At 43.5% G+C, this 138085-nt stretch overlaps 4 protein-coding genes and 2 pseudogenes across 7 annotated transcripts; 3 read left to right on the forward strand and 3 right to left on the reverse strand.

Moving 5' to 3' along the window:
• The first annotated feature begins 21562 nt into the window (after positions 1–21562).
• Positions 21563–26645, forward strand: LOC139382639 (transient receptor potential cation channel subfamily C member 2a). Its single transcript, XM_071126734.1, has 13 exons — positions 21563–21577; positions 21837–22529; positions 22848–23048; positions 23177–23341; positions 23622–23796; positions 24438–24638; positions 24807–24969; positions 25100–25192; positions 25280–25472; positions 25611–25738; positions 25990–26050; positions 26146–26278; positions 26416–26645. The coding sequence occupies exons 1-13, from the start codon at positions 21563–21565 to the stop codon at positions 26643–26645; spliced, it is 2451 nt and encodes an 816-aa protein (XP_070982835.1).
• Positions 26646–29295: 2650 nt separating this feature from the next.
• LOC139382640 (uncharacterized) lies at positions 29296–34619 on the reverse strand (annotated as a pseudogene).
• Positions 34620–37541: 2922 nt separating this feature from the next.
• Positions 37542–99226, reverse strand: LOC139382345 (stromal interaction molecule 1-like). 3 transcript variants are annotated; one of them, XM_071126315.1, is made up of 13 exons: positions 98558–99226; positions 97899–98022; positions 82581–82711; positions 78777–78891; positions 75880–75988; positions 75654–75769; positions 69059–69236; positions 55628–55805; positions 53469–53636; positions 45035–45135; positions 44681–44913; positions 41036–41099; positions 37542–39969 (listed from the first exon to the last, which is right to left on the reverse strand). In XM_071126315.1, exons 2-13 carry the CDS (start codon positions 98008–98010, stop codon positions 39435–39437), a joined length of 2040 nt encoding a protein of 679 aa, XP_070982416.1. In that variant the 5' UTR covers positions 98011–98022; positions 98558–99226; the 3' UTR covers positions 37542–39434. The 3 variants fall into 3 exon arrangements, with proteins under 3 accessions (XP_070982416.1, XP_070982415.1, XP_070982417.1); XM_071126314.1 differs by having other exon boundaries at positions 37546–39969; positions 40715–41099; positions 98558–99213; XM_071126316.1 differs by lacking the exons at positions 82581–82711; positions 97899–98022; positions 98558–99226 and adding an exon at positions 82251–82269 and having other exon boundaries at positions 37555–39969; positions 40715–41099.
• Positions 99227–104462: 5236 nt separating this feature from the next.
• LOC139382768 (rho-related GTP-binding protein RhoG-like) lies at positions 104463–106691 on the forward strand. Its single transcript, XM_071126905.1, has 2 exons — positions 104463–104579; positions 105670–106691. Exon 2 carries the CDS (start codon positions 105696–105698, stop codon positions 106269–106271), a length of 576 nt encoding a protein of 191 aa, XP_070983006.1. The 5' UTR covers positions 104463–104579; positions 105670–105695; the 3' UTR covers positions 106272–106691.
• A 1814-nt stretch (positions 106692–108505) lies between these two features.
• Positions 108506–120933, reverse strand: LOC139382810 (post-GPI attachment to proteins factor 2-like). 2 transcript variants are annotated; one of them, XM_071127028.1, is made up of 6 exons: positions 120869–120933; positions 120463–120628; positions 120126–120375; positions 118207–118313; positions 112834–112942; positions 108506–109006 (listed from the first exon to the last, which is right to left on the reverse strand). In XM_071127028.1, exons 2-6 carry the CDS (start codon positions 120625–120627, stop codon positions 108876–108878), a joined length of 762 nt encoding a protein of 253 aa, XP_070983129.1. In that variant the 5' UTR covers position 120628; positions 120869–120933; the 3' UTR covers positions 108506–108875. The 2 variants fall into 2 exon arrangements, with proteins under 2 accessions (XP_070983129.1, XP_070983128.1); XM_071127027.1 differs by lacking the exon at positions 120869–120933 and having other exon boundaries at positions 120463–120651.
• A 10445-nt stretch (positions 120934–131378) lies between these two features.
• LOC139383077 (neuronal acetylcholine receptor subunit alpha-9-like) lies at positions 131379–133049 on the forward strand (annotated as a pseudogene).
• The last annotated feature ends 5036 nt before the right edge of the window (positions 133050–138085 follow it).

Here is a 138085-nt window from a genome sequence, read left to right on the forward strand (position 1 = left end):
CTCAATATATTTTCATAAACAAAAAAGGCACAGGGTGACCCAAAATACAAAATATAACGTACTCAGTAAATACAGTATATCACAAAAGTGAGTACACCCCTCACATTTTTGTAAATATTTGAGTGTATCTTTTCATGTGACAACACTGAAGAAATGACACTTTGCTACAATGTAAAGTACGGCTTGTATAACAGTGTACATTTTGTGTCCCCTCAAAATAACTCAACACACAGCCATTAATGTCTAAACCGCTGGCAACAAAAGTGAGTACACCCCTAAGCGAAAATGTCCGAATTGGGCCCAATTAGCCATTTTCCATCCTCGGTGTCATTTGACTCGTTAGTGTTACAAGGTCTCAGGTGTGAATGGGGAGCAGGTGTGATAAATTTGGTGTCATCGCTCTCACACTCCCTCATACTGACTGGTCACTGGAAGTTCAACATGGCACCTCATGGCAAAGAACTCTCTGAGGATCTGAAAAAAATAATTTTTGCTCTACATAAAGATGGCCTGGGCTATAAGAAGATTGCCAAGACCCTGAAACTGAGCTGCAGCACGGTGGCCAAGACCATACAGCGGTTTAACTGGACAGGTTCCACTCAGAACAGGCCTCGCCATGGTCGACCAAAGAAGTTGAGTGCACATGCTCAGCTTCATATCCAGAGGTTGTCTTTGGGAAATAGACGTATGAGTGCTGCCAGCATTGCTGCAGAGGTTGAAGGGGTGGGGGGTCAGCCGGTCAGTGCTCAGACCATACGCCGTACACTGCATCAAATTGGTCTGCATGGCTGTCGTCCCAGAAGGAAGCCTCTTCTAAAGATGATGCACAAGAAAGCCCGCAAACAATTTGCTGAAGACAAGCAGACTAAGGACATGGATTACTGGAACCATGTCCTGTGGTCTGATGAGACCAAGATAAACTTATTTGGTTCAGATGGTGTCAAGCATGTGTGGCGGCAACCAGGTGAGGAGTACAAAGACAAGTGTGTCTTGCCTACAGTCAAGCATGGTGGTGGGAGTGTCATGGTCTGGGGCTGCATGAGTGCTGCCGGCACTGGGGAGCTACAGTTCATTGAGGGAATCATGAATACCAACATGTACTGTGACATACTGAAGCAGAGCATGATCCCCTCCCTTCAGAGACTGGGCCTCAGGGCAGTATTCCAACATGATAACGACCCCAAACACACCTCCAAGACGACCACTGCCTTGCTAAAGAAGCTGAGGGTAAAGGTGATGGACTGGCCAAGCATGTCTCCAGATCTAAACCCTATTGAGCATCTGTGGGGCATCCTCAAACGGAAGGTGGAGGAGTGCAAGGTCTCTAACATCCACCAGCTCCGTGATGTCGTCATGGAGGAGTGGAAGAGGACTCCAGTGACAACCTGTGAAGCTCTGGTGAACTCCATGCCCAAGAGGGTTAAGGCAGTGCTGGAAAATTATGGTGGCCACACAAAATATTGACACTTTGGGACCAATTTGGACATTTTCACTTAGGGGTGTACTCACTTTTGTTGCCAGCGGTTTAGACATTAATGGCTGTGTGTTGAGTTATTTTGAGGGGACAGCACATTTACACTGTTATACAAGCTGTACACTCACTACTTTACATTGTAGCAAAGTGTCATTTCTTCAGTGTTGTCACATGAAAAGATATACTCAAATATTTACAAAAATGTGAGGGGTGTACTCACTTTTGTGATATACTGTAGTACGAGAGATTCCTCTCAGGAAAACAAGCAACATTTACAACGACCGAAATAGACAAATGACAGAGGGAGTATAAATACAGTGACAGAGTGGCGATTGGAACCAGGTGTTTTTTAATGATGACGAGACAAGTCCGGGGTTGATGAGTGAAGGGCGTTTGCCAGCAGTCGGTTCGGCAGCAGCTAGAAGGCCGGCGACGCAAAACGCCTGAGCTGGACAGGAGGGGGAGCCAAAGCGAAGGCTGGTGTTACATACTGAATGTAAAAAAAGGCTCAACTTACCCCACTCTCCCCTAAAACTAACCCTATACTGAAATGGTCCTTTAAGGTACACAAGCTTCCTAGATAAGAAATGACTTAACAGAAATAAAATGAGACTATATTAGGCTCTTTGACAGAATACCTGCATTTCCTTTTTATATCTGTTTCAAAGCGTCTTAGGTTTAAATTAGTCTACAGAGTGTTTCTCACTCTAGTTCCTCCTTGGTCCTCGCCCGTTCTCCTTTACAGCTGGTATATATTACTCTGGCATGTGCCACAGTTGAGTCCCATTAATCAGGCCTCATTGTATGAGAGCTGAATGTTAAAATTCGCACTCCTCTCCACTCCACATTAACCTTGTAGCTGCTTCAATTCCATCTGCACCCCCCCTACCCCTCAAAAACTTGGCAATTGTTTGGAGTGAGAGTGAGCGTGGTGAGTATGTGTGTGTGTGTTGTGCTCTCACCAGTTAGTGTGGCAGTTCCCGCCATGCTATAAATAAGATTGGCCACAGGGAGAGGTAGGAGCCAGTGGAGGGTTCTGACAGCAGAGGGCACAGTGGCCTTGTCTCCCTGGGAGATGCACATTCAATCTGGACCCAAAACCAGCCCAGCCCACATGGCACCCAGGTAATAAGCCAAGCACCCAATTACTGTATGCAAAATGTCAGTATTACCCCTGGAAGATGTCTATGTGACGAATGAACAACGGTTCAAGACTGAAAAGCACAAAATGGGTTCCCAGATTAAACAAGACGTGCATAGGAAAGCAATACCACTGAAGTTGGCAGCACGGACCCCTGGGAATATACACTGTCCAACTGGATGGAACAAAATGCACATTGGATACATAGCTGAATTACCCTAGTCAAGCAATGTAGCTCCCAAAGGTCTGGTCCTATTGAACATCCTAACCCCACAGAGCCATGTGGAAGTAACACTGGCAGTAATCAAAGTCTTACCTTGACCCTGGGCATCCAGCATCTGGCCACAGAGGAGGAGGAGGAGGAGTGGGAGGACAGGGAGAGGCACGCCTGCTGGAGGACCTATAAGTCCCACGCTGCCCTGCCTGGGGGCCATCGCACCATTGGATTCTGGGAACACAAAGGACCAACTGAGTTAAACCATAGAAGAAGAACATGTCATAATATCCTAACCGCAACATAATAGTTGATGTCTTGTCTTCTTTAGCTGTTTAAAATAAATATCATCCTTTTGTGGGAGGGGCATGCAGGACTAAGACAAACCATAAGGTCACCTGGCTACAAGAAGCTATAAATCTTTCAATAGACATTACGATGACAAAAGAGTTGACAGAGCCAGTTGTCCCTGAATATAACAATATAATTTATTGTAATATAGAATAAATATTTCAGATAATTTTTTTTGTAAAATCCCAATAGAGGTCTGTTAATACTGCTAAGTAGTTCCTAAGCAGACACTCTGTCATATGAGAGGATACCCAGCCAAGCCTGTTTTAATTCACTGAGTGTAACACTGCTAAACATATAGCAAGTCATTGGCCCGAATGAACCACTCATTAAACACAAAGCTTTTATAAACCATCAATTCATCAAATCTTAAGGATACACTTGTAATCATGCACTTCTGGGGTGAAATTTATGGAGTGACCATTATATTTAATCAAGTATTGTTTTTTTCATGAGCCAAGTGAATCAAATATGCCAGCAGATATACTATAGAACAAGTAAAAAGCTTGGCAGAATGCTCTGGCCAGAATAACTACAGTATGCAAGAGATAAAAGTCAGATGATAGATGAGGATGAGCTCATTAAGCAGCTGAACTTTCACAAGCCTGTGTAACACCTACACTATACCCGGTCTGGCTTCAGTCCCCAGTTAATGAGAAAGAAGATAGTTTCTCATCAGATGGTAGATGTCTGTCAGAGGACCGCCCCCCAAAGACACAAAATCCATTCTCATTTCTAACCATGGCATTGTTTGAAGTTAAAGCAGATATTTAACAACTTGACATTTATAAAAAGGACAGTGCCATTTTTCTCCCAGAAGTTGCTGAGCTCTGTCAAAGAGACTATGTGTGAATAGAAGAAGTGGATTTGTGACATCACAATGTATAGGTACAGTATATTCTAAAAGCCTCCACATACCTATTTGAAGACCACAGGCTTCTAGGTGATATAGATACTATTCTCATCTCCATTGTATCCATATGGATGATTTGTGCACTGCAGCGTGAAAGACACATTACTGTAGCCCTAGTACCTCCTTTGTTTGTGCTGGTAGTAAGAGCTGGGACTGGTCTCCATCAAAGGGAGAATGAAGGTACCACCAACTAGTATTAGCAAAGAGTGAAGTAGGACGTATTCCCAAAGTTAAGCCCTGTCCAGCCCGTCCTATAACCAACGTAGGACTACATCACATGACACAGTTCACAAAGAGCTATCAGTCACTGGCATTTCACAACAATCTTCCAAAGGATGGAGGAAAATCAATAGGCACACACTTACATCTCAGACATTTATCTTCTCATCTAGACACCTCTGAGAGTACACCTCTGGTGTAATCATTTACATACACATCTCCATGACGCCAAACAACCACACAGCTGTTCCAAGGGCAGGAAGTAGGAGATGGTAAAGCTGTTCCAAGGACAGGAAGTAGGAGATGGTAAAGCTGTTCCAAGGACAGGAAGTAGGAGATGGTAAAGCTGTTCCAAGGACAGGAAGTAGGAGATGGTAAAGCTGTTCCAAGGACAGGAAGTAGGAGATGGTAAAGCTGTTCCAAGGACAGGAAGTAGGAGATGGTAAAGCTGTTCCAAGGACAGGAAGTAGATGTTGGTAAAGCTGTTCCAAGGAGAGGAAGTAGATGTTGGTAAAGCTGTTCCAAGGACAGGAAGTAGATGTTAGTAAAGCTGTTCCAAGGACAGGACGTAGGAGATGGTAAATCTGTTCCAAGGACAGGAAGTAGATGTTGGTAAAGCTGTTCCAAGGACAGGAAGTAGATGTTGGTAAAGCTGTTCCAAGGAGAGGAAGTAGATGTTGGTAAAGCTGTTCCAAGGACAGGAAGTAGGAGATGGTAAAGCTGTCTTTCTACTGTTGTTTTATTTCTTTACTTACCTACACACACACACACACACACACACACACACACACACACACACACACACACACACACACACATACACACACCTTTTTTTTGGCACCATTGGTTAGAGCCTGTAAGTAAGCATTTCACTGTAAGGTTTACACCTGTTGTATTCGGAGCACGTGACAAATAATCTTTGATTTGATTTGATTTGAAGGGAAGGAATCCATTAGAGCAGCAGCAAGGGAAGAAATCCATTAGAGCAGCAGCAAGGGAAGGAATCCATTAGAGCAGCAGCAAGGGAAGGAATCCATTAGAGCAGCAGCAAGGGAAGGAATCCATTAGAGCAGCAGCAAGGGAAGGAATCCATTAGAGCAGCAGCAAGGGAAGGAATCCATTAGAGCAGCAGCAAGGGAAGAAATCCATTAGAGCAGCAGCAAGGGAAGGAATCCATTAGAGCAGCAGCAAGGGAAGGAATCCATTAGAGCACAGCAAGGAAAGAAATCCATTAGAGCAGCAGCAAGGAAATAAAAAAAATTACTGAATGACTCTTAGAGGTATAAAACCCTTCAGACGAAGAGGAGGAAATCAGCCATGACAAGACCACTTTTTTGGACTCGCTATGTTTTCAAAATTGTTAAGTTTGCATAAATTCTGATTATTTCCAGGGATACACAACATCCTGAAATATGTGTAGATATATTTGTTTGAAAGAATACTATATTTCCCTTGATGTAGTGACGTTGTGTCACTGGTGTAGAAAGCAGTAGGCAGGAGGCAGTCGCAGGTTTAGAACAACTGAATTTATTTAAGCACCATGGATTAAAGCGGGAAGAAACCTAAACGCTGTTGTGCTCAATATATTTTCATAAACAAAAAAGGCACAGGGTGACCCCAAAATACAAAATATAACGTACTCAGTAAATAATACGAGAGATTCCTCTCAGGAAAACAAATAACATTACAATGACCGAAATAGACAAATGACAGAGGGAGTATATATACAGTGACAGAGTGGCGACAAGGACAGGAAGTAGGAGTTGGTAAAGCTGTTCAAATGACAGGAATTATGAGATGGTAAAGCTGTTCCAAGGACAGGAAGTAGATGTTGGTAAATCTGTTCCAAGGACAGGAAGTAGATGTTGGTAAAGCTGTGCCAAGGACAGGAAGTAGATGTTGGTAAAGCTGTTCCAAAGACAGGAAGTAGATGTTGGTAAATCTGTTCCAAGGACAGGAAGTAGATGTTGGTAAAGCTGTTCCAAGGTCAGGAAGTAGGAGATGGTAAAGTGTGCCTAAGCAGAACAGATACAGTTCACCTAAAATTGAAGTAGTCAAAAGTGATCATTTGTAAACTAGTATTTTCAGTGACAGTGTAATTGCTGTGTGTTATTAAATACAATAATTTGTCTTTCATGAATTGGACAACATTTTGTCAATTTTACTTCTGAAAGTGGAAAGACATTGGGAGTCTCCTCCAAGGTCTTCAGCATGGCGCCAACTCCAGTACTATGCAAGAGGAGGTAAGTGATATATTATCATAAGACATAGTGGACCACTAGGATAATAACAGTTTAGTAACTCACTTAGACCTACTCAATATCTGGTAATGGAATTCTGAAAAGTAGCCAAGTTGTAGAATCATGATCCTCCTAATGGAATTGAACAAACAATAACCATTGAGATCCCTATTTAGGATTCCTACTTCATTGTACAGTGTATTTACCACTATTTAAACCTACTCTTATTAAATCTTCAATGTGAAGTCAGAGTCATGTCTAATTCAGAGAGGGGAGTGGGTGGTCAGAGGCCCTGAGCTGGACACAGTCCCAGGGGGGAACAGATTGGAGAGGAGCGACAGGTGGCTCCGTTAGTCAGTGGTCATGTCTGAAATGTGTCTTGCCTACTACTTACTAAAACAACATACTGTGTCCGATCAGTACTGTATATCATTTAGAATGTCCTGTTTAGTAAAAAGGTATGCAGTAAACAACAAACATCAACATACTGCTCACCCGTACTGAGAATGCGTCATCTAAGACCAAACTGAGTTGTTATCCGCCATTCGTTCATTTTGATACTTGGCGTCATTATCAGCTGAATATCATCTGTTTTCGTGGGTCTGAAAGGACTTTTCTCTTCCTCAATATCATGCAGCGAATTCTACTAGATGTAAAACTGAAATGAGCATTACATCCAGGCATTTACAGCATACTCAATTTCCTAAAGGTCACATACTAAAAAACATTATATTTTCGCAATCCCAAAAAGCCTAGTATGGGTATTCAGACAGGGCAGTGTGTTAGTCCTCTGCCTGCATGTCTCCTGGAAGAGCAAGATACCACAACATGGTAATGCAGCAACCTATCAGAGATTACTCTCCCCCATCCCACTCAATCTGGCTGCTTGGTTGGCATCACCTGGACCAGTGGTGTTGAAAGAACACACCGAGAGATTCACCATCACCTGTTCTACTAGAAACGGAGAAATGCTGTAAGGGGAACTGTCCAAGGTCCTGAATCCACAGTACCAATGTGAGGGTTCTACTCTGGCCATGAGTAAGGCACAGACAGCCGTGCTGTCGGATGCGCTGTCAAAATGCAATTATGCAGGAGCCCTCCTGTGCCGCTGAGGGGAAAAAAAGTCTGTGAAAAGCATACTGCTGTCACTCTATGCATTTTTTTTTTAGAAAGCTGTCTCACACATCCAACATCGCTATCTTGTGCTGAAACGCAGAATGCCATTATCAAACTATTCAGCAGTGGGCTTCAAAGAAAAAGCTTTTAGAGGGTAATATTGTCACAAACCAATTATGGCTTTCTCAGTGGAGGTAAGGTGATTGAAAAGTGTTCCATGCTGTGACTAGAAACATTCTACCTACCATTCCATCAGTGACCTCTTAGTATTGGCATGCCATTAACCATATTTGGAGTCATTGCTTTGCCACCAAATTCAAGTTATCTTTACAATAAACATACATTCTCATTGATTACGCAATGGACTTATTAAAGGTAAGGTAATGACAAATCCCTGAATGTCTATCTTACTGTAGAGATGAACATGTTGGTTTGGTGGGGATAGCTCTATTGGTATCAGGTTGGACAATAAAGGAATGTCAAAATAAACTTTACTGAAATAAAGCAGAGATTATGTTTAGAATGTACAATCACAAAGATACGATAGTAACAACGACAGTCCTGACCCAAAACACTGCCGACTGGTGTTGATGCCATAAACAGGTATTAATAATCAACCTAAATCCACACATCTAGCATAATATCACAAACAAAGTACTTATCTCCAACTAAACAGTTCTTCAATAAATCAATATCTAATATGAGAGAAAAACAGTGGCATTTGAGGACTGAAAATTATCCTCTTTCTCTCCAATGCTTCCAACGTCCCTACAATTACACACCTGTCCAGAGAGGTGGTAAACAAGTGCTCTCCATGGGGAACTAAATACACACACACACACACACACACACACACACACACACACACACACACACACGTTTGTCTTACCTGGATCTGTGGGCTACGTGGCACCACAGGACTGTGTCACTATTGTATATCCCACAAGCCGGAGAAAGAATCAGGACTCTTGTTCTGCCTGATAGAGCATGGAGATCCTTCTCTCTGCCTATGCTGCACTCACACAACTGGTAAAGCGCTCTCCCCCTGCCCAAGTACAGCCCATCGGCAAAAAGAGAGGGAGAGAGAGAGAGGGGAGAGAGGGAAGAAAGAGAGAGGGAGGGAGGCAGTGGGGGGGAGAGAGGGAAGAAAGAGAGAGGGAGGGAGGCAGAGTGGGAGAGAGGGAGGAAAGAGAGAGAGAGGGAGAGAGATTGCCTTGATAATGCAAATTGTCATAGGAGGGTTGCATTCCTGGTAATCCAATCCAAGTGGAGTAAAAGCCTCTGTCATCTCACCATAGTTAATTAAACTGATTTGATTCTAGTCTCCTCCATGAAGCTGCTTGGCTTCTTTGCCATTAATTTATTCACATTTTGGCTCCCCAGGTCTTGATCACAAATTAACCTGTCCTGCTGTGAAGTTAATGGGAGTTAAAGTCCAATTATTTCTCTCAAACATTTTCAGGTACAGTACTGTAGAAATATAGCATGTGGTCTGGTGCAGCTACTGTGAACTAACTACAGTATGTCTGGTGTAACTGAAGTGTGTCTTGACCACCAATGCTTCCTATGTCTGTTGGTCTGGTGGTCATTTGTGGCAATCATCATACACACAGACTGTGTGACGTTTCCAGGACAACGGTTCACTGAATGCCAAATAACACATAATACTGTATGTACTGTAGTAGTATTGCTGTACTATTGCTGAACCTGTTGCCGTTATCCGTCCAGTAAATCTACTTCCATGGCACGGCAAATGTATCCTGCTGGAGCTGTAAATTATAAGTGTGTGATTGGTACGAGCACGTTTTTCCTATTATTGTATATTATCAGCAGATTTATACAGTGAATGAAATGTATACCTGTCAAAGGCTGATGTAGTGTCTCTCATTTCAATTGCAAAGGTAGTGCCTCTCAGCCCGGCCGGGCTCCAGCTTCCTCCGGGCGCTCTGGAAGACCACTGGAGTCCATCAGCGTAATTAATACGCCCTGCTCCGGAAGAAACGCTGTGTACTTCTCAAAATTAAGCTGAAAAAAAATGTGTCAGAAGGTCACGGTCAATTGATTAATATGGCAGCTGAAGGGAAGAAAGCTGCGCCTCCTGTTTTAACAGCCAGGCTGCCTACTTTTCATTGTGTCCTAAACGATGGCTCACTGGGCCCAGCCTCCCATTTGAAACTTTTTCTCCAAATCTTTAGGGATTTCATTTGACTATGCACTTTAAATTCAAGCTAATAAATGTGCAAATTGCTTCTGTGACAGAGCAGTAAAATACAGGGTGCTGGTTCTTCAAATATCAATAAGTCCCGGAACATTCCTCCCATGGAATCACATTAGTAGAACTCACATTTTGGGCAGTGGGCTGTATCTCTCAGCAAAAATCTGTCCTGCTTATTGGATTGTGTTTTGGACAGTAAATTAAAGGCACACTAATAGGCTATAGAAACTGTTCTCAGTCAAAAGGCAGTCACCCCACTTGATTTGTTGGTCTGAAGCTGGAGATGGGGCTGAAGACATTTATAACTCAACGCAAAGATGGAGATTAGGATGTAAGGACTGACATGAGATCAGACGAACGTATTGTCGCGAACGCCAGGGAACCTGGGTCGCTGGCATGGAAGGCTAACACCCTATGCATCAAGCCAATACGGTTAACCCACTTGGTGGGGACTGTAAATTGGCTCATATGGTGAGGATCACGACACTGCCCCTCCTAACGGCATGCCCCCTTGCTTCAACTGCTCAGCCCCCTCACACGGACGGCCCATGCGTTGTGATGTCCTCAAAACCGACATCCCACCTCTGAAACTAATGTAAGGAATGGTGGGGCAGGGAAGCGTGAAAGGCCAACACCGTACGCATTGCGCCAATAGTGTTAACCCACGAGGTGGGAATTGTAACGTTGCTCAAATTGCAAGGATAGCTACAGTATTAACAAGCTATAGGCTACACTGTTTTTACAAAGACATGGTTAAAACAACCCTTTGTTTCTGATCATGATGGGGTAAGACAGGTGTAAAGTACTAAACTCATGAGTAGGTTTATACGTTTTCAATCCACTCAGCATTGAGATTTTACCAACAGTAGCATGATTCATATTAAGGGAATTTAGAATTTGTACTTCGAGGAGTTGATTTATAACATGGGAGGCCTACTGCAGGGACTCATCTAAGCTTTTGTTCTTTGTCTCTGTTGCGACAATTTCTTCATCTGAAATAAGTGTACCAAGTCGGTTGAGGTTGTTTAAGGCCAAACTGGAAGAATTGCAACATTTTAGCTTGTTGTTACATAAGTTTGAACGGGTATTTATACAGTCCCAATGAAAGTTAACCACCCATATGTAGCTAAGCGGATTCTTTAAAGTCCAAAATAAGTCAAAAATGATCCAAACCGAAACGGTCACAACCGAAACAATTGACACCATAGAGATAAATAGAGGTTTCATCTTTGTATCTGTACCATTATGGAGTCTGTGACAGCACGGTCATCGCCATTGAGGCTATCTCCAATTAAAAGTTGTGCTCAACCAACTGAGCCACAGAGGACCACCATGTCTGCAGTGGACAAGTGCAAGTACTTCAAGAAAAAGTGTAGAGTATTGAGATGCATAACCAGCAGGCGGGCTCCAACCCTCCAAGAGCCCAAATATTAACATCTATTTGGACTAAACATAGACATCTATAATGTCCTCTACTCTGCTGTGTTCTACTGCACTCTACTATAATGTACTGTACTGTACTCTACCATACTCTACTGTACTCTACTATAATGTACTGTACTGTAGTCTACAGTACTCTACTATAATGCACTGTACTGTACTCTACCGTACTCTACTGTACTCTACTATAATGTACTGTACTGTAGTCTACAGTACTCTACTATAATGTATTGTACTCTACCGTGTCATACTCTACTATAATGTACTGTACTGTACTCTACCATACTCTACTGTACTCTACTATAATGTACTGTACTGTACTCTACCATACTCTACTGTACTCTACTATAATGTACTGTACTGTAGTCTACAGTATTCTACTATAATGTATTGTACTCTACCGTGTCATACTCTACTATAATGTACTGTACTGTACTCTACCATACTATACTGTACTCTACTATAATGTACTGTACTGTAGTCTACAGTACTCTACTATAATGTACTGTACTGTACTCTACCATACTATACTGTACTCTACTATAATGTACTGTACTGTAGTCTACAGTACTCTACTATAATGCACTGTACTGTACTCTACCGTACTCTACTGTACTCTACTATAATGTACTGTACTGTAGTCTACAGTACTCTACTATAATGTACTGTACTGTACTTTACCATACTCTACTGTACTCTACTATAATGTACTGTACTGTACTCTACCATACTCTACTGTACTCTACTATAATGTACTGTACTGTACTCTACCATACTCTACTGTACTCTACTATAATGTACTGTACTGTAGTCTACAGTACTCTACTATAATGTACTGTACTGTACTCTACCATACTCTACTGTACTCTACTATAATGTACTGTACTGTACTCTACCATACTCTACTGTACTCTACTATAATGTACTGTACTGTACTCTACCATACTCTACTGTACTCTACTATAATGTACTGTACTGTAGTCTACAGTACTCTACTATAATGTATTGTACTCTACCGTGTCGTACTCTACTGTACTATAATGTATTGTACTCTACCGTGTCGTACTCTACTGTACTCTACCCTGGGGCAGCAGGGTAGCCTAGTGGTTAGAGCGTTGGACTAGTAGGTTGCAAGTTCGCATCCCCGAGCTGACAACCCACTGTTCCTAGGCCGTCATTGAAAATAAGAATTTGTTCTTAACTGACTTGCCTAGTAAAATAAAGGTAAAAACATATATATAATAATGTACTGTACTCTATCGTACCCGACTCTACCGTACTCGACTGTACTGTACTGTGCGCTACTGTACTGTGCTCTACCATAATGTACTGCACTGTACCCTACTGGGTCGGCAGGTAGCCTAGTGGTTAGAGTGTTGGACAAGTGGGTTAACAAGGCAGTTAGGCCGTCATTGAAAATAAGAATTTGTTCTTAACTGACTTGCCTAATTAAGTAAAGGTCAAATAAAAAAATAAAATACTCTACTGTACTGTGCTCCGCTATAATGTGCTTCTACTCAACTCTACTTCAGTTTCTTACAATAAGAAAGGACTCTTGATCTAGTGGTCCTGTTCTGTTGACCACTCAAGATCACTAACATTTTCCTGCAGTGGGCTAAATCAGGGTCACACAGTCTTTCTTCGTAGAAAGTACATACCTCAAAGTATATACCTCACACACATGGTTATTGGCTTAACAAAAGAAGACACCTGTACCATGTTAGATATAGAGTTGAAATGTATTACATTTTGAGTTTGCATCTCAATATTACACTTTATATACATCACAGACGACTGAAATAAAACAAGACCGTTTGGCATCGAAAAAACAGATTTTTAAAAATAATGGCGGGTTTTTAAAAATTATGTTGATTAATTATGAAATTATGAAAAATATGAATAACATTTCACCCATGACGCCACTAGGTAATTTGACTGACCCAGTCTCAACCGGATCTGGGTCTGAATCTTGGGACCAGTGTCCTGGTATAAATCTTGGTCTTGGCTCCTAGATCCTATCTCAGGCTGCTGTTCCCAATTGCTTCAAGAGTGCCACAGTTGTTCCTGTTCCCAAGAAAGCAAAGGTAACTGAGCTAAATGACTATCGCCCGGTAGCACTCACTTCTGTCATCATGAAGTGCTTTGAGAGACTAGTCAAGGACCATATCACCTCAACCCTACCTGACACCCTAGACCAACACCGCCGCCCCAATAGGTCCACACACAATGCAATCACACTGCCCTAACCCATCTGGACAAAAGGAATACCTATGTAAGAATGCTGTTAATCGATAACATCTCAGCATTTAACACCATAGTACCCTCCAAACTCGTCAATAAGCACGAGAACCTGGGTCTCGACCCCGCCCTGTGCAACTAGGTCCTGGACTTTCTGACGGGCGCCCCCAGGTGGTGAGGGTAGGAAACATCTCCACCACGCTGATCCTCAAAACTGGGGCCCCACAATGGTGTGTTCTCAGCCCTCTCCTGTACTCCCTGTTCACCCATGACTGCGTGGCCATGCACGCCTTCAACTCAATCATCAAGTTTGCAGACGACGCTACAGTGGTAGGCTTGATTACCAACAACGACGAGACAGCCTACAGGGAGGAGGTGAGGGCCCTCAGAGTGTGATTTCAGGAAGATAACCTCCCAGTCAACGTCAACAAAGGAGATGATCATGGATTTCAGGAAACAGCAGAGGGAGCACCCCCTATCTATGCACATCAACGGGACAGTAGTGGAGAAGGTGGAAAGATTTAAGTTCATTGGCGAACACATCACGGACAAACTGAAATGGTCCACCCACACAGACAGCGTGGTGAAGAAGGCGCAACAGACTCCCAAAATTTTATAGATGCACAATCGAGAGCATCCTGTCGGGCTGTATCACTGCCTGGTACGGCAACTGCTCCGCCCACAACCGCAAGGCTCTCCTGAGGGTGGTGTGGTGTGCACAACACATCACCGGGGGCAAACTACCTGCCCTCCAGGACATCTATATCACCCGATGTCACAGGAAGGCCAAAAAGATCATCAAGGACAACAACCACCCGAGCCACTGCCTGTTCAACCCGCTATCATCCAGAAGGCGAGATCAGTACAGGTGCATCAAAGCTGGGACCGAGAGACTGAAAAACAGCTTCTATCTCAAGGCCATCAGACTGTTAAACAGCAATCACTAACATTGAGTGGCTGCTGCCAACATACTGACTCAACTCCAGCCACTTTAATAATAAAAAATTGTATGTAATAAATGTATCACTAGTCACTTTAAACAATCCCACTTTATATAATGTTTACATACCCTACATTACTCGCCTCATATGTATATACTGTACTCTATACCATCTACTTCATCTTGCCTATGCCGCACGGCCATCACTCATCCATATATTTATATGTACAGTACATATTCTTAATCATTCCATTACACATGTGTATATAAGGAAGTTGTTGTGAAATTGTTAAATTACTTGTTAGATATTACTGCATGGTCGGGACTAGAAGCACAAGCATTTTGCTACACTCGCATTACCATCTGCTAATGTGACCAATAAAATTTGATTTTTCAATTATTTGAAAATTATACTTTTTTCAAAGTATCTGTCTTTTTCAAACAAGCATTGCAGAGCTGGCTAAAATTTCAATTTCATCTCCTTGAAAATGTAGAACAAATATTACATTAAATATTATGGCTGAACTCAAATGTGCTGGTTGATAAAATACCTGTATTTATGGGAAAGATGTTTGAAAAGGGAATTTTGTTCTTAAATGATATTGTAAATTGTAATGGTAGAGTTATGTCCTTCATGGAGTTATCAGAATTGTACGGGAAGGTCTGCTCAATCCAAGAGTACAACCAATTGATTACAGCATTGCCCCCAAAATGGAGGAGGCGGGTGGCAGCTGGGGGTGGTAGGGAACTGGTCTGTCTGCCCAATATAAAGGATTGAAACTTGCAGGAATAGAAATAGCATAGATAGGAAAGTATACCAGTTTCATTTGAGGACAAGGATGTTGACAGCTGTGCCATACAGATTGCAAAATAGTTGGGAAGAGATTTTTGATGTACCGATTCCATGGTACATTATGAGTTGATATATAAAACAACGCAAGATTCAAGACTTCGTGCTTTTCAGCTAAAAATATTATATAGAATTCTTGCCATCAACAAAATTTTGAATATTTGGGGCATAAAATCATCGAAGCTCTGCAGATTTTGTTGTGAGGATACAGAATCAATAGACCATTTGTTTTGGTATTGCCCTGTCGTGATGTTGTATTAGTTAATGTGACGACTGTTGTTCATCGAATTATTCAAGTTTCTAATTGCGTGATTAACTGAATCAAGCAATTATTAACTAATTAACCTGGGGCACCATGGGAAAACTAGTTTTTATTGTGTTTCTATTTCCCAAATTAACTCAAAGAATATCAGAATATCGATTTTACAACAGCCGCTAATTAACCAGTTGCCTCTACCAATCTCGTTCTGAACGTCGTATAGCCCGTGAATCTGCACGGACCCGGGTCTCACCAATGAGTTCCTACCACACCAATCTTAGTTGAATATTTATTTACTAAAAAGTTAAAATGATGATAAAAGAAACACATAGGCAAAACACATTATTGATTAGAACTGAGTATAACGGGCCAACACACTATGGCGCGTGTTACCCACAATGGGGATTTCACCTCTCTGACCGTCCTCCCGATGTCAGTGTCCTTTTGTCTTAGGAGTCTGTTCCCTCACCCTTGTTCTGGAAGGGCTCTTCTAAGGACAGACAGCTCTGTAGCTCGGAGCTCACAGCGTAGGAATGAAATCCTTTAGATACCACGATTCGATGAGAGATGGAGGCTAGGTGGTTCGACTTGAATTCACCCGCTTAGACACAGCTACTCACCCGTAGCTTGGGTAGAAAAGGATTTCTTTGTCCTCAAACTTGCGTTGCGTTCTGGGTTCATTTACTTTTTAGACCTTGCTGCAGCTTGGGTCACGTAGTCTTCCTGTAAATTCTATACTCACAGGTTTTATACCCTTGGGTCAGAAGTGGGCATAACCGCCTTTAGGGCAATTCTCTGGGCGTACCAAGTTAATGAGGCAAGGTCTAGATTTTATTCAAATCCAATTTTAGACAACTAACTTAACATTTCATCTTCCCCAAAACATTCTCTTTGATTTGGATATTTTCCATACAATGTACAATGTATAAACATCAAACATATACTAGGAAAACTCTTCACATTACAACGTTTTCGTAATAACGTCATCTATTAACCTTTAATAACAAAACAAAAATGACATACATTTTCATATTCCATCTATCGTCATGACCACCATTGTGGCTGACGGAAACTATTTTTCCAAAGTCCCTTTATTTCATGTTTAATGTTCTGAGGCTGGTTCTCCATAGTAACAGGACAAAGGAATTTGTCTGTGGCCTGAGATTTACCAGGGGCGTGAGGGATCATAAAACCCCACACATATTCAGACCCCTAGATCTCTCCTTGAGAGATAATCTGTAGGGTTGTGGTCTCCTGTTACCTGACCTGATCAGGACAGTCATGACAGCCCTCAGGTAGCCTGTTTCTGGTCTCAGGTTCAGGAATGGCTGAAAATGCATAACACTGATCTAAAATTGACCCTCAAAATAGTACTGTTAGGAGATCTGGGGAGACCGGGTCAGTCAATTACTAATATACCAATACTCTTAGTAAAAGTATTTATCTTCAACACGCAATCTGTAGATTCTATTCGATTAGATAGATTCAAATTGTACGTTAAACATCATAGCATAGTTGAAAGATATGTGTTGCGTAGAAACACGAAGTGGGTGGCCAGCAGAGATAGATGGGATGGGCTGAAGGAAGCTGGGTTGTGGAATTGGAGACAAGTGGGAGTGGAGTTGCTGTGTGAGAGAGAGATAGATGGGATGGGCTGAAGGAAGCTGGGTTGGGATGTGGAACTGGAGACAAGTGGGAGTGGAGTTGTTGTGTGAGAGAGAGAATGATGGTCAAAAGATAAAGGGGGAAAAAGTACAAATAAAACATAATAAAAGTACATTTGAATGACACTAAGTGGCAGTGTTTTTACAACTAATGCCGGTTTGCCTGAGGCTGATGCCGTGCAGGTGTTTGTACACATGCATACACACACACTCTCATTCAAATAAACAACTACAAGAACACACACATGCATGTAATAGTGCCAGACATGTACACAAACATATAAAGTAGGCATTAGTGTTATGATTTCAGATGTCCTTGATGTCCATTGTTTTAAATGTATTGTTTTGTTTTATTTGTTTTTGCATTGTTGTTTACTGTTTTCTTCCATCTTTTCCTCTTTTCTCTTTAGTTCATTCTCTTGGTTGTTGGTGCATTGGGGGGTTCTTGGGGGTGGGGAATGGAATTAATTGTATTTTATATATATTTTTCTTCTGGGGGGGGGGGGGACTGTGGGAGGGGTCTCGAATGGTTGAGGGGCAGCTATTGGGGAACTTGGAGGGTTTGGGCTTTACAAGATTGTGATCATGAAAAAGGAAACTATGACACGCATCCTCACACATAAGGATGGCTCTGTTGCGGAAAGACTGACACGTTTGATAGTGTCTTGATGCTGTATTTTTTGTCCTTCATGTTCTAATACTTTAATGTTACCCCTTCCTTGTGTTTTTTGTAATAAATAATTTGAGACAGCTGCCTCTGATTGGGAACCATACTCAACCAAAAACACAAAGAAATAGAAAACATAGATTTTCCCACCCGAGTCACACCCTGACCTAACCAAACATATAGAATAATAAGGATCTCTAAGGTCAGGGCTTGACAAACATTGAGCATTTTAGAGAGGACCAGCGGAGATAAATGCAAATATAATTTCTAAAATGTATCTGGAATAGAAGGTTCATCAAAATGATGCATGGTTCTCTTTGTATTGCTACGTTCCCACTATGTTTTGGTAGTGGCACATTTAGTGGGGTGGTAAGGAATTCAGGTAAATGTTTCAAATATGCAATACAAAGTGTCTGAGTAGTATACACTAAGTATACACAACATTAAAAACACCTGCTCTTTCCATGACAGACTGACCAGGTGAATCCAGATGAATCCAGTTGAAAGATATGATCCCTTATTGATGTCACTTGTTAAATCCACGTCAATCAGTGTAAATGAAGGGAAGGAGACATGTTAAAGAATGATTTTTAAGCCTTGAGACATGGATTGTGTATGTGTGCCATTCAGAGGGTCAATGGGCAACACAAAACATGTAAGTGCCTTTGAACGAGGTATGGTAGTAGGTGCTAGGCAGTTTGTGTCAAAGGACTGCAATGTTGCTGGGTTTTTCACACTCAACAGTTTCCTGTTTACCTTGTAGAGTCGATGCCCCGACCAATTGAGACTGTTCTGAGGGCAAAGGGAGGGAGGGGTGGGTGGGACGTTCAATTTACACAGAACGAAAACAGAATTAAAAATGCAAAATTCTCTGAATTCCAGAACCCTCTTCCACAACACCCCCACTCTCTCCTCACATACTTTGTGATGGCTGTATGACGCCTCTGTGTCAGACATTTCCCTCCATAAAAATTGATTATCACAAACGGTCTAGCCTAGTTGTTTGTTACGAACGTTGCTATCTGACTTAACTATTCTACCAATAGTCACGTCAAACATGATTTGTACATTATTAGTCATATAAACAAACAAACGCCAGTTTGGTTCCCAGTTACAGTGCCTTGCGAAAGTATTCGGCCCCCTTGAACTTTGCGACCTTTTGCCACATTTCAGGCTTCAAACATAAAGATATAAAACTGTATTTTTTTGTGAAGAATCAACAACAAGTGGGACACAATCATGAAGTGGAACGACATTTATTGGATATTTCAAACTTTTTTAACAAATCAAAAACTGAAAAATTGGGCATGCAAAATTATTCAGCCCCTTTACTTTCAGTGCAGCAAACTCTCTCCAGAAGTTCAGTGAGGATCTCTGAATGATCCAATGTTGACCTAAATGACTAATGATGATAAATACAATCCACCTGTGTGTAATCAAGTCTAAGTATAAATGCACCTGCACAGTGATAGTCTCAGAGGTCCGTTAAAAGCGCAGAGAGCATCATGAAGAACAAGGAACACACCAGGCAGGTCCGAGATACTGTTGTAACGAAGTTTAAAGCCGGATTTGGATACAAAAAGATTTCCCAAGCTTTAAACATCCCAAGGAGCACTGTGCAAGCGATAATATTGAAATGGAAGGAGTATCAGACCACTGCAAATCTACCAAGACCTGGCCGTCCCTCTAAACTTTCAGCTCATACAAGAAGAAGACTGATCAGAGATGCAGCCAAGAGGCCCATGATCACTCTTGATGAACTGCAGAGATCTACAGCTGAGGTGGGAGACTCTGTCCATAGGACAACAATCAGTCGTATATTGCACAAATCTGGCCTTTATAGAAGAGTGGCAAGAAGAAAGCCATTTCTTAAAGATATCCATAAAAAGTGTTGTTTAAAGTTTGCCACAAGCCACCTGGGAGACACACCAAACATGTGGAAGAAGGTGCTCTGGTCAGATGAAACCAAAATTGAACTTTTTGGCAACAATGCAAAACGTTATGTTTGGCGTAAAAGCAACACAGCTGAACACACCACCCCCACTGTCAAACATGGTGGTGGCAGCATCATGGTTTGGGCCTGCTTTTCTTCAGCAGGGACAGGGAAGATGGTTGAAATTGATGGGAAGATGGATGGAGCCAAATACAGGACCATTCTGGAAGAAAACCTGATGGAGTCTGCAAAAGACCTGAGACTGGGACGGAGATTTGTCTTCCAACAAGACAATGATCCAAAACATAAAGCAAAATCTACAATGGAATGGTTCAAAAATAAACATATCCAGGTGTTAGAATGGCCAAGTCAAAGTCCAGACCTGAATCCAATCGAGAATCTGTGGAAAGAACTGAAAACTGCTGTTCACAAATGCTCTCCATCCAACCTCACTGAGCTCGAGCTGTTTTGCAAGGAGGAATGGGAAAAAATGTCAGTCTCTCGATGTGCAAAACTGATAGAGACATACCCCAAGCGACTTACAGCTGTAATCGCAGCAAAAGGTGGCGCTACAAAGTATTAACTTAAGGGGGATGAATAATTTTGCACGCCCAATTTTTCAGTTTTTGAATTGTTAAAAAAGTTTGAAATATCCAATAAATGTCGTTCCACTTCATGATTGTGTCCCACTTGTTGTTGATTCTTCACAAAAAAATACAGTTTTATATCTTTATGTTTGAAGCCTGAAATGTGGCAAAAGGTCGCAAAGTTCAAGGGGGCCGAATACTTTCGCAAGGCACTGTATATAGAAATGTTTGTATTTCTTTTGGAAAAACGCAAACCTGTCTCCACTCACCATATCTGTGAGTTTCCTCTGCCATATCTGTGAGTTCCCTCTGCCATATCTGTGAGTTCCCTCTGCCATATCTGTGAGTTCCCTCTGCCATATCTGTGAGTTCCCTCTGCCATATCTGTGAGTTTCCTCTGCCATATCTGTGTGAGCGCGCCGGTCAAGTGCATGGCTTTTATGCACAGGTTTCGCGCCTCTCATTAATTGGTTCCTGCTGTTTTCATTGTCTATCAGAAATGTACATTTTTATGCAAATTATATCTTTATACTTTCTACTTGAAATTATTTTATATCAAGGTATACTCTGCACATAGCCTGTTGTTGGGTCACTTTGTTGATGGACCATAGGTGTAAAATCCATGTGAACATCAGTCGATAACCTACATTAGGCTATAAGCAACAAGGCCATAGGCCCTTTGTGGAATCTTACATTGATCTTACATTGTTGATACACCACAGATACCCATTTCCAGGTCTGAGATCAGAATTAAAATGATATAGAAACATTGAAGAGACACTGTACAAATCCTAAAACCTCGATGAGATGCTCTGTGATAATTGGTGTACTCCTCTTGGGAGGCGCCTGTTATTGGTTGTACTGTTGCGTTAACGTGCTCTGGTGGGAATCCCCAGTGCTGATCTACACAGTAACAGAGGTAAAAGCAGAAGCAGGCAACACAGAGGCAACAGGTCTCTGCTCTGACTGTCTGGAGCATTAGGTCTCAGTCTGTTCTCCTCAAGTACGACTTAGCGACCAGTCTTATATGTACTTACATTATGTATTACAGATGAAGGTTCTCGACAAGGAGGATTTCATTTGTTTTCCCTGCTAACCAACATGGACAATATTACGGTAAGACTTCCTATGCTCTAATAATGCTGACCCATTTTGTGTAAACAAAACTTTTGGGTCAACACTTTGAATGTTTGAATAACTGATTACTCTGATATATATAGCCTACTATGAGATAAAAACAACAACTATTGTAGTTACTATATAATATAAATGCCGGAAGTATTACTGAGTAAAATTGTGGTTCATAACACAATATTCTGGATAATTGTATTCAATTACTGTACATTACAACATGTCATGTTAAATCCTCTCTCAGCCAGACCAATGGCAGGCGATTGTGAACAAAAAGCTTAATTTCCCCCCGGAGCTGATAGCAGCCATTCAGGAAGACAACGCAATTCTGGTGGGCAGCCTGCTGTCCACAGGGGATGGCATCATCCGCCAGCTGGATGAGTCTGAGGACCGTCTGTGGAGAGAAGCCCTGAACCTGTCCATCCGCATGGGCAATGAGGACACTTTCTCCGCTCTGATGCTGGGCGTCAAGTTTGACTTTAGGCAGATCTACGAGGCGCTGCTGGTGGCGGTGGACACCAACCAGCCCCGGGTGGTCAAGAGGCTCCTGGACCGCCTGGACCAGGAAAAGGGCAACAAGATGGATGTGCGCTCATTCTCCATGGCCATATTTGACCACTCCATTGATGACTCCCAGTTTGCCCCCGGAGTGACCCCGCTGACCCTGGCCTGTCAGAAGGACCTGTATGACATTGTCACCATGTTGACTAAGAAGGGTCATGCCATCCCTCTGCCTCACTCTGTCTCCTGTACCTGTCTGGAGTGCAGGAACGGCCGTCAGTATGACCTGCTGAAGTTCTCTCTGTCTCGTATCAACACCTACCGGGGCATGGCCAGCCGGGCATACCTCTCCATCACCACAGAGGATGCCATGCTCAGTGCCTTCAGACTCAGCCGGGAGCTACGCAAGCTCTCCAAGAAAGAACCTGAATTTAAGGTATGAGTTAATTGATGTTGTGGGTAAATGACAACGTAGTACAATATTATTTACAGTTTTTTACCCTTATTTTACCAGGTAAGTTGACTGAGAACACATTCTCATTCTCAACAACCTGGGGAATAGTTACAGGTGGGAGGAGGGGTGATGAATGAGCCTATTTGTTGGTAACATTTTAACATCAAGGTAAAGTAAATCAAATTTGAATGTTAGCTCACATGAAGTCAAGAAAAGGAAGATCAAAGGCTCACATATCTAAAGGTCTGCTGGTGTATCTAGTTGTTTCAGTCTCTGTATGTCTCTGTTTGTGTTCCTCAGCCCCAGTACCTGAGCCTGGAAGAGCTGTGTCAGGAGTTCGCAGTGGAGATGCTGGCCATGTGTCGCAACCAGAGTGAGGTCACAACGGTCCTGAACATCTGTGATGACGATAATGAAGATGAACTGGACGAGCAGACCTTTGAGGAGGGGATTCCAACCCTGTCACGCCTACGCCTTGCAGTCAATTACAATCAAAAACTGGTAACTACTTTACCTACCCCATAAAACCTGTATTGTACTCAAACTAAATTATCTTCAAACAAATAAAAATAGAAACGTTTATAACATGTGAGCATGTGTTACTTTCACAGTTTTTTCTCCTCTTCTAGTTTGTGAGTCATCCCATCTGCCAGCAAGTGCTGTCGTCCATTTGGTGTGGAAACATCCCAGGGTGGCGGGGCAGCAAGACGGTCTGGAAACTCACTGTGTCTCTTGGGATCTTCTTCACCATGCCTCTCCTCTGTATGATCTACTGGGTTGCTCCCAAGTCCAAGGTTAGCTAAGAGTAGGGTCTGGATTCAATCCATATCACAGAAGTTTTGCGGAAGTTCCCGAGTTTATAGCTCAATTTAAATTGAAAGACAATGTTCCTGTGTTTGCGGAGACTGCATTCACGGTTAACACGGTTAACACTGCATATGTCGGCTCAATCGGAAATTGTCTTCACGTTTTAACGCGGATCTTCCACGATACTTCCCCCGATATCGATTGAATCCAGCCCTAGCGTAAAATACATTTTTCAGATGTGTTGTAAGGATTGTTTTTCTATTTCAGATTGGAAAGACTTTGAAGATACCTGTGATCAAATTCCTGCTGCACTCTGCCTCCTACCTGTGGTTCATCATCGCCCTTCTAGCTGAGTCTATTTTCATGGAGCTGTACCGCGATGAGTTCGCATCCCGGCAGCAAAACATCCTCTACAACTCCCTCCATATGATCTGGGTGGTCGGTAGGTCTATGTTATGTTGTAATTCTTTACTATCGATTCATCAATCTCTCATACCACAAACTCTTTACAAACGCTTTGTAAAGTATAGGCTCCTTTATACACTGAGTGTACAAACATTAAGAACACCTGCTATTTCCATGAAATAGACTGACCAGGTGAATCCATGTAAAAGCTATGATCCCTTATTGATGTCACCACTTCAATCAGTGTAGATGAAGGGGAGGAGACAGGTTAAAGAAGGATTTTTAAAGCCTTGAGATAATTGAGACATGTATTGCGTATGTGTGCCATTCAGAGGGTGAATGGGCAAGACTAAAAATGTAAGTGCCTTAGAACAGGGTATGGTAGTAGGGGCCAGGTGCACCGGTTTATGTCAAGAACTGCAATGCTGCTGGGTTTTTCACACTCTGTGGGAAGCATTGGTGTCAACATGGGCCATCATCCCTGTGGAACGCTTTCGACACCTTGTAGAGTCCAAGCCCCGACAAACTGAGGCTGTTCTGAGGGAAACTCAATATTAGGAAGGTGTCCCTAACTTTTGGTATACTCAGTGTATGTAGCATGTTAGAGATGAAAGTTTAACTATAAATGCTATTAGCATAATATGAAAATATAGGAACGACATGATCCTGCCCCTCTAGGTTTCTTCTGGAGTGAGTGTAAGAATGTGTGGGCGGAGGGTCTGAGGGGTCACATCGTGGACTGGTCCAACATTCTGGACATGATAGTACTCAGCATGTACTTGGCTTCCTTCGGTCTGAGAGTCCTCATCATGGCAATTGGTCATTTTGTTTGCCAAGACCAAAACTTGGTTGAGAAGTGTGCCTACTTCACCCAAACAGGTGAGCTGTACATACCAACAAGACATCTGTATTGTATATTCTATTTAATTCCGGATCATACAACTCAATATCCTGTTACTGTATATGATCACCTAAAGTACACTATTGGGTTTAATCCTACTGATCTTTATGAATCTTCGTGTATGGCTATTTCCTGTCTTATTGCAGTGCGGGATGAATGGTGGCAGGAGGACCCTCAGCTGATCTCAGAGATTCTGTTCGCTGTGACCAGCATGCTCAGCTTCACCCGACTGGCCTACATCCTGCCTGCCCATGAGTCTCTGGGTACTCTACAGATCTCCATTGGTATAATGATAGATGACATGATGAGGTAAGACAAGGACACGTCAGGACACTTTGTATTTCGAAATGACACTCCAGAAAGTAATGCGCAAATATAAAAATGAACTTAATGTTGTATAGTTCAAATAACACAACACTTCTTCCCTCTTCTCCTTTAGGTTCATGTTTCTCTTGATGATCATTGGAACAGCTTTTCTCTGTGGACTGAATAATATCTATGTGCCCTACGCAACTTCTCCACATCTTGGACGGTATGACAGTTCTAATCTTTACCAGAATCTTCCAAACCTACAGAGCTCTATGCATTCATTCCTATTGCACTTTTCCTTTGGTTTCAGCTTCAATGAAACCTTCAGCTTTCTCTTCTGGACCATGTTTGGTGCATCTAATCAAGGCTATGTGGACATGCCAGATTTTGTCCTGGCTCAGTTTGTGGGCAGGGTCCTGTATGGGATCTTCACTCTCGTCATTGTCATTATCCTGCTCAATATGCTTATCGCCATGATCACTAATTCATTCCAGAAGATAGAGGTATAAAAGAATAATCTTGCATCGCAAATCAATATATCAAACATGTTCACATGTGCATGATACATGTGAGGGAAACTTATCAAAAAAACGTGTTTTAACAATGTCCTCTTTGACTGCCATCCTTTTGGTCCCTGTCAGGATGATGCTGATGTTGAATGGAAGTTTGCTCGTTCAAAGCTCTACTTGAGTTACTTCAGAGAGGGCTCCACTGTACCTGTACCCTTCAACCTCGTCCCCTCTCCAAAGGCCTTGTTCTACTTACTGAGGTAGGCTGGCCACTGACTGCAACACCGCTGGCCACTGACTGCAACACCGCTGGCCACTGACTGCAACACCGCTGGCCACTGACTGCAACACCGCTGGCCACTGACTGCAACACCGCTGGCCACTGACTGCAACACCGCTGGCCACTGACTGCAACACCGCTGGCCACTGACTGCAACATCTCTGTAACAAGCTTTAAACAGTGGAAATTGTCATCAAACCGTTCGGCAAGTGTTTTTTTTCTTTGTCATAGGGGCTTTTTCTGTTGCTGCAACCGAAAGAAAATTCCAGACTATCCTCCTATTGCCTCTATGGTGGGTTATAGATATATATAAAACATTTTTACCAACCTTACTACACAGAAGCATAATCACTTCAGACTCATACGTTTTTTCCTTTACACTTCCAGTCCAACAGTACAATGAACAACAGTGGAGAGGCAGGGATGGACCAAGTGTCATATCGCCTGCAGGTGGTCAAGGCGCTGGTACAGCGCTACATAGAAGCAGCCCGCAGGGAGTTTGGAGAGGCGACACGTAAAGGTAGAGGAACTAAATGTGCCCACAGTAAAGCATGTGTTAGCCCTATACAGGTACCTTGACATAAAGTCGAGAACAGTGACTGCTACATATTGTTCTTTGTGTTTATATCTCTCATGGGGGTTTTTGTTTTTAAACAGATGTGGGGAACAGGATCACAGAGCTGAACAAGGGGGTGGGGAGACTTCACTCTGATATGAAGACGTTCTATCAGAACCTGCAGAACAGCAAGTCCTTTGGCTCAAAGGGCGATGGAGGCAACTTCCTGGGCAAGTACATAAAAGGAGCAAAGAACAACTTTAAGAACTTTGATAAAAATGAGGCAATGGGGAATAGCCCAGACGTGTACGAGTCAATCTGCACCTCGTAGGGGTGGTGGAGGAGGGGAAGAAAGAGGAGGGGAAAACAGAAATGATCCCAGGAGGTGTTTATAGAGAAAAACACCCCCACAAACAACAGTGAGAGCTCCCCAGACATCAGCCCTGAGTCCCATAGTGGGCAGGAGTTCATGGATAGAGAAACAGAGAGTACCTGCACACAGGGAACAGTGGAAGAAAACACTAGCATCATGTAGTGATGTAATCCCTGCCTGATAGCTTTCTGTAAATATTCACAACAGCTATGCTTGCTTATTATGTAAGTTGCCTACCATTATGTGAGAAGCCTACCACTCCTACATGTTTTGTCTGATTATGCGTGTCATAAAAATGTAGCAATTAGCAAAAGCATGTTTATGAGTAGAAAAAAATAACCAAATAATTGCATGGATAACCTGATGATCAGTTTAAAATGTAGTAATTACATTTACTGTACCATAACATGTCTATATAGAGAACTCTTGTATGAAAAAACATTGTAACACTTAATTTGACACCCAGTGTCATAACACGCTATGTCATAACTTGTCATAATATGGTCACAATACTGTCATGACCCATATATTTACACCTGTTGTAAGATATATTGCATTATTTTATGGCTGGTATCAACACCTACAGTGTCAAAACCCATCTGTATTCAGTTTCCTTTAGTTTGAAGGTTTCTTAAATCCTTTGTTGTTGTAACGAATTCTTTACGTCGTCTTTTTTCATTCTTTTTTAAATAATTTGTAGAACATACACTATCACACTTATGAAGCATTATGACCATACTGTGTCACTTTACTTGGACTAAGAAAATACACTTTATGACACTGTTATGAAGCATTATGACCACCATAACCATATAAGCATGATGTGCCCTTATATCAGTCATCATTCAAAAAGAGGTGGTTTTGTCCTGCTCCTGAAATCTAACATGCCTGACATCAATGTGTGAGCAATTGCAATGATAATATATGGTGAATTTCAGAAAATGTTATATACCATAAATATACTGTTGACAAGTTGACTATGGTGTAATGGAATGTTTTGCCTTGTGAGGTAGGTTTTATGGGTTTTGACACTCGTGTGTAGGTGTCATAACCAGCCATAAAATAATGCACTGACAGTGTTATGACCATATTATAACAGGTTATGTCAGCTGTTATGACATATGACATGGTTATGACCGTGGTCATAACATGTTATGACACTGGGTGTCAAGAAAAGTGTTACCGAAAACATGTGGTACAGAGTAATGCAGACAGAGTAATGCAGACAAAGTAATGCAGACAGAGTAATATAGACAGAGTAATGTAGACAGAGTAATGCAGATAAAGTAATGCAGACAGAGTAATGTAGACAGAGTAATGCAGAAAGAAATGCAATGCAGACAGAATAATATAGACACAGTAATATAGACAGTGTAATGCAGAAAGAAATGCAGACAAAGTAATGCAGACAGAATAATATAGATAGAGTAATGCAGACAGAGTAACGTACTGCCTGCTTTTGAGTGTATGGGGAGATCGGACTGTGACGTTACCACACAGTAAAACAGACTACAATGTTACCCATCCAGCTCATGACTCAGTCATTTCATGTTGTTTCAATTAGAAGGGTAACTGTGTGCTTTCCAGGCTCCAGTGTGTCTGTGTACAGGTGTCAGCTTGCTGTTCACCTGCTGTTTGTGCCAGGCCTGGTGAACCCCTGGGGCGTGACCAGTCATTCATTACCAGGAGCCCTGGAGCCCAGAGGCCAAGAGCACGGTCCTCTATGGGCCTGGGAAATGACTATGTTCAGGGACACCACGGTATTAGTCACTCCCCACCCCCTGAATGATCTGTTCTACACTGGAGCCCCAGTCAATAAAAAACTATTTGTCAAATCAGTTTGCTTTATTGATACACCTCAATCAAAAGAAAGTTCTGTAAACCATGATCATACAGTACATAGGAATGAATTCATACATTACATTTTGGATATTGTACTATCTTCATTCCAGATAAAACAAAGATAAAAACACAAAAGACAATTTATCTTTAGCTATAAAAACTAAATCTGTAAAATGAGAATACAATCTGTGAAAAAAATTGCTTCCTGGGAGTTGCTCCTGATACAGTCATCTTCCTCATAGTTTTGATAGGCTGATGGGCTTCCTGGTCCTAGGGATGATAAGACATGATAGGTTGATGGTATAAAGACACAGGACGAGACCCAAATGCAGACACAGGAGGCAGATGGTTCAAGTCTCTGATATTTATTAATAGACAAGGGGCAGGCAAGAGGCAGGTCGAGGACAGGCAGAAGTTCATAAACCAGGACAGAGTCAGATGGGTACAGGACGGTAGAAAGGCTCGAGGTCAAGGAAGGCAGAAAAGGTCGGAACCGGGAGGACTAGAAATCAGACTAGAAAAACATGCTGGTAGGCTTGACAAACTGGCAACAGACAAACAGAAACTACTGGTATAAATACACAGGGGATAATGGGAACAAATGGGAGACACTTGGTGGGGGGTGGAGACAAGCACAAGACAGGTGAAACAGATCAGGGCGTGACACATGGATTTCCTGATCCTAGTGATGATAAGACATGATAGGCTGATGGACTTCCTGGTCCTAGTGATGATAAGACATGATATGCTGATGGACTTCCTGGTTCTAGTGATAAGACATGATGCCACGCTCCCTGAGAACACAGGGGATGATGAAGAGGATTGGTGGAACTGCAACTACCACAGTACCAGAGACCTGAGGGAGAGAAGACAGCCCAATATCAATTTTCACATCATACTGTACATCTATGTTGAATACTACAAGTTCAATATTCCAACATCATACATAACTTGGTCTTTTGGAAAGACTGCAGATATGCACTGGATATCGCAAATCTGCAGGGCAAGTAGGACTCAGCTGTGCCGTTGGAGTCTCTGCACATATGGGAAAGTATAGGAATTGTACAGTAAGAACAGCCTAGCCAGTTGACAGTAATATAGTACCATCATACTCTCAGGTTGGATGCATGGCAGTTGTTGTGAATGGTGTACAGTGGCAAAGTACATACCTGCAGTAAAGTGTAGTCGCCAGCTCAGTGTTATCTGCCATGTAATGCTGTGTCAGACCCAGTTCAGACAGGACGGACAACGGTAACCCCTGTTCCTCTTGAACAAGCACACCAAGACTGTACCAGCCCTGTGAGAAAAAGCATGCAGACACACACACACACACACACACAAAAGGATGGCAGATGAATGTGACGGCATTCCTTTAATGAGATGGTAATGTCATCACACTCCTTAGTGCTGCCTGTTTGTACATCTCTGCTGCTGCCACCCCTCTCTGTCCCTGCTCATGTCCTTCATACAGCAGGTCACCCATCCTGATCAGTGCTGGAGGGATGGATGGAGATACAATGCATCCAATGACAGAGTCAATGCAGACTGTTTATAACTCCATGTGTGTCACTCATTGATTTAGTTGTAGTTATGCATTTATACTGCAGATAATCACTGTGGAAACAAGTTTCACCGATCCAACGTTTGTATTCAGACCCCTTGACTTTTTCCACATTTTGTTATGTTACAGCCTCATTCTAAAATTGATTAAATGACTTTTCCCCTCATCAATCTACACACAACACCCCATAGTGACAAAGCGAAAACATTGTGTTTGCTTTTTTTATTGTTCATGTACAGAAATATCCAATTTACATATGTTTTCAGACCTTTTGCTATGAGACTAGAAATTGATTGGACAACTTGATTGGAGCGCACCTGTGGTAAATTCAATTGATTAGACATGATTTGGAAAGGCAGATACCTGTCTATAGAAATATGAACGGAGCAAAGTACAGAGAGATCCTTGATGAAAACCTGCCCCAGAGCGCTCAGGACCTCAGACTGGGGCGAAGGTTCACCTTCCAACAGGACAACGACCCTAAGCACACAGCCAAGACAACGCAGGAGTGGCTTCGGGACAAGTCTCTGAATGTCCTTGAGTGGCCCAGGCAGAAGCCGGACTTGAACCCGATCTAACATCTCTGGAGAGACTTGAAATTAGCTAGTCAGCAACGCTCCCCATCCAACCTGACAGAGCTTGAGAGGATCTGCGGAGAAGAATGTGAGAAACTCCCCAAATACAGGTGTGCCAAACTTGTAGCATCATACCAAGGAAGACTCACGGCTGTAATCGCTGCCAAAGGTGATTCAGCAAAGTACTGAGTAAAGGGCCTGAATACTTATGTAAATGTGGTAGTTCATTTATTTATTTATTTAAAATAAATTTGCAAAAATAGTAGTCCTTCTCAAACTGCTCATAGCACCAGCCAAGGGCGTTGATCGCTGGCGTGAAACCCTGTGGGATAGAATGGTATGATGAGCAATTGTGAAGGTGTCATTGTAGTCCTACAGCCCATGCATAATGATAACATTCAGAACATAATTTGGACCAACCTGCTCTACTGCTTCTTCAGGAAAGTGACTGCCCTTGGAATGTCTTTCTTGACTCCTTGGCCCTTAAATGTAATGATGGTATTGTCAAAAGACATTACTATCATTGAACTTAGAATGACTACAGAGACTGATGACTGTGTCATCAAACTGAGTGTTTCACCTCGGACCTGCATGAGGACTATGGCCTAGTTTTACATGGACACTGGGTCCCCGCAGACAGACAACTCCGCTCTCGTAGTGTCTCACAGCAGTCTGGATGTCTGGAGACACGCCCTGCTGGCCCCAGAACAGCATACGGGCCACAGCTTGCTATAGAAGAGCAGTTCAACCATTATCACAAAGATTTCATCAGATGATGTTTAATACTGAAAACCATCAGACAGATGAATAGAACCTCTGCATCTGCAGCTCCATTGCGGGCCTGGAGTTTTAGCCAGTGGAAGATATCATGGTTTTCTTTGATTTGGACATCAGCACTTCCTCGTTCAAGTAAATAGATTCTACAAACATCTACAATACAGACAGAGCAGAGGAGGAGTAGTTTTCATTAAATGACCTGTTTTAGGATTGTGTAATACACACTGCCGAGATGATCTCGATTCAAGCACGAAGGCCTACCTGCTGAGGTGAGGGGTTGTGCTGGTCAGAGAATGTCCGCTTGGCGATGTCAGAGTAGTAAGGATAAAGTATAAATAAACTCCTGGCTCTAGTCATCAAAACAGACACCTGAATAGCCAAACTCATTCACCCACCTTATTGGCCTGCCTCTCCACTTCTGCACCACTGCTGTAGAGCTCTGATGAGAGGTGTAGAGCTCTGATGAGATGTGTAGAGCTCTGATGAGAGGTGTAGAGCTCTGTCGTTCCCCAGACAGCCAGCTTGCAGCAGAAGGGCCATTATCCTGTTAACTAGTCGAGTGGATCTAGTGCTCTCTTAACACAGTTAAAACAAGAGACGAGGAGTACAGAGCTCTTACCACTGATGCCAGATCAACCTTTCTGCCCCCTGGGTATACAGTATAAACAATAACATTAGAGATGTCAACATCCTCATTAAATGGTGTTAATGGTGTTAGCTGGTGTGACACTTTGAGGTAAAAATAGTTGAATTTATCATTATAACCAGCTCTTACTTACCATGCTTGGAGGCCAGTAGCTTTGGCAGTCATACTGCACAATGTCTTTAAGGGGCACTGGTTGTCTCCCAGGGTTCACAGTGTGGTGTCACAGCTAGATTATATTTAATGTCTGCTCATGATAAGCATCCATACAGTTCTCTGGAAAACAGAGGTTGTGTCAGTTTGGATGGAGTGACACTAACTTTGTGAGCCACTAAATATTTTATACACCATCATGCCATCTAGTGGATGTTACACATCATTACCAGACTCTTGTTTCTGTCTGGCTCTCAATAAATATCCAGTCAACTTGACATGAAAGCTCCAACTGAAACTCCTGACAGGAATCTAGCCATCCAGTCAATTTTAGACTCCTAATATGGTCTGGAACAACGACTTCAGACTGTGGGAGATGAGTGAATACAGGTATAACATGTTTTGTTTAATTAAAGATGGATTTGAATGTGTCTGACTGTGATTCTTACCATCCTGAAGTCAGGTATTATGTTACGATACTACACCAACGGTCCATAATATCCTACAATTCCTCTCATAAACTGACCTCCACTGAGCCGACAAGGTAAAAATCTGTCGTTCTGCCCCTGATCAAGGCAGTTAACCCACTGTTCCCCGGGCGCCGAAGACGTGGATATCGATTAAGGCAGCCCCCCACATATCTCTGTTTCAGAGGGGTGGGGTTAAATGCAGAAGACACATTTCAGTTGAAGGCATTCAGTTGTACAACTGACTAGGTATCCCCCTTCCCCTTTACATATTCAAAATGCTTTAGTGTTCTTTCTTTTATCAGGTTCATTCTTACCTGTATTCTGCAGTATGAACCGAATGCCAAGAGTGTGTAAAGCAGTAACCAAGGCAAAGGGTGGCTACTTTGAAGAATTAAAATCTAAAATATATTTTGATTGTTACTTTTTTGGATACTACATGATGTGTTTTTCATAGTTTTGATGTCTTCACTATTAGTCTACAGTATAGAAATAGTAAAAAATAAAGAAAACCCCTTGAATGAGTAGGTGTGTCCAAACTTTTGACTGGTATTGTGTATATAAATATATACATATTTACAAAAATAAATATATGGGGGATTGGAAATGATGCAGACAATAACATTCATGGAAACCACAATCTATCTGCAATTGTAAAGCTGATCTACACCTACAAAAATATATATTAATAAAGAAATAGGCAATAAAATGTTTGAGAAGTGAGGATGGAAGAGCATTATGTTACCTGAACTTTTGAGTAATAAATTGGGAGTGTCAGTTCGTTTGGTCGTCTCCGTGGTGAAAGACGCCATACTCGTTTTCCTGGCACGTTTTCCTGGTACGGTTGGGTCAGGACTACCCAGATGGAGGACACAAACCTGGCAACAGGGGAGAAAAAAAGTCTAAAATATCATCCTATATTAATATCACCCAACACAAAGCCCACATCATAAATAGATTGGAGCCGCCAGTACTCCAGGACCTCGTTACTACAGTCATTTAACATCTTGGTCAAGTTCTCTCCAGTTGAGGCAGACATCGACCACAACAAATGGTCCGTCACTAAATGGGAGATTATTTTGTGATAAAATGAGAAATGCTAGGATATAAAGGTTTTCATTACGTTTGTTATGGTTCATAGCCTAAATATGTTGAAAATGAATTGCTGATAGTACAGTACCTTGCTTGACTTGGACTGGTTTTAGTCTCAAAACTCTATTTGAGTGGTCCACAATGTGATTTTACTGTAAATATCTTCATTTTGTACTGTGAACTATTGTATCATTCTGGACTGACATTTTTCTAACTCACCAACTACACTACAGTAATTCCCTTGTTCCACAGGGCATTGTGAGATGGTGGTCCAAGCCACAACATCTGTGTAGCCGAGCCAGGGCAGAGTTGATGCTGCTTCAGGGGGCGACTAAGAGGGGGTGTGGGCTGCAAGCTGACCACTGCAGTAGCCTGGGCTGACATGTAACTGTCTTCAGATCCCTCCTTACTGACACAGGCACACAATCATGCCACTGAGTACCCACTGAGTGTCAGGCACAACCCAGCCAGTCAGGCAGGTACACCAGTCAGTCAGGCAGGTACACCAGTCAGTCAGGCAGGTACACCAGTCAGGCAGGCAGGTACACCAGTCAGTCAGGCACGTACACCAGTCAGTCAGGCAGGTACAACAGTCAGTCAGGCAGGTACACCAGTCAGTCAGGCAGGTACACCAGTCAGTCAGGCAGGTACACCAGTCAGGTACACCAGTCAGGCAGGTACACCAGTCAGTCAGGCAGGTACACCAGTCAGGTACACCAGTCAGTCAGGCAGGTACACCAGTCAGGTGCACCAGTCAGGCAGGTACACCAGGCAGGTACACCAGTCAGGCAGGTACACCAGTCAGTCAGGCAGGTACACCAGTCAGTCAGTCAGGTACACCAGTCAGGCAGGTACACCCGGCTCACCGTTCCAGTGTCTCTGGAATACAGTGGTGAGGAGAAACAGAAATAAACACCTATCCAAGTAATGCTGGTTGATGGTCCAAGTGCGGATGTTTCATTTGTTTAAGATGGCTGCTCAATAAAAGTAGGTTTAAATGATTTTAGCACACAAAAGACAAACACTAAAATCAGTCAAATGAAAAGGTTACCAGTAGATAAACAAATAAAAGGGACATATAGTCAAATCTAGTTTATAAAAGCTATGTTTGCTGTCCTTTTGAATTGGTAGAAACCTGAGAAAAAGTTCCAAGCACAAGAACCCGGACTAACACCCTCCCAGCGGTGAAAAGTACTTAAGTAAAAATACTTTAAAGTACTGCTTAAGTAGTTTTTTTGGAGTATCTTTACTTTACTATTTAGATTTTTGGCAACTTTTAATTTTACTTCACTACATTCCTAAAGAAAGTAATGTACTTTTTACACCATACATGACACCCAAAAGTACTCGTTACATTTGGAATGCTTAGCAGGACAGGAAAATGGTCTAATTCACACACACTATAAAGAGAACATACCTGGTCATCCCTACTGCCCCTGATCTGACAGACTCACTAAACACATGCTTAGTTTGTAAATAATGTCTGGGTGTTGGAGCGTGCCCCTGGCTATCCGTGAATACATTTAAAAAAAGAAAAGAAAATTATGCCACTGCATCCTGCTTTGTCCAGCAGCGAAACAAGTCGGGTACTCTTCCCACCACTGCATCCTGCTTTGTCCAGCAGCGAAACAAGTCGGGTACTCTTCCCACCACTGCATCCTGCTTTGTCCAGCAGCGAAACAAGTCGGGTACTCTCCCCACCACTGCATCCTGCTTTGTCCAGCAGCGAAACAAGTCGGGTACTCTCCCCACCACTGCATCCTGCTTTGTCCAGCAGCGAAACAAGTCGGGTACTCTTCCCACCACTGCATCCTGCTTTGTCCAGCAGCGAAACAAGTCGGGTACTCTTCCCACCACTGCATCCTGCTTTGTCCAGCAGCGAAACAAGTCGGGTACTCTCCCCACCACTGCATCCTGCTTTGTCCAGCAGCGAAACAAGTCGGGTACTCTCCCCACCACTGCATCCTGCTTTGTCCAGCAGCGAAACAAGTCGGGTACTCTTCCCACCACTGCATCCTGCTTTGTCCAGCAGCGAAACAAGTCGGGTACTCTTCCCACCACTGCATCCTGCTTTGTCCAGCAGCGAAACAAGTCGGGTACTCTCCCCACCACTGCATCCTGCTTTGTCCAGCAGCGAAACAAGTCGGGTACTCTCCCCACCACTGCATCCTGCTTTGTCCAGCAGCGAAACAAGTCGGGTACTCTTCCCACCACTGCATCCTGCTTTGTCCAGCAGCGAAACAAGTCGGGTACTCTCCCCACCACTGCATCCTGCTTTGTCCAGCAGCGAAACAAGTCGGGTACTCTCCCCACCACTGCATCCTGCTTTGTCCAGCAGCGAAACAAGTCGGGTACTCTCCCCACCACTGCATCCTGCTTTGTCCAGCAGCGAAACAAGTCGGGTACTCTCCCCACCACTGCATCCTGCTTTGTCCAGCAGCGAAACAAGTCGGGTACTCTCCCCACCACTGCATCCTGCTTTGTCCAGCAGCGAAACAAGTCGGGTACTCTTCCCACCACTGCATCCTGCTTTGTCCAGCAGCGAAACAAGTCGGGTACTCTTCCCACCACTGCATCCTGCTTTGTCCAGCAGCGAAACAAGTCGGGTACTCTTCCCACCACTGCATCCTGCTTTGTCCAGCAGCGAAACAAGTCGGGTACTCTTCCCACCACTGCATCCTGCTTTGTCCAGCAGCGAAACAAGTCGGGTACTCTTCCCACCACTGCATCCTGCTTTGTCCAGCAGCGAAACAAGTCGGGTACTCTTCCCACCACTGCATCCTGCTTTGTCCAGCAGCGAAACAAGTCGGGTACTCTTCCCACCACTGCATCCTGCTTTGTCCAGCAGCGAAACAAGTCGGGTACTCTTCCCACCACTGCATCCTGCTTTGTCCAGCAGCGAAACAAGTCGGGTACTCTTCCCACCACTGCATCCTGCTTTGTCCAGCAGCGAAACAAGTCGGGTACTCTTCCCACCACTGCATCCTGCTTTTTGTCCAGCAGCGAAACAAGTCGGGTACTCTTCCCACCACTGCATCCTGCTTTGTCCAGCAGCGAAACAAGTCGGGTACTCTTCCCACCACTGCATCCTGCTTTGTCCAGCAGCGAAACAAGTCGGGTACTCTTCCCACCACTGCATCCTGCTTTTTTGTCCAGCAGCGAAACAAGTCGGGTACTCTTCCCACCACTGCATCCTGCTTTGTCCAGCAGCGAAACAAGTCGGGTACTCTTCCCACCACTGCATCCTGCTTTGTCCAGCAGCGAAACAAGTCGGGTACTCTTCCCACCACTGCATCCTGCTTTGTCCAGCAGCGAAACAAGTCGGGTACTCTTCCCACCACTGCATCCTGCTTTGTCCAGCAGCGAAACAAGTCAGGTATTCCCACCACTGCATCCTGCTTTGTCCACCAGTGAAACAAGTGCTTATGTAAATAATGCAGATCTGTCCCCCTGTTAGCACTAAGCAATCAGGGGTCCAGTCAACTCAACCAAGAATTCGTTCTGAATTTGTTACGAAATTCAAAAATATTCACACATTTAATACATATTGCGCTTGTGATTTCCTGTGAACTAGAGGGATGAGTAAACAAATAAAATGCATATATAATAAATGACAAAATCCCAGTATATCATGTCTGTTCATTATGCAGTGCCAATTACTCTGTGATAACAGCACATACCTTGCTGCTGTTTCATGTGTTGGCATCATTTCCCCCCAAACAAAGACGTATCTGATAAACACAGTCCATGTCTTTCATTCAAAATAGTTTATTGCTATCATGCAGGAGTGCCATAAAAGTCGAGAGAACGCCACAGAAAATGCAAAATATTTGTTTTTCTCTGTACAAATATATGTATTCATAAATAGAAGCTCAAAATGAGAAGTTGGGGTTTAAGTAGGGGTGAACAGAGATGATGCTCGAGCTGAACTCTGCCTCAAGCCCATTATAGACGTTAATACAGTAGCTGACATGCATCAAAACAACTCAGTGCAGTATCCTGGCAACAGACAGACATCATAATCCATATTACAGCTTCATCGTGCAGAAGAGGTACAAACTACACTTTAAAAAGTACCAATAGGAAGTTTATGTTTTCAACTGATCAATGAAAGAATATGACATTTCTTTTTCATCCATACCATCAATCTCACTGTGTGAGGCCTCCATTGGGGGGCAATGGTGTCGTTAGCAGCACTGCTTTGGTTATCAGATTCAGGAGCAGTCCAGCAGGTCAATTGTTTAGGAAGTTATTAGGAGAGTCCCTACTACCAGAATGCATTGTGACATCCGTTTCGAAACCATTTGTGCTTTCACAAAACCAATAATGGCAAGTGAGTTTATAATGGTGACCTATAGATGCTATTACTGTGCTCTTGACTCTGGAGCTGTATAATGTGGATCTAGGTGATCTGGGTCGTCTACAGTCCAAGCTAAAGTAGCAAACACCTCAAAAATGCTCAACACACAACTTGGGAGTCTTCGAATTACAAATGCTGCCTGCAACTCCCTGCTTGAAATGTTGTGGGTGACCATGTCAAATTGATCACCTGATTTTAGTCCCCAGATAAAACAGAAGGCAGTGCTACTCATTCTAAAGCTGCCTCTAACTTACAACAGACAGTACATATATAGTTGTTGACAAGAATAAAGGCCACTGGACCCGAGTCTTTGTTTTGGCACTTAAAAAGATTAGCGTCTCCTACAGCACTCCTAATGATTCACGTGATATCTCCTACAATTACAACATAGATTGATATGGTAGGCAATTTGCAAATGTAGAGGTTTACTTCAATAAACATACATTGATACGAAATTCATATAGTTCAAGTAGTCATTTTAATAACCTCTATTAGGGAACAGATCAGGGCTATGATTGGGACAAATAGACAAGGCAGTTACACCGGCTACCTAGCTTTGTCTTCAAAGGGATTAAATCAAGTTAGCACTTCCACTTCTAAAGGTGCTCTATCCCAGGGAAATGTTTGCCTAGTCTGTGTCTTGCTGTGTCTGCAGCTGTACTGGAAGAGTTGTGATAACATTGACTACTAGATTTCTTGTTAGCACAATTGACTCGAGAAGTTTTTGCAAGTATCGTTCAGCCCTTTTCAGCCCCCCCCCCCCCTCCCTTCCCCTCACCATTGACCAACACTGACTGGCCTTAAGTGCTCAATGTCCATCTGACACATAACAAGGAGATGGTCGGGGATTAACGACAAGAAACAGCTGAGTTTTTAAGTGTTGTCTAAGCAGAATAAGGACAAGAACCAAGCACACACCTAAGAGAATCCAGAAAATATCAGTCAAACAAAGGTGAAGACATGCAAACTGATACAGGTTGAAGTAAAACAGAAGACATCCATCCAGGATACTTGTTTCCCTCTGAGCGACTGGCACACTTTCCTGCTAAATAAATAGTGCTTCCATTCCACTATACAACACCACCCATTACAAACATCATCGAATAGCTGCTTGCTCCCACAGTCCCTCAGCGAAAGTACCTAGAAAACCCTAAAGGCAAAGATTTGCGCCATCGCTTGTGACCAGTGAACAACCCAAAACAAGTTTTCCAAAACAGAAATAATAATAAGTGAAACACCTTTAATAGCTCTTTAAAAGTCTTCAGTTGCCCTTGTCATTATTTCTTCTGTTTTTTGAAGATCTTGAAGGTGTGTTTCTTACGGCTGGCGACGGAGTCTGTGTCTTCTCCCGTGGAGCCGCTGTCTTCCTCCAGAGGGCTCTTCTTGGAGGAGAGTTGAGGGATACGGCTGCTTCCCTTGGCCCCTGCAGCCCCAGGCTGGCCCCCCGTGGGGGAGGGGGTGTCGGCATCAGTTGAGTTGAGGCTGAGGGAGCAGGAGGACTCTGACATGGACATACCGATGAGGCCAACGTCCATCTCTCCCAGGCTGGCTGATTTCTCGATGCTGTACACCTTCTTCATCAGGATGGGGCTCTCGGGGACTGGCTCGGTCTGGGCTCCTCCCTCGTGGACACGGTTCCCTCCATTAGGTGTGTGGGCATGCAGGGAGGGCTCGTCGGAGGCGGAGCGGACAGGGGGACCATACAGTAAGGGGGTGGGTTTCACCAGGTGGCCCTTGGAGCTGTAGGCGGACAGACGATCACCGATTTGGGAGAGGGACAGGGAGGAGTCTGAGTCTGAGCGGTTCAGATCCCTGTGGAAGAACAGAAGAGAGTCGGTGGAGGAAGAGGGACAGTGAGGTACAGTCCAGAGACATTCTATCGCCTCTACCACCTAGGCACTTCAGGTAGATCTGAAAGAACTGGACAGATATAAGCAATGGCAGTAGCTCCATTTTCCCCTCTGATAGGCTAGGTGGATGTTTTACCACCTGATGGAATGCTTATACCTTTATAATCCTTTCAGAACTATGGGGTACCTATGGGGTAGAGGCTAGGAATTGTTTCTGCACTGGGCCTGACTGAAAAGGGTATCCAAGCTAAAGCACTGCATGCTGGAGGTAATCTATCCAATGCCTGTAAAGCCAAGGACACTGTGGGCACTATTCGTCAACAACAGGACACTGTGGGCACTACTCGCCAACAACAGGACACTGTGGGCACTACTCGCCAACAACAGGACACTGTGGGCACTACTCAGAAACTGGAACTCCACTCCTGTTAGTAGTGCAGGCAGGGGTCAGGGTAGTTTGGGCAACCAGGATAGACACGGGTTGGGAGTGGATGTAAAAAACTCAAATATGAAAGAATAAAACAACTAAATGGATTTTCAAAGAAAAGTATTAATGCACAGGTTGTACAATGGGTGAGTTCTAGTCAGAGGAAACTATTGTTAATGAAAATGACATGGAAAACAGTGGAATTTACTACAGGTGAAATGAATGGGTGAAAAGCCAACGCGCATGCGGTGCGTGTGGAGGGAAGAGAGCAGAGTGGTACCCGAAGCTGCTGCTGCGCTGGAAGTCTGGGATGGTGTCCATGGGCTGAAAATAAGACGAGTGATAGACATGGGAGGAATGAGGAGCGGAGGCGTGTAAGGAGGAGGAGGAGGAGTGGAAGGAGTGGGGCTGACGGTAAGGAGGAGGTGGAGAGGAGCAGATGATCGAGGGGTGCGAGACAGCCGAGGACAGGGGAGGCAGGGGGAGAGCCTCAAACTGTTGGAAGGACTGGCTGTGTGACTGTTGGAGGGTGGCCCTAGATCTGGATGGGTAAGAGGTGCAGTCTCCCTGCTGCCCCGCCAACAGGCAGGTCTCTACCAACCTCTGAGAGCCCATGGCCAGCTGGGAGTCCATGTGGCGCTGACGCAGGGACATCATACTGGGAGCTGCTGACACAACACAGAACAATACCATTATCAACAACCAAAGTCTGATTATACAAAACACACAGGGTGAGGGAAAACAGTAGGTTGGAATTAGACTGGGAGGGCAGTAGCAGACATGGGTGTTGGGGACATTTCAGTTCTGAATTGGTGTTCTTGACCTCTGTTCTGAGCACTTCAGTAACGTTTGCTTGTGAGGAAGGCAAGTGATGGCTGTTCAATTACCTGGGCCTTAGCTATGCCATAGCATTAAACAAGAGAAAATGAGGGATGGCACTGTCTGGTGAGACGTTTGGCTGGTGTCTGGTGAGACGTTTGGCTGGTGTCTGGTGAGGATTTTTGCAGGGAGTACAAAAGTTAAATATTTCATCATAACTAATCCTTCATGTGTAAAATCAGACAGTGCTGTGTGTTGTGAGAGGGTCTAAGAGTTCTCTGGGTGATGAGGATCAGAGAAAGAAGAGCAAGTCATTGGACAGCTTGAGACAGTAAGGCCAGGGGTACATGGACACAGCATAGACAGTTTTCCTTCTCTATCTACAGTCCCTGTCCCAGTCCAGCGTGTTCCAGCTATATCCATCTACAGGCCCTGTCCCAGGCCAGAGTGTTACAGCTATATCCATCTACAGTCCCTGTCCCAGGCCAGAGTGTTACAGCTATATCTATCTACAGTCCCTGTCCCAGGCCAGAGTATTAAAGCTATATCCATCTACAGTCCCTGTCCCAGGCCAGAGTGTTACAGCTATATCTATCTACAGTCCCTGTCCAGCGTGTTACAGCTACATCTATCTACAGTCCCTGTCCCAGGCCAGAGTATTAAAGCTATATCCATCTACAGTCCCTGTCCCAGGCCAGAGTGTTACAGCTATATCCATCTACAGTCCCTGTCCCAGGCCAGCGTGTTACAGCTATATCCATCTACAGTCCCTGTCCCAGGCCAGCGTGTTACAGCTATATCCATCTACAGTCCCTGTCCCAGGCCAGCGTGTTACAGCTATATCCATCTACAGTCCCTGTCCCAGGCCAGCGTGTTACAGCTATATCCATCTGCTGTGAGGCTTTGACAAGGGTGTGTGACTTAAGGAGAGAGAGCGTTGAGGTCAGGACAAAGGGGTATAAGTAGCTAACAGGCCAACCAGAGTATTTCCTGAGGGACTGGCTGCCAGAACCCATGGACCACAGATCACTGGCTCGCCGGTCCTTGAGGCAGTTGGTGTCTGTGGGTGGACCAGAGACACGAACGGCAGCCGCAGCCAAAAACCAAAGAGACAGTGTTGGTGGGAGGAGAGAGAGGAAGTGAGGGAGGAGGGAACATGTAATTAATGTGGATTAGAAGACTTAGAGGACTGTAGTGACAGAGCTCTAGAAGGAGACTGCAGCACCAGAGCTCAGATTACAACTGCAGTAAGTATCAGCCCTTCTCTCTGGGTCAGCTATAATCATAGCCCAGATAGTTAGTATCAGCACCTTATCTTTGGGTCTGCTCTCTTTGGGTCAGCTATTATCATATCCAAGACAGTATCAGTCCTTCTCTCTGGGTCTGCTATAATCATAACCCAAATACTGCCCAGTAGAGCTCAGTGCTGGGTACCAGGAGACCCGTACACATTGATTGACTTTATATGTCAACATTATGTTGTGACAAATATAATATATTTAGGTTGCCAAAAGACGAGAAATAGACATAAGAACTAAAGTATGTTGTTCGCATCATAACTCCCTTTGAGAGCGTAGCTGGTAAATAAAAGCTGTAATTCTCAATTCAAAAGAAGAAACCCTGAGTATGTAATTCCTTAGTGGCTGAAGAAAAGGGATACAGTGCATTCAGAAAGTATTCAGACCCCTTGACTTTTTCCACATTTTGTTACGTTACAGCCTTATTCTAAAATGGATAATAAATAAAATCCTAAATCTACACACATTACCCCATAAAGACAAAGCAAAAACAGCTTTTTCACATTTTTTTTGCAAATTTATAACCAAGCCATCAGGTCAAAGGAATTGTCCATAGAGCTCCGAGACAGGATTGTGTCGAGGCACAGGACAACAAAAACATTATGCAGCATTGAAGGTACTCAAGAACACAGTGGCCTCCATCATTATTAAATGGAAGAAGTTTGAAACCACCAAGACTCTTGGATTTGCCAAAATGCACTTAAAGGACTCTCAGACCATGAGAAACAAGATGCTCTGGTCAGATGAAACCAAGATTGAACTCCTTGGCCTGAATGCCAAGTGTCACGTCTGGAGGAAAACTGGCACCAACCCTACGGTGAAGTATGGTGGAGGCAGCATCATGATGTGGGGATGTTTTTCCACGGCAGATACTGGGAGACTAGTCAGGATTGAGGGAAAGATGAACGGAGCAAATTACAGAGAGATCCTTGATGAAAACCGGCTCCAAAGCACCCAGGAACTTCCAACAGGACTACGACCCTAAGCACACAACCAAGACAACGCAGGAGTGGCTTTGGGACAAGTCTCTGAATGTCCCCGAGTGGCCCAACAAGACTCAAGACTTGAACGCGATCGAACATCTCTGGAGAGACCTGAAATTAGCTAGTCAGCAACGCTCCCCATCCAACCTGACAGAGCTTGAGAGGATCTGGAGAGAAGAATGGGAGAAACTCCCCAAATACAGGTGTTGCAAGCCTGTAGCGTCAAACCCAAGAAGACTTGAGGCTGTAAATCACTGACAAAGGTGGTTACAGTACTGAGTAAAGGGTCTGAAGACTTATGTATACACTTGCCCAAAAATATAAATACCTATTTTTGCTTTGTCATTTGGGGTAGATTGTGTAGATTGATGAGGGGGCGGGGGACTGTTTAATATATTTTAACTTTTTTTAAATGTGGGAAAGGGGTCTGAACACTTTCTGAATGGAGTTTAACATGTACCCCCAGGGGAATGACAATATAAAAGCAAGGCTATGTGAGAAAGTAAAACAAACGGTCTTCCAGGCAGCACAACAAGGCCATTGTGCCTTCTTCTTTCCCAAATATAGGCCTAGACCAAAGCTAAAGCCTTATAAAGCGTACAGGAGTACAACAGCCTTTCATATTGCTTACTATTACTTCATGTTCAGCACATTCCATTGGTCAGACTAGGAGACAACTGCTAAAAATAGATCAGCACAAAGATATGGTGTCATGAAGCATGTATTTCTTCAGAGGTTACATTTCCACAGCATGGGGGTATCAACACTGGCCACCATCTTACACTCCATCTCAGAAGTGAAATTCACACATATCAAGGCAACACTAAATTCCAAAATGGAACAAAATAACCAACTGAAAACATAAAAAAAAACAGGTGAAATTACAATTCATATATTATAGACTTGCAAACACACAACACCCTCAAATCACAGACAAACACCCTGAATCCCTTCACCAACAAGGCTGCTCATTTTGTAAATTCACAGAATCGTTGATAAATCGTTAATGATAATACTTTGTGGCTGTATGCTAATTTTCATATGAGAGCTGATTTTTGGATTTCCCCAGGAGGCCCTTGGTGTATTTAGGGGGTATTTTGCTACCGAGTCCTACAGTGAAGCCGAGGGAGTCGGACGAGCCCTTACATTGCAGAGTTCCGGGCGATATGATGTCCTCGTCCATGTCGTCCATGTCATCAGACATAATGAAGTGCTGGGGCGTGGCCCGGCCACCCATGATGCTGGGGTCAAGGTTCAGGGTGGAGGCCAGGGAGGTAAGCCCAGGGTTGTTGACGATGGTGAACCCCGTCAGAATCTCAATCTGCTGCCAACGGTGCAGCCTCTCCCTCAGAGCAGCAGTCACCTCACCCAGGGCTTGTCTGGACCGGAGGAGAGGAGAGGGAGACGGGGAGGGCAGAGGGATACAACCACAGATCACAATGTGAACATAGTTATAGGAGATATTGGCTTAGACAAATCCCAATCTTTAATTAAACTCACTTGGCTGTCAGAATTTGGTGATCCACATTATCCAGACAGGAGCTGTGTGCCACATGGAAGGTCCCAAATATGGTGTTCCTCTTCTTCTTGATCTTCTCTGCCTGCAGTCACACACACAAGATAAAACATGACTCTCCCGTTCTGTCACACTAAGGGTACAGAGTTTCTCCTGCTCACATGGACAGGGACATCTCCTGGACCAACTCATACGGTTGCTGTGTCTCTGGCTGATTAAATTATATGACAGGCTATTTTATTAAATCGATTACCTAACATTTTATTGATTACATGATTATATATCAATAGCAGTCAATTACTCATCGTCACCTTATTCAGTCTCATATGAAAGTCGTAAAAATCTTCAAACTCTGGCTAACAAGTTGAATTAGCAATACAAAAATTGGCTTAATTATTTATTTACTAAATAGCTAAATAATCACACAGAATGACATACAAAGGATGGATCATACATTGATTACTAATTATGTCATAAAAAAAAAAGAGTCCCTAGCAGATAAAACTGTCATGACAGCTGGTTACACAAAGAAAGGGGGTTAGGTTTGAATGAAAGAGTGGGAAGACTGAAGGACAAAGGGATTGGGTCTCTATCGGACCTTGAGAAGCGATGCAACCGTAAACACAGAATCTTATGCATTCTAATAAACGCCCATTCGGAAAAGGAATGGGCTAGGAATGTGTAGACTTTCCAAGATACAATTTATATTGTCCATCATCAGATATAATGTCCCAGACAACAACTGATCTGACATCATATTCTTTAAGTACCAACGGATGCTTTCAACTGGTTGGATGACAGAAATATTGTTCCATTCCCAATCTTTTGACGTTATTGTATTACAAAGTCTCTCTGTGGTAACAACGGATTTTCAAAAGTAATTTTTTGTCAAGTGGAGAGAGAAGGGGTAAAGGTATTTATGGGGGGGGGTTCATAAACCGGTGGGGGGGGGTGGGGGGCACGGCCTCTCTCCCTAGTCCCCGTAAAGCCTCCCTCCCTAGTCCCCGTACGGCCTCTCTCCCTCCCTCCCTAGTCCCCGTACGGCATATCTCCCTCCCTCCCTCCCTCCCTAGTCCCCGTACGGCATATCTCCCTCCCTCCCTCCCTCCCTCCCTAGTCCCCGTACGGCATATCTCCCTCCCTCCCTCCCTCCCTCCCTAGTCCCCGTACGGCATATCTCCCTCCCTCCCTCCCTCCCTCCCTAGTCCCCGTACGGCATATCTCCCTCCCTCCCTCCCTCCCTAGTCCCCGTACGGCATATCTCCCTCCCTCCCTCCCTCCCTCCCTCCCTAGTCCCCGTACGGCATATCTCCCTCCCTCCCTCCCTCCCTCCCTAGTCCCCGTACGGCATATCTCCCTCCCTCCCTCCCTCCCTCCCTCCCTAGTCCCCGTACGGCATATCTCCCTCCCTCCCTCCCTCCCTCCCTCCCTAGTCCCCGTACGGCATATCTCCCTCCCTCCCTCCCTCCCTAGTCCCCGTACGGCATATCTCCCTCCCTCCCTCCCTCCCTCCCTAGTCCCCGTACGGCATATCTCCCTCCCTCCCTCCCTCCCTAGTCCCCGTACGGCATATCTCCCTCCCTCCCTCCCTCCCTCCCTAGTCCCCGTACGGCATATCTCCCTCCCTCCCTCCCTCCCTAGTCCCCGTACGGCATATCTCCCTCCCTCCCTCCCTCCCTCCCTAGTCCCCGTACGGCATATCTCCCTCCCTCCCTCCTTCCCTAGTCCCCGTACGGCATATCTCCCTCCCTAGTCCCCGTACGGCATATCTCCCTCCCTAGTCCCCGTACGGCATATCTCCCTCCCTAGTCCCCGTACGGCATATCTCCCTCCCTAGTCCCCGTACGGCATATCTCCCTCCCTAGTCCCCGTACGGCATATCTCCCTCCCTAGTCCCCGTACGGCATATCTCCCTCCCTAGTCCCCGTACGGCATATCTCCCTCCCTAGTCCCCGTACGGCATATCTCCCTACTCCTCATACGGCATATCTCCCTAGTCCTCATACGGCATATCAGGATGAGCCTGCAGGAAGGGTACCACATGAGGAGGATGTCTTCCCTGTTTCGCACAGCGTTGAGATTTCCTGCAGTGACAACAAGCGCAGTCCGATGATGCTTTGACACTGTCCCAGACGGACCCTCTACCTCCAAATCGATCCCGCTCCAGAGTACAGGCCTCAGTGTAACGCTCATTCCTTCAACGACAAACACGAAACCGACCAATACCCTAGGAGAGACAAAACAGCGACTCGTCAGTGAAGAGCACTTTCTGCCAGTCCTGTCTGGTCCAGCGACGGTGCGTTTGTGTCCATAGGTGCCGTTGTTGCCGGTGATGTCTGGTGAGGATCTGTCTTACAACAGGCCTAAAAACCCTCAGTCTAGGCTCTCTCAGCCTATTGCGGACACCCTGAGCACTGATGGAGGGATTGTGCATTCCTGGTGTAACTCGGGCAGGTGTTGTTGCCATCCTGTACCTGTCCCGCTGGTGTGATGTTCGGATGTACCGATCCTGTGCAGGTGTTGTTACACGTGGTCTGCCACTGCGAGGACGATCTCCCTAGTCCTCATACGGCATATCTCCCTAGTCCTCATACGGCATATCTCCCTAGTCCTCATACGGCAAATACACCTAGACCTCATACAGCATAACTATCTAGTTCTCATACGGTAAATATATCTAGTACTCATACTGTAAATATTTCTAGACCTCATACGGCATCATATAAACTCAGCAAAAAAAGAAACGTCCCTTTTTCAGGACCCCGTCTTTCAAAGATAATTCGTAAAAATCCAAATAACTTGACAGATCTTCAATGTAAAGGGTTTAAACCCCGTTTCCCATGCTTGTTCAATAAACAATTAATGAACATACACCTGTGGAACGGTCGTTAAGACACTAACAGCTTACAGACGATAGGCAACTAAGGTCACAGTTATGAAATCTTTTGTGTCCTAAGTTGCCTTTCTACCGACTCTGAAAAACATCAAAAGAAAGATGCCCAGGTTCCCTGCTCATCTGCATGAATGTGCCTTAGGCATGCTGCAAGGAGGCATGAGGACTGCAGATGTGGCCAGGGCAAAAAATTGCATTGTCTGTCCTGTGAGACGCCTAAGACAGCACTACAGGGAGACAGGATGGACAGCTGATCGTCCTCGCAGTGGCAGACCACGTGTAACAGGATCGGTACATCCGAACATCACACCTGCGGGACAGGTACAGGATGGCAACAACAACTGCCCGAGTTACACCAGGAATGCACAATCCCTCCATCAGTGCTCAGAGTGTCCGCAATAGGCTGAGAGAGGCTGGACTGATGGCTTTTAGGCCTGTTGTAAGGCAGGTCCTCACCAGACATCAACAGCAACAACGTTGCCTATGGACACAAACCCACCATCGCAGGACCAGACAGGACTGGCAAAAAGTCCTCTTCACTGACGAGTCACGGTTTTGTCTCACCAGGGTGATGGTCGGATTCGCGTTTATCCTCGAAGGAATGAACGTTACACCGAGGCCTGTACTCTGGAGCGGGATCGAGCTGGGACAGTGTCAAAGCATCATCGGACTGCGCTTGTTGTCACTGCAGGAAATCTCAACGCTGTGCGAAACAGGGAAGACATCCTCCTCATGTGGTACCCTTCCTGCAGGCTCATCCTGACATGACCCTCCAGCATGACAATGCCACCAGCCATACTGCTCATTCTGTGCGTGATTTCCTGCAAGACAGGAATGTCAGTTCTTTGCCATGGCCAGCGAAGAGCCCGGATCTCCATCCCTTTGAGCATGTCTGGGACCTGTTGGAGGGTGAGGGCTAGGGCCATTCCTCCCAGAAAATGTCCAGGAACTTGCAGGTGCCTTAGTGGAAGAGTGGGGTAACATCTCACAGCAAGAACAGGCAAATCTGGTGCAGTTCATGAGGAGGAGATACACTGCAGTACTTAATGCAGCTGGTGGCCACACCAGATACTGACTAACTTGATTTTGACCCCCTCGCTTTGTTCATGGAAAAATTATTCAATTTTTGTTAGTCACATGTTTGTGGAACTTGTTCAGTTTATGTCTCAGTTGTTGACTCTTGTTATGTTCATACAAATATTTACACGTTAAGTTTGCTGAAAATAAAACGCAGATGACAGTGAGAGGACATTTTTTTTTTTTAGTTTATATCTAGTCCTCATACAGCACATATAGTGGGGCAAAAAAGTATTTAGTCAATCCCCAATTGTGCAAGTTCTCTCACTTAAAAAGATGAGAGAAGCCTGTAATTTTCATCATAGGTACACTTCAACTATGACAGACAAAATGAGAAAAACAAATCAAGAAAATCACATTGTAGGATTTTTAATGAATAAGTATTTGGTCAATAACAAAAGTTTCACAATACTTTGTTATATACCATTTGTTGGCAATGACAGAGGTCAAATGTTTTCTGTAAGTCTTCACATACCGTTGCTGGTATTTTGGCCCATTCCTCCATGCAGATCTCCTCTAGAACAGTGATGTTTTGGGGCTGTTGCTGGGCAACACAGACTTTCAACAAAGATTTTCTATGGGGTTGAGATCTGGAGACTGGCTAGGCCACTCCAGGACCTTGAAATGCTTCTTACGAAGCCACTCCTTTGTTGCCCGGGCGGTGTGTTTGGGATCATTGTCATGCTGAAAGGAAGGAGGTTTTCACTCAAAATATCACGATACATGGCCCCATTCATTCTTTCCTTTATGGATCAGTCGTCCTGGTCCCTTTGCATAAAAACAGCCCCAAAGCATACATGTTCCACCCCCATGCTTCACAGTAGGTATGGTGTTCTTTGGATGAAACTCAGCATTCTTTGTCCTCCAAACACAACGAGTTGAGTTTTTACCAAAAAGTTATATTTTGGTTTCATCTGACCATTCTCCAAATCTTCTTCTGGATCATCCAAATGCCCTCTAGCAAACTTCAGACGGGCCTGGACATGTACTGGCTTAAGCAGGGGGACACATCTGGCACTGCAGGATTTGAGTCCCTGGCGGCGTAGTGTGTTACTGATGGTAGGCTTTGTTACTTTGGTCCCAGCTCTCTGCAGGTCATTCACTAGGTGCCCCCGTGTGGTTCTAGGATTTTTGCTCACCGTTCTTGTGATCATTTTGACCCCACGGGGTGAGATCTTGCGTGGAGCCCCAGATCGAGGGAGATTATCAGTGGTCTTGTATGTCTTCCATTTCCTAATAATTGCTCCCACAGTTGATTTCTTCAAACCAAGCTGCGCACCTATTGCAGATTCAGTCTTCCCAGCCTGGTGCAGGTCTACAATTTTGTTTCTGGTGTCCTTTGACAGCTCTTTGGTCTTGGCCATAGTGGAGTTTGGAGTGTGACTGTTTGAGGTTGTGGACAGGTGTCTTTTATACTGATAACAAGTTCAAACAGGTGCCATTAATACAGGTAACGAGTGGAGGACAGAGGAGCCTCTTAAAGAAGAAGTTACAGGTCTGTGAGAGCCAGAAATCTTGCTTGTTTGTAGGTGACCAAATACTTATTTTCCACCATAATTTGCAAATAAATTCATTAAAAATCCTACAATGTGATTTTCTGGATTTTTCCCCCTCATTTTGTCTGTCATAGTTGAAGTGTACCTATGAAGAGAATTACAGGCCTCTCATCTTTTTAAGCGGGAGAACTTGCACAATTGGTGGCTGACTAAATACTTTTTTGCCCCACTGTATATATCTCGTCCTCACGCCCTCACGCGGTGTGCATCTCTCGTCCTCACGCGGTGTGCATCTCTCGTCCTCACGCGGTGTGCATCTCTCGTCCTCACGCGGTGTGCATCTCTCGTCCTCACGCGGTGTGCATCTCTCGTCCTCACGCGGTGTGCATCTCTCGTCCTCACGCGGTGTGCATCTCTCGTCCTCACGCGGTGTGCATCTCTCTAGTCCTCACGCGGTGTGCATATCTCTAGTCCTCACGCGGTGTGCATCTCTAGTCCTCACGCGGTGTGCATCTCTAGTCCTCACGCGGTGTGCATCTCTAGTCCTCACGCGGTGTGTATCTCTAGTCCTCACGCGGTGTGTATCTCTAGTCCTCACGCGGTGTGTATCTCTAGTCCTCACGCGGTGTGTATCTCTAGTCCTCACGCGGTGTATATCTCTAGTCCTCACGCGGTGTATATCTCTAGTCCTCACGCGGTGTATATCTCTAGTCCTCACGCGGTGTATATCTCTAGTCCTCACGCGGTGTATATCTCTAGTCCTCACGCGGTGTATATCTCTAGTCCTCACGCGGTGTATATCTCTAGTCCTCACGCGGTGTATATATCTAGTCCTCATGCGGTGTATATATCTAGTCCTCATGCGGTGTATATATCTAGTCCTCATGCGGTGTTTATATCTAGTCCTCATGCGGTGTATATACAGTGCCTTGCGAAAGTATTCGGCCCCCTTGAACTTTGCGACCTTTTGCCACATTTCAGGCTTCAAACATGAAGATATAAAACTGTATTTTTTTGTGAAGAATCAACAACAAGTGGGACACAATCATGAAGTGGAACGACATTTATTGGATATTTCAAACTTTTTTAACAAATCAAAAACTGAAAAATTGGGCGTGCAAAATTATTCAGCCCCTTTACTTTCAGTGCAGCAAACTCTCTCCAGAAGTTCAGTGAGGATCTCTGAATGATCCAATGTTGACCTAAATGACTAATGATGATAAATACAATCCACCTGTGTGTAATCAAGTCTCCGTATAAATGCACCTGCACTGTGATAGTCTCAGAGGTCCGTTAAAAGCGCAGAGAGCATCATGAAGAACAAGGAACACACCAGGCAGGTCCGAGATACTGTTGTGAAGAAGTTTAAAGCCGGATTTGGATACAAAAAGATTTCCCAAGCTTTAAACATCCCAAGGAGCACTGTGCAAGAGATAATATTGAAATGGAAGGAGTATCAGACCACTGCAAATATACCAAGACCTGGCAGTCCCTCTAAACTTTCAGCTCATACAAGGAGAAGACTGATCAGAGATGCAGCCAAGAGGCCCATGATCACTCTGGATGAACTGCAGAGATCTACAGCTGAGGTGGGAGACTCTGTCCATAGGACAACAATCGTATATTGCACAAATCTGGCCTTTATGGAAGAGTGGCAAGAAGAAAGCCATTTCTTAAAGATATCCATAAAAAGTGTTGTTTAAAGTTTGCCACAAGCCACCTGGGAGACACACCAAACATGTGGAAGAAGGTGCTCTGGTCAGATGAAACCAAAATTGAACTTTTTGGCAACAATGCAAAACGTTGTGTTTGGCGTAAAAGCAACACAGCTGAACACACCATCCCCACTGTCAAACATGGTGGTGGCAGCATCATGGTTTGGGCCTGCTTTTCTTCAGCAGGGACAGGGAAGATGATTAAAATTGATGGGAAGATAGATGGAGCCAAATACAGGACCATTCTGGAAGAAAACCTGATGGAGTCTGCAAAAGACCTGAGACTGGGACGGAGATTTGTTTTCCAACAAGACAATGATCCAAAACATAAAGCAAAATCTACAATGGAATGGTTCAAAAATAAACATATCCAGGTGTTAGAATGGCCAAGTCAAAGTCCAGACCTGAATCCAATCGAGAATCTGTGGAAAGAACTGAAAACTGCTGTTCACAAATGCTCTCCATCCAACCTCACTGAGCTCGAGCTGTTTTGCAAGGAGGAATGGGTGTGCAAAACTGATAGAGACATATCCCAAGCGACTTACAGCTGTAATCGCAGCAAAAGGTGGCGCTACAAAGTATTAACTTAAGGGGGCTGAATAATTTTGCACGCCCAATTTTTCAGTTTTTGATTTGTTAAAAAAGTTTGAAATATCCAATAAATGTCATTCCACTTCATGATTGTGTCCCACTTGTTGTTGATTCTTCACAAAAAAATACAGTTTTATATCTTTATGTTTGAAGCCTGAAATGTGGCAAAAGGTCGCAAAGTTCAAGGGGGCCGAATACTTTCGCAAGGCACTGTATCTAGTCCTCATGCGGTGTATATATCTAGTCCTCATGCAGTGTATATATCTAGTCCTCATGCGGTGTATATATCTAGTCCTCATGCGGTGTATATATATCTAGTCCTCATGCGGTGTATATCTCTAGTCCTCATGCGGTGTTTATATCTAGTCCTCATGCGGTGTTTATATCTAGTCCTCATGCAGTGTTTATATCTAGTCCTCATGCGGTGTTTATATCTAGTCCTCATGCGGTGTAAATCTCTAGTCCTCATGCGGTGTATATCTCTAGTCCTCATGCGGTGTTTATATCTAGTCCTCATGCGGTGTTTATATCTAGTCCTCATGCGGTGTTTATATCTAGTCCTCATGCGGTGTATATATCTAGTCCTCATGCGGTGTATATCTCTAGTCCTCATGCGGTGTATATATGTAGTCCTGTGGCATCTCACCCCTTCTTTCGCCACCAGTAGCTGTTTCTCAGCGTTCTGCTTCTTGATGTTGTAGTACTGCACCTCCACCTCATGGGTGAGCTGGAGCCACTTCTGGAGGGACTCTGGTGGGGACCAGCTGCAGCGAGACTCCAGCTCCTTCTCTGCTTTCTTCAGGGCCATGCGCACCTGCAAAAATACACACACGTCACACAGACCAGAAGTCAACCTACAGCATTTAACTTCTTCTGACTCAAAACAGCAGTGAAAAGAACACACTAAAGTCTCAACGCCAAAAGTCAAAGTGGTTAAACACAAATTAATCATTCCCACAGTGTCCCTCTGGACCATGGTGTAAATGTGGATGGGGAGGTGGGAGAGGGAAATGTGATCTCATTGGCGTGTGAAAGCTAGCACTCTCTTTGTCTCCAGACATCCTCATTAAGAGCTGCGCAAATGAGCCCAGAGCCATAGAGGCATCCACCCGCCCTTAGACTCAATCACTGACAAGTCTTAATGGAGCACCACTGGGCCAGCCAGGGAGCCTGCAAGCCATGTGCACAGGGAGAGTTAGGGCTAGGTGATCAGGGAGCCTGCAAGCCATGTGCACAGGGAGAGTTAGAGCTAGGTGAGCAGGCTAGCCTGCAAGCCATGTGAACAGGGAGAGTTAGGGCTAGGTGTGCAGGGAGACTGCAAGCCATGTGCACAGGGGAAAGTTAGGGCTAGGTGAGCAGGGAGCCTGCAAGCCATGTGCACAGGGGAAAGTTAGGGCTAGGTGAGCAGGGAGCCTGCAAGCCATGTGCACAGGGGAAAGTTAGGGCTAGGTGAGCAGGGAGCCTGCAAGCCATGTGCACAGGGGAAAGTTAGGGCTAGGTGAGCAGGGAGCCTGCAAGCCATGTGCACAGGGAGAGTTAGGGCTAGGTGAGCAGGGAGCCTGCAAGCCATGTGCACAGGGGAGAGTTAGGGCTAGGTGAGCAGGGAGCCTGCAAGCCATGTGCACAGGGAGCGTTAGGGCTAGGTGAGCAGGGAGCCTGCAAGCCATGTGCACATGGGAGAGTTAGGGCTGTATATGGGACCATGTGACATCTGTGTGGTTATCTTTTCTGATCAGGCAGGCATGAGGACTGACCTGGTTTGACCTCCACAGATGAAATGATCATTCTAAATCCTGTGAAGAACTAGGCCATGGTTTAGGGTGCAATATGCCCTGTCTGCAGTCAGGAGCGGTGAATCGAATCCTTACTTCATATGAAAACATTCTGATCCATCATGCCTACGAAGAGCTTTTATTTATATATACACATACACACATATACATATATATATACACATATATACATACATACATACATACATACATACATGTGTATGTATGTATGTATGTATGTATATATATATATATATATACACGTATATATATATATATATATATATATATATATACATACACATATATATATATATATATATATATATACACATACATACATACATACATATATATATATATATATATACATACATACATACACACATATATACACATATACACATATATATATATACACACATATACATATACATATACACATATACACATATATATACATACACACACACACACATTATACACACATATATACACACACACACACACACACACACACACACACACATACATATATATACACATACTAGCTCTTCGTAGGCATGTATGCTGAAAAGGAGGGAGCCATCTTTCTCTAGTCATATCTTGAGAACTGAAATCAGATAAAGGAGTGACTATTGCTTCCTCCATCAGACTACAGTGTTCTCAGGAGACCATAGTGATCGTAGTAGAATGAAGAGTACACAACATGAGCCCTCTGCTCAGCTGCCCTGTGTGGGCCGACCACTGCTTCTTTTCCTTACATTTCCCTGATGGGCAAAGAGCTGAGTGGGAGTTATGCCTACTGATAGCATTCTGCATCTGATCCATCTAAATGTTTATATAGAATATAGAGTGGTTAACAGGGTTCAGTCAAGTCTCCCCTCTCTGGAATTAATATACAGGATCATGTTACTGGCCTCAACCACACCTTGTTTCTCAACAAGTACCCCGCTAGAATAATTCCCCCTCTCTCATCCACATGCATGTGTTATCCACACCTGCCCCTCCCCAAAGTGGTACAGTCCAGTACCTGGTCCAGCTCCTCCTCTGCGTATTTCTGCCGACTCAGCTCGTTCTCGGTGCCCTCGCGGAGCTCCTTCAGCCGCTGGGCCTCCTGCTTGGCACAGTTGATCTCATCCCTCAGCTTCTGTTCCAGGTTCACCTTCTCCACCTCTACTGTACGGTGCTCCTCCTGGGCTATCTGCAGCCTGAGAGCGAGAGAATCTTTTACTATCTCATCCTGGAATATACAAGGTCTGAGGTCATCTGCCTTTGGCCTAAAGAGCAGGAGCCCAGACTTAAAGATATTGGAAATACAGACATTGTTATCCTACAAGAAACATGTTATAGAGGAGACGGACCCACTGGTTGCCCTCTAGGTTACAGAGAGGTGGTAGTCCCATCCACCAAACTAACAGGTGTGAAACAGGGAAGAGACTCAGGAGGTATGCTAATTTGGTATAGAGCAGACTATACGTACTTTTTGGAGAAATGTCCTCTGGTCTGAGGAAACAAAAATAGAACTGTTTGGCCATAATGGCCATCGTTATGTTTGGAGGAAAAAGGGGGAGGCTTGCAAGCCAAAGAACACCATCCCAACCGTGAAGCACGGGGGTGGCAGCATCACATTGTGGGGGTGCTTTGCTGCAAGAGGAACTGGTGCACTTCACAAAATAGATGGCATCATGAGGTAGCAACATTATGTGGATATATTGAAGCAACATCTCAAGACATCAGTCAATCAAATCAAATTGTATTTGTCACATGCACATGGTTAGCAGATGTTAATGCGAGTGTAGCGAAATGCTTGTGCTTCTAGTTCCGACAATGCAGTAATAACCAACGAGTAATCTAACCTAACAATTCCACAACTACTACCTTATACACACAAGTGTAAAGGGATAAAGAATATGTCCATAAAGATATATGAAGTAATAAAGCTTGGTCGCAAATGGGTATTCAAAATGGACAATGACCCCAAGCATTCTTCCAAAGTTTAAGGACAACTTAGTCAAGACATTGGAGTGGCCATCACAAAGCCCTGACCTCAATCCCATAGACAATTTGTTGGCAGAACTGAAAAAGCATGTGTGAGCAAGGAGGCCTACAAACCTGACTCAGTTACACAAGGTGTGAGGAGGAATGGGCCAAAATTCACCCAACTTATTGTGGGAAGCGTGTGGAAGACAACCCGTAACATTTGACCCAAGTTAAATAATTTAAAGGCAATGCTACCAAACACTAATTGAGTGTATGTTAACTTCTGACTCACTGGGAATGTGATGAAAGAAATAAAATCTGAAATAAATAATTCTCTACTATTATTCTGACATCTCACATTCTTAAAATAAAGTAATGATCCTAACTGCCCTTTTTACCAGGATTAAAGGTCAGTAATTGTGAAAAACTGAGTTTAAATGTATTTGGCTAAGGTGTATGTAAACTTCAGCCTTCAACTGTATGCACACACCACCTTTCTGTTTGAATTGGTTTATCATTTTTTGAAACAAGTTATTTTTTCCATTTCAATTCACCAATTTGTACTATTTTGTGTATGTCTGTTACATGAAATCCAAATAAAAAACAATTTAAATGACATGTTGTAATGCAACAACATAGGAAAAACACCAAGGGGGATGAATACTGTTGCAAGGCAATGTATATATCAACTAATTGGCGAGAGCAGTAGAACAGTCTGCAGTACCTGGCCTCACCCTACGAGAATCTGAAGTCAAATGTCGACTATTTGCTGATGCTGGTGCTTCGGTCCCCACCCAAGGAGGGCATATAGTAGCACCTAGATATTCTGCACAGATTCTGTCAGACCTGGGCCCTGATAGTAAATCTCAGTTAGACAAAAATACTGGTCCATTTGCCAGGACCACAAATTCAAATTCCATCTATACACTTGTTGACCTAGAGCACACAACAAACTATACCAACCTCAGCCTAAAAAGCAGCACCACAGGTGCTGTCTAAAAATACTTGAATAATTTATAGAACCCTATTGCCCTTTGTGGTTGTGAGTAGAGGTCGACCGATTATGATTTTTCAAAGCCGATACCGATTTAAAAATCGGCCGACTTTTTAAAATGTATTTGTAATAATGACAATTACAACAATACTGAATGAACACTTATTTTAACTTAATATAATACATCAATAAAATAAATTTAGCCTCAAATAAATAATGAAACATGTTCAATTTGGTTTAATAATGCAAAAACAAAGTGTTGGAGAAGAAAGTAAAAGTGCAATATGTGCCATGTAAGAAAGCTAACGTTTCAGTTCCTTGCTCAGAACATGAGAACATATGAAAGCTGGTGGTTCCTTTTAATATGAGACTTCAATATTCCAAGGTAAGAGGTTTTAGGTTGTAGTTAATATAGTATTTATAGGACTATTTCCCTCTATACCATTTGTATTTCATTAACCTTTGACTATTGGATGTTCTTATAGGCACTATAGTATTGCCAGTGTAACAGTATAGCTTCCGTCCCTCTCCTCGCCCCTACCTGGGCTCAAACCAGGGACCCATCGACAACAGCCACACTCGAAGCATCGTTACCCATCACTCCACAAAAGCCCCTCTGCAAGGGGAATAACTACTTCAAGTCTCAGAGCGAGTTACGTTTGAAACGCTATTAGCGCACACCCAGCTAACTTGCTAGCCATTTCACATCGGTTACACCAGCCATTAGGCTGATAAGGTTGAAGTCATAAACAGCGCTGTGCTTGCGAAGAGCTGCTGGCAAAACGGACGAAAGTGCTGTTTGAATGAATGATTACGAGCCTGCTGCTGCTCAGTCAGACTGCTCTATCAAATAAGACTTAATTCTAACATAATAACACACAGAAATACGAGCCTTTGGTCATTAAGATGGTCGAATCCGGAAACTATTATTTAGACAACAAAACGTTTATTATTTCAGTGAAATACGGAACCGTTCGGTATTTTATCTAACAGGTGGCATCCATCAGTCTAAATATTCTTGTTACTTTGCACAACCTTCAATGTTATGTCATAATTACGTAAAATTCTGGCAAATTAGTTTGCAGAGCAGAATTAGGCCGATACCCGCTAATTAGACCTGGCTCTCAAGAGAAGACAGGCTATGTGCACAATGTCCACAAAATGAGGTGGAAACTGAGCTGCACTTCCTAACCTCCTGCCAAATGTATGACCACATTAGACACAATTTCCCTCAGACCCACAAAGAATTTGAAAACAAATCCGATTTTAATAAACTCCCATATCTATTGGGTGAAATACCATGCAATCACAGCAGCAATTATTTGTGACCTGTTGCCACAAGAAATGGGCAACCAGTGAAGAACAAACACCGTTGTAAATATACCCATATTTATTTTTCCTTTTGTATTTGCACATCGTTATAACACGTCTCTATTACTTTGAAACTTGTGAGGGTTTCCTGTACATTTTTCATTGTTTATTTAACTTTTGTATATTATCTATTTCACTTGCTTTGGCAATGTAAACATATTTCCCATGCCAATAATGCACCTTGAATTGAGCGAGAGCGCGAGAGAGAGAGAAAGAGAAAGAGAATCAGACAAGGAAAAGCATGAGATGTGATCTGTTCTTTTCCTGATCACATGGCATGACCAGGAAGAATTGTGGGGCCTTATTACAGGTGCTCATAATCAGTGACTCATCAGGGGCAAACAATAGAAGTGCCTGTATAATTTCACTACTAGATTCCAGTGAGCCTGGCATGTCCACATAGTATCCTCCAACCAGCTGTCCTTGGACCTTTTTGCTCTTTGCTATAAAGAATGACCACTATAGAGCCCAAGGAAGCCAGGGATCCATCATTTTCTGATATATATGCTACATGTAGTTGAGATTCCCTGGGCAGAGATAAAGACATGGTTTGTTTTACAGGCAGGGTCCGGTTTCAAGCGCTAACTACAGTAGGGGGAAGTACACTGACTGTAGCAGCCTGTTGCCTTGTAACTACATCAAACAGTTGAGCACTAGTCTGTAGTTCCGGACTGTAAGCTTATCACAGGAATTCAGAGATCTTCCACGCTTTACATTTTACACATAACTGACCAGATATTCTTGAAAAACAACATAAATACGTTATTCAGTGAAACTAAAGCAACAGAGAGCACAGATCATACAGTCAAGCGAGTGTCTTCTCCAAATCAAATCTCATTCGTCACATGCGCTGAATACAACAGGTGTTGTATTCTACACCTGAATATGGTATATGTAATAAAGACAATTACAACAATGCTGAATGAACACTTATTTTAACTTAATATAATGCATAAATACAAGCTATTTAGTCTCAAATAAACAATGAAACATGTTCAATTTGGTTTAAATAATGCAAAAACACAGCGTTAGAGAAGTAAAAGTGCAATATGTGCCATGTAAAAAAATAAATAATTCCTCGCTCAGAACATGAGAACATATGAAAGCTGGTGGTTCAATATTCCAAGTTAGAGGTTTTAGGTTGTAGTTATTATAGGAATTCTGACACGTCGACTATTTCTCTCTATACTATTTGTATCTCATATACCTTTGACTATTGGATGTCCTTATAGGCACTTTAGTATTGCCAGTCTAATCTCGGGAGTTGATAGGCTTGAAGTCATAAACAGCGCTGTGCTTCAAGCATTGCTAAGAGCTGCTGGCAAAACGCAGTAAAGTGCTGTTTGAATGAATGCTGACGAGCCTGCTGCTGCCTACTACCGCACAGTCAGATGCTCTATCAAATCATAGACTTAGTTATAATATAATAAACACACAGAAATACGAGCCTTAGGTCATTAATATGATCAAATCCGGAAACTATCATTTAGAAAACAAAACATTTATTCTTTCAGTGAAATACGGAACCGTTCCGTATTTTATCTAACGGGTGGCAACCCAAAGTCTAAATATTGCTGTTACATTGCACAACCTTCAATGTTATGTCATAATTATGTCAAATTTGGCCTTCACACAGTTTGCAACGAGCCATTCGGCCCAAACTGTTGCATATACCCTGACTCTGTTTGCACTGAACGCAAGAGAAGTGACACAATTTTCCTAGTTAATATTGCCTGCAAACATGAATTTCTTTTAACTAAATATGCAGGTTTAAAATATATATACTTCTGTGTATTGATTTTAAGGCATTGATGTTTATGGTTAAGTACATTTGTGAAAGGATTGTGCTTTTTTCGTGAATGCGCTTTTCTTAAATCATCACCCTTTTGGCAAAGTTGAAGTAGGCTGTGATTCGATGATACATTAACAGGCACCGCATTGATTATATGCAACGCAGGACAAGCTAGTTAACCTAGTAATATCATCAACCATGTGTAGTTAACTAGTGATTACGTGATTGTTTTTTATGAGATAAGTTTAATGCTAGCTAGCAACTTACCTTGGCTCCTTGCAACCACAAGGTCCTTTTGACGCTACACTCGCGTAACAGGTGGTCAGCATTAGAGGTCGACCGATTAATCGGAATGGCCGATTAATTAGGGCCGATTTCAAGCTTTCATAACAATCGGAAATCAATAATTTTGGACGCCAATTCTTTTTTTTCCAACTTTATTTAATCTTTATTTAACTAGGCAAGTCAGTTAAGAACACATTCTTATTTTCAATGACGGCCTAGGAACGGTGGGTTAACTGCCTTGTTCAGGGGCAGAACGACAGATTTTTACCTTGTCAGCTCAGGGATTCAATCTTGCAACCTTACGGTTAACTAGTCCAACGCTCTAACCACCTGCCTCACGAGGAGCCCATCTGTTACGCAAATGCAGTAAGAAGCCAAGGTAAGTTGCTAGCTAGCATTAACCTCTCTAGGGTATGTGGAACGTTAGCGTCCCACCTGGCCAACATCCAGTGAGATTGCAGAGCGCCAAATTCAAATACAGAAATTCTCATAAAAATTAAGAAAACACAACATATTTTACATAGGTTTAAAGATGAACTTCTTGTGAATCCAACCAAGGTGTCAGATTTAAAAAATGCTTTACGGTGAAAGCATACCTTACGATTATTTGAGAATTGCCTATAATTTCCACCTGTTGTCTATTCCATTTGCACAACAGCATGTGAAATGTATTGTCAATCAGTGTTGCTTCCTAAGTGGACAGTTTGATTTCACAGAAGTGTGATTGACTTGGAGTTACATTGTGTTGTTTAAGTGTTCTCTTTATTTCTTTGAGCAGTGTATTTCAACCGGACAATAACGTTGTCAATATAAAAGGTAAACAAGAAAGGCACTCTCTCGGTTGCGTGCATGAAAAAGCTCTGTGACACGGCAGGGTCCACTCATTCAGACTGCTCTTACTCCCTCATTTTTCAGAATACAAGCCTGAAACAATTTATAAAGACTGTTGACATCTAGTGGAAGACTGTTGACATCTAGTGGAAGGCATAGGAACTGCAATTTGAGTCCTAAGTCAATGGATACTGTAATGGCATTGAATAGAAAACTACAAAACCCCCAAAAAACTACTTCCTGAATGGATTTCTCTCAGGTTTTCGCCTGCCAAATCAGTTCTGTTATTCTCACAGACACTATTTTAACAGTTTTGGAAACTTTAGAGTGTTTTTTATCCAAATTAGATGCATATCATATCTTCTGGGCCCGAATAGCAGGCCGTTTAATTTGGGCATGCTTTCCAAAATTCCTGAATGCTACCCCCTACCCTAGAGAAGTTCAACTTAATCAATCATAATCACTAGTTGTAACTACACATGGTTGATGATATTACTAGTTTATGTAGCGTGTCCTGCGTTGCATATAATCGATGCAGTGGGCATTCGCGAAAAAGGACTGCCGTTGCTCCAACGTGTACCTAACAATAAACACCAATGCCTTTCTTAAAATCAATACACAGAAGTATATATCTTCAAACCTGCATATTTAGCTAAAAGAAAGCCAGGTTAGTAGGCAATATTAACCAGGTGAAATTGTGTCACTTCTCTTGCATTCATTGCACGTAGAGTCAGGGTATATGCAACAGTTTGGGCCGCCTGGCTCATTGCAAACTAATTTGCTGGTTCCTGGTTCGGAATGGTTCCGTATTTCACTGAAAGAATAAATGTCTTGTTTGTTTTCGAGATGATAGTTTCCAGATTTGACCATATTAATGAACTAAGGCTCGTATTTCTGTGTGTTATTATATTATAATTAAGTCTATGATTTGATAGAGCAGTCTGACTGAGCGATGGTAGGCACCTGCAGGCTCATAAGCATTCATTCAAACAGCACTTTTGTGCGTTTTGCCAGCAGCGCTGCTGTTTATGATTTCAAGCCTATCAACTCCCGTGATTAGGCTGGTATAACGATGTGATGTGAAATGGCTAGCTAGTTAGCGGGGTGCGCGCTAATAGCGTTTCAAACGTTACTCTCTCTGAAACTTGAAGTAGTTGTTCCCCTTGCTCTGCATGGGTAACGCTGCTTCGAGGGTGGCTTTTGTTGTGTTCCTGGTTCGAGCCCAGGTAGGAGTGAGGAGAGGGACGGAAGCTATACTGTTACACTGGCAATACTAAAGTGCCTATAAGAACATCCAAAGGTATATGAAATACAAATAGTATAGAGAGAAATAGTCCTATAATTCCTATAATAACTACAACCTAAAACCTCTTACCTGGGAATATTGAAGACTCATGTTAAAAGGAGCCACCAGCTTTCATATGTTCTCATGTTCTGAGCAAGGAACTTAAACGATAGCTTTTCTTACATGGCACATATTACACTTTTACTTTCTTCTCCAACACTTTGTTTTTGCATTATTTAAACCAAATTGAACATGTTTCATTATTTATTTGAGGCTGAATTGATTTTATGTATTATATTAAGTTAAAATAGGTGTTCATTCAGTATTGTTGTAATTGTCATTATTACAAATACATTTTAAAAATTGGCCGATTAAATCGGTATCGGCTTTTTTTTTTGTCCTCCAATAATCGGTGTTGAAAAATCATAATCGGTCGACCTCTAGTCAGCCTGCCACGCAGTCTCCTCGTGGAGTGCAATGTAATCGGCGTCCAAAAAGGCCAATTACCGATTGTTATGAAAACTTGAAATTGGCCCCAATTTATCGGCCTTGCCGATTCATCGGTTGACCTCTAGTATGTACATGTAAATAGAGTTAATGAAATTGACTACTTTATACTACTTGCTCTGTAGACAATGCCATTGGCTAAACACCAGCCTTATAGTAGGCTAAGAATGTGACTGAGGGGGTGCAAAGATAGCATGAGGGGCTTGCATCTTACAGTATGCGGCTGAAAACAATGGCTAATGTGTAGAGGGCAGAGGACCTTGGGCAGCTGTCACAGTACTGAGTGATGTCAAGGCTTGGCCAGGCCAGGGCCCCAGTGGTGACAGAGGGCCCAGTACTCTATGGCCGTTCTGTATTTGGATCATGGTGCTCTTTTTCTGCCACAGTATAATGTCCCCAGTGCCTCAGACATGACTATATAAACGACCAACAAGGAGCCCATTTGTGGGATGGGTGGCTGTGTCATGCTGGGTTAGTACGTGTCACATCACGCCATCCTGTGAGGTCGGTCACAAGACCACAGTTCAAACACACAGAGGGCCCACTGGGAGAAATAGGACTATAGATATTCATGTAAAATCTACAAGGTTAGCTTGTACACAGCCTAGCTTGCAATGTTTTAAAGGGGTCATAGCATATGTATGAGATTATCAATATCTGATGAGAATTGGTACATTGAAATTATGAACAGCATTTCAATTAATATAAATGAACCTGAATCCATGAAATACCCGCATGAGTTAAAAAAATACATGAGTAATTTTGAGAGCAGGTTTTACAGGGCGAATTGAGGTTGAGATGAGAAAGGAGGCAGGAAGTGTAATGCTGTTTTACATCACCAGAGAGCAGCCTCATCCCACCAGAGGAAGAGGAGAAGGCAGAGGGCTGCAGTCATGAGTAGCCTGAAGTATCACCCCGAATTCAATTCCGCTGCTCTATTGAATCCCCCATCTGACAAGTTGTTTGTGTGACTTCATTTCAAAATGACGGGGTGCATTGTACAAAACAAATTCATCAGCGAATGGATCGTCTAACAAATCCAACCAGTCACCATATCAAAGTTGACAATGTCATCATGCAGGTCGGCTCGGGCCCAACCCATCGGTTTCTGGGACGAATCAGAACAGTCAGAATGTATTCGCATTCTAGATATCGTCAGGGAGGGAGGCAAATCCAGACTCCTGGTGGAGAAGAAATATCAGAGTGATGTGGATGGGTAGCCAGGCAACAGTGAAAGGTGATCCGGGGGGCTGAGGATGGAAAATGTGGGCAGTGGGCCCTCCCACTAATGCTCTTGACCCTGACCTCTACCATTCACTAGCCACAGCTTCAGCAGCAACAACAGCAGGGCAGGGCAGGCACACAGCATTGCAGACGCTCAGCCCCACTGCACTGCAGGGTACAAGCAACATCAAAGCCTATTTGCAGCACCGGCTCAGTAGCTCCAGGCTGACTGGGCTGTTAGAGATTTGTATGAATAGCATTCCTACGAGTGAGACTAGTTTTAAATCAATATCATTTATGAGTAACTGGAATATGAGCAGCAGCAGAACGTGGATCAAGTATAGAGCATTCAGAAAATATTCAGACCCCTTGACTTTTTCCACGTTGTTACATTAGTCGTATTCTAAAATGTAATAAATAAAAACAATTCCTCAATCTACACACAATACCCCATAATGACAAAGGGAAAACAGGTTTTAGACATTTTTGCAAATTTATTAAAAAAATACAAAACAGAAATACCTTATTTACATAAGTATTCAGACACTTTGCTATGAGACTCGAAATTGAACTTAGGTGCATCCTGTTTCCTAACATGTTTCGACAACTTGATTGAAGTCCACCTGTGGTAAATTTAATTGATTGGACGTGATTTGGAAAGGCACACACTGGTCTTTGTAAGGTTCCACAGCTGACAGTGCATGTCAGAGCAAAAACTAAGCCACGAAGTTGAAGGAATTGTCCGTAGAGCTCATAGTCAGGATTGTGTCGAGGCACAGATCTGGGGAAAGGTTACCAAAACATTTCTGCAGCATTGAAGGTCCCCAAGAACAAAGTGTCCTCGTTCTTAAATGGAACAAGTTTGGAACCAACAAGATTCTTCTTAGAGCTGGCTGCCCGGCCAAACTGAGCAATCAGGGGAGAAGGGCCTTGGTCAGAGAGGTGACCATGAACCCGATGGTCAATTGGACAGAACTCAGGAATTCCTCTGTGGAGATGGGAGAAACTTCCAAAAGGACAACAATCTCTGCAGCGCTCCACCAATCAGGCCTATATGGTAGAGAGGCCAGATGGATTCCACTCCTCAGTAAAAGGCACATGACAGCTGGCTTGGAGTTAGCCAAAAGGCACCTAAAGGACTCTCAGACAATAAGAAACAAGATTCGCTGGTCTGATAAAACCAACACTGAACTATTTGGCCCGAATGCCAAGCATCACGTCTGGATGAAACCTGGCACCATCATCATGCTGTGGGGAAGTTTTTTAACTCTAGGGACTGGGAGACTAGTCAAGATAGAGGGAAAGATGAACGAAGCAAAGTACAGAGAGATCCTTGATGAAAACCTTCTCCAGAGCGCTCAGGATTTCAGACTGGGATGAAGGTTCACCTTCCAACAGGACAACGACCCTAAGCCAAGACAACGCAGGAGTGGCTTTGGTACAAGTCTCTGAATTTCCTTGAGTTGCCCAGCCCGAGCCCAGACATGAACCCGATCGAACATCTCTGGAGAGACCTGAAAATAGCTGTGCAGCAACGCTCCCCATCCAACCTAACAGAGCTTTAGAGGATCTGCAGAGAAGAATGGGAGAAACTCCTCAAATACAGGTGTGCCAAGCTTGTAGCTTCATAGTCTCGAGTCTTCTAGGGTGTAATCGCTGCCAAAGGTGCTTCAACAAAGTACTGAGTAAAGGGTCTGAATACTTATGTAAATAAGGGACGTTTAAAGACAGAGGACATGACCCCTCTCCCCTTCAGCTCCCAGAGAGAGCACAGAAGACAGGCCAGCCTGTCCACGTAGTCACACGGAGTCACCCTGTCTTGCATGTTCTCTTCCCCTGCCTCCATTACAGGGCTCACATAGGAGGCATGTTGGCCTGTCCCACCAGTCCCACACAGACAGTCTGTATGCTCCCATTCACTGTTACAGTAATAAGTGTTTAACAGGAGGGTAGCAAGCATCTCAATGTCAATGCTCTGGTTTGCTGTGGTATAACAACTGTAGTCGAAGGTCTATAACCCCATAGGTAACAAACCACAAAACAGCAACAATACAAAACTGCATGCACATTAGTTAGTATGCATGAGATGTTGCAATCCTCTCTAAAAAAAAAATTGCAATTGGCATTTCACATTCTCATTTAGTGTCAGTGGATGTTCACTAGGTGTTTCAGAGAGTTGCAGCAGAGTAGATGGATATCCCCAGCCTCACCTGCATGTCCCAGAGCAGCAGGGGGTGAGATGGCGTGAGGAATGGCAGAGATGTTTTACTGTCACAGTGAATGAACAAGGAGGGCATGACTAACCCCTGTAACCCAACTGACAGGATGTGATAATCAAAGTTCCTGTCTGGGGAGAGAGGGACATCAATAAAGGCATAGCAGGACTCTGTTCCAAGGCCGCTCTCCTCTCAGCACAGGACACAGCCCTGGTAACGCTCTCAGCTAGCAAGGCTGTGAAACACACACAGGACGCTCATTCAGGATAACTGACCTCCTGGTAGTAAGGACAGCAGATGGTGCCTCTTTATGGCTAAGCTAAGGTGGTGGATGAATAGATCTACATCATAGGAGGCTGGTGGCACCTTAATTGGGGAGGACATGCTCGTGATAATGTCTGGAGCAGAATGGTATCAAATACATGAAGTGCACGGTTTCACATGGATGCCATTCTATCGCTCCATTCAGGACATCATTATGAGCTGTCCTCCCCTCAGCAGCCTCCTGTGGCCTACGTCAAGGACACTCACTTTAGGAGTCAGTTAGTTGTAGTGGGAACGTGTGTCAGGGATAGAGACCTAGACACTGTGTGTGTATATGAGTCAGCATGACTGAACCATAGATGAGCGGGAGGATGTGAAAATAGCCCACCTCCAAGCTTCCGGCAGAAAGCATGGATATGGTCATTACTAATGGCAGAAATGACAAGGCAAGACTACAGTACGATGGTATCCAGGTGTCATACAGTCATACTGTTCTGTACCATACCGGGGTATATGGTATTACACAAGAGGCACTACTTCTAAAAACTATTTAGGAAAAAGGGATCTTAATCCAGGAGGGGATTGAATGTCTCTGCTGAAGCCAAGAAAATGCATAGCTGACATCTAGCCACTTATCAAACCAAAGACATAGCTGACATCTAGCCACTTATCAAACCAAAGACATAGCAGACATCTAGCCACGTATCAAACCAAAGACATAGCAGACATCTAGCCACGTATCAAACCAAAGACATAGCAGACATCTAGCCACGTATCAAACCAAAGACATAGCAGACATCTAGCCACGTATCAAACCAAAGACATAGCAGACATCTAGCCACGTATCAAACCAAAGACATAGCAGACATCTAGCCACGTATCAAACCAAATGAATAGCTGACATCTAGCCACTTATCAAACCAAATGAATAGCTGACATCTAGCCACGTATCAAACCAAATGCATAGCAGACATCTAGCCACGTATCAAACCAAATGAATAGCTGACATCTAGCCACTTAAGGGGAGTTGAGCTCTGTAGTGACAGAACCAAGACAGAGAGAGAGAGGGCCACAGAGGAGTAAGGGGAGTTGAGCTCTGTAGTGACAGAACCAGGACAGAGAGAGGGCCACAGAGGAGTAAGGGGAGTTGAGCTCTGTAGTGACAGAACCAGGACAGAAGCTAGCCATATGCTAGCTCAGATTTCAAAAGGTGTTTGCGGAATAATCATAAGAAAATAATTTCCATGGACAGTTGATACCAAGTCCGTCTTGTGATCAGCTGTGAGACTTACTTCAGAGAAACTTCAATGATATTCCATAGAGAACAGTTCCACAATGTGAGGAAAGGATATTTTGCCCACTTGCATAATTACTACAGCAATCTCTAGAATGAGCTCTGAATGAGGAACTCAACTGATGGCTTCAGACCAGTTAATCCTTCACTTCCTGTTTCTGTTGTATCATGGAGTGGCTTCAACATGACGCACCTGAAAAACGTATTTAATCTGCCAATTCCTGACCAAATGAACACTGACTGTTCTCATCAAGCCATCCCTTCGTCAAGCCACCACGACGTCAAGCCACCACGACTTCAAGCCACCACGACGTCAAGCCACCACGACGTCAAGCCAGTGGATAATGACATCATTCAGTCACTACTTCTATGGGCCTGCTTCCTCAGGTACAGTGGTTGAAGGGAAAGACAAACTCACTTCTTCTGCAGATCATGCAGGCTCTGCTCAGCCCTCTGTAGACCATCCAGGTCCGTCATCATCTTCTTCATGTGGTCCTTGGAGTAACGGTTCTGGATGTAGGCGAACCAGCAGCCTCCAATGCCGATCACTATGGACACCACCAGCATGAAGTCCTTCAGGTGGTTATGAGTGTTCACTGGGGAGAGAGAGAAGTGTTAGGTTAAAAGGTATACTTCAGGATTTTGGCAATGAAGACCTTAATGTCCTTCCCCTAGCGTTAGCACAAAGATTGTACGTTTATGGTAACAGCTAGTATGCTAGCAGATACCATAGGCTTCCAGTCATTGTGCTAACGCTATTTAGCATTGGCTCGCGAAACTCTCTTTAACCTCCATACTGGATGCAGAGACATAAAAACAGTACATATCGTTTTCGGATTGTCCCTTCATCCAACAAAACTCATTGGTGGTGAACTAGTGTTGTGAAAGTGTGTGAAACTGAATGAACTCAAGTCATGGTACAGTGGCGAGGTCTCTCCAGGAGAGATGTGCGGTAGTAGTTAGGATCCGTTGAGGAGGCACCAGGCTAAAAGACCAAGGTAAAGGCAGATTAACACACTATTTACATGAGGCGACGAATCAAAGCCCCGGCAGCCTCGGTCTTGCCCTTCCTGTCCTCTGGAGGCAAGGGGTTCGCCCATGTAGAGACGTGTGAATGTCCTCTGTCATAATGTTGCCATCCTAATGGATTCAGAACAGTCCCATTCCTCACAGTCACTGCCAGCACGCCAACCAGGCAGGCAGCAACTAACACTCATGTAAAATCAGCCAAGAGGCCTGAGACGTGATCCATCCATCATCCTTAAAGAACAGACAGGTGAAGACTACATTCTCTTAAAGCTGTGGAAGCTGAGACGTCGTAGGGCCTTATAAAGGGACAAGATCTGAGCTAACGCATGATCTCTTAGCAAGCACAGCACTTATGTCCTGGAGTGAAACAAAATAGGAAGTGGAGTGTCAGCTAAAGCCTGGGCCTGGCATCTCTTTATACAGGCGCATAGAGGGCGTGCCAACTTACAAACAAGCCTTACACACTAAGCTCTCTCGGCTGGCTGTTATTGACAAGGAACAAAAGACCTCCCTTCGCCTCACAGAAAAACAACCTCCACGCTGAAACCGACATAGGTTATTGATGTAGAGTAATGATGCATGGCAATGTGCTCATTAGGCCAGCAATGTTTTCTTGCCCTCTGTCATCAGTCAAGAGCTGTGTGTGTGGGCTCTTGTAGCCTCGTCTACACAATCCAGTACAAACACAGTTGGCCATTAACAGCAGAACTTGGCCGGATAGTGAAGAACATTTATGACTAGACTGGTGTCAGAGCAGTATTACAGAAACAAGGTGAACCACATGACGGTGGCCTAGCCCTTTCCCTTATAAAGCTCTAGGGCAGGGGTACCCAATTACACTCAGCCCTGGGACGATTTTTTCCTTGAGCAGATGTTCGGGGACCGGAACATAGTTCTAAATCATTTGTACGCTGCAAATGTACCACTATAATCTCAAACAGATATAGTATTTGATCAAAACTGAACTATTTCAAACCTTGATACAATCACATATCCCTCTATTTAATACCTGGGAACAGATTTTCCTAAATTAAAAATCACTATGCTGATTTGATGTTGATTTTACAGTCTTATCTCCAACACACAGGAGAGATGACATGGTTTCTATTATTATTATTATTATTATTATCTAATATACATCAGGCCAATCATCCGTTCCCTCCCGCAGGAAAACAACTCCCTCTCGCATTGCTTTCAGCATTGCTTTCAGCGTCTTCGCTATCAATTTGTCTTGGGTCTGCAGCATTAGAATCCTACTCTTCGTCTGTGGAAGACCAGACAGAGAAATATCTGATCCCTATGGACATCCTCTACCAAATCATTTGCATCTCCTGTTGCTACAGTTCAATTACTGGTCGTTGAATAGAACCAGTTCAACACACACAAACAGGCAGAATAAAAACGGCTAACTAACTGCCAGAATAAAACGGTTAACTGTAACTACCAGAATAAAACGGTTAACTGCCAGAATAAAACGGTTAACTGTAACTGCAAGAATAAAACGGTTAACTGCCAGAATAAAACGGTTAACTGCCAGAATAAAACGGTTAACTGCCAGAATAAAACGGTTAACTGCCAGAATAAAACGGTTAACTGTAACTGCCAGAATAAAACGGTTAACTGCCAAAATAAAACGGTTAACTGTAACTGCCAGAATAAAACGGGTAACTAACTGCCAGAATAAAACGGGTAACTAACTGCCAGAATAAAACGGGTAACTAACTGCCAGAATAAAATGGTTAACAAATGGTTAACTGTAACTGCCAGAATAAAACGGGTAACTGTAACTGCCAGAATAAAACGGGTAACTGTAACTGCCAGAATAAAACGGGTAACTAACTGCCAGAATAAAACGGGTAACTAACTGCCAGAATAAAACGGGTAACTAACTGCCAGAATAAAACGGGTAACTAACTGCCAGAATAAAACGGGTAACTAACTGCCAGAATAAAACGGGTAACTAACTGCCAGAATAAAACGGGTAACTAACTGCCAGAATAAAACGGGTAACTAACTGCCAGAATAAAACGGGTAACTAACTGCCAGAATAAAACGGGTAACTAACTGCCAGAATAAAACGGGTAACTAACTGCCAGAATAAAACGGGTAACTAACTGCCAGAATAAAACGGGTAACTAACGGCCAAAATAAAACGGTTAACTGTAACTGCCAGAATAAAACGGTTAACTGCCAGAATAAAACGGTTAACTGCCAGAATAAAACAGGTAACTGCCAGAATAAAACGGTTAACTGTAACTGCCAGAATAAAACGGTTAACTGTAACTGCCAGAATAAAACGGTTAACTGCCAGAATAAAATGGTTAACTGTAACTGCCAAAATAAAACGGGTAACTGTAACTGCCAGAATAAAATGGGTAACTGCCAGAATAAAACGGGTAATTGCCAGAATAAAACGGGTAACTGCCAGAATAAAATGGTTAAGTGTAACTGCCAAAATAAAATGGTTAAGTGTAACTGCCAAAATAAAACGGTTAAGTGTAACTGCCAGAATAAAACGGGTAACTGTAACTGCCAGAATAAAACGGGTAACTGCCAGAATAAAACGGGTAACTGCCAGAATAAAACGGGTAACTGCCAGAATAAAACGGGTAACTGCCAGAATAAAACGGGTAACTGCCAGAATAAAACGGGTAACTGTAACTGCCAGAATAAAACGGGTAACTGTAACTGCCAGAATAAAACGGGTGACTGTAACTGCCAGAATAAAATAGGTAACTGCCAGAATAAAATAGGTAACTGCCAGAATAAGGAAACCCTTCAGTAAATGAGGGATACAAAGTATATTGAAAGCAAGTGTGGTTCCTGAGTTAAATAAGCAGTTAACATTACATTACATTATGATCTACATGTATATAAATGCCCAGTTCCCATTATTTTGGCAACTATGGATAGAAGAGATCTCAGTGACTTTGAAAGACTGGTCTCATTAAGGCCTGTGTGTGTCTCAGTCACCAGATCTCAACACAATTGACCACTTATGAGAGATTCTGGAGTGACGCCTGAGACGGTTTTCCACCAACAAAACACCAAATGATGGAATTTTTGGCAGATACCCGTAGGTCTTTTCCTCTAGCTAACACAATCCATTAGCCTTTTCTTTGTCTGAAAACACGTCGCTGATTAGCAGGAATGTTGGCTAGAAAGTCCAAAGTGACATGTCTAACTGACCATTAGACTGGGAACGACTTGGCTCAAACCGGTCTTTCTCGGTTCTCCTTCAGGTGAACAGTCCAGTTGCATCTAATAGGTTGTGAAAAAGGCAGGGGAATGGGTCCACCTTGATAAATGCGTCAGCCATTAAGAGAAGGACAAGTGTCCATTTTTGATGGGGCCCATTGTGAAAGGTGTCTCGAAGTGCTGCTGCTGTGCACAGCCAGTTTGTGGGACGATCAGCAGGACCTGTGGCTTTAGGCTCAGGCTGTCATCTCCAGACGACCTCCTCTCTTCCTCCAGCTGAGACTCTTCACTAAACACACGCACAATGATGCATGCCAGACACAGATCCCTAACTCTCCCTTATCCTGCTGCAACCTTCCTATAAAACAACCCAAATTCTCCCCCTCCCCCTTTCCCCTAACACACTTCTTTCTCTATTATGGAGAGCAGAGCGGACAGAACTTCAAGGCCAGAGGAAGGACTAAGGCTCATTCATATTCTGGTTTCCTTACATAATCTGACCAGGGATTCTTGATCTACATCCAAAAATGTACATTTATTATATTTTTCACAGACCTGAAAGGTGGTCTCCTGATGTGTTTTAAGCCTTGTTGTAGAGTTTTTTTAAGTATGATTTTGAGAGAGAAAAAACAGAAAGAAAAAAAAAATAATAATAAATAAAAACTGGGGGAAAACTGAGAAAACGTAATCAGGCAAAAAACACTGTTTGTATAACTAACCTTGTGGGGACGCACAATTCAGTCCCAGTCAACATCTTATTTTCACAAATTGGTGTTTGTTGACTATTCTTGTGAAGACATCTGGTCCCCACAAGTATAGTGAAACACACGTGCACACACACACTGCAGCCCCATAATGTGAGCCATCAGGTTCTCCTTCCCTCCCCTGAGCTAACCCACTGGTACGATTCCCAGGAACCACCTCGTCTGGTGGTGACATGACATCAGCAGGTTCTCCAAAGCCCCAGGGCCAGTCTGACAGGGATTGACCAACAAAATGCCATACATTTCCAGTAGGTAAACAAAATCGGGGGAAACTGGTGTCCAACCACTGATACAGCAGCAGCCTTTGGGGACTAGAGGCTGTTACAACATGAAGTATGTCACTGTGAGATAGCTGTCAGGAACCAACTGCTGCGTGTTTCCTGCTTCACCAGGCCCAGGGTTGCTGTGGAAACAACTAATCATGATCCACATAACTACATAACTACAACGGACATGTTCTGTTTCCTGTCCTGTCTAACAGCTTTCACACAGTGCAGGTGCTTTTAACTCCATAACTGGTAGGACTTAGTGCCAGGTTAGGACATGCACCTCGTTAATGAAAGTGCGCACAAGCAAGAGACTGTTGTTTGGTTAGCAATGTTCCGGTATCAATCATGTGATTGCAGAGTTGGCAAAACAAATGGCCACTGGTTTAAGGAAAATAATCCTGATCTCATTCTGCCAGGTAGGCTACTTTGTAGTTAACATTTAATTGAGAAGGTTTATAGGAAAGCCTTTCCATCTCTACCAGAAGATAGCGATGATGCTAATGATAACTAACGGCTACACAAAGTAGACACACACAGACAGGGGAATTCCTGTGCCGTTTCAAAAAGTTACAGGAATACATCTAATCACGGATGCATTTTGTCTTATGAATATCTTGGGCAAATGTGTTTATAATAAGTTCAATACATTTATTATTGAGTTCCATTTTAATGTCTGGATTCAATGATTCTGTCCACAACAGTGATTTTATAGGGTCCTAGAGGTGGTTTTATAGGGTCCTAGAGGTGTGGTGTGTTTGTCTCAGTGCCCCAGAGGTGTGGTTTTATAGGGTCCTAGAGGTGTGGATTTATAGGGTCCTAGAGGTGTGGTTTTATAGGGTCCTAGAGGTGTGATTTTACAGGGTTCTAGAGGTGCGGTGTGTTTGTCTCAGTGCCCCAGATGTGTGATTTTACAGGGTTCTAGAGGTGTGGTGGTGTTTGTCTCAGTGCCCCAGAGGTGTGATTTTACAGGGTCCTAGAGGTGTGATTTTACAGGGTCCTAGAGGTGTGGTGGTGTTTGTCTCAGTGCGCCAGAGGTGTGTGCCTAGAATACAGAGTAGCTCAGCCTGAGCATCAACTCACTTCCTCTTCCATAGTAGTGCGCTCTCTCTGCTGAGGCTGGAAAAGCCTTTGGTATGACACAGAGCACCACAGAATAGCCATTCTAAGGAGGGCTTCACTTACTTTAGGGGAAAGCATGATGGTTTCTGGCCTCAGAGTAACCCTGCTGATACTCATACAATGATGTTATTTATCAGAGGACATTGTAGCAGAATTTAAATGGATCATACTGATTCACTGTATTCTGTGCTGCAGCAAGAAGGCTGACTGCAGGTAGTCCAACTGATTAACTAAAACATATAGGGGGAGGGGCTTTTTTCTTATGTTATTTTTAGTATTACATTGTTCTTGGTTACTGCATTGTTGGGTTTATAGCTTGCGATAACGACATTTAACTTGTGCATGTGACATTAAAACTTGGTAAGAACAGATTTTCCAGCACTGCCAATCTGCTGCTTGAGACTAATGAACACATTTTGGAGTTGTTTTCTTTTACCAACTGTCTCCCTTTGGAGAGACAAACAGAGCAGACACTGTTCTTCCTCATAGAATTACATTCACAAACAGTCGCTTCAGTATCCAACAGAAATCCTCCTTTATCGGTCTGGGTGAAAGATAAACACACTACTAAACACTAATAGGTAATGTATTGTAATTGTAAAAAAAAAAAAAAAAGAGAAGGTAATCCACTTACTGAGTGGGGCTCCAAACAGCACAGTGTCCAAGGCCTTGAGCTGCAGCTTCTGAACATGGCTGCGATCCAGCATCTTCAGAATGGACACTGTCAGAGTGGCGTTCTTCACAGCCAGCCTGAAGGAAACAGACAGACAGATTGAGACTCTACAGTGCAGTTAAAGGAAGATTGGGGAAGAGAGAGAGAATAGGAGGGTTGGTAGGAAGGACCCTGTGGGTTAACTTACCTGGGCATGATAGTGCCGTTGAAGTGCATCTTGCGGAAGGCATCCACATACTGCGGCAGCTCCACGTGGGTGAGCCACAACACCACATCGTCCACTGTCCAATTGTACACTGCAATACACAAACATGATATTACCACACTATCCTTGCTTCTCAACTCTCTCTAAAGACCGTTTCAGCCTCAGTGATCTCCATCACTGGTTATATGCCAACGTTGAGGCCACGCAGATCCTCACACAGAGAGAGAACATTTGACTCTGCTTTATAATTTATGAGCGTCGCCGTGAGACGAGTGTAGCCAAAAACCCTTAGCGGTATCCCCTATCATAACACACTTAAATGTAGCTACACATGTTGGCCATCTCTCAATAAAAGCCAAAGGGAGACGGGACTGGCAGGGAGTCAGCAGCAGTGAGGTTTGGTGTGGGCTCAGGCTGACTAGCTAGCTGGGTTAATGTGCTTCTGCAGTTTCCTGGCTCCAAACCTCCGCTCTGAGCAAACCAATGACAGGAAGCTGCAATGCAGAGACTCCGACACAACCAGAGAGGAAAAGGGGGGGGGGGGGGGGGGGGGTTGGGGCGATGGGGGACAGAAGAGATGTAGGGAGAGGGGAGGGTGGAATGAGAGAGACAGATAAAGAGAGAGGGAGGAAGGAGGGGTAAGGGACAAAGATTAGTGAGTGGAATGCCAGCAGGTCAAGGAGAGGGGGGCGTAGCTGGTACGTCAGTGTGGATGGTTGTTATCTGTGTGTGTACATTCTGATGACAGGTACACTGGTCACCCTCTGCCAGGATGCTTGAGCTGCTAAGTGGTCTGCACTTCATTTGACAATGATGACATACCAACTGATACATTTGACAACTCTGTCTGGGCAGCCTAACTGCAGAGAGGCTGAGAAAATATTCTCCCTTACCTAAACAGTAACCAGACAGAACATCTAGGCTTTAAATCCAAATCGAATTACTGATGATACAAATGTAAAAACAACGCAGTGCTTTAAAAACAGACAGTACAAAGCACAGGGAGGCTCAGAACAGCAGGGAAGGGTTCTGATATACAGTACCAGTCAAAAGTGTAGACACACCTACTCATTCAAGGGATTCTTTATTTTTACTATTTTCTACATTGTAGAATAATAGTGAAGACATCAACACTAGGAAATAACACATATGGAATCCTGCAGTAACCAAGTGTTAAATCAAAATATATTGTAGATTTTAGATTCCTCAAAGTAGCCAGCCTTTACCTTGATGACAGCTTTGCACACTCGTAACATTCTCTCAACCAACTTCATCTGGAATGCTTTTCCAACAGTCTTGAAGGAGTTCCCACATATGCTGAGCACTTATTAGCTGCTTTTCCTTCACTCTGTGGCCCAACTCATCTCAATAAGGTTGAGGCCAGGTCATCTGATGTAGCACTCCATCACTCTCCTTGGTCAAATAGCCCTTACACAGGCTGGAGGTGTGTTGGTTCATTGTCCTGTTGAAAAAACAAATGATAGTCCCACTAAGCGCAAACCAGATGGGATGGCGTATCACTACAGAATGCTGTGGTAGTCATTCTGGTTAAGTGTGCTTTGAATTCTAAATAAATCACTTTGTCACCAGCAAAGCACCCCCACGCCATCACAACTCCTCCTCCATGCTTCACTGTGGGAACCACACATGCGGAGATAATCTGTTCACGTCATCTGCGTCTCACAAAGACACGGCATTTGGAACCAGAAATCTCAAATTTGGACACATCAGACCAAAAGGACAGATTTCCACCGGTCTAATGTCCATTGCTCGTGTTTCATGGCCAAAGCAAGTATCTTCTTATTATTATTGGTGTCCTTTAGTAGTGGTTTCTTTGCAGCAATTCAACCATGAAGGCCTGATTCACACAGTCTCCTCTGAACAGTTGATGTTGAGATGTGTCTGTTACTTGAACTCTGAAGCATTTATTTGGGCTGCAATTTCTGAGGCAACTCTAATGAACTTATCCTCTGCAGCAGAGGTAACTCTGGGTCTTCCTTTCCTGTGACGGTCCTCATGAGAGCCAGTTAACTCTAATGAACTCATCGTCTGCAGCAGAGGTAACTCTGGGTCTTCCTTTCCTGTGACGGTCCTCATGAGATCATAGCGCTTGATGGTTTTTGCGACTGTACTGAAATTTTCCGGATTGACTGACCTTCATGTCTTAAACTAATGATGGACAGTTGTTTTTCTTTGAGCTGTTCTTGCCATAATATGGAATTGTACCAAACAGGGCTATCTTCTGTATACCACCCCTACCTTGTCACAACACAACTGATTGTCTCAAATGCATTAAGGAAAGAAATTCCACAAATAAAATGTTAACAAGGCACACCTGTTAATTGAAATGCATTCCAGGTGACTACTTCATGAAGCTGGTTGAGAGAATGCCAAAAGTGTGCAAAGCTGTCATTAAGGGAAAGGGTGAATACTTTGAAGAATCTCAAATATAAATATATTTTCATTTGTTTATCACTTTTTTGGTTACATTATTCCATGTGTTATTTCATAGTTTTGAGGTCTTCACTATTATTCTACAATGTTGAAAATAGTAATAAAAAATAAAAAAGAAGAACTCTGAAATTAGTAGGTATGTCTAAACTTTTGTCTGGTAATGTAGCTAACATGGTGTCAGTCAGCAGTGAGACCTCAAACGAGGAGGGCTGGACGGACAGAGCAGCCCTCTCAGAGGAGAACACAGAACACAGTGTACTGAAAGAGATTCATCGTCTGAGACTCTCCTATATGCACACGGATGCACTAAGTGGGGCAGCATGCCTGGAGGGGAGACTGGTTTGTACTGCTAGCCTGTAGAGAGCAGTGACAGAGCGGGAGGCTCCTGTAACACCACGGTGTTAGTTACAGCGTAGTTCCAGCACCTTTAGAACCCTTCCAGGTATTCCACAAGTCTTCCACACTGATGAACTGGTCGTCTCCATGGAAACTGTTGTGCTTGGCTTTGGGATCGTGGTAGTTCAGGTCCTCCCTCAGGAACTGGAGGTCGCCAGGGTCACATGGAGGGAAACAGAAAGGAAGACAGAGTGCAGGTCAGAGAGAAGTGAAGAAAGAACAGGGGATGTATCAATCAAATCAGCCAAAAATATGTTGTTGCCTGTCACTTATAGATGATGGAATCAAACCGTTACATCAAGGCTGAGGTAGACCTAAGAGACTGCAAAGTGTCAGCTATACAAGGGAAGGATAAAAAGATCTCTGTACGGCGTGCTCAGAGAATAACCAACAGAGGCATGCCCTGAGCCTGCTGCAGACCGGGCTCACTTCACTGTGTGCACCCAGCCTTGTTACTGTAGTAGTGTGCAGTAGAGAGGAGCCTAGAATTAATGGAACAGCCAGGAACATTATGCTTTATTCACACCACACAGTTGGAGAAGGGGCTAGAAAACAAATGGCCTTTTGCGACTGAATGACAATTAAGACCTAGACATTGTCTTACAAAGTGAATGTCAATAAAGATCTACACGTTTGGCCATGTACATGTATAATATTTTACACTGAAGCTTTACTGGCCTGAGATCCTGTGATGGAAAGTACAAACCTATAACTCCAGTTCTAACAGCAGTGGACAATAGATCATTATTTGATGAGGAACACAAACAGGAAATCAAGTGTTCCTCCTCTACTCTAAACACTCACCAATCTTTCAATCTAATGAGCCTAATCTAAGTAATATCAGACACATTAAGTGTCTCCAGTTCTCTTGAGCAACAACATAGAAGCACAGCAAAAGGGCTTAGATGACATTCTGTTTCCTCCATCGCTAGCCAGCCCCCATGCTGTTATCACTGGGAGGAAGAAGCTTGGCTGCTGTACGACACACACGCCCACACAAAGAACATCTCAAAGAACATGGGCGCAGGACAAGCCATGATGCTGATTTTCCTTCTTCAGAGCATAGTGTGGGTGGTTTTCACTACAGGGCGGACACTCACAATCAATCAGGCAATAAATCATACCGTTTCTTTGACAATGTAGCAGAAAATCCTGGTCCGGTGTGTTTTCTAGCTGCAACATGCTGTTTCAATCATCTTAGCTTTAGATTTTTATTTAACCGTTATTTAACTAGGCAAGTCAGTTAAGAACAAAAAAAAAAAATTCTACAATGACGGCCTACACCGGCCAGACCCAGACGACGCTGGGCCAATTGTGCTCTGCCCTACGAGACTCCCAATCACAACCGGTTGTGATACAGCCTGGAATCGAAACATTGTGTCTGTAGTGACGCTTCAAGCACTGCGATGTAGTGCCTTAGACCGCTGCACCACTTTAAACGTATGTGGTTCTGTCCTTGAGCTGTTCTTGTCTATTAATATTCTGTATTATGATGTTTCATGTTTTGTGTCGACTCCAGGAAGAGTAGCGTCTGCTTTTGCAACAGCTAATGGAGATCCTAATCAAATACCCCCAAAAATGATGAAACATGATCATAACATTTTTGTTTCTCTAAGAAGATCCCAGGCATCAGAGCTGATTCGGTCCAAGCACTCTACATGTCTTGTTCAGCTTTTCTCAGTGCCGGCTCTGAGCCAGGACTGACACTGGAGATATGTGCTTAATTCACAGGCTGGCTGCTTCAGGGATGTCTGCAGAGCCAGTGTCTCCTTCTCAAACTGCTTAGCCCCTGCAGAAGACGCTGCAGAGGAAGACAGCTCTAGCCCAGACCAGAGCCTCCTGAGGTGGGCCTCTCCTCTCCCAGCCTGGCCGTGGCTGCCCTACAGGCCTCTCCTCTCCCAGCCTGGCCGTGGCTGCCCTACAGGCCTCTCCTCTCCCAGCCTGGCCGTGGCTGCCCTACAGGCCTCTCCTCTCCCAGCCTGGCCGTGGCTGCTCTACTACTGGTTGCAGTGTGAAAGGAAGACTGATACGGGGAGGGGAGGCGAGGTCAGGCCACACAGGTGTCATTTTTGCAGCCCTGACTTCTCTCTGACTGAAGGAATGCCTGGACTGGCCTGGCAATGCTGTGCTGCCTTGCTAAGCTCTTCCAGTCCAAGATGAGGCCCAGGACACCGGTTACACAGCAGAGAGGGGCCTTATCCCAACACTCCCAGGTAAAGACCTTACTGTGAAATGCTTACTTACAAGGCCTTAACTAACAATGCAGTTAAAAAAAAAAGAAGAGTAACAATAAAATAACAATAACAAGGCTATATACAGGGGCCACCGGTACCAGGTCAATAGGCGGAGGTACAGGTTAGTCAAGGTAATTGAGTTAATATGTACAGGGGTAAAGTGACAATGCATAGAAAATAAACATTGAATAGCAGGGGGGGGGGGGGTTCAATGCAAATAGTCTGGGTGGACATTTGATTTACTGTTCAGCAGTCTTATTGCTTGGAGGTAGACACTGTTAAAAAGCCTTTTGGACCTAGACTTGGCGCTCAGGTACCGCATGCCGTGTGTTAGCAGAGAGAACAGCCTATAACTAGGGTGGCTGTAGTCTTTGGCAATTTTTAGGGCCTTGGATGACAGAAAGCTTAGCCCCAGGTAGGAAAGACTTGAACGGAGCTCATCCAGTTCATTCTCCAATGATTACACGTTGGCCAATAGGACGGATGGTAGAGGAGGGTTATTCACTAGCCAACGAATTCTCACAAGGCACCCGGACCTGTATCAGCGTCTCTTCTTCATGCGAATTATGCGAATTATGGGAATTTGGGCCTGGTCAGGTATCAGCAGTAAATCCTTAGCGTCTGACTCATTAAAGAAAAAATCTGTCTGGCTTGAGGTGAGTAATCGCTGTTCTGATATCCAGAAGCTCTTTTCTGTCACAAGAGACTGTGGCAGAAACATTATGTACAAAATAAGTTATAAACAACACGCAAAAAACACACAAAATAGCAATTGGTAAGGAGCCTGTAAAACAGGAGCCAACTACTCCAGCGACATAGTAAAAACCAGCAGGGGTTTCTACTCAGTGAACTCAAGCACAGCACTACAACATGAGAAGCACAAATCCACCACTTACTTCAATAGCAAAGTAAAAGCCACTACCGAGCAGCCATTAACTAATCTCATTATCTGCGGCCATCTCCGGAAGGAATCCCTGCTGGTGGATGACAGGGATTAAAGTACTGATACCGTCTGGCCACTTCACTGTGACTCACATAGACAGGTTTGACTGGTGCCTTGCAGGACAGTAGCGACATCCTCTCCAACACATCACACATCTGTAATCTATCAAATGCTATTGAAATGTATTGAAGTAGGGAACCTGGTGGTGCTACTCACCCAGTCCTTCTCTGACATGCCCACATTGTGTAGGGAACCTGGTGGTGCTACTCACCCAGTCCTTCTCTGACATGCCTACATTGTGTAGGGAACCTGGTGGTACTACTCACCCCGTCCGTCTCTGACACATCCACATTGTGTAGGGAACCTGGTGGTGCTACTCACCCAGTCCTTCTCTGACATGCCCACATTGTGTAGGGAACCTGGTGGTACTACTCACCCCGTCCTTCTCTGACACACCCACATTATGTAGGGAACCTGGTGGTACTACTCACACAGTCCTTCTCTGACATGCCCACATTATGTAGGGAACCTGGTGGTACTACTCACACAGTCCTTCTCTGACACGCCCACATTGTGTAGGGAACCTGGTGGTACTACTCACCCAGTACTTCTCTGACATGCCCACATTGTGTAGGGAACCTGGTGGTACTACTCACCCCGTCCGTCTCTGACACATCCACATTGCCATTAGCATCGTCATCCATCTGCTTGTGGATACTGCGGATGGCCTCGAAGCTGAGGATGGTATTTTCATCGTGGCACCGAGGCTCATCGATGCGACAGAGTTCTGAGAGAGAAAAGACAAGTTCAACTTGAGACAACAGTTGTACAGGGCCAGCAATTGTACAGGGCTCCCAACAATACCTGAACTTGGGCGGTAAGTCCCATATTGTATACTGGTAGAAATTTCCAACAGTTTGGGGCGCCCTAAAGCTACGCCACTGCTTGTAAGTTACAAGTTACACTATCAAAGATGTGCCAAATAAATTATTTCCAACTCAGGGCTCCACCTATGCATTTGGTTTGCTAACGCACTAGCTAAGTGGCAGGCTAAGCGGCAGGCTAAGCGGCAGGCTAAGCGGCAGGCTAAGCGGCTGGCTTAGCGGCTGGCTTAGCAGCTAGCTTGCAAGATCAAGCTTCTTAGAGCAGATACAATCTCCTACTGGATCAAGATCCCTGCTGCCAGTATTTGTTTTGTGTGTCAAAAGAATAATGTATATTTATTTTTTTGTTTGGAAAGAAATAGCGCCCTTTGTGTGCACTGCCAGTAATACCGTATACCCCGGTATGGTACAGGAACGTTTTGAAGGTATCTGGATACAACACAGTAGGTCTAGTGTAGGGTTGTCCACAACAACAAAAAACTTGGTTGACCAAGAGCCGTCTGTTCTTTCGACCAATCAATTGGTCTAAATTTTTAAACTTGTATTTTCCCAAATATAGACACACCCTATGTTTGAATAAAATCAACTATATGTAGGCTACTGAGCTTGTCTGATGCACTGCGATTCAAAATGAAGACACATAAATTACTAAAGAGGGAGACAGATGAATATAGCCTACCCAGAATAAAACAAACAAATGAATATGTTCTCCTCCTACCCAGATTCTGCCATTAGGCTGCTGAAGGCCACAACAGCAGTCGGCAACCTTTTCCATTTGGAGTGCCAAGCTTTCGTATGATTTCTACTAATCTATGTGCCAGTTTTATATGTACATTTCTGTGGAACAGTTTCATTTCATGTATAATAAAGTCTTCACATCTCAAAATCAATGGCATGTGGTTCATCAAAATTCTATCTAAATGAAAATGATACAAATATAAAAGTAACTTTTATTGCCATCTACGTAAAAATAGCCTACTTAAAGCCAACAAATAAAAACATTGCAGCCTGCAGGTAGAGAATATCCTGATAAAAATAAATATCCTATTAATCACATTGGCTATAGGGAACATTGTCTGCAAGAAACTTGAAACACTGTATCAACTATTAACTTGGTATGTCCCAAAGCTAGTGCTAGCAAACTTGCAACATTGCATAAAATATTCTGTGTGCTCAGTTTCCCCTGCCACAGACACAGTTGTAGACTATTTGCGCAAGGGATAAGAAGTAATTAGGTAGGCCTATTTTAGGACTTTTACACCAGATCAGAGCATGACATTTTTTCCTCCTTTCATGCGGAGTGGTAATCGATAGAGAGACGCAAAAAAATGTATAAAGTAGGCTACATCGAGGAACTACTGTCATTCTCTATGGATGTAAAAACACACTTTATTTACTTGCTTGCTTTTTGATGGGAATAAATGTTATTTGAAAAGCTCCTTTGTGATGGTTAAGACAATCAGAAATAGTATCAAATGGGCACATTTATAGGCCTATATTTGCAGGTAGGCCAGGTAGCCTAGGCCTACTTCTATGCATAATCAGGTGCATGTCCTTAGTCAATATTGACAAGAGAGCTGCAAAACAAAAGACAACGAATAATTTGACAACTCGTAAATGGAATGAAATAAACCAACCTTTTTCTAACAAGTGTAGCCTAAGTTGTGCTCTCTGCAAACAACGTGTCCACTCCTACAATGACAGCAGTAAGACTATAATAATAATAAATCAAATAAATTAACATAAATTACTATAACTAAACAAATGGGAATTAACAGTAATTGTACTACTGGTGATACTGGTGTGCCATCCCCGCAGCCTCCGCAGTGGATTAGTCCCCTCAGACAGGCCTCCGCAATGGATTAGTCCACTCAGACAGGCCTCTGCAACGGATTAGTCCACTCAGACAGGCCTCCGCAATGGATTAGTCCACTCAAACAGGCCTCCGCAATGGGTTAGTCCACTCAGACAGGCCTCCACAATGGATTAGTCCACTCAGACAGGCCTCCACAATGGATTAGTCCACTCAGACAGGCCTCCACAATGGATTAGTCCACTCAGACAGGTATGAATCAGACAGGTGTCTCGTGTGCCATAAATCATTTTTGTATATTTGCCACTGCTCCCCCCAAAAAATCTTGGTGAACCAACAGCCTATTGACCAAACAAACAATCGACCGGTCAACTAAATGGGGTCAGCCCTAGTCTAGTGACAATCAGCTTGTAACACACTTCAGCTTATGGGTAGGCTAACAACAGCCAAAATGATGTCCACCTTGAAACCAAAGCAAGCCATTTGTTCAAATCCACATTGTGGCCTAGGAACTTTGCTGCTCACCGCAGAAAACCACAGGGGTGTTAAATGTAGCAGAACATTAACTAAACCTAGCAAGAGGCTATTTATAACCAGGCTGTGTTGTGGGGGGGGGGGGGGGGGGGGGGGGGGGTAGCTGCTTTCTTTTCAACAGTGTAACCGGAGTGTTGTCAACACATTGTTGTCAACACTCAGAATGACAAGGGTGCTGATGTTATGTCATCAATCCCAGTGCAACACGTGTGTAGGGAAGTAGAGTTGTGGTGAGGGAGAAGTCAAAGACCAGAGGGAACTATGGGTTCAGAACATCAAAATCCTTACTAGCCTAATGTTATTTTCCTTTACTTAGTATGGAATAAAGCCTACTACTAGTAGTACATTTAACGAAGTGCCTTTTAATATATATACCACATGGACATTTCTATAAATAAGGTTTTTTATATGAATAAAAAACATTATCTGCATTTTGTCCCTCGTCATATTTTTCCAACTTTCCTGGGAAGATCGAACCCCAACACTTCTTCAAGTTTTCATCATGATTGTAAAGCCCTAGTTATGTTGTTGCTTTGATTGTCCTTTCTGAAGATTATTATTTATTTAATATGATTAGTGATTCATTTAATCGTGATTCATTTAATCCTGTTCATCATTCTTAAGGTCAACCCTGTTACGTCAACTGAACTCTCATTTTATTTAATATAGTAAAACTATATTCCTTTATTTAAAAATTTTTTTTTAAGAAACATTGAAATATAATAGTCAAATTATAGTATTTATTCTTCTTTTCTGGTGTTTAGTGATGGAAAACTAAGCATAACACCCTGTTACTAATAGATGAGCTAGAAATGTTTTAACAATGTAAAAAAAATGTGAAGCTTGCATTGAATTGCCCTTCTCTGTTGCACAAAGCTTCCCTTCTCCATATCACAAGGGCTAATTAATGGCTAATTAAGATGGAAACTTCAACCCTGTTACGGTCAACCGTTACTTTAATGGCACGTTATTGGCATGTACTATAGTCTTTTTGTTACCCCCTTGAGATGATAAAAGATTAGAGGTCGACCGATTATGATTTTTCAATGCCGATACCGATTATTGGAGGACAAAAAAAAGCCAATACCGGATTTTTAAAATGTATTTATTTATTTGTAATGATGACAATTACAACAATACTGAATGAACACTTTAATTTTAACTTAATACATTAATAAAAAAATGTAGCCTCAAATAATGAAACATGTTCAATTTGGTTTAAATAATGCAAAAACAAAGTGTTGGAGAAGAAAGTAAAAGTGCAATATGTGCCATGTAAAAAAAAAAAGCTAGTTTAAGTTTCTTGCTCAGAACATGAGAACATATGAAAGCTGGTGATTCCTTTTAACATGAGTCTTCAATATTCCCAGGTAAGAAGTTTTAGGTTGTAGTTATTATAGGAATTATAGGACTATTTCTCTCTATACCATTTGTATTTCATATACCTTTGACTATTGGATGTTCTTATAGGCACTTTAGTATTACCAGTGTAACAGTATAGCTTCCGTCCCTCTCCTCGCCCCTACCTGGGCTCGAACCAGGAACACATCGACAACAGTCACCCTCGAAGCATTGTTACCCATCGCTCCACAAAAGCCACGGCCCTTGCCGGGGAACAAGGGGAACAACTACTTCAAGGTCTCAGAGCGAGTGATGTCACCGATTGAAATGCTATTAGTGCGCACCCAGCTAACTAGCTAGCCATTTCACATCGGTTACACCAGCCTGATCTCGGGAGTTGATAGGCTTGAAGTCATAAACAGTTCAATGCTTGAAGCACAGTGAAGAGCTGCTGTCAAACACACGAAAGTGCTGTTTGAAATATTGCTTACGAGCCTGCTGCTGCCTACCACCACTCAGTTAGACTGCTCTATCAAATATCAAATCAGACTTAATTATAACATAATAACACACAGAAATACGAGCCACAGGTCATTAATATGGTCAAATCCAGAAACTATCATTTAAAAAAAATAAAAAACATTTATTCTTTCAGTGAAATATGGAACCGTTCCATATTTTATCTAACGGGTGGCATCCATAAATCTAAATATTCCTGTTACATTGCACAACCTTCAATGTTATGTCATAATTACGTAAAATTCTGGCAAATTAGTTCGCAACAAGCCAGGCGGCCCAGAGAAGTGACAATTTCCCTATTTAAAATAAATTAATGTTAGCAGGCCATATTAACTAAATATGAGGTTTAAAAATATATACTTGTGTATTGACTTTAAGAAATGCGTTGATGTTTATGGTTAGGTACACAGACTGCTTTTTTCATGAATGCGCTTGTTAAATCACCTGTTTGGTGAAGTAGGCTGTGATTCAATGATAAATTAACAGGCACCGCATCGATTATATGCAACGCAGGACAAGCTAGATAAACTAGTAATATCATCAACCATGTGTAGTTAACTAGTGATTATGTTAAGATAGATTGTTTTTTATAAGATACGTTTAATGCTAGCTAGCACTTTACCTTGGCTCCTTGCTGCGCTCGCATAACAGGTAGTCAGTCGGTCGGCCACGATCGGTGTCCAAAAATGCTGATTACCGATTGTTATGAAAACTTGAAATCGGCCGACCTCTATAAAACATCTTTATGAAGTGTGCTCTTAATGACAGACCGTTATATATTTTTATTTTACCAAGTTACGCTACCCAAATTGTACTCTATTCGTGGAACGACCCGCCTATCTTAGCATACATTATTACACGACAGCATAATAGCACGTACATAGAGGTCTATACTTAGTGAACACACTTCTTACTTTCACCTCAAGAATTCCTGCTATGCAGCCATTCCAATTCAGTTGTTTGAAACAAAATAGTTGTATGAATGGTGTCACATGCCGGGAGTACCTCTGGCTGTAGTCATGGTCAGGAAACCATCTGGCCTGGCTGTATATTATGTTGTGTGTCTGCCTGGCTTGCAGTCTTCCCCTCTCTCCTGGGGGATTCGAAACCCTCTGCAGCAGCAGATCACAGACAAGGCCTCGCGTCAACTCAGAGGAAAACATAGTTTGGTCTGAGCTGCAGTCTGCAGACATTCTGGGCTGTGTGCAGGAGGGTAACCAAGGCTGCCTCTAAGCCACAGAGATCTGCAGTGTAGCCAAGTGTCATTTCAGAAAGCTTCAATGTTCAAAGTTAAGTATACAATCTCAGGTCAAAAGAATGGAGTCTTCATAATGAAACAGCAGGGTAAAAATACAGGCAAAATGGCTGAAAGAAGTCATAGCCAACAGTCCCTAAAAGGGAAAGAGCTGACCAGATGGATCAAAGCAAAGAGTCTGTGCAAAATATTTTTGCTTGTACGACTGTGTGGCTTATCCTGCCCAAAAACCTGCCCAAAACACAAATGAAAGACTCAAATCATGGACACTCTTACTGACAGTTGTGGCTGCTTCACGCAATGTATTGTTGTCTCTACCTTCTTGTCTTTGTGGTTTGTCTGTGCACAATAATGTTTGTACCATGTTTTGTGCAGCTACAATATTGTGCAGCTACCATATTGTGCTGCTGCCATGTTGTTGTCATGTGGTGTTGCTACCATGCTGTGTTGTCGTCTTAGGACTATCTTTATGTAGTGTTGTGGTGTCTCGTCGTGATATGTGTTTTGTCCTATATTTTTTATCTCAGTCCCCGTCCCCACAGGAGGCTATTTGCCAGGCCATCATTGTAATTAAAAATAATGTAAATAGGGCAATGCCTACATTAGTGCGATGTCGTCATATTTCACACTAAGAAATGTGATATCATACTGCAGCGCCAGCTGTGCCATCAGAGTCCTGGGTTCGCGCCCAGGCTCTGTCGTAACCGGCCGCGACCGGGAGGTCCGTGGGGCGACGCACAATTGGCCTAGCGTCACCCGGGTTAGGGAGGGCTTGGTCGGTAGGGGTGTCCTTGTCTCATCGCGCACCAGCGACTCCTGTGGCGGGCTGGGCGCAGTGTACGCTAGCCAAGGTGGCCAGGTGCACGGTGTTTCCTCCGGCGCATTGGTGCGGCTGGCTTCCGGGTTGGATGTGCGCTGTGTTAAAGAAGCAGCGGCTTGGTTGGTTGTGTATCGGAGGACGCATGACTTTCAACCTTCGTCTCTCCCGAGCCCGTACGGGAGTTGTAGCGATGAGACAAGATAGTAGCTACTACAACAATTGGATACTACGAAATTGGGGAGAAAAAGGGGTAAAATTAAAAAAATAAATAAATAAAAGTTAAAAAAAAAAAAAAGAAATGTGATATCAGGCATCTTCCTGTGTGATGATATCTATCATGAGGTAGCACGCAACAGCAAGTGTCCATGTGTGTTTACCTCCTGCTTGCTCTCCCATTTGCTGCACAATGTAGCTCGTAGTATTACAACACTTGGCCCATGCAGAGTGCAACTTATAGCACAGCACAGCACAGGGCAGGCAGGAGCTTCTCTGGCATGGAATCCTACTGCAGCTTTATTTATGACAAAGACTTCAAAGAAATAGGGAAACTAAGGTAGCAAGTACTGCACAGAAAATGGCAATGAGGCCAGAAAAGTGAAGATAGGGAATTGCATTATATCAAGCAGTCTAGCTGTAGGCAACAGCATAGGGACAAATGATTCAACTTCTTTGGAGCCACAAAAGTCACCATACCCTGACCTGTCAAGAGCTAGAGCAAACTAGCCACAGAGGCTGTGGCTAGGGCTGGACGGTATACCATATTTTATGATATACCGGTATTGATGCAGGGACCGGTTCAGGTTTTTACTTTACCTTCTAGAACGGCATTTGAATGTTGGTTTGTTAAATGTGATACACCATGTGTAATGTCAATTTTTATAGTTTACTTCGCTACTTGAGTCATCTCTCTCTGCTCTTTCTCTCCGTGCCGCTTTCCACACAGACCTAGCCATGGCCCGTCACTCAAGGAGCGCATTTGATGTTCCTCAACCAGGAAACACTTGCGTTCAGTCTGCATGATCAATGCAGCACATGCAACAATGTTGATGACAACAACGCTGTTTTCACTTTGTGTCTTAATATAAATCCACTAGAGTTCTATGATGACACTATTAGTTTGTGTTTTTTACATCAGCAAACAGCTACTTTGTCTATTCTTATCAAGTTGCCCTAAATCTTGTGAGACGCTAATTGTTAGCTAGCTACTAAATGCACTGAGTAAGATCAAACATAGCTAGCTAATACAGCCTGATACCAGTGATGATCTAAATCAGCATGTTGTTTTTGCAACAGTATCTTCTAAATCAGAGGAATATGCAAAGCAAGAATATGTTAGCTACATGAAGTAGCTAAGAGAAAACATGCAATGTAGCCAAAGCTTATAGGGTCCCCTAGGAAACACCTACCAACACTTTAGTTCCTACCCTGTCACAATAACTCCTCCCTGGCATTTTAAACAATACTGTATTCAAAGTGCCCACTATTATATTCTAATTATAGAATTAGAATAGTCATTCTATTTCCATGATTCCAACAGTTTTGCTCTAATTCGCAATTGCAACATTTGGTTAAAAATAAGTCCTAGATTAACTGCCCATATCGTGCAGCCCTACGTGGCAGTGCGGAAATTATCTCAATTGAGCAGTGGTGTAAAGTACTTAAGTAAAAATCCTTTCAAGTACTACTTAAGTCATTTTTTGGTATCTGTACTTTACTATTTTTGACAACTTTTACTTCACTATATATTCCTAAAGAAAATACTGTACTTTTTAACTCCATACATTTTCCCTGACACCTAAAAGTACTCGTTACATGAATGCTTAGCTGGACAGGAAAATAGTCCAATTCACGCACTTGTCAAGATAACATCCCTGGTCATCTACTGCCTCTGATCTGGAGGACTCACTAAACACAAATGCTTTGTTTGTAAATGATGTCTGAGTGTTGGATCGTGCCCCTGGCTATCCGTAAATTGAAAAATAACAAGAAAATGGTGCCATCTGCGTTGCTTAATATAAGGAATTTGAAATGATTTATACTTTTGATACTTAAACATTTGATACTTATTTACTCAAGTAGTACTTTACTAGGTGACTTTCACTTGAGTAATGTTCTATTAACATATCTTTACTTTTACTCAAGTATGACAATTGGGTACTTTTTTCACCATTGCAATTGAGTGCAGGAAATGTAGAAATTATAAAAGTGCTGAAATGTCAATGAGTCTATGTGTTGCCACCCTAGTATCACTCACTACACATAAAGCACTAGTATCACTCACTACTCAAAGCACTAGTATCACTCACTACACATAAAGCACTAGTATCACTCACTACACATAAAGCACTAGGATCACTCACTACTCAAAGCACTAGGATCACTCACTACTCAAAGCACTAGGATCACTCACTACTCATTAAGCACTAGGATCACTCACTACTCATTAAGCACTAGGATCACTCACTACTCAAAGCACTAGGATCACTCACTACTCAAAGCACTAGGATCACTCACTACACATTAAGCACTAGGATCACTCACTACACATTAAGCACTAGGATCACTCACTACACATTAAGCACTAGGATCACTCACTACACATTAAGCACTAGGATCACTCACTACTCAAAGCACTAGGATCACTCACTACTCAAAAAGCACTAGGATCACTCACTACTCAAAGCACTAGGATCACTCACTACTCAAAGCACTAGGATCACTCACTACTCAAAGCACTAGGATCACTCACTACACATTAAGCACTAGGATCACTCACTACTCAAAAAGCACTAGGATCACTCACTACTCAAAGCACTAGGATCACTCACTACTCAAAGCACTAGGATCACTCACTACTCAAAGCACTAGGATCACTCACTACTCAAAGCACTAGGATCACTCACTACTCATTAAGCACTAGGATCACTCACTACTCATTAAGCACTAGGATCACTCACTACTCATTAAGCACTAGGATCACTCACTACTCATAAAGCACTAGGATCACTCACTACTCAAAGCACTAGGATCACTCACTACTCAAAGCACTAGGATCACTCACTACTCAAAGCACTAGGATCACTCACTACTCAAAGCACTAGGATCACTCACTACTCAAAGCACTAGGATCACTCACTACTCAAAGCACTAGGATCACTCACTACTCAAAGCACTAGGATCACTCACTACTCAAAGCACTAGGATCACTCACTACTCAAAGCACTAGGATCACTCACTACTCAAAGCACTAGGATCACTCACTACTCAAAGCACTAGGATCACTCACTACTCATAAAGCACTAGGATCACTCACTACTCATAAAGCACTAGGATCACTCACTACTCAAAGCACTAGGATCACTCACTACTCAAAGCACTAGGATCACTCACTACTCAAAGCACTAGGATCACTCACTACTCAAAGCACTAGGATCACTCACTACTCATAAAGCACTAGGATCACTCACTACTCATAAAGCACTAGGATCACTCACTACTCAAAGCACTAGGATCACTCACTACACATAAAGCACTAGGATCACTCACTACTCAAAGCACTAGGATCACTCACTACTCAAAGTACTAGGATCACTCACTACTCAAAGCACTAGGATCACTCACTACTCAAAGCACTAGGATCACTCACTACTCAAAGCACTAGGATCACTCACTACTCAAAGCACTAGGATCACTCACTACTCAAAGCACTAGGATCACTCACTACTCAAAGCACTAGGATCACTCACTACTCAAAGCACTAGGATCACTCACTACTCAAAGCACTAGGATCACTCACTACTCAAAGCACTAGGATCACTCACTACTCAAAGCACTAGGATCGCTCACTACTCAAAGCACTAGGATCACTCACTACTCAAAGCACTAGGATCACTCACTACTCAAAGCACTAGGATCACTCACTACTCAAAGCACTAGGATCGCTCACTACTCAAAGCACTAGGATCGCTCACTACTCAAAGCACTAGGATCACTCACTACTCAAAGCACTAGGATCACTCACTACTCAAAGCACTAGGATCACTCACTACTCAAAGCACTAGGATCGCTCACTACTCAAAGCACTAGGATCACTCACTACTCATTAAGCACTAGGATCACTCACTACTCATTAAGCAAATGTACAACTTTTATTATTCAAAACTAAAAATACAGTCAAATACTGTCCATTTTATTTTTTAAATACCGTGATTGAACATTTTGGCCACATTGCCCAGCCCTAGCTGTGACAGGTGGCCAATGTGGAATCAATTCTATAATATCCAGGCATATCAACAACCACCACCATCACAGCTGACACCCTGTGAGGATGATGGCACTTCCTCACCTAAAGACTCATACATTCCCCATTGTGTGTCAATTTAATTTGTTTTCATGTCCTTCCAGTCAAACATTTAGTCTGCTACAGTTAAGTGTGTAAGTATATATGTGAGGAATGTGTGTTGAGTCAGGAATGTTGCCCCTCCAACCAAACTGAGTTGGTTGAACAGAAGGGTTTATGTGTTTGTGGGAGAGAGGCAGTGTGAGTTGCTGAAAACAAGGACAGAGGAGAGCATAAATCTTACCTTTTTGAACTTATATCCTGATTTTAACTGTTGTATTTATCCATTTATTCAAATAAATTCTATATTTGAGTAAAACTGTTCCTGACTTCAAGAAGCCTTTATGTGCACAAGGAAACATACATCTTTGTCAACCCCCCCCCCCCCCCCCCACTCTATTCGGGAACTCTAACAAGAATAAAAATATATATTTTTTACAGTGTAAGTAGGCTACAACAACCTGCTAATCCATCAACTGACTTCCTGTCAGGTTTTCTGGAGCTGCTTGTTAAGACATGCTAACATTCGATGATTGTAAAGCCTTCTCTTCAGCACAAGCATACAGGCAGTAGCATGTGCCACAAAAATGTGCCACTGCACTGCAGCAGAAAGTGGGGTGGAGCATTTCTGATCAAAAACAGTATTTCCTCTGCCTTAACTAGGCTGTACAGCTGCAATAGAAGGCACAAAATCTCAAACCCCATCTACAGTGGCAGTTTGACAATAACAATGCAGCTCAAAATGAAAGCCTCCTGGCTAATATGGCTCCAGATAACTGACTAACAAATCCATTCCAGGTCAAACTGTTATTTAAAGTCAGCAACCTAAAAGCATAAATCTCGCTGGGGGCTCCAAATCCACCCACACAAGTCAATGTGCTGAACACTGCTAGCCTACTAGATACTAGTTAAGTCTACAACCCAAGTCAGTGTGCTAAACACTACTAGCCTACTAGATAAAGGTTAAGTCTACAGCCCAAGTTAGTGTGCTGAACACTGCTAGCCTACTAGATAAGGGTTAAGTCTACAGCCCAAGTCAGTGTGCTGAACACTGCTAGCCTACTAGATAAGGGTTAAGTCTACAACCCAAGTCAGTGTGCTGAACACTGCTAGCCTACTAGATAAGGGTTAAGTCTACAACCCAAGTTGGTGTGCTGAACACTGCTAGCCTACTAGATAAGGGTTAAGTCTACAGCCCAAGTTAATGTGCTGAACACTGCTAGCCTACTAGATGAAAGGTTAAGTCTACAGCCCAAGTTAGTGTGCTGAACACTGCTAGCCTACTAGATAAGGGTTAAGTCTACAACCCAAGTCAGTGTGCTGAACACTGCTATCCTACTAGATAAGGGTTAAGTCTACAACCCAAGTCAGTGTGCTGAACACTGCTAGCCTACTAGATGAAAGGTTAAGTCGACAGCCCAAGTTAGTGTGCTGAACACTGCTAGCCTACTAGATAAGGGTTAAGTCTACAACCCAAGTCAGTGTGCTGAACACTGCTAGCCTACTAGATACTAGTTAAGTCTACAACCCAAGTCAGTGTGCTGAACACTGCTAGCCTAGTAGATACTAGTTAAGTCTACAACCCAAGTCAGTGTGCTGAACAGTGCTAGCCTACTAGATAAGGGTTAAGTCTACAACCCAAGTTGGTGTGCTGAACACTGCTAGCCTACTAGATAAGGGTTAAGTCTACAGCCCAAGTTAGTGTGCTGAACACTGCTAGCCTACTAGATAAGGTCTACAACCCAAGTTAAGTCTACAACCCAAGTCAGTGTGCTGAACACTGCTAGCCTACTAGATAAGGGTTAAGTCTACAACCCAAGTTAGTGTGCTGAACACTGCTAGCCTACTAGATAAGGGTTAAGTCTACAGCCCAAGTCAGTGTGCTGAACACTGCTAGCCTACTAGATAAGGGTTAAGTCTACAGCCCAAGTCAGTGTGCTGAACACTGCTAGCCTACTAGATAAGGGTTAAGTCTACAACCCAAGTCAGTGTGCTGAACACTGCTAGCCTACTAGATAAGGGTTAAGTCTACAGCCCAAGTTAGTGTGCTGAACACTGCTAGCCTACTAGATAAGGGTTAAGTCTACAACCCAAGTCAGTGTGCTGAACACTGCTAGCCTACTAGATAAGGGTTAAGTCTACAGCCCAAGTTAGTGTGCTGAACACTGCTAGCCTACTAGATAAGGGTTAAGTCTACAGCCCAAGTCAGTGTGCTGAACACTGCTAGCCTACTAGATAAGGGTTAAGTCTACAGCCCAAGTTAGTGTGCTGAACACTGCTAGCCTACTAGATAAGGGTTAAGTCTACAACCCAAGTCAGTGTGCTGAACACTGCTAGCCTACTAGATAAGGGTTAAGTCTACAACCCAAGTCAGTGTGCTGAACACTGCTAGCCTAGTAGATACTAGTTAAGTCTACAACCCAAGTCATTGTGCTGAACAGTGCTAGCCTACTAGATAAGGGTTAAGTCTACAGCCCAAGTTAGTGTGCTGAACACTGCTAGCCTACTAGATACTAGTTAAGTCTACAACCCAAGTCAGTGTGCTGAACACTGCTAGCCTACTAGATAAGGGTTAAGTCTACAGCCCAAGTCAGTGTGCTGAACACTGCTAGCCCAAGTCAGTGTGTGCTGAACACTGCTAGCCTACTAGATAAGGGTTAAGTCTACAACCCAAGTCAGTGTGCTGAACACTGCTAGCCTACTAGATAAGGGTTAAGTCTACAGCCCAAGTCAGTGTGCTGAACACTGCTAGCCTACTAGATAAGGGTTAAGTCTACAACCCAAGTGTGTGATGGTGGTGGTTAAAATGTTACTTTTAGGCCGTTGTTTTGGGTATTTGAAAATACTAGTGGGTCTACATTCCAGAACTCCAGCCAGTGCTTCTTCAGAAAACACTGCCATTATGAAAACAATGACGATGTTTATCACCTGTTATTCTCACTCACACCCTCTTTTTCATTTGGTTTGCAAACGTTCTGGGTCTGGAGATCAGGTATTTACATACTAGACTACCTTTTCAAAAGCTTTAAGTTATGTAACACTCTCTCTGTATGTGTGCCTGTAGAAGATTGAACACGCACTTGCCCTCTGGAACATTCCACTTCACTGCCAGTGTGTAATTACTGTTTCCCATCCTGACTCCAGGATGCCCAACCAGGCTTACTGTAGTAGGCAGTAGTCTGTAGTAGTCTGTAGTAGTCAACCCTCTCCAGGCACCGTGCCTCTTCATCACACAAACGCCACGAGCTAGTTAAACTGTTGCTGAGCACAGACACTAACCTATACATTATGCATGTGGCTAGCTAGGCCACATTCAATGAATGTCTCACCACCAACAGGTCCAGAAAAAACACTAAACCGTATAATGTTTTACCCCAAATACAATCTCTTTTGGAGATGGGTCACTGTGATAGCCAAACATGTTGTATCACTGCATGACTGGACCCCTGTCCAAGCCTTTACCCAGTCTGGCCTCAATGCATGATGTCAAATCAAAGACTTTTCAAGTAGAGGCACAATTACTGTAAGTGGTATAGAATAGACTTACTTACAGAAGTCAGGCCGAGAGTGGTCTTCAAAGATATTGTTATTCATTTCTAAACATCTCAATTGTTTCAGGAATAGGCCTACATTAGTTAAGGGCCCCTTAGACAGGAAGCATGGCACTACATGATAAATTATGAATTCCACAAGTTCAACATCAACACTGTTCAAGTGTATAAACAGTGATGATAAAATGATGGGCAGGCACATAAGTAGCCGTCAGCTGTATAAATATGACATGACAATGCGTGATCCATACCCACCAAAAAGGGAACGCCAGAAGAGACTCGTTAGGACATTCCCAATCAGTCCATTCTCAATCAACACAGCTAACATTTCCATAAATCTAGGGTCTGATCCAGTCGAAAACTAACAATGAATAGGCTAGGTCTAGTCTGCTATTGTAGCTGACATGAGGCTTAGGCACCTATATGATGTTCCTTACATTTTTGCTCCTTACAGTCCCAAAAATGCTCAGTGCCATGTAGTTTAGTTTAAACAAAATCTATGACAATCCTTTCACATATTCCGTTTTGTTCTGACACTGAATGCTGTGGCAAAACTAGTGAAGATGAGTGAAAAAAAAATTGACTGACTTGTCAATAGGTAACAAAACAAACTCACTACGAAGATGCACGACTCCCTGACTTGCGAGTGTGCCGTGACCACCCGAGGACAGAGCTTAATGGAGATTGCATACCCTAACTATTCTCAGCATGGCTACATTTAGAGCCAGCACCATTCCTAAATACAGGAATGGTAGAGGAGGTTCTAGAACACTGATAACGCAACAAATGTCTACAATGTGTCCAATTTTGATCACATTGTGTATGGAGTATTGTATGAATATACACATGCTGGTATATGGGCTGAATGATGACATCTGTGTCATAACGTTCAGAACTTTCTGAATTATATTTACATACCTGACACACCATTATCAATATGATGGTGGTCTGAGCTGGCTTGTACCGTCCAGCTTTCCCTCAGGAGGCATAAGCATGCAATCCACAAGGTCAACGATTTGCTGAAATCCATAATGGAGGTTTGCTAGGAAGAGGATGGAGAGGAAACGTTAGAGAGACATCACGCATTAATACCTACAAATGTTAGCTACTAGCCTAGTGATTTTACTATGCAAACTTCAGATTTCAAACAATGACACTGCATGATTATTACAATCTAAAAGGACTTAAGCATCAAATGAGATCATATCAGAGCTTTACAAGCCAAATATCATCAGACATAGTATAGAAGTCACATAGGGCTAAGTCAGATAACACAGGCTCTCACAAAAATCAGTGGTTGGCTAATGCTAAACCATAACACTACTAGCAAACAATTTCACCATCAATAAAATTATTATATTACATTACACGCCCATATTAGCTGCACATGGATAACAAGCAATCATAGCTAACGTTACCCGTCAGTAGCTAAATACATGTCTGGCTAACCAACGTTATAAAAACAAAAAAGTGACAGCTGGGAGCTTGACAGCCCGGCCTGAATAGCTATCATAATCAAGTAAGTCGTTTCATGATTTTCTAGGTAGCCATTAAATGTATAGTAACTAGTTAGTTACCTTTCAATAATTTTGCATTGGATGCTTTTCTTATTACAACTATTGTGGGTTACCGTAGACTCAAAGGCACGCCATCAATCGTAGGTCCATACTCCAAAAATTAACCCATTTGTATTCCATGGATAAAGAGAGAAGTTAGCTGGCTAACTAGCTAGTTGGCTGTCATATCTGCATATGACAGATGACTTTCCGCTCTGTTTAGCCAGCTGACCTTTGGTAGCTAGCTAGCCAGCCAGCAATGCGCAGACAATCCAATGCAACGGCCGAGGTGGTCGACTAACAGATACTTGGAGGTCGACAAACAGACACTTGGATAAAGCCAGCTAGCTAACGTTATGGTCAGGGCCGCTTCTTCGGGTAGCTCACCACCGCAACAAGAACAGCAGCCTTCAGACCACTGTCAGCAGCTAGGAAGATGGTTAAACCGACAAATCATCGCACACGAACTAGCTACAGTGATAGAACGCGAGCAACTTAGCAACCCCGTCCTTTTACGTCAATTTACTGGATAAAATACACTCAAGTAAGAAAAAAGTATTTATGATTGATTCAAACACAGAGCGGTCGTAATGCACTAGCTACATGTCCGCTACAGCCGGTTTCCCCCACACACAAAAAAATGTTCTTCAGACTGGGTTGCTTCACCCATGTGAATCCAGAAATATTAACGAATCACTTCCTGTTCAGTTTTTTTTTATCATCCTTCAAAATAATTTTACAGCCCTGTAAACGGTGTAAATGGATTATTGAATAAAAAATATATCCGGATATCTAATTATGTCTAATTATGTTATTATATATTTAAGCAATAAGGTCCGTCGTTCCTAAGAACAGCCCTAAGCCGAAGTATATTGGCCAGATATCACAAACCCCCGAGGTGCCTTATTTGTATTATAAACTGGGTACCAACGTAATTTTTGCAGTAAAAATACATGATTTGTCATACCCGTAGTATATGGTCTGAAATACCACGGCTGTCAGCCAATCAGTATTCAGGGTATGACAAACATGTATTTGTACTGCTCTAATTACGTTAGTAACCAGTTTATTAAATCAATAAGTCACCTCGGGGGTTTGTGATATATGGCCAGTGTACCACCGCTAAGGGTTGTATCCAGGCACTACACGCTGCGTCGTAGGTAATAACAACAGCCCTTAGCCTCTGTACACTGCTCAAAAAAATAAAGGGAGCACTAAAATAACACATCCTAGATCTGAATGAATGAAATATTCTTATTAAATACTTGTTTTCTTTACATAGTTGAATGTGCTGACAACAAAATCACACAAAAATGATCAATGGAAATCAAATTTATCAATGCATGGATGTCTGGATTTGGAGTCACACTCAAAATTAAAGTGGAAAACCACACTACAGGCTGATTCAACTTTGATGTAAAGTCCTTAAAACAAGTCAAAATGAGGCTCAGTAGTGTGTGTGGCCTCTACGTGCCTGTATGACCTCTCTACAACGCCTGGGCATGCTCCTGATGAGGTGGCGGATGGTCTCCTGAGGGATCTCCCCCCAGACCTGGACTAAAGCATCCGCCAACTCCTGGACAGTCTGTGGTGCAACGTGGCGTTGGTGGATGGGGCGAGACATGATGTCCCAGATGTGCTCAATTGGATTCATGTCTGGGGAACGGGCGGGCCAGTCCATAGCATCAATACCTTCCTCTTGCAGGAACTGCTGACACACTCCAGCCACATAAGGTCTAGCATTGTCTTGCATTAGGAGGAACCCAGGGCCAACCGCAACAGCATATGGTCTCACAAGGGGTCTGAGGATCTCATCTCGGTACCTAATGGCAGTCAGGCTACCTCTGGCGAGCACATGGAGGGCTGTGCGGCCTGGATGACACATCAATGCGAGCTGTGGCAAGAAGGTTTGCTGTGTCTGTCAGCATAGTGTCCAGAGCATGGAGACGCTACCAGGACTAACCCACCGCCAAACCGGTCATGCTGGAGGATGTTGCAGGCAGCAGAACGTTCTCCACGGCGTCTCCAGACTCTGCCACGTCTGTCACGCGTGCTCAGTGTGAACCTGCTTTCATCTGTGAAGAGCACAGGGCGCCAGTGGCGAATTTGCCAATCTTGGTGTTCTCTGGCAAACGGCAAACGTCCTGCACGGTGTTGGGCTGTAAGCACAACCCCCACCTGTGGACGTCGGGCCCTCATACCACCCTCATAGAGTCTGTTTCTGACCGTTTGAGCCGACACATGCACATTTGTGGCCTGCTGGAGGTCATTTTGCAGGGCTCTGGCAGTGCTCCTCCTGCTCCTCCTTGCACAAAGGCGGAGGTAGCGGTCCTGCTGATGGGTTGTTGCCCTCCTACGGCCTCCTCCACGTCTCCTGATGTACTGGCCTGTCTCCTGGTAGCGTCTCCATGCTCTGGACACTACGCTGACAGACACAGCAAACCTTCTTGCCACAGCTCGCATTGATGTGTCATCCTGGATGAGCTGCACTACCTGAGCCACTTGTGTGGGTTGTAGACTCTGCCTCATGCTACCACTAGAGTGAAAGCACCGCCAGCATTCAAAAGTGACCAAAACATCAGCCAGGAAGCATAGGAACTGAGAAGTGGTCTGTGGTCACCACCTGCAGAACCACTCCTTTATTGGGGGTGTCTTACTAATTGCCTATAATTTCCACCTGTTGACTATTCCATTTGCACAACAGCATGTGAAATTTATTGTCAATCAGTGTTGCTTCCTAAGTGGAAAGTTTGATTTCACAGAAGTGTGATTGACTTGGAGTTACATTGTGTTGTTTAAGTGTTCCCTTTATTTTTTTGAGCAGTGTTTATTGGCTATATGCCACACCTAGATAGCCTAGTGGTTGGAGCATTGGGCCAGTAACTGAAAGGTTGCTTGATCGAGTCCCCGATACATTTGTATGCTACGTTTGTAGCAATATCAACGCAGGACATGTTTTTATGGAAATCTCCTACTGTAGGTCACAGCCTTATTGTTGCTAGCTGGCTTCACACACAAGTACATTTGTTTAGATTTTTGAGACATAGAGATAGATAGAGAACTCTAGCGCCCAAATGACATTTTAGCACAGGCAGAGCCATTGAGGATTTTCACCATTTTGAAGTAGTCGACTGGGTGGGACTTCGTATGGGTTAAGGAATGATCACATAATTCCATCCAGGTCACCAGGAAGGATCAGCCAATGAATAATACCTGTAAGGAAACATTCCATAACTGCTGCAGTAATTCAAACAACACACTCTAGGTGGCAGTGTGCACTCATTCAATTTGTTTGCCAACTCATACAAGTACAAAGAACACAAATATAAGCTCAAAATGTAGTGTTGGTCCCATGTTTCATGAGCTGAAATAAAAGATCCCAGAAATGTTCTATACAAAGAAAAAAATCATTTTGTGCAGGAATGTATTTACACCCCTGTTCGTGGGCATTTTTCCTTTAACAAGATAATCCTTCCACCTGACAGGTGTGGTACATGAAGACGCTGATTAAACAGCATGATCATTACACTGGTGCACCTTGTGCTGGGGGACAATAAAAGGCCTCTCTAAAATGTGCAGTTTTTTCACACAACACAATGCCACAGATGTCTCAAGTTTTGAGGGAGCGTGCAATTGGCATGCTGACTGCAGGAATGTTCACCAGAGTTGTTGCCAGAGAATTAAATGTTAATTTCACTACCATAAGCCACCTCTAACGTTGTTTTAGAGAATTTGGCTGTATGTTCAACTGGCCTCACAACCGCAGACCACGTGTAACCACGCCAGCTCTGGACCTTTCCATCCGGCTTCTTCACCTGTGGGATCATCTTAGACCAGCCACCTGGACAACTGATGAAACTGTGGGTTTGCACAACCAAAGAAGTTCTGCACAAACTGTCAGGAATCGTTTCAGGGAAGCTCAAGTATGTGCTCGTCTTCCTCACCAGGATCTTGACCTGACTGCAGTGCAGGGTTGTAACCTAACTCAGCGGGCAAGTGCTAATTTTCAATGACCACTGGTAAGCTCAAGAAGTATATTCTTCACGGATGAATCTCGGTTTCAACAGTACCTTGCAGAACGTAGACAGCTTGTATGGCGTTGTGTGGGCAAGCGGTTTGATGATGTCAACGCTGTGAACAGAGTGCCCCATGGTGGCGATGGGGTTATGGTATAGTCAGACATACGCTACAGACAACAAATACAATAACATTTTAGCGATGGCAATTTGAATGCACAGACATACCTTGATGAGATCCTGAGGCCCATTGTCGTGCCATTCATCTGCTGCCATCACCTCATGTTTCAGCATTATAATGCACGGCCCCATGTCGCAAGGATCTGTACACAATTTCTGGTAGCTGAAAATGTCCCAGTTCTTCTATTATCTCCATACTCACTAGACAAGTCACACATTGAGCATGTTTGGGATGATCTGGATTGACGTATACGACAGCGTGTTCAAGTTCCCTCCAATATCCAGCAACTTTACACAGCCCTTGAAGAGGAGTGGGACAACATTCCACAGGCCACAATCAACAGCCTGATCAAGGAGATGTGTTGTGCTGCATGAGGCAAATGGTGGTCACACCAGATACTGACTGGTTTTCTGATCCGCCCCCACCTGATTTTAAAGGTATCTGTGACCAACAGATGCATATCTGCATTCCCAGTCGTGTGAAATCCATAGATTAGGGCCTTTTCCAATTATTTAAAAGGACTGATTTCCTTATATGAACTGTAACTCAGTAAAATATTTGAAATGGTTGATATTTATGTTTTATATTTTTGTTCAATGTAGTTAAAGAAGAAAATGGACTACTTCAAAATGGAGATGGTCTCAATGGCACTGCCTGTGCTCTCAAAAGGACAGATACAATAAGGTGGTGTCTATCTAAATCTACGTAGGCTATCAGAACAAAGGAACAGTGGAGCTCATCGACTCATCAGTCCCACACAACTAAGCTCAAGTATGCCACCTTGAGGCTGTAGGCTACACAACACCAGCAATAAAAGGGGAGGAGATGTGTTGATGGGGGAAAAGAGGGGGGGGGGCATCTTCTGATGGAACTGATGCCCCCGTTCAGAACAGATTTGAGCCTCAATGGGATAGGCCTTATCATGTAGGCCTTATTATGTAGGCCTTATCATGTAGGCCTTATCATGTAGGCCTTATCATGATAAATCCCAACGTCTTGTAAGAAAGGTGTATGATACAACTTGATCTGATAATATACTGTATCATAAACTAATGCTAAATTATCAATTCTTAGTTTAAAGGCCCATTGCAGCCATGTTTATATCAATATCAAATAATTTCTGGGTAACAATTAAGTACCATATTTTAATAGTTTTCCATTAAATTTGACCAAAATAGCGTTTTTAGCAATAAAATATTTCTCAAGCAAGAATTTTGCTAGGACTGTCTGGGAGTGGTCTGAGTGTGGAGAAGAAAACGGAAAACTAGCTGTTATTGTCAGAGAGGTTTGGAACTCTTTTTGTTAATGGTCTATTAACCAATTTACCGCCTGGTGATGTCACCAGGCAAGCCAAAACTCCCGCCCATTGCAAACCTGAGGATTAGATGTTCTTTTGTAGAATATATTTTCAACCAGCAACAATTAGGAATAACACTGATCCCTTTTCTTCCCACTTCTACAGTGTTAGTTTCATCATCTGTTGTGTAATATGATATAAAACACAGGAAACACTGAATTTTGTCTGCACTGGGCCTAACAACGATATGGTTATTCCTATTCTGTACATTTGAATGTCAAATAAGATAATTCATTGGGTAACAATTTTATTTAAAAATGCTGTTTAATATTCTACCAGCAACGTATACTTAAAACAATAGCTCAGGTTGTCGTGGTGGGGAGACAGTACACTTCCTCACAGTGCCATTATTTCTCGAGTGGCTTCCTCTTCAGCGAACACACACACTTCCTCCACTACAGCAACACTTTGCTTGACTGCTTTGACACTCTCGGACAGATTGTAGGCTATATGTTCATACAAAACCTGCCATTAAAGATAGTATGTTTGGTGAGTCTGACTTGTTTTTAACCTTTGCATGTTTTTGTTGTCAAAATGTTGTAATTATGTACTACTACTGTATAATAGATATGTAGGCTGTAACACATAATCCTACGGAAGCACTTGGGTGAAGCACCATAAGGCGAGGTGGCCAACTGCCGTTATAATGTTGGTAGGCGCTATTCTATATCAAAACTCTGTAGGCCTACGATATGGCATGCGATGTTAAAATCCACAATTGCGATATTTTTATGTGACAGTTATTTTGTGCTTCACTTAGCCCATTTAAAGTTATAACTGTCTCTGCTGACTATAGGCATCTCTTTTTCTTAAAAATTATGATAATGGTGAAAAACCTTTACTGTAATTTATGTTGAACTCTTTTTCTAATTTCAGGGTTACTATTGGGCCCTTTTCTTAATAATCTAGGTGAATGAAATTAGAAATGTACACGATCAGAATGCTATGGCCTTGTTGTTGGTCTAAAATGAGTGAAAATCACCTATCATAGATATTCAGTGGATAGGCCAAAGGTATGCATCCGTGGTGGTAGGCATACAAAGGTTTATTGGATTTGATGAACTATCCCCAGTCAGTGTACAGAGAAGTACATTTCAGTGCTCCCAGGCTCGGGTCCCTGTAGACTGGGTTTAGCTATATTCACATTTTCTCCAACATTCTAAGAGAGCTGTGGGAAGAGTCCAGCTCTCCTCTCTCACAATTAATTACAATTACTGCATGTATTTCAAACTCCAGTCTCCACCCATATTTTGAAGTTTCAGTGTTCACACTTGAATTCATGGGGAACACAGGCCTTATGTACTGTAACTATAAATGAAGTAGGCCCACAGATTAACATAATGTTCAAGTTGAAATGAAAGCCAGTAGATTAACAAAGACGGATATAAATAGATAGTGTCAAACTGTACTGTGTAAATGAGGGTGTGAGAGTGATGTTCGTACCCGATAAAGTGTGAGAGCAATTTAAACCACAAACATCACTTTCAACAGTTTACATTTGTTGGGCCCTAGCCAGTGTCTCTCTTTTGGTGAACATTGTAGCCTAAAGTGCATTTCTCCCTGTGTTTCTCATGTCCAGGTGTCTGAGACAGTGAAGGGGTCAGAATGCAGAGCATCAAGTGTGTGGTGGTAGGAGACGGTGCAGTGGGGAAGACCTGCCTACTCATCTCCTACACCACCAACGCCTTCCCCAAGGAGTACATCCCCACTGTGTTTGACAACTACAGCGCCCAAGTGACTGTGGACAGCAGGACTATTAGCCTCAACCTGTGGGACACAGCAGGCCAGGAGGAGTACGACCGCCTGCGCACCCTCTCCTACCCTCAGACCAACGTGTTTGTCATCTGCTTCTCTGTTGCCAGCCCCCCCTCCTTTGAGAACGTCAAGCACAAGTGGCACCCAGAGGTCACCCACCACTGTCCCAATACGCCCATTCTGCTGGTGGGCACCAAGAAGGACCTGCGCAATGACCCGGAGGTGTTGAAGAAGCTAAAGGATCAGAACCAGACGACCATCACCCAACAGCAGGGCATCGCCCTGGCCAGGCAGATCCAAGCCATCAAGTACCTTGAATGCTCTGCCCTCAACCAAGACGGAATCAAAGAGGTGTTCGCTGAGGGTGTGCGAGCCTTTCTCAACCCGCAACCTGTCGCCACCAAGAAACCCTGTGTGCTATTGTAAAGGCAGTAGAGATACTATCACGTATGCAAATCAAACAGAACAATATTAATTAATTGAATGTGTGTAAACCATTGGAGTTGATTTTATTGTGAAATATGTTTTTGTTGTACTGCTGATAACAAACACTGCCATATCAAGACTTCCTTGAGACAAGGGGACCATTGAGGCAGAGGCATTGGCTCAAGATGGATGCCTCAAAACTGAGCCAATGTTAGGTAGGCAAGAAGGGCCTGGGTCAAATGCTGTCTGTAAGAATCCTTACCTTTGTATATCCATTATTTTTCCCTCTTCCTTTATAGCAATTAACCAAAAAGACCTGAGACTTTCTGATGAGGAGATACATTCTCTCATTTATCAGTGCTTGTATTGTTGTCACATTTTGACATGTATGTTCTTTACAAAAATAATTAAAAAATATCAGGAATTTAAATATCCATACTCCCATAATTAATAGTAGTTGTTTTTTTTATAAATATTTTGTTGTATCATAGAAGTATGTATTTTTACACCATCTGGTTTTCTGTTAGTGCTCTTCAACTTTGTTTGAATGTGTTGAATGCTGGACACAAAAGAGGAAATGCAGAGAGGTTTTTGATAAGAAATGCATAGGCTGATTTTCCTATCGAAGGTCATTAGTCAGTGTGTTTGTGTGTGTGTGTGTGTGATAGATGAGAGGAGAGAGACGGGAGAGGAGAGGAGAGAGAAATGGAACCTGGTTGTAACTTCCCTCTGAAAGTCCTTAGCTTATTATCTATTTTAGTTAAGTTGGGGTTGTAGATGTTTTAATATTGTGTAACTATTTTGAGAAGGCTATGACCCCACTCTTCGAGGGTGTCTCGCGGTTGGGAAAGGCAAAAAAACAAATTTCCAAATCAAACATAAGCACCCACCAAAATATTATTATTATTATTACATCTGTACTGTTGTAAACGAGAGATGGAAATTGTGTGCAAACTGTAGTGTAGATTACTTTGACATGTCTTTATTCTTATCATCAGGAACAGCATATAAATGTGTTGATCAATGCATACAATTAAATTAATACCTCAAGAATGCCAAACCCTTTCCAATGGAGTCATGGGAGGTGATAGAAACCAGCATGCTAAACCACCATGAGGTTCCTGATTTGCCTGAGCATGATTAAATTAATACCTCAAGAATGCCAAACCCTTTCCAATGGAGTCATGGGAGGTGATAGAAACCAGCATGCTAAACCACCATGAGGTTCCTGATTTGCCTGAGCATGATTTGGAAGTGAAATGATCCAGCTTGCTGTTACAGAGTTGTGAAACATACATTTTCATTTGTTGTACAATCACTGTCCTCTCCCATACCTCAGGCCACTGGACTCATTTGACAGTGAAATAAGGCCTCAGTGCCTTTGCTCTGCCTGCTGGATAACAGACACTTCTTTGTGTGAGAGCAGTGGAGGGACATACAGATAGATGTCCTTACTGTTTTAGTACAGTATATACTGTATGTGACTGTATACAACACCCACTCTAGTACTATCTGGATCTGCCTCTCCATCTCATTCTCTCTCTCTCTCTCTCTCTCTGTCTCTCTCTGTCTCTCTCTCTCTCTCTCTCTCTCTCCGTGTCTCTCTGTCTCTCTCTCTCTGTCTCTCTCTCTCTCTGTCTCTCTCTGTCTCTCTCTCTCTCTCTCTCTCTCTGTCTCTCTCTATCTCTCTGTCTCTCTCTCACTGTCTCTCTCTATGTCTCTCTCTGTCTCTCTCACTCGCTCTGTCTCTCTCACTCTCTCTGTCTCTCTCTCTCAATTCAATTCAATTTCAATTCAAGTGCTTTATTGGCATGGGAAACGTGTTAACATTGCCAAAGCAAGTGAGGTAGATAATATATATCTGTCTCTCTCTCTCTCTGTCTCTCTCTGTCTCTCTCTCTCTCTCTCTGTCCCTCTCTCTGTCTTTACAAACGAGGAAGAACATTTATTTGTAACTTCCTTAATTTAGGTTGTGGACCTCACTGACTGACTGACTCACTAAGAATAAGCATGTTATGGTAAATAACTAAAAAGTTCTGAAATAATTGTTTAATGAAGCTTAATGTTTACACAAAAAAAAATCACTATTAGATTATTAATACCTTTCAGATGTCTCTCTCTACTTGAGAATATACAAAATCATGGTTGCGTTTATCCACAGTTCTTGATGCATTTAAAAATACGTTCTACAAAGAGCTGAAGACACTCTCTTCAGATCACATCATTGGCAACAGTCAGCATTTCCCGAATTTCACAAGTGATAAGTCATAGACACGTGAGCATGACTAAAGAAGGACATACTCTTAAGTCAAGGTGATCAAGTCGAAGTTGCCCCACTGTCCCAAATCATAGAGGACTAAGTCTGTCTTTTATCATACAGTACGTTAATATCAACTCTATCAAAATATTGGTACAGTAGGATTGACTTTCAGGTTGAACAGTCCAGATAAATAAAGTGATTATTTACAGTCATGACATCCGCCATCATGTAAATATATGGAAGAAGGCGCTCTCTTCCTGCTCCTCCTTCTCTGCAACAGCATCATCTCCGCTAGGTGTGTTCTGAGTGGTTGAACACCTGTCACCTGACCCTCTGTTTCCCAGTCAGAAGTCTTTACCCTCCTCTGGTGAGATGACCACCATCTCTCTGCTCTTAAAGTCCCAGAAGGCTGTTAGGTGGAAGGCCATGTTGGAGAACACCACACAATACTCAAAGAGGGCAAAAAAGGTGTAGCCTGTGGAGGTTAGGAAAGACAGGAGACTTTTATGAACTCTTTAACAAACAATGTCAAATTAAAATATACTTTTGTATCATATAATGCTTAAAGGTTATGAACAGTCAAAATAATGTTTTTCATGAAAATTGCTGATATCTGAAGGAAACCAGATGAAAGTATGAAAAATGACTTACTTCTTCATTGATAACGTTTGATCACAAAGTTACTGGTCCCCTCCCCCATGTAAAGCACTAGGATTCATTATTCAGGGGACAAGGTGACATCACCTAAACTTTCATTATTTAAATAAGTACCGCCTTGTAACCAACATCGGAGAAGCCGTGTTTGTGTTTGCAGAGAGGCGTTGTTTATATAGCTAGATAGCTATTCTACTAATGCCAAAATTTTTACTGAAGGTTGTCAGCAAATTAAAAGTTGACCCTATTCATCTATGGCAACGATACGTATATGTTTCCCCTTTCATCTGTGTCAGCAGTTACTGGCTAGCTAGGTGTTCAGCCAGCATGGAACAAAAGGTGGGAATGGGTCGGTCAAAACACAGACACAGTTGGGTCAACACATGGGTCAGTGCTGCTGTGTTACTGGCTAGCTAGGTGTTCACAGACAAAAGGTGGGAATGGGTCAGTTGTCAGGTCAACACATGGGTCAGTGCTGCTGTGTTACTGGCTAGCTAGGTGTTCAGCCAGCATGGAACAAAAGGTGGGAATGGGTCGGTCAAAACACAGACACAGTTGTCAGGTCAACACATGGGTCAGTGCTGCTGTGTTACTGGCTAGCTAGGTGTTCAGCCAGCATGGAACAAAAGGTGGGAATGGGTCGGTCAAAACACAGACACAGTTGTCAGGTCAACACATGGGTCAGTGCTGCTGTGTTACTGGCTAGCTAGGTGTTCAGCCAGCATGGAACAAAAGGTGGGAATGGGTCGGTCAAAACACAGACACAGTTGTCAGGTCAACACATGGGTCAGTGCTGCTGTGTTACTGGCTAGCTAGGTGTTCAGCCAGCATGGAACAAAAGGTGGGAATGGGTCGGTCAAAACACAGACACAGTTGAGAGGTCAACACATGGGTCAGTGCTGCTGTGTTACTGGCTAGCTAGGTGTTCAGCCAGCATGGAACAAAAGGTGGGAATGGGTCGGTCAAAACACAGACACAGTTGTCAGGTCAACACATGGGTCAGTGCTGCTGTGTTACTGGCTAGCTAGGTGTTCAGCCAGCATGGAACAAAAGGTGGGAATGGGTCGGTCAAAACACAGACACAGTTGAGAGGTCAACACATGGGTCAGTGCTGCTGTGTTACTGGCTAGCTAGGTGTTCAGCCAGCATGGAACAAAAGGTGGGAATGGGTCGGTCAAAACACAGACACAGTTGTCAGGTCAACACATGGGTCAGTGCTGCTGTGTTACTGGCTAGCTAGGTGTTCAGCCAGCATGGAACAAAAGGTGGGAATGGGTCGGTCAAAACACAGACACAGTTGTCAGGTCAACACATGGGTCAGTGCTGCTGTGTTACTGGCTAGCTAGGTGTTCAGCCAGCATGGAACAAAAGGTGGGAATGGGTCGGTCAAAACACAGACACAGTTGTCAGGTCAACACATGGGTCAGTGCTGCTGTGTTACTGGCTAGCTAGGTGTTCAGCCAGCATGGAACAAAAGGTGGGAATGGGTCGGTCAAAACACAGACACAGTTGTCAGGTCAACACATGGGTCAGTGCTGCTGTGTTACTGGCTAGCTAGGTGTTCAGCCTGCATGGAACAAAAGGTGGGAATGGGTCGGTCAAAACACAGACACAGTTGTCAGGTCAACACATGGGTCAGTGCTGCTGTGTTACTGGCTAGCTAGGTGTTCAGCCAGCATGGAACAAAAGGTGGGAATGGGTCGGTCAAAACACAGACACAGTTGTCAGGTCAACACACGGGTCAGTGCTGCTGTGATCTGCATCCCAAGAGCCCCGCCAAATGGTGTATATATACATATACACACATATATATATATTTATATATATACATTTATACCACTGGTCAAAAGTTTTAGAACAGCTACTCATTCAAGGGTTTTTCTTTATTTTTAAAATTTTCTACATTGTAGAATAATAGTGAAGACATCAACACTATGAAATAACACATATGGAATCATGTAGTAAGCAAAAAAGTGTTAAACAAATCCAAACAAATTATATATTTGAGATTCTTCAAATAGCCACCCTTTGCCTTGATGACAGCTTTGCACACCCTTTAAATTATATCACTTGGGTCAAACGTTTCGGGTAGCCTTCTACAAGCTTCCCAAAATAAGTTGGGTGAATTTTGGCCCCTTCCTCCTGACAGAGCTGGTGTAACTGAGTCAGGTTTGTAGGCCTCCTTGCTCGCACACGCTTTTACAGTTCTGCCCACAAATGTCCTATGGGATTGAGGTCAGGGCTTTGTGATGGCCACTCCAATACCTTGACTTGTTGTCCTTAAGCCATTTTGCCACAACTTTGGAAGTATGCTTGGGGTCATTGTCCATTTAGAGGACCCATTTGTGACCAAGCTTTAACTTCCTAACTGATGTCTTGAGATGTTGCTTCAATATATCCACATCATTTTCATGCCTCATGACGCCATCTATTTTGAGAAGTGCACCAGTCCCTCCTGCAGTAAAGCACCCCCACAACATGATGCTGCCACCCCTGTGCTTCACGGTTGGGATGGTGTTCTTCGGCTTGCAAGCGTCCCCCTTTTTCCTCCATCAGACCAGAGGACATTTCTCCAAAAAAGTACTGTCCCCATGTGCAGTTAAAACCGTAGTCTGGCTTTTTTATGGAGGTTTGGAGCAGTGGCTTCTTCCTTGCTGAGCGGCCTTTCAGGTTATGTCAATATAGAACTCGTTTAACTGTGGATATAGATACTTTTGTACCTGTTTCCTCTAGCATCAAGGTCCTTTGCTGTTGTTCTGGGATTGATTTGCACTTTTCTCACCAAAGCACGTTCACCTCTAGGAGACTGAACACGTCTCCTTCCTGAGCGGTATGACGGCTGCATGGTCCCATGGTGTTTATACTTGCGTACTACTGTTTGTACAGATGAACGTGGTACCTTCAGGCATTTGGAAAATGCTCCCAAGGATGAACCAGACTTGTGGAAGTCTAAATTTTTTTCTGAGGTCTTGATGATTTCTTTTGATTTTCTCATGTTGTCAAGCAAAGAGGCCATGAGTTTGAAGTTTGGCCTTGAAACACATCCACAGGTACACCTCCAATTGACTCAACTGATGTCAATTAGCCTATCATAAGCTTCTAAAGCCATGACATCATTTTCTGGAATTTTCCAAGCTGTTTAAAGGCACAGTCAACTTAATGTATGTAAACTTCTGACCGACTGAAAGTGTGATACAGTGAATTATAAGTGAAATAATCTGTCTGTAAACAACTGTTGGAAAAATGACTTGTGTCATGCACAAAGTAGATGTCCTAACCAACTTGCAAAACTGTAGAATGTTAACAAGAAATTTGTTGAGTGGCTGAAAAATGAGTTTTAAGTGTTTGTAAACTTCCGACTTCCAACTGTAACAAGGATATCATTGATGCAACTTCAATGATGTTTGAGTTACTTTGTGCATCACCAAATTTCCTTTAGATGATTTTACTGCAACACTGGTCACTGCATCAAAGTTGCTTAACATCGGCGTTTCAAAGAGCTGTCAGTCAATGCGAGCTCATGAATATAATCTCCCCACCCACTCAGCCTGTCTTTTCAAACTTCATGGTAGTTAGCCATGAGAGAAAAAGTACTTTTCAGAATGACTGCTCATGCCCTTTAACATTCTGATGGTACAATATACTTACTCCCTTGTTCACAGTACATGTTGTGTTTCCAGTAAAAGTAAGCAGCCAAGCAGCAGAAAGCGATGTTGAGGATCAAGCAGCGGATTTTCCAGTGGAAAGATTTCACGTCCTGTTTATAAAAAAAGAAAGAGCGATTTGATAGAGAAAGATTGCAATACTAAAAAATGACATTGTGTACTTAACTACGGTGTATTTGTACTATGTGAATGCAATGGCCTACTTTATAAATTTAACAATTAAAAACATTTAATTTATCTAGGTTGAGGAACACAATGAGCAGGCTTAATCAAGCCCCATCTGAGAAACTCTTGAGATGAGACATCAGTAACACATTGCAGCTGGTGTAAAAACTGTTTCAGCCACATCCTTCCACAAATACTATTTATACTGCAGATCACTGGCAGCATGTGTCTCAAGCAAAAGCATGTTCTCTATTTACTGGTCCCACCCTTAAATGCCCACAATAGATTATCATGACACACGATTACAAGCCCCATATCAAATCAATATCCAAACGGCAATTGCCCATAAAAATGGTATGACAGAGTGGCAGCCTAATACTACTGCATGTCAGTGGCGGTCGGTGCCGTTCATGATCAGGGAAGATGTATTTCTATTACAGCTTATTGGACGATTGTCATTCAAATTCCATTCACCCAGCTCAATGTAACATCGACAGGTTTAGGCTACTACATGTCGGTGCACAGGTCTAGAGTAATTAGAGTAATCAAGGTGACAGACAGTGACACATTCAATACCTCATTGGTCATTTTATCCCGTTTCGTTACGTTTGCTTCCAACAGAATCGGCAGAATGAATACACCCCTGAGCACATGCAAATACAGTTCAATTTCATAGCAGCCACATACAAACAGCATGATCACTTTGCTCATTCTATACATATATACATAGTTACTTCTTGCAACTATCTACGCGCTCTCCTCCTCTCACCTTTTCCTTTCGTTTGGGGACTTCAGTGCATAACACATCAGCTGTCTGTGACCAGGCGAAAAAGCCAAACCTTCATATCATGCCCGCTAATTAATTTTTTTATTTTACCTTTATTTAACTAGGCAAGTCAGTTAAGAACAAATTCTTATTTTCAATGACGGCCTAGGAACAGTGGGTTAACTGCCTGTTCAGGGGCAGAACGACAGGTTTGTACCATGTCAGATTGGGGGTTTGAACTTGCAACCTTCCGTCCAACACTTTAACCACTAGGCTACCCTGCCGCCCCTAATGTTACACACAGCCTAGATCGTTGTCAAGTCTTAGTCATCATAGGTACTAGAACTAAATCGTTAGTAAACCCGCTAGAATCATGCAGTACAATGTAAAGTCCGACAGCAGTTTAGCAGTTACACAGTCGGTGGCAATAAATTAATACAAATCAAAAGCTTGCCTTGACTTGGAAGAGTTCCAGTGTTGGATAGCCATAGCCAGCTAGCTAACATAGCATTAATTTCTGTTTTTGAGTAGGCTAAGCTAACTGCATTACTAGATAAGTGAAAGAAAAACAAAATACATCCAAATCTCTCTCTCTCTCTCTCTTCTCCTTAATTTTGGAAGAAATTAATTTGTTCAAAATTGTTCAACTATTGTCTTTCTCTCTCTTTGAGTCGACTACTCATCACATTTTATGCACTGCAGTGCTAGCTAGCTGTAGCTTTTAGTACTAGATTCATTCGCGGGTCTTTTGATTGGGTGGACAACATGTCAGTTCATCCTGCAAGAGCTCTGATAGGTAGGAGGACGTCCTCCGGAAGTAGTCATAATTACTGTGTAAGTCTATGGAAGGGGGAGAGAACCATGAGCCTCCTAGGTTTTGTATTGAAGTCTATGTACTCAGAGGAGGACAGAAGCTAGCTGTCCTCCGGCTACACCATGGTGCTACACTACAGAGTGCTGCTGAGTCCACTGTAGACCTTCATTGCAAAGCAGTGTGTTTAAAACAATCATTTGGTGACGTGAATATATTTAGTATAGATATCTTAAATGGATAACATGTGGATCCTCAAAAAATATATAATTAGAATCAAAAACAAATATTTTGCCGTTATCTAAGCAAGTTTTTGTATGTTGAAGCTTAATATCAACGCAAAGAGGTTTTGTGTTTGGAATTGAAGTAGCTACAGTATGTATTTTGTTTGAGAATTTAGATGTGAACAAGCAAGTTTTGACAGACTTGTTTTGTCTGGACAAAAAAATAACTACTAACATGTTCCGTGGAGAAAAAAAGTGATACACGAGTTCCAATATTTGGAAAATCGTTGCGATTGGAAGATAACTGTGAGGGTTATCAACCAGGATAAGCTCCTCTGTTCTGTTTAAGATGGCAGAAAGTCAGTCTCTTTGGCATTGACAATGAGTGGAATGTAAGATAAAGATACTGGTACTCAGGCTAGGCAAGTACAGTGCCTTGCGAAAGTATTCTGCCCCCTTGAACTTTGCGACCTTTTGCCACATTTCAGGCTTCAAACATAAAGATATAAAACTGTATTTTTTTTGTGAAGAATCAACAACAAGTGGGACACAATCATGAAGTGGAACGACATTTATTGGATATTTCAAACTTTTTTAACAAATCAAAAACTGAAAAATTGGGCGTGCAAAATTATTCAGCCCCTTTACTTTCAGTGCAGCAAACTATCTCCAGAAGTTCAGTGAGGATCTCTGAATGATCCAATGTTGACCTAAATGACTAATGATGATAAATACAATCCACTTGTGTGTAATCAAGTCTCCGTATAAATGCACCTGCACTGTGATAGTCTCAGAGGTCCGTTAAAAGCGCAGAGAGCATCATGAAGAACAAGGAACACACCAGGCAGGTCCGAGATACTGTTGTGAAGAAGTTTAAAGCCGGATTTGGATACAAAAAGATTTCCCAAGCTTTAAACATCCCAAGGAGCACTGTGCAAGCGATAATATTGAAATGGAAGGAGTATCAGACCACTGCAAATCTACCAAGACCTGGCCGTCCCTCTAAACTTTCAGCTCATACAAGGAGAAGACTGATCAGAGATGCAGCCAAGAGATCACTCTGGATGAACTGTAGAGATCTACAGCTGAGGTGGGAGACTCTGTCCATAGGACAACAATCAGTCGTATATTGCACAAATCTGGCCTTTATGGAAGAGTGGCAAGAAGAAAGCCATTTCTTAAAGATATCCATAAAAAGTGTTGTTTAAAGTTTTCCACAAGCCACCTGGGAGACACACCAAACATGTGGAAGAAGGTGCTCTGGTCAGATGAAACCAAAATTGAACTTTTTGGCAACAATGCAAAACGTTATGTTTGGCGTAAAAGAAACACCCTGAACACACCATCCCCACTGTCAAACATGGTGGTGGCAGCATCATGGTTTGGGCCTGCTTTTCTTCAGCAGGGACAGGGAAGATGGTTAAAATTGATGGGAAGATGGATGGAGCCAAATACAGGACCATTCTGGAAGAAAACCTGATGGAGTCTGTAAAAGACCTGAGACTGGGACGGAGATTTGTCTTCCAACAAGACAATGATCCAAAACATAAAGCAAAATCTACAATGGAATGGTTCAAAAATAAACATATCCAGGTGTTAGAATGGCCAAGTCAAAGTCCAGACCTGAATCCAATCGAGAATCTGTGGAAAGAACTGAAAACTGCTGTTCACAAATGCTCTCCATCCAACCTCACTGAGCTCGAGCTGTTTTGCAAGGAGGAATGGGAAAAAATTTCAGTCTCTCGATGTGCAAAACTGATAGAGACATACCCCAAGCGACTTACAGCTGTAATCGCAGCAAAAGGTGGCGCTACAAAGTATTAACTTAAGGGGGCTGAATAATTTTGCACGCCCAATTTTTCCGTTTTTGATTTGTTAAAAAAGTTTGAAATATCCAATAAATGTTGTTCCACTTCATGATTGTGTCCCACTTGTTGTTGATTCTTCACAAAAAAATACAGTTTTATATCTTTATGTTTGAAGCCTGAAATGTGGCAAAAGGTCGCAAAGTTCAAGGGGGCCGAATACTTTCGCAAGGCACTGTATATGCCATATGCAATGAATACATTATGTGCCAATGTAAGTGTGCAAGCCAAGTTAGAGCACGGTTAATGTGTTTGTGCTTGCTACAATCTCTGCGTGTGTGCATGTGTGGTGCACATGACAGCCTACACTCCCAATGAGTTGTGTGAAGGGGTGTGTTGGTCACAGCCCCAGACTGGGTCAGGAAACAGCTGTTCCTCCAAAACAGAGGCCCACAGAGGCACTGACCCACAGAGGCACTGACAGTGTAAACACAGCCAGAGGCTTCTTCCAAGTCTGACTGATCAAACCCTCAGTAACAGCCTATACCACCGATCTGGTTGGGATCAACATGCTGCTATTTCTCCTAGAGTCCTAACACAGAATAACAGCGCTTCAAGTCCCTCAACCATATAGTGACAACTTAAAATGAGAGACTAAATAAATAAGATATAGCTATAACGATTGACATGGGTAAATACAATATCCTGGAGCACTACAGGCTCAGTCACCAGGCATCAGTGTGAGTGAAAAGAAAGGACACAGGGAGATTCTGTCTTCTCTTATACTCCTCTGTCCTCCTCTCCTCCGTGACCCGGAAACCGATAAGTGGTCGAGTGTGTCAACTCAATAATAGGTGAACAGAGAACTTTTCTCTTCTCTCTTTGCTTCTCTTCTTTGCTTCTCTCCTCAATTGCCTCCTACAGTTGAAGATACTCATGTGTAGTGCAAAGTGTTTTCAAATCTGCCGCACCCCCTTTGAATCAGCTGTTGTATTCTCAAAGGAGAAAAATGTTTTATACACGAATTACCCTTTTATCTATAAAATGTCTCACACAACTAGCTAAAATAAGTTGTTCTACTTTAGGCATTTATTTTAGGATTCCACCCTTGTAAACGTGCTAGTGGAGAAGAAGAGTTTAATTTCATACAAGTGCATTTGTTTCCATGTTTCCTTTCCTTCACTACTCTCCTCGATTACCTTTGACAGTTTTTGAAAGGTGGCAAGGAGAGGACGGAGAAGAGGAGGCGAAGAGTCAAGCTAAACCATTTGAGAATCTCCCCACAGCTTTGAACTGCACTTAACAATGCTGTTTCATCAGGCTGCAGTAGTTGGCTTCTACTCTAGAGGGCTCTAGTGTCAACATTGTCGACATTGCAGACAAAGTCACCAAAAGCCCCTCTACTAACAGGAACTATACTATACTGCCTGCTTCACCAGGAAACTGCATCATACCACCAAAATAGTTAGTTCACTTCTTCATTCAGTTGATTGAACAACTAACTTCCCTTTACATTTCTGTCTTTCAGGCAATTTCAACATTTGCTGATCAAGTATAGGGCTGAAGGGAAGAAACGATGCCTTACCTCAGGAATCAGTGAGTACTTCTTTATAACCAGCCACAGCCGACAGGTTAACACCATGTGGATAACAGAACTGGCAATGAACAGGACAAAACCTTCTTTATGGACAACTATGGGACAAAGAAGGATATGAAAGCTAAAAGCACACAAGTACAATTGTATTAGTCATAACACTCACTGATACATGTTATATGGTTTATAACTAGGGTTCATAGTTTTCCTGGTTGGGTCATGTATCTGGAAAAACTCAGGGCCTTATTTTTAACTGCAAGAAATGGGCAAACGAAATTCTGTCATTTGTTCAAAAACATAATTTTATATCATGCAGCATATACAGTGGGGAGAACAAGTATTTGATACACTGCCGATTTTGTTACAAAGCATGTCTGTCATTTTTATCATAGGTACACTTCAACTGTGAGAGAAAATCCAGAAAATCACATTGTATGATTTTTAAGTAATTCATTTGCATTTTATTGCATGACATAAGTATTTGATACATCAGAAAAGCAGAACTTAATATTTGGTACAGAAACCTTTGTTTGCAATTACAGAGATCATACGTTTCCTGTAGTTCTTGACCAGGTTTGCACACACTGCAGCAGGGATTTTGGCCCACTCCTCCATACAGACCTTCTCCAGACCCTTCAGGTTTCGGGGCTGTCGCTGGGCAGTACGGACTTTCAGCTCCCTCCAAAGATTTTCTATTGGGTTCAGGTCTGGAGACTGGCTAGGCCACTCCAGGACCTTGAGATGTTTCTTACAGAGCCACTCCTTAGTTGCCCTGGCTGTGTGTTTCGGGTCGTTGTCATGCTGGAAGACCCAGCCACGACCCATCTTCAATACTCTTACTGAGGGAAGAAGGTTGTTGACCAAGATCTCGCGATACATGGCCCCATCCATCCTCCCCTCAATACGGTGCAGTCGTCCTGTCCCCTTTGCAGAAAAGCATCCCCAAAGAATGATGTTTCCACCTCCATGCTTCACGGTTGGGATGGTGTTCTTAGGGTTGTACTCTATTTTTGTCTCATCAGACCACATGACCTTCTCCCATTCCTTCTCTGGATCATCCAGATGGTCATTGGCAAACTTCAGACGGGCCTGGACATGCGCTGGCTTGAGCAGGGGGACCTTGCGTGCGCTGCAGGATTTTAATCCATGACGGCGTAGCGTTACTAATGGTTTACTTTGAGACTGTGGTCCCAGCTCTCTTCAGGTCATTGACCAGGTCCTGCCGTGTAGTTCTGGGCTGATCCCTCACCTTCCCCATGATCATTGATGAGATCTTGCATGGAGCCCCAGACCGAGGATGATTGACCGTCATCTTGAACTTCTTCCATTTTCTAATAATTGTGCCAACAGTTTTTGCCTTCTCACCAAGCTGCTTGCCTATTGTCCTGTAGCCCATCCCAGCCTTGTGCAGGTCTACACTTTATCCCTGATGTCCTTACACAGCTCCCTGGTCTTGGCCTTTGTGGAGAGGTTGGAGTCTGTTTGATTGAGTGTGTGTACAGGTGTCTTTTATACAGGTAACGAGTTCAAACAGGTGCAGTTTAATACAGGTAATGAGTGGAGAACAGGAGGGCTTCTTAAACAGGTCTGTGAGAGCCAGAATTCTTACTGGTTGGTAGGTGATCAAATACTTATGTCATGCAATAAAATGCTAATTAATTACTTAAAAATCATACAATGTGATTTTCTGGATTTTTGTTTTAGATTCCGTCTCTCACAGTTGAAGTGTACCTATGATAAAAATGACAGACCTCTACATGCTTTGTAAGTAGGAACACCTGCAAAATCAGCAGTGTATCAAATACTTGTTCTTCCCACTGTATGTAAATGTAAATGAGCAGCCTATTATGCTGTAGGGCAGGCCTTATGCCGATTTATTCCCAGCTGACTAATTGTCAAAGGTCACTCACGGTATGTCTCATTGGATGACACGTAGGTGAGCAGCAAGAGGCCAAAGTTCTCAGTGATGGCACACATGAAGTTGAGGCAGCTGAGCAGCCACTCCAGGAACCTTGTGGAGAAGCGGCCCTTATAGAAGTTAAAATAGGCCACGGCCACCAGGAACCTGGGAGCAGAGTGCAGGCCAATGCAGAAGCGCCAGATATGGCACTCTGGGCTCAGGCTTATGGAGGCACTAATGGAGGGCAGATAATTGGTAACCTAAACCCCCCCCACACCAAAAAAAAGACAGTCAGCCCATTTATTTGCATGCATGCTACATTCTTAATAACGGACAGGATTGATTACCTTGCAATGTGTGTCAGTGGAGTCCTGGAAATGGAACACGGAGGAGATGGAGATGCAGGTAATTAAGCCAAGCAGTGGCAGGCTGACGGTGCCCACAACACAGGACGTGAATGATAGTCTGATCAGAGGCTTGTCATGACCCAGGACATGTGGACCCTGCAGCATCCTAGACTGGGACATCAGGGCCATATTTATCACAAAATAAGCATTTTAACTGAGAATGTCCAGATATGAACAAAATAATGTATAATAATGATATAGGCTAATTATGGATTTCATACCTAGGTTTGAGAGTTTGACATGCCTCCTGCAAAATCATGCTGCTGTTTTCAGTGACATTAAGGCAGGACTATATATTAGTTTGATCAGAAACATGCATAAAAATGATCTGAATATGACTCCATACCTCCTATTTGTAGGCTACAGCTAGGTCAATTGTTTACAGATATAGCTCTTGCATAGTCAGAGAAGGAAATGGCTTTTGTTGGCTTGAATTGAACTGTCACCACAAACGCTGGTGCATCGTCGCATATAGGCTACTGACTATGTTCAGATTTATCTTGATCAGGTATTTCACAAATTTGTAATGTGGTCTCTAATTCATTAGCATCTGTTCATGTTCCCTTCAGCCCAGCACAACATGAACACTGAGCATCATCAACGCGATGCAGAATAAGCTTTTAACCTGAATCCTCTCCCAGCTGCCATTTTATAAATATCTTCAATAATGTTTGAAAATAAATGTACCAATGCAATGCGAAAAAAGTATTGAAGAGATCGTTCTAAAATGTATTGCGATAACCGGAAGAGATAGCAAGGTACTGGCTCAGTAGTGACCGGATGGGAGTAGCCTATAAAAAAACGTCGTCACATCAAGAACCAGTCATGTTACACGATGTGTCTATACTGAAAAATCATTGGTGGCTGAAGTGTCACGAGGAAGTGTAAGAAATTGAATTCATTGATAAGCTAACTTTATATCACGGGAGCTGTCCGTGGTGCTGTTCTTGCGCATCACCAAATACTGTAGCCTTATCTTTGACAGTCTGGCATTGCAAGTTGCCTCAGGAAATAACCATATACATACTTTGAGAAAATGGGGGTATTTGGAAAAGACTCAAGTCAATGTTTTTGTTGTTGAGGATGATGATTTTTGGTCAATGGATAAGTCCCACGCGTCTTATTCAAATATATAATGTGTAAATTCCAATAGTGCTCAGTACGTCATGATGAGCCTCCACCTAGCCTCTAACCCCAGTCATCTCACGCTAACAATCATCTTTGTCAAGGCACAAGAGCAGTCTACGGCTATCCATCCGGGAACTTAAACGTAATTGAAATGATCATCTGGTATATTTTGGGATATAGATAAGTGTAACCTGTAACAGCAAAATGAAAGTACGTGGATTTCGAGCTTCGCTGAGTTTTATTTTCTGCTTGAATATTATTCCAGGTAGGCTATAGATTCTCTCTTTTGCTGAACTATGTACAGTTGAAAATGGTAAATTCCCAATGTACATATTTAGAAATGTATACGCTATGTTTAGTGTCTATATCAACACACACTTACAGTCCAGTCGCAATGATTGTTTCTCATTTTGTTTTTTCAGTCAACATCAGGCAAGTGGTGAGTTAAATGGTTTCATGACTGGTTTAGAGGAGCCTCTTGACAGATAGCTTGTTGGATTTGTATTACATTAAGAGTTACTGAAGTACCTGATGTAAACTGCATTATTAATGGTCTCTTAATGATGAATCATTGTGACATCTACAGTGGTTGATTATTTCCTCTGTCCCAGTCAGATTCTGATTCGATAACCCTCACAGCTGTTTCCCAGGCAGGAGGCAGAATCTCCCTGCCAGTTGTTTAGGTATCATCTTATTCACAGTACCAGTCAAAACTTTCCACACACTGACTCATTCAAGGTGTTTTTTGTTTGTTTTTGTTTTTTTTACAATTTTCTACATTGTTGAATAATAGTGAAGACATCACAACTATGGAATAACACATATGGAATCATGTAGTAACCAAAAAGTGTTCGACAAATCAAAATATATTTCATATTTGAGATTCTTCAAAGTAGCCACCCTTTGCCTTGATGACAGCTTTGCACACTCTTGGCATTCTCTCAACCTGCTTCATGAGGTAGTCACCTGGAATGCATTTCAATTAACAGGTGTGCCTTGTTAAAAGTTAATTTGTGGAATTTCTTTCCTTCTTAATGCGTTTGAGCCATTCAGTTGTGTTGTGACAAGTGGTGTCATATTTTATAGTTTTGATGTCTTTACTATTATTCTACAATGTACAATGAAAATAGTAAAGATAAAGAAAAACTCTGGAATGAGTAGGTGTGTCCAAACTGTTTACTGGTACTTTACATTAATCCTGTGGCCCTTTTCTACAGCCTCCTCAAAAGGCTTTATTGAAACAGTGAAGCAGGGTAACATCTGGATCCCCCAAATCCACTGAGACCACTGTAATCAGTTGCTTCTGGCAGTGTTCTGAACTCAATTATGTTTGTCAAGAATTTGAAATGAATTCTCTCAACAACAAAAAACAACATAATTTAATACATGGGAAAACCATATATTCTCATAACAACATAATAATACAAAGAAATATATTCTCATATATTCTCATAACAACATAATAATACAAAGAAACAGGATCAAAGATTGGAGAGAAAATGAAACGGTAAATTCCAAGTATGCAGAAGATTGCACAATGGTATTTTGTTGAAAACTCATCCAAATATTATTTGATCTTTCTATACAAATGGAGGGGAAAAAATCAGCATAAAGGACTTTAGTGTGGCTGGTAGCCTAGCGTTTAGAGCATTGGGTCGATAACCAAAAGGTTGCTGATTCGAATACCCGTGCAAACAAGGTGAAAAATCTGTCGATGTACCCTTGAGCAAGGAAATGATCCCTAGTTTGCTCCAGGGGTGCCATGCTACTACGGCTGACCCTGTAAAACAACACATTTCACTGCACCTATCCAGCTTATGTGACAACAAAAAAAAATGCATGCATTTAACCTACAAGAACAGGGTACAGTATGTCTATTAGAGTGTATTATAGCCTATCTGTGTTTATTTTCTATGGTGGTATTATATGGCAAATGTCCCATGGATTAGGGCGTGTATCAACATATCCCTGCTTGGGGTCAACAGATGCCTCAGTTGCATCTGCTGGCTCATAATGGAAGCTTTGCTTGATCTCTTACTATAGCATCAGAAGCGTAATCTACTCCCAAATCACCCTTATGTCCTAGTGTTCTGCACCCTCTGCCATGTGTTCACATGTTCTCTGACACATTAAGAATTTTACCCTTGAACAGGTAACTGCCAAAATAAAGGAAACACACGAGTAGATGAGGGATGCAAAGTACTGTATATTGTATGCAGGTGCTTCCACACAGGTGCTGTTCCTGAGTTAATTAAGCAATTAACACCCCATCATGCTTAGGGTCATGTAAGCATGATGGGATGTGTCTCTCTGTATATATGTGTGTGTGTGTGTGTGTGTGTGTGTGTGTGTGTGTGTGTGTCACCAGATTTAAACCCAATTGAACACTTATGGGAAGTTCTGAAGTGGCTCATGAGAGCATTTTCCACCACCGTCAACAAAACACCAAATAACTGAAAGGTCGCTAGTTTGAATACCTGATCCAAAAAGGTGAAACATCTGTCGATGTGCCCTTGAGCAAAGCACTTAACACAAATCTGCTCCACTAGTGCTGTACAATTGTTGCTGAGCCTGAAAAACAACACATTTCACTGCACAAACGTGACAATAAAACATCAAGGTTATAAAATGCAGAAACAAAGTGGAGTCAACCCTTAAAAGAGCTATCTCTTTTCATAACCGGTCCAGTCTTCTTCCATTGATTTTCTTGTGTCTTTGGCTAGTCCTGCTAGTTCTGCTAGTCCTGCTAGTCATGCCTGGTTGGTCCTGCTAGTTCTGCTAGTACTGCTAGTCACGCCTGGTTGGTCCTGCTTGTTCTGCTAGTCCTGCTAGTCATGTCTGGTTGGTCCTGCTAGTTCTGCTAGTCCTGCTAGTCATGCTAGTTCTGCCAGTCCTGCCTGGTTTGTCCTGCTAGTCATGCCTGGTTGGTCCTGCTAGTTCTGCTAGTCCTGCTAGTCATGCCTGGTTGGTCCTGCTAGTTCTGCTAGTCCTGCTAGTCATGCCTGGTTGGTCCTGCTAGTCATGCCTGGTTGGTCCTGCTAGTCATGCCTGGTTGGTCCTGCTAGTTCTGCTAGTCCTGCTAGTTCTGCTAGTCCTGCTAGTCATGCCTGGTTGGTCCTGCTAGTTATGCCTGGTTGGTCCTGCTAGTCATGCCTGGTTTGTCCTGCTAGTCATGCCTCGTTGGTCCTGCTAGTCATGCCTGGTTGGTCTGCTAGTCCTGCTAGTCATGCCTGGTTGGTCCTGCTAGTCATGCCTGGTTGGTCCTGCTGGTAATGCCTGGTTGTTACTGCTGGTAATGCCTGGTTGGTCCTGCTAGTCATGCCTGGTTGGTCCTGCTAGTAATGCCTGGTTGGTCCTGCTGGTAATGCCTGGTTGGTCCTGCTAGTCATGCCTGGTTGGTCCTGCTAGTCATGCCTGGTTGGTCCTGCTAGTTCTGCTAGTCCTGCTAGTTCTGCTAGTCCTGCTAGTCATGCCTGGTTGGTCCTGCTAGTTCTGCTAGTCCTGCTAGTCATGCCTGGTTGGTCCTGCTAGTCATGCCTGGTTGGTACTGCTAGTTCTGCTAGTCCTGCTAGTCATGCCTGGTTGGTCCTGCTAGTCATGCCTGGTTGGTCCTGCTGGTAATGCCTGGTTGTTACTGCTGGTAATGCCTGGTTGGTCCTGCTGGTAATGTGGTTTGTCCTGCTAATCATGCCTTGTTGGTCCTGCTGGTAATGCCTGGTTGGTCCTGCTAGTCATGCCTGGTTGGTCCTGCTAGTAATGCCTGGTTGGTCCTGCTGGTAATGCCTGGTTGGTCCTGCAAGTCATGCTTGGTTGGTCCTGCTAGTTATGCCTGGTTGGTCCTGCTAGTCATGCCTGGTTTGTCCTGCTAGTCATGCCTCGTTGGTCCTGCTAGTCATGCCTGGTTGGCACTGCTAGTCATGCCTGGTTGGTCCTGCTAGTCATGCCTGGTTGGTCCTGCTAGTCACGCCTGGTTGGTCCTGCTAGTCATGCCTGGTTGGTCCTGCTGGTAATGCCTGGTTGGTCCTGCTAGTCATGCCTGGTTGGTCCTGCTGCTCATGCCTGGTTGGTCCTGCTGGTAATGCCTGGTTGGTCCTGCTGGTAATGCCTGGTTGGTCCTGCTGGTAATACCTGGTTGGTCCTGCTGGTAATGCCTGGTTGGTCCTGCTAGTCATGCCTGGTTGGTCCTGCTAGTCATGCCTGGTTGGTCCTGCTGGTAATGCCTGGTTGGTCCTGCTGGTAATGCCTGGTTGGTCCTGCTGGTAATGCCTGGTTTGTCCTGCTAATCATGCCTTGTTGGTCCTGCTGGTAATGCCTGGTTGGTCCTGCTAGTCATGCCTGGTTGGTCCTGCTAGACATGCCTGGTTGGTCCTGCTAGTCATGCCTGGTTGGTCCTGCTAGTCATGCCTGGTTGGTCCTGCTGGTAATGCCTGGTTGGTCCTGCTGGTTGGTCCTGCTATGCCTGGTTGGTCCTGCTAGTCATGCCTGGTTGGTCCTGCTGGTCATGCCTGGTTGGTCCTGCTGGTAATGCCTGGTTGGTCCTGCTAGTAATGCCTGGTTGGTCCTGCTGGTAGTGCCTGGTTGGTCCTGCTAGTCATGCCTGGTTGGTCCTGCTGGTCATGCCTGGTTGGTCCTGCTGGTAATGCCTGGTTGGTCCTGCTAGTCATGCTTGGTTGGTCCTGCTAGTCATGCCTGGTTGGTCCTGCTAGTCATGCCTGCTTGGTCCTGCTGGTCATGCCTGGTTGGTCCTGCTGGTAATGCCTGGTTGGTCCTGCTGGTCATGCCTGGTTGGTCCTGCTGGTAGTGCCTGGTTGGTCCTGCTGGTAATGCCTGGTTGGTCCTGCTGGTAATACCTGGTTGGTCCTGCTGGTAATGCCTGGTTGGTACTGCTAGTCATGCCTGGTTGGTCCTGCTAGTCATGCCTGGTTGGTCCTGCTGGTAATGCCTGGTTGGTCCTGCTGGTAATGCCTGGTTGGTCCTGCTGGTAATGCCTGGTTTGTCCTGCTAATCATGCCTTGTTGGTCCTGCTGGTAATGCCTGGTTGGTCCTGCTAGTCATGCCTGGTTGGTCCTGCTGGTAATGCCTGGTTGGTCCTGCTAGTCATGCTTGGTTGGTCCTGCTAGTCATGCCTGGTTGGTCATGCTAGTCATGCCTGGTTGGTCCTGCTGGTCATGCCTGGTTGGTCCTGCTGGTAATGCCTGGTTGGTCCTGCTGGTAATGCCTGGTTGGTCCTGCTGGTAGTGCCTGGTTGGTCCTGCTAGTCATGCCTGGTTGGTCCTGCTAGTCATACCTGGTTGGTCCTGCTGGTAATGCCTGGTTGGTCCTGCTGGTAATGCCTGGTTTGTCCTGCTAGTCATGCCTGGTTGGTCCTGCTAGTCATGCCTGGTTGGTCCTGCTAATCATGCCTGGTTGGTCCTGCTGGTAATGCCTGGTTGGTCCTGCTAGTCATGCCTGGTTGGTCCTGCTAGTTATGCCTGGTTGGTCCTGCTGGGAATGCCTGGTTGGTCCTGCTGGTAATGCCTGGTTTGTCCTGCTAGTCATGCCTGGTTGGTCCTGCTGGTTATGCCTGGTTGGTCCTGCTAGTCATGCCTGGTTGGTCCTGCTAGTCACGCCTGGTTGGTCCTGCTAGTCAAGCCTGGTTGGTCCTGCTGGTAATGCCTGGTTGGTCCTGCTAGTCATGCTTGGTTGGTCCTGCTAGTCATGCCTGGTTGGTCCTGCTAGTCATGCCTGGTTGGTCCTGCTGGTCATGCCTGGTTGGTCCTGCTGGTAATGCCTGATTGGTCCTGCTGGTAATGTCTGGTTGGTCCTGCTGGTAATGCATGGGTGGTCCTGCTAGTCATACCTGGTTGGTCCTGCTAGTCATGCCTGGTTGGTCCTGCTGGTAATGCCTGATTGGTCCTGCTGGTAATGTCTGGTTGGTCCTGCTGGTAATGCCTGGGTGGTCCTGCTAGTCATACCTGGTTGGTCCTGCTAGTCATGCCTGGTTGGTCCTGCTGGTAATGCCTGGTTGGTCCTGCTAGTCATGCCTGGTTGGTCCTGCTAGTCATGCCTGGTTGGTCCTGCTGGTAATGCCTGGTTGGTCCTGCTGGTAATGCCTGGTTTGTCCTGCTGGTAATGCCTGGTTGGTCCTGCTGGTAATGCCAGGTTGGTCCTGCTAGTCATGTCTGGTTGGTCCTGCTGGTAATACCTGGTTTGTCCTGCTAGTCATGCCTGGTTGGTCCTGCTAGTCATGCCTGGTTGGTCCTGCTATGCCTGGTTGGTCCTGCTGGTAATGCCTGGTTGGTCCTGCTAGTCATGCTTGGTTGGTCCTGCTAGTCATGCCTGGTCTGTCCTGCTAGTCATGCCTGGTTGGTCCTGCTGGTAATGCCTGGTTGGTCCTGCTGGTAATGCCTGGTTGGTCCTGCTAGTCATGCCTGGTTGGTCCTGCTAGTCATGCCTGGTTTGTCCTGCTGGTAATGACTGGTTGGTCCTGCTGGTAATGCCTGGTTTGTCCTGCTAGTCATGCCTGGTTGGTCCTGCTAGTCATGCCTGGTTGGTCCTGCTAGTCATGCCTGGTTGGTCCTGCTGGTAATGCCTGGTTGGTCCTGCTAGTCATGCCTGGTTTGTCTTGCTAGTCATGCCTGGTTGGTCCTGCTGGTTGGTCCTGTTGGTAATGCCTGGTTTGTCCTGCTAGTCATGCCTGGTTGGTCCTGCTATGCCTGGTTGGTCCTGCTAGTCATGCCTGGTTGGTCCTGCTAGTCCTGGTTGGTCCTGCTAGTCATGCCTGGTTGGTCCTGCTGGTAATGCCTGGTCCTGCTAGTCATGCCTGGTTGGTCCTGCTGGTAATGCCTGGTTGGTCCTGCTGGTAATGCCTGGTTGGTCCTGCTGGTAATGCCTGGTTGGTCCTGCTGGTAATGCCTGGTTGGTCCTGCTAGTCATGTCTGGTTGGTCCTGCTGGTAATACCTGGTTTGTCCTGCTAGTCATGCCTGGTTGGTCCTGCTAGTCATGCCTGGTTGGTCCTGCTAGTCATGTGGTTGGTCCTGCTGGTAATGCCTGGTTGGTCCTGCTAGTCATGCTTGGTCTGGTTGGGTCCTGCTGGTGGTTGGTCCTGCTGGTCAATGCCTGGTTGGTCCTGCTGGTAATGTGGTTGGTCATGCCTGGTTGGTCCTGCTAGTCATGCCTGGTTTGTCCTGCTGGTAATGTGGTTGGTCCTGTTGGTAATGCCTGGTTTGTCCTGCTAGTCATGCCTGGTTGGTCCTGCTAGTCATGCCTGTTTGGTCCTGCTAGTCATGCCTCCCTGGTTGGTCCTGCTAGTCATGCCTGGTTTGTCTTGCTAGTCATGCCTGGTTGGTCCTGCTGGTAATGCCTGGTTTGTCCTGCTATGCCTGGTTGGTCCTGCTGGTTGGTCATGCCTGGTTGGTCCTGCCTGCTGGTAATGTTAATGCCTGGTTGGTCCTGCTGGTAATGCCTGGTCGGTCCTGCTAGTCATGTCTGGTTGGTCCTGCTGGTAATACCTGGTTTGTCCTGCTAGTCATGCCTGGTTGGTCCTGCTAGTCATGCCTGGTTGGTCCTGCTAGTCATGCCTGGTTGGTCCTGCTGGTAATGCCTGGTTGGTCCTGCTAGTCATGCTTGGTTGGTCCTGCTAGTCATGCCTGGTCTGTCCTGCTAGTCATGCCTGGTTGGTCCTGGGTTGGTCCTGCTGGTAATGCCTGGTTGGTCCTGCTGGTAATGCCTGGTTGGTCCTGCTAGTCATGCCTGGTTGGTCCTGCTAGTCATGCCTGGTTTGTCCTGCTGGTAATGCCTGGTTGGTCCTGTTGGTAATGCCTGGTTTGTCCTGCTAGTCATGCCTGGTTGGTCCTGCTAGTCATGCCTGTTTGGTCCTGCTAGTCATGCCTGGTTGGTCCTACTGGTAATGCCTGGTTGGTCCTGCTAGTCATGCCTGGTTTGTCTTGCTAGTCATGCCTGGTTGGTCCTGCTGGTAATGCCTGGTTTGTCCTGCTAGTCATGCCTGGTTGGTCCTGCTAGTCATGCCTGGTTTGTCCTGCTAGTCATGCCTGGTTGGTCCTGCTAGTCATGCCTGGTTGGTCCTGCTGGTAATGCCTGGTTTGTCCTGCTAGTCATGCCTGGTTGGTCCTGCTAGTCATGCCTGGTTGGTCCTGCTGGTAATGCCTATTTGGTCCTGCTAGTCATGCCTGGTTGGTCCTGCTAGTCATGCCTGGTTGGTCCTGCTAGTCATGCCTGGTTGGTCCTGCTAGTCATGCCTGGTTGGTCCTGCTGGTAATGCCTATTTGGTCCTGCTAGTCATGCCTGGTTGGTCCTGCTAGTCATGCCTGGTTGGTCCTGCTGGTAATGCCTGGTTGGTCCTGCTAGTAATACCTGGTTTGTCCTGCTAGTCATGCCTGGTTGGTCCTGCTAGTCATGCCTGGTTGGTCCTGCTAGTCATGCCTGGTTGGTCCTGCTGGTAATGCCTGGTTGGTCCTGCTAGTCATGCTTGGTTGGTCCTGCTAGTCATGCCTGGTCTGTCCTGCTAGTCATGCCTGGTTGGTCCTGCTGGTCATGCCTGGTTGGTCCTGCTGGTAATGCCTGGTTGGTCCTGCTGGTAATGCCTGGTTGGTCCTGCTAGTCATGCCTGGTTGGTCCTGCTAGTCATGCCTGGTTTGTCCTGCTGGTAATGCCTGGTTGGTCCTGCTGGTAATGCCTGGTTTGTCCTGCTAGTCATGCCTGGTTGGTCCTGCTAGTCATGCCTGGTTGGTCCTGCTAGTCATGCCTGGTTGGTCCTACTGGTAATGCCTGGTTGGTCCTGCTAGTCATGCCTGGTTTGTCTTGCTAGTCATGCCTGGTTGGTCCTGCTGGTAATGCCTGGTTTGTCCTGCTAGTCATGCCTGGTTGGTCCTGCTAGTCATGCCTGGTTTGTCCTGCTAGTCATGCCTGGTTGGTCCTGCTGGTAATGCCTGGTTGGTCCTGCTGGTAATGCCTGGTTTGTCCTGCTAGTCATGCCTGGTTGGTCCTGCTAGTCATGCCTGGTTGGTCCTGCTGGTAATGCCTGGTTGGTCCTGCTAGTCATGCCTGGTTTGTCCTGCTAGTCATGCCTGGTTGGTCCTGCTGGTCATTCCTGGTTGGTCCTGCTGGTAATGCCTGGTTGGTCCTGCTAGTCATGCCTGGTTGGTCCTGCTATTCGTGCCTGGTTGGTCCTGCTAGTCATGCCTGGTTGGTCCTGCTGGTAATGCCTATTTGGTCCTGCTAGTCATGCCTGGTTGGTCCTGCTAGTCATGCCTGGTTGGTCCTGCTAGTCATGCCTGGTTGGTCCTGCTAGTCATGCCTGGTTGGTCCTGCTGGTAATGCCTATTTGGTCCTGCTAGTCATGCCTGGTTGGTCCTGCTAGTCATGCCTGGTTGGTCCTGCTGGTCATGCCTGTTTGGTCCTGCTAGTCATGCCTGGTTGGTCCTGCTATTCGTGCCTGTCTGTTCTAAAAGGTTAATACATGTGTTTCTTCTTTCTTAGAGTGTTTGATATATACATAGTTTGTCACTGTCTTCATATGAATGGACTTCAGTGTCTGTTGATCTAACACTAAACCAATGCTAGTATAATTCTTAACTGTGTGCTTTAATCAACAGCTGTACAGTTCTCTCTCTCTCTCTCTCTCTCTCTCTCTCTCTCTCTCTCTCTCTCTCTGTGTCTCTGTGTCTCTCTTTGTGTCTCTGTGTCTCTCTCTCTGTATTTCAGTGCTGATTGCCATTTCATAGGCTCCATGGACACTAATGTGGTTATCCGCCATGATGGCCAGATCATATGGGACTTCCCGGTTATCACCAAGAGCTCCTGTAAGGTAGACGTATCCTTCTTCCCGTTTGATGCCCAGCAGTGCAGATTCACCTATGGCTCCTGGACCTACAACCGTAACCAGATGGACCTCCAGAATGCCATGGACCACGCCGACCTGGCTGACCTGGTAGAGAATGTGGAATGGGAGGTGAATTAATTGATCCCTTTTATTTGACCAATTTAAAATACATAGAGTTGTAACAATACACTCAATAAAAAGTAATTGATGATAAAAACACAGTACAGTTAACATATTTATTCCATTGGGAAACACGGTCTAACTTCTTATCCTCTGTTTTGAACTCTGTCCATATTTTCCCGAATGACTGAATCACTTATTGCCATTGTGGTCCTGGTTCTCAGGTGCTGGGGATGCCTGCCAAGAGGAACATAATTCTGTATGGCTGCTGTGCTGAATCTTACCCTGATGTGACCTACACTCTCCAACTAAAGAGGAAGGCTTCCTTCTACGTGTTCAACCTGCTCATCCCATGTGTGATGATCTCCTTCCTGGCTCCGCTTGGCTTCTACCATGCCTCCATCAGAGAACGTAACACTTATTGGTGAGGGCAATCAGGGGTAGACTGGGACCAGAATTCGGCTCTGAAATTTCTAACACACTGGCCCATTATCAGACTATTATCTCCCTTGAGGCCCCCATTACTACCCAGATCATGATCATTTTGCCAGAAAAAAAACAAGTGAGACAGGCCCACTAGGCTAAAAATGGACCAGCCCATCTGATATTTGCCAAAATACCAAATGGCCAGTCTGCCCCTGAGGGCAATCATTTAGCTAGTGATGAACATGTCCGTAACACTGTAGTTGATTGAACTCCATGCACTGTCTCTGTCAAGGGGAAAACAGGACCTTTAAATTGACATCAGTACCATTCAATGATAGATAGTGATAATTATACATGTTCCTCTTTCAATGTCCCACAGGAAAGTACTACATTGCCACCATGACCATGATAACAGCCTCCATGGCCCTGACCATCTTTATCACAAACATCCACCACTGTGGCCCAGACGCCAAGCCTGTGCCCAAGTGGGCCAAGATCTTCATCCTGCAGTACATGGCCAGGGTGTGCTTTGTATATGAAGTAGGGGAGAACTGCATGTTTTTTCAGCCTGAGAAACAGGACCCGCCACCTCAACCTACCCCTCAGAGGTGCAACAACTACACCATGAACGGACAAACGGTCCAAGAGGACTTGATTCTGAAGGTGGAAAGAGGTCAAGACGGCAATTGAGGAGGAACCCCACCAACCACTACAGTGCCTGGAGAAACGGCATGTTCATGAGCATGGACTGTAGGGACTCGCCAGGGCTGGCCGCAGCCAGGAGGAGCCAGAATGGGGGAGTAGGAGAGTACAGGGAGAGAGGAGGTGTGTAAGACCCAGTTCACCTGTCAGCACCAGCAGCTCCTCCCAAATATTGAGTACATTGCCAACTGCTACAGAAATACGAGGGCCACAGCAAAAAGGACTGGGGAGTGGAAGAAGGTGGCGAAGGTGTTGGACCGATTCTTCATGTGGATCTTTTTCATCATGGTGTTTTCCATGAGCCTGCTCATCATGGGGAAAGCCATCTAACTTCATAACTGGGCTGTGTTCATTAGGTACGAAACAGGAGAAAACATGTTGAAGTGAAGGAAGTATTTCATCAATTTAATTTAATTGTTTGATATTCCAAATGTGTGTTTGTTACCTACATATGTTGTTATTGTTTACTTTTACAGTTTAGTTGCCATACAGATGTAGGATCTTAAAATTTGAGCCAGTTTGCTACAGCAGGAAAATAATCCTGCTGCGGCAACAGGAAATGTGAATTATTATGTGGAATATAATTAATGAACATTTTTGCAGGGGTTGATACATTTTTCATAAGAGAAAATCAAGTCTAAAATGTCAAAGGAGAAATTGCAAACTTAAGAAGCCTTTTTAAACCTCACATATACTGCAAGTTGGAAATTTCCTGCAGTTCTCCTGCAAAAGGTTGATCAAATTAAGATCCTACATCTCTACATGTGTTGTGTGTTAGATCATTATTTGTAGTTTCTAACATTCATTTAAAATGAACATGGGAATTGCAACACCTTAGATTCCCATTCAGGGATGATAAAACAGTAATAGTTTATTTAAGCTTTTTGGGTTAATTTATCAACATTTAATAACACAATGAAAATCAATTATGTTTGTGACATTTAAAAACACTTAAATAATCAGTTACAGCATCACAATATCCAGTGCTTAATTTGTAAATCGGGAGGTTCCGCCGGGACAAAAAGTGAGAGCGACATGGGGATTTCTAAGGTACCAGAACGAATAAGAAAAAACAATCACCTTTATAATAAAGCATAGCATGCATACTATCGCATGTGCGTAGTGACGTAGAGCAGTAGAGTGGTGTATCAAAATGTTTTCGCAATTCAACTTTAACATGCACATGATATTGTTAAGAGAAACAAAGATTATCACTTTAATTATTACCTGTTAACACACAGACAGACACACAGACAGACACACAGACAGACAGACAGACAGACACACAGACAGACACACAGACAGACACACAGACAGACACACAGACACACAGACAGACACACAGACAGACACACAGACAGACAGACACACAGACACAATACGTCATTCCACAAACTCACTGCTATCATCTTAGGCAGAACACTGGTCGATATCACAATGTCTACGAGGGACAGGTGGCTGAGGAAAATGTACATGGCTGACTGCAGCTTGGGGTCTGTCGCCACCAGGGTAAGTATGATGAGCTTTCCAATCAGGATCATCAGGTAGACCACCAATAGGAAGATGGCCAGCTCTAGGTAGACGTTTTTCAGCCCGCTTTCAACCCCAATGAAGAGGAATTCAGTCACAACTGTCACGTTGGCTTGAAGACAAGAGTCTTCTGGAGGTCAAGGAAGATCATTCTACTAAGGTGCACAATATCAGCATTTGCTTGAGAAAGACAGAAATAGTTATTATTTTGTATGAGACACTTTCTACATTTTGAAAGCTGTATTCAGGGCATGTATGTTGTTCACACGCCAGATTTTCATATTATTTGGACTATTTCAGTGAACAGACACACAAAAAAAGACATACAAACATGAATAATGAATCTCTATAGTATGAACTACATTTAAAAATAAACCATTTTGAATAGCCATTGATGCAAATGATGAATTGATTAATCTGGTATTGAATTTGCCCAACAACACCAATGGTTTGAAATGCCTACCACCATACATTAACACTTACCGTCTGTGTACTGTACACAAAACAATGCGGCTTAATACAGTTTGCAAAAAAATAATTTACTTAAGAAGACTTCATTCACAGAAAAAAATGGAAAAGATCAAACACCTGATAGTGGGTTGACAATATGACTGACTAGTTTATCTCAATGTACAGGTCATCATGTGGACTTGATCTCGAGACCAAGTGTTGTGTTTCTGTTGTCCTGTCGATTTTATGGCCCTCCTGCAGTTCCCAGGGGCTTCCACACACCTCCTCTGAATGCAAGCAATCTCATAGTTCAGAACATAGTTGGTTTCCTGGGATTATTCCAGCCAATCAGGGTTTCACACAACAGTAGGCCTAATAACTCCCAAGCATGCATGGTAAAACGTGCTTGGCATTCGTGGCAGATGAGAGCAGAGCTAAAAACAAATAAGATAATTACTTTATTCTATGCCACCCTTCCCATGTCTATTATTATGTATGCCTCTGATTTTTATTTTATTTTTTATTTAACTAGGCAAGTCAGTTAAGAACAAATTCTTATTTTCAATGACAACCTAGGAACAGTGGCTTAACTGCCTGTTCAGGGGCAGAACGACAGATTTGTACCTTATCAGCTCGGAGGTTAGTAACCTTCCGGTTACTAGTCCAACGCTCTAACCACTAGGCTACCCTGCCGCCCCTGAGTGAGAGGGGTTTGGGTTAAATGCAGGAAACACATTTCAGCTGAATGCATTCAGTTGTACAACTGACTAGGTATCCTCCTTTCCCTTATGACTGCAGCACATAGTTTCTGATTAATTATGTCCAACACTTCATTTTGATCCTCTAAAATGTCTATAGGCATTGATAAATGTTCAACAAACTCCATTGGCTAGTTAGATATTAACTGCAAATGTTGATATACAACAAACAGTTGTGTTGCCAGCAGGGAGTTGTACATGTCCTTTTAAATGATGTCACGCCCTGACCTTAGAGATCCTTATTATTCTCTATGTTTGGTTAGGTCAGGGTGTGAAGCTGTCTGTCGTTGTCTCTGATTGGGGATCATATATAAGTTGTCATTTTCCGTTTGGGTTTTGTGGGATCTTGTTTTCTGTTGAGTGTCTGTACCTGACAGAACTGTGCGCTTTCGTTTTCACTTTGGTTATTTTGTTTGAGTTTAAAAAATAAATAAATATCATGAACACTTTCCACGCTGCGCTTTGGTCCACTCCTTTCGACGAGAGCCGGTACAAATGATGCTTAAATGTGTGTGATAGTTTTCAAATCTGAAAGCTTAAGTCAATATCAACCCGAAATGTATAGACATTGGTTTTACCCAAAATGTATAGACATTGGTTTTACCTTGCGGAGTAAACTTTTACCATGTCTAAGTAACAGAATCATAATCTCCAATTCAGACCTGCCCATTCATTGTTAAATAATAACATCTATAAACTATCAAAATAAAGGAAGTCGCACACTCCATATACAAACTCCCAGCAACTCATTGGTATTTACCAACGTTTCAGCACCACTGTACGTTCCTCAGGGTCAATAATAATGAGATGTAAACATGGTGCATTATGGAATAACCTTATTGAAGACAGGAGTTTCAGGACAGAAACCTTTGTTCCTGAAACTGTAAACAAGTGGATTCACAAGAGGAGTTAAAACATAGTTGACAATAGACATCAAGATGATGACATTGAGATGAATATGATATGATTTAGCACAGATGTAGACACATGAATAATCAATGTAGAAGGTAATGACAGCAATGAGATGAGAGGAGCAGGTAGAGAAATCTTTTTTCCCGCCCTTCAGATGTGGCAATTTTGCAAACGATTTGATGATTTTACAATATGACCAAGTTATGACAGTGAATGGAACATACATCACAAATAAAGCACATGCGAGGACTAAATCTATCAACAATATTGTTTCCAACTTGACAATGTAACAATCGGAGGATAATCACAAAACCAATACATTATCTGATGACTACCGAAAGGTAGTTTTGATGCAAGAATGACAGTCAATGCTGGAAACCCATGTTGTTGAGGCCAGGAACATACACCTTGATTGTCATGATGCTGTTGTGGCGTAAAGGATTGCAGATAGCAACATAGCAGTCGTAGGTCACAGCACATAGGAGAAATCCCTCTGTAGTTTGGAATGTCAAATAGGTATACATCTGCAAGAAGCGACCTACAAATGAAATGGACACATCATTCCACAAGCACACTGATATCATTTTAGGTAGAACACTGGTGGTGATCACAAAATTGGTGAGAGACAGATTACAGAGGAAAATACACACTGATGTGTGAAGTTTGGAGTGATGATCACCAGAGTGACGATCATGTTGTTGCCGATGATGAACATGATGTATACCAACAGAAGAAAGATGGCCAGCTCTGTGTAGATCTCCTTGAGACCCAGTTCCCGTCCAAGAACACCTGCTTTTTCCATGACATAGACTGGCCAGGTGAATCCAGAGGAAAGCTATGATCCCTTATTGATGTCACTTGTTAAATTAACTTCAATCAGTGTAGATGAAGTGGAGGAGACAGGTTAAAGAAGGATGTTTAAGTCTTGAGACAATGGAGACATGGATTGTGTATGTGTGCTATTCAGAGGGTCAATGGGCAAGACCAAAAGATTTAAGTGCCTTTGAATGGGGTATGGTAGTAGGTTCCAGGCGCAACGGTTTGTGTCACGAACTGCAACGCTGCAATCAACAGTTTCCCGTGTGAATCAAAAATGGTCCACCACCCAAATGACATACAGCCAACTTGACACAACTGTGGAAAACATTGGAGTCAACATGGGCCAGCATCCCTGAGGAACACCCTCGACACCTTGTAGAGTCCATGCCCGACGGATTCTGAGGGCAGGGGGGGGGGGTATACTCAGTGTATAGTGTAACTTTTTTTAAATTGAAGAGTGACAGAAGTTACATGATAACATGATGAAATAATTGACTTTTCTTAAGGGTGATATAAGAGTTAGTTTGATAGTTGTTCAGGTAAAGAAGTTTCACCATTAGACAACTCTGCAAATTCCAAAGCAAAGAATTGTTTGGAATCAGTTGATAATGAAATAGGACACTGCTTATGTTCAATTAATCAAGATTCACTATTAGAAAATAAACCTTAATGTCAAGCAACAGTGTCCTTGTACGAAAACTCATATTTCTTACTTGTTTTAGGAGAAACAAGCCTGAAACCTTGATCGAAGACTACTGACACCAGGTGGAAGCCATAGGAATTGCATCCTGGGAGGTAGATATCATTATTTCCTTATACTTTCCATTGTAAGAGCATGGGCTCTCTTTTTTTTCTGTTGGTTTTTCTTTGGATTTTCTCCTACCATATACACTGCTC

Source organism: Oncorhynchus clarkii, chromosome 24, assembly GCF_045791955.1.
Source record: "Oncorhynchus clarkii lewisi isolate Uvic-CL-2024 chromosome 24, UVic_Ocla_1.0, whole genome shotgun sequence".
Taxonomy (NCBI): Eukaryota; Metazoa; Chordata; class Actinopteri; order Salmoniformes; family Salmonidae; genus Oncorhynchus; species Oncorhynchus clarkii.

Coding starts and splice junctions, on each gene's coding strand:
- LOC139382639 (XM_071126734.1), top strand. Junction 24,970..25,099: donor ATGATAGATGACATGATGAG/GTAAGACAAGGA, acceptor CTTCTCCTTTAG/GTTCATGTTTCTCTTGATGA. Junction 25,739..25,989: donor GCCTTGTTCTACTTACTGAG/GTAGGCTGGCCA, acceptor TCTTTGTCATAG/GGGCTTTTTCTGTTGCTGCA.
- LOC139382345 (XM_071126314.1), bottom strand. CDS start 98,010: ATGGATTTCAGCAAATCGTTGACCTTGTGGATTGCATGCTTATGCCTC. Junction 78,892..82,580: donor ATGTGTCAGAGACGGACGGG/GTGAGTAGTACC, acceptor GGCGACCTCCAG/TTCCTGAGGGAGGACCTGAA. Junction 39,970..40,714: donor CAGCGCAGCAGCAGCTTCGG/GTACCACTCTGC, acceptor GTTCTTCCACAG/GGATCTGAACCGCTCAGACT.
- LOC139382768 (XM_071126905.1), top strand. CDS start 105,696: ATGCAGAGCATCAAGTGTGTGGTGGTAGGAGACGGTGCAGTGGGGAAG.
- LOC139382810 (XM_071127027.1), bottom strand. CDS start 120,651: ATGGCCCTGATGTCCCAGTCTAGGATGCTGCAGGGTCCACATGTCCTG. Junction 120,376..120,462: donor CCACTGACACACATTGCAAG/GTAATCAATCCT, acceptor GGGGGGGTTTAG/GTTACCAATTATCTGCCCTC. Junction 112,943..118,206: donor AGTACTCACTGATTCCTGAG/GTAAGGCATCGT, acceptor TTTTATAAACAG/GACGTGAAATCTTTCCACTG.